The sequence below is a fragment of the Lineus longissimus genome, chromosome 3, assembly GCF_910592395.1.
Source record: "Lineus longissimus chromosome 3, tnLinLong1.2, whole genome shotgun sequence".
NCBI lineage: Eukaryota > Metazoa > Nemertea > Pilidiophora > Heteronemertea > Lineidae > Lineus > Lineus longissimus.
Window position 1 is genome coordinate 17,268,970 of NC_088310.1, and position 142,554 is coordinate 17,411,523.

At 41.1% G+C, this 142,554-nt stretch overlaps 11 protein-coding genes and 1 long non-coding RNA gene across 19 annotated transcripts in view; 5 read left to right on the forward strand and 7 right to left on the reverse strand.

Moving 5' to 3' along the window:
* Positions 1-1,853, reverse strand: part of LOC135484048 (uncharacterized) — a 3,911-nt gene extending 2,058 nt beyond the window's left edge. Inside the window, exons 1-3 of the mRNA XM_064765121.1 lie at positions 942-1,853; positions 403-531; positions 1-71 (exon numbers count right to left, since the gene is read on the reverse strand). The exon at positions 1-71 is cut by the window's left edge and continues 84 nt beyond it. Of these exons, the coding sequence (XP_064621191.1) occupies positions 1-71; positions 403-531; positions 942-1,853 (1,112 nt within the window). The remainder of the gene's footprint in view (positions 72-402; positions 532-941) is intronic.
* Positions 1,854-1,861: 8 nt separating this feature from the next.
* Positions 1,862-6,566, reverse strand: LOC135484821 (uncharacterized). Its single transcript, XM_064766510.1, has 2 exons — positions 6,280-6,566; positions 1,862-3,970 (listed from the first exon to the last, which is right to left on the reverse strand). The coding sequence occupies exons 1-2, from the start codon at positions 6,564-6,566 to the stop codon at positions 1,882-1,884; spliced, it is 2,376 nt and encodes a 791-aa protein (XP_064622580.1). The 3' UTR covers positions 1,862-1,881.
* Positions 6,567-19,936: 13,370 nt separating this feature from the next.
* LOC135484822 (trans-L-3-hydroxyproline dehydratase-like) lies at positions 19,937-26,017 on the forward strand. The gene is made up of 4 exons (XM_064766511.1): positions 19,937-20,399; positions 24,816-24,968; positions 25,264-25,403; positions 25,754-26,017. The coding sequence occupies exons 1-4, from the start codon at positions 19,937-19,939 to the stop codon at positions 26,015-26,017; spliced, it is 1,020 nt and encodes a 339-aa protein (XP_064622581.1).
* A 1,296-nt stretch (positions 26,018-27,313) lies between these two features.
* Positions 27,314-34,230, reverse strand: LOC135484050 (uncharacterized). The gene is made up of 2 exons (XR_010446416.1): positions 30,720-34,230; positions 27,314-30,124 (listed from the first exon to the last, which is right to left on the reverse strand). It is a non-coding gene; the product is annotated as an uncharacterized LOC135484050 (long non-coding RNA).
* A 1-nt stretch (position 34,231) lies between these two features.
* On the reverse strand, positions 34,232-38,275 carry LOC135484049 (transmembrane protein 179-like). The gene is made up of 4 exons (XM_064765122.1): positions 37,907-38,275; positions 37,211-37,345; positions 36,809-36,893; positions 34,232-36,188 (listed from the first exon to the last, which is right to left on the reverse strand). Exons 1-4 carry the CDS (start codon positions 38,203-38,205, stop codon positions 36,021-36,023), a joined length of 687 nt encoding a protein of 228 aa, XP_064621192.1. The 5' UTR covers positions 38,206-38,275; the 3' UTR covers positions 34,232-36,020.
* A 279-nt stretch (positions 38,276-38,554) lies between these two features.
* LOC135485001 (JNK1/MAPK8-associated membrane protein-like) lies at positions 38,555-43,698 on the forward strand. Its single transcript, XM_064766726.1, has 7 exons — positions 38,555-38,643; positions 39,980-40,062; positions 40,349-40,503; positions 40,870-41,076; positions 41,662-41,831; positions 42,177-42,253; positions 42,638-43,698. Exons 1-7 carry the CDS (start codon positions 38,562-38,564, stop codon positions 42,851-42,853), a joined length of 990 nt encoding a protein of 329 aa, XP_064622796.1. The 5' UTR covers positions 38,555-38,561; the 3' UTR covers positions 42,854-43,698.
* Positions 43,699-45,126: 1,428 nt separating this feature from the next.
* Positions 45,127-48,998, reverse strand: LOC135485002 (procathepsin L-like). The gene is made up of 8 exons (XM_064766729.1): positions 48,955-48,998; positions 48,500-48,751; positions 48,021-48,173; positions 47,635-47,758; positions 47,446-47,546; positions 47,060-47,217; positions 46,500-46,610; positions 45,127-45,904 (listed from the first exon to the last, which is right to left on the reverse strand). Exons 1-8 carry the CDS (start codon positions 48,976-48,978, stop codon positions 45,805-45,807), a joined length of 1,023 nt encoding a protein of 340 aa, XP_064622799.1. The 5' UTR covers positions 48,979-48,998; the 3' UTR covers positions 45,127-45,804.
* A 1,541-nt stretch (positions 48,999-50,539) lies between these two features.
* Positions 50,540-111,081, forward strand: LOC135484051 (ribosome quality control complex subunit NEMF-like). Its single transcript, XM_064765123.1, has 31 exons — positions 50,540-50,694; positions 51,790-51,858; positions 52,063-52,165; positions 53,227-53,352; positions 53,799-53,947; positions 54,271-54,338; positions 54,961-55,050; positions 55,412-55,491; positions 55,955-56,025; positions 63,131-63,206; positions 63,818-63,958; positions 64,497-64,544; positions 64,949-65,109; positions 93,150-93,251; positions 93,807-93,959; positions 95,826-95,929; positions 96,493-96,558; positions 97,391-97,503; positions 98,421-98,478; positions 99,751-99,809; positions 100,326-100,699; positions 101,142-101,238; positions 101,603-101,701; positions 101,933-102,148; positions 102,299-102,376; positions 102,675-102,837; positions 103,318-103,433; positions 104,196-104,299; positions 105,957-106,000; positions 106,326-106,405; positions 106,801-111,081. The coding sequence occupies exons 1-31, from the start codon at positions 50,636-50,638 to the stop codon at positions 106,876-106,878; spliced, it is 3,345 nt and encodes a 1,114-aa protein (XP_064621193.1). The 5' UTR covers positions 50,540-50,635; the 3' UTR covers positions 106,879-111,081.
* LOC135484052 (uncharacterized) lies at positions 57,872-92,366 on the reverse strand. Of its 8 annotated transcripts, XM_064765126.1 has the most exons (6): positions 92,290-92,366; positions 91,231-91,464; positions 65,820-65,853; positions 60,930-61,495; positions 59,848-60,044; positions 57,872-59,365 (listed from the first exon to the last, which is right to left on the reverse strand). In XM_064765126.1, the coding sequence occupies exons 3-6, from the start codon at positions 65,843-65,845 to the stop codon at positions 58,820-58,822; spliced, it is 1,335 nt and encodes a 444-aa protein (XP_064621196.1). In that variant the 5' UTR covers positions 65,846-65,853; positions 91,231-91,464; positions 92,290-92,366; the 3' UTR covers positions 57,872-58,819. The 8 variants fall into 8 exon arrangements, with proteins under 8 accessions (XP_064621196.1, XP_064621200.1, XP_064621195.1 ...); XM_064765130.1 differs by lacking the exon at positions 65,820-65,853; XM_064765125.1 differs by lacking the exons at positions 91,231-91,464; positions 92,290-92,366 and adding an exon at positions 81,074-81,384.
* Positions 111,082-118,327: 7,246 nt separating the features above from the next.
* LOC135484053 (protein YIPF4-like) lies at positions 118,328-123,536 on the reverse strand. The gene is made up of 5 exons (XM_064765133.1): positions 123,296-123,536; positions 122,615-122,801; positions 122,094-122,265; positions 121,054-121,245; positions 118,328-120,413 (listed from the first exon to the last, which is right to left on the reverse strand). Exons 1-5 carry the CDS (start codon positions 123,492-123,494, stop codon positions 120,276-120,278), a joined length of 888 nt encoding a protein of 295 aa, XP_064621203.1. The 5' UTR covers positions 123,495-123,536; the 3' UTR covers positions 118,328-120,275.
* Positions 123,537-123,773: 237 nt separating this feature from the next.
* On the forward strand, positions 123,774-127,055 carry LOC135485003 (arpin-like). Its single transcript, XM_064766730.1, has 6 exons — positions 123,774-123,926; positions 124,199-124,274; positions 124,797-124,929; positions 125,243-125,449; positions 125,836-125,993; positions 126,328-127,055. Exons 1-6 carry the CDS (start codon positions 123,835-123,837, stop codon positions 126,334-126,336), a joined length of 675 nt encoding a protein of 224 aa, XP_064622800.1. The 5' UTR covers positions 123,774-123,834; the 3' UTR covers positions 126,337-127,055.
* Positions 127,056-128,966: 1,911 nt separating this feature from the next.
* LOC135485004 (uncharacterized) lies at positions 128,967-136,691 on the forward strand. The gene is made up of 5 exons (XM_064766731.1): positions 128,967-129,345; positions 131,989-132,294; positions 132,552-132,703; positions 134,046-134,235; positions 134,917-136,691. The coding sequence occupies exons 1-5, from the start codon at positions 129,285-129,287 to the stop codon at positions 135,051-135,053; spliced, it is 846 nt and encodes a 281-aa protein (XP_064622801.1). The 5' UTR covers positions 128,967-129,284; the 3' UTR covers positions 135,054-136,691.
* The last annotated feature ends 5,863 nt before the right edge of the window (positions 136,692-142,554 follow it).

Consider the following 142,554-nt stretch of genomic DNA (forward strand, 5'->3'; position numbering starts at 1 on the left):
GCCACTAGCACGATCCAGTGGTTATTGGTACAAATTGGAACAAATACCCAGGTGAACTTTTCCACATCAACCTGCAAAAGAACAATGTGCAATACTGTGACACATAACTGATACCTGCTCGATATCGACAAAATAATATTTTTGAAAGATGGCCACCAAGAGCTTGAAAGGCAGAAAGTAATAGTAGGTCAAAGTGCAATAATTTTTTGCATGTTAGGTCATGTTGTCATAAGAAGACATACACAACAAGTTTAAAGCTGCTTGACTCAACGCTGAGCAAATGTGCAACCATTGTTGACCGATGGAGGACAGATAGCAGACAAGATGTGATCAAGTTCGAAATGCAGAGCTCTAGGTTCACACTACACGTACACGTACATTAAAATGTACATTAATACTCACATTTTTGAAAATCCACGTGTTGTCATTCTTCTCCCATTTTGATGCCAGGAAGGATGGCAAGACGAGTGCAGTGTTTTGGATCTTTGAATTTGCCTGTCTCGACAGCACAGAAAGGAAAGCACTCACAACCTGAAATTCAAACAATACTATTTGATTATACCAGCCACTTATAGCATAAAATCAAAAACAAGTTTTCATTCATGTTATTGTGCAATACAATTTTGGACAAAAAATGATCTCATGCTCCTCGCCTCGCATACATCATCTAATGTTCAACTCTAGAGCAGCACAGTCTGGGATATACATGTATGCCCTCGTTAACACTTCGCTTTTTAGCATCTTTTTAAAAACAACTTTACTTAGAGACTTTTACTTTTGCAGGCATCATTTTGTTATTCATGTCATCCATTGAGTACTGCTTTTGATTGTATCTGCTGTAACAAAAGTCTGTTCCCTGTTTTTTTCTCCAAACTCTCTCTAGAGAGAAGCTGTATAACCTTAGAACAAATTTTTAAAAAGAATACTATAACATGTCTTACATTATCATTTAACATCCCGTCAGGTTGAAGCAGAGTCTTGAATTCTGTGTCTCTTAACGTGTTGTTACCAATGGCCAGCTTCACTGTTTCATCAACACCCTCCTCTGCCCTTTTAACATACTGTTCGCCGTCTTTCAGGTGGTGAGGTATACCATGTAGTGTTGCAATAATAGCTGACGGCAACACTTGCAGCGAATATGCCTTGGCTAACACACTACACACAAGCATGAGGTAATCTCCACTTCCCTGCTTAAAAGAAACAAATCTCGACTTCCATTTATTCGATAGGCAAAGATAACTTGCGATGTCTTCCATTTCTGTTTCGAAGATACGTGATGACTCCAAAAAGAAAGAGTGCACTGGGTCATTAAGACATAGCACAAATCTGTCCATACTGTTGCGGGCTCTTTTCATGTTAAAATATTCTTCCTTCAATGTTTCAAAGCAGTGCTCAAGTTCTCCATCTGGAAGGTCGTCCAAATAACCATGCAGAGCGTACTTGATCACCTCTCTCAAATCTTCCCCAGGTCCGATGTCATCTTCCAAATCATCAAGAGTTGACAAGTCTATCAGCACATCGGTCTTGATCTTGTCATCTACATGTATCTTCTTGGCTCCCTTCTTCTTGGTCGAATCTGTCTTGTCCTTGATCTTGTCAGCTCGCTTGGCTTTCTTATTCTGGCTTCGCGCTTGACTTTGTTTTCGTTTATTCTCGATTTTCTTTGGAATTCCTGTTACTGATTGTGTTTTCCCTTTAGGCCGCCCACGAACCTTTGGTTTTTCAACTAGGTGTATTTGCTCTAACAAGGACTTAAATTCAGCCACTGAAACTGAGGTTGAAAATGTCTGTTCTGCAAGCCTTGGAGTAGAAGCCAGATCAGGAAGCAGTTTTTCACCTAAAATGTCCTTCATGGAGTCCAAATGGGCATTCACGGGCAGATTACTGGTAACCTGGGTACTTGATGCTGATCCTAAACACGGTAAAAAAACAAGCGTTTCCTTGTTTCTCACTTGGGGCACGACTCCGTACATTTGTATCAATATCTAACTGTGAATCACTGTAACATTCTCCGTAGTACGACAGATCATCTGGCATACTAGTATCTCTCAGGCTCTTATCTGGCTGCACAGAAGACTTGCTTGGATCGACATCGTTGTTGTTGAGATCATGATGACATGTTAAATCCTCAGGGCAAAGCGTGTCTTCTTCAGAAATTTCAGGCACACAAGACATACCAGTATGAACTTCAGCAACAGACATGAGTGAGTTTGTGAGCTGTGGATCACAAGACGGACCTGCATTAACATCGAGAATGTCAACTTCCTTCCCACCTAAAACACAAGCTTTGAAGTCTTTGAGGTTTGAAATGTATCCATTGAAGACATCTTGTCCATGTTCACAAATTACTGAAGCTATTTCTTTGCAAACACCTAAGGCTTCCCTGTACTTTTGACACCTGTTTAATGTCTTCTTCGTTTTGCTGGCGGTAGCCTGGACGGTTAACACGACATTGTCGTGCATTGTTGCAGGAACAGGAAGCGGGACAGTGGCAACTGATGCAGTCTGATATTCTTTCCTCCATCGTCGCGATACAAGATCTGGAATGAACAGTTCAGTACTTTCAACCTTCCGAACAAAGAAAATGTGTCGACAGGGCAAACCATGATTCTTGAAAAAGTGACAACTACATGTTTTCATGTCGCTACAAACACTGAAGACACTTCCTCCACTTGCAGACTGCACAGCATAGCCATTTCCTTTCAAGGGCGTAGATTTAAAGGTAGTATGCATTCTCCTCATGCCTTTTAGCTCCACAACAATTTTCTCTGCTGCAAATGGTGAACACGTCTCGTATATAGCATGACCTTCGGCTGACAGCTCAGTGGCATCATAGGAAATGGAGCAAGACCCAATATTAGTCTTATGTTTGATCTGGCCTTTTTTGGTTTCTGAAAGCTGTACCAATTCATGGATACATTCTGCCAGAGTTTTTGAGCTATTCAAATTCATCTTCAATTTCTGATGAAAGGACTCTAGACGATTAGTCGTTTTGTTACCAAGGTTCATTGTCCTCTTTCGCCAGCAAAAACACCACATTTCTTTGCATTCGTCCCAATTTTTGGCAAACTTTGTAAGGAATGTCTCTGGGGCTAGTTCCTTCAGTTGATCGTAAAGTTTATCATACTGAGTTTCTTCACTACAAAAAGCCATGTTTTCTAATACTTTCCGTACGCCTTCTTTAGTTGCAACGGGAATGTCTTTTGTGGCCCTTTGGAAACATCTCAGCACATGAAATAAGCACAGATGGATTGTGGCACCGGGAAAGAATTTCTTGATCGTATTCACTTCTTTTAAGTCCTTGTCAATGACCACACACGTTGTTTTGTCAAGCATTCCCTCTGGCAACGACTGCTTGAACAAATCAAAACAATGATCAATATTTTCCTGATCTTCTGCAGGCACCAGGAAATGTGCTGCAGGGATACTGTGACCAAGTCCATCCTCGACCATCAACGTGAACAGTGGCATTTTATGTTCATTTACCCTGTATGTAGCATCGAGGAAACACACTTCCGGAAACTTTATGAACGAATCCCTCATCACAGGCATTTGAATGAAAATCGCTTCAACTAGGCCCACCTCACTTATCTTCAAACGGATGAATGCATCTGGAAACTGCTCAAGGATGGCTTCTAGTTCTGTAACAAGTAGGTTCAGCTTTGAACCACTGTCTGAGTTGTCCATTCGGATCTTTGACTTGAGATTTAAGATATCCTTAGCTGTAAATTCTTTTCCAGATATCTCAATCAGTTTATCTCGGAAAACCCCTGCAGGCACTTTTAGGTTGTACATGACACGACAAACAGCTTTCAGCTTATCGTCCACTTCACGATTTACAGGGTAGTGCATGTAAATGTCACTGCTTACAGCGTGGTTGTGGGTATCATTCAAGGTTTTTATCACAAGACGGCTTGAATTGCGATCCGCAGTCGCAAAGATTGCGGCCGGGCAGCCAAGCTTGTAGGTCCTGAAAAGAGAAAGATGAATAATATGATGAGAAAATGCCAACGCTGTGTATGCAACACAAAGACAATCTGGGCAAATCTTATCCAAATCAAATTGTCAGGATCCCAGACTGAGACGAAGAAGTACGGGATGATGAGCCTTCATGCAAAGGAAGGAGCATGGCTGGGGATGACTCAGTCAGTGACAGTGTAGTTATAGAGAAAGGAAGCATGGCGATTTTTCTGCATGCAAGGGGAAGAGCATGGGGATGACTCAGCACTGTAGTCGTAGTGCAGGAAGCATTGGGGCGATCCTGCAAGTAAAGAGTTTCATAGCAAAACGCTCAAGCACCTTTTTTAACATTTTGGACTTAACCATGCCACGGCATTGCCCATAGGATGTTTGATCCTCCAAATTTTAGACTAGAGCATTCGGGTCAACCAACAGTTAAACTTTTGGAAGTGACTACTTGGCAAGCCCGGCTTACCAAACAGCGATTTTTTCTTGTCCTGAATGGAGAGCCGAACTCATTGATATTAAAGTAAAGTCTCCAGCTCGCCAAACGGTAGATTTTTTACCTGTTTGGCAAGCCCGGCTGGCCGAACAGGGTGGCTTTTAAGTGCTGTTTGGCAAGCGGCTCTCCAAACAATACAAAAAAAGATGGCTGTTCGGCGAGCGGCTTGCCAAATAGACCCGGCCTAAACTTTTATGACAGAAAACATCCAAAATTTTCTATAATACATTTTCAGTTAGATTCCAAATTTTGAAGCCATTTTTCTCAAAATGGCCGAAAAGGGTTGTCACATTTGCGATGAAACTCTTCAAGTGCAAGGGGAGGAGCAATGGGATGACTCTAGTTGTAGCAAGGAAGTATGGAAATAATTTCTGCAAGGGGAGAAGCATGGGGATGATTAATTAGTCATAGCAAAGAAGCATGTGTATGAGTTGCTGGCTGCATGCAATTGCAAAGGGAGGAGCATTGGGATTATTCATAGTTTTTGCAAGAAAGCATGGGGATAATCAAGATTATCCCCATGCTTTCATGCTTTGCACGCATGCAAGGTCATGAAGGTGAGCAGGATGACTTACAGGCCTTTCAGTTGCATACATGTAGTTTCTACACCGTTATATGGTGTAGGAGGCGCCACATGTCCCCAAATTAGCCAAAAAGATGTCCCCAAATTAGCCAAAAAATTTCCCCAAATTAGCATAGAAATATTTCTTTTGAATTTTTAGAAGTATCTGACCCCCATCAAATGTTCAATTCTGCTCTTTTCCCCAAAAATTACTGCCCAAAACCCCAAACATGCCAAAGTATGTCTTTTTCTGATAAAAACGTCAATTTCCGATTCAGGACTTTGACATGGATTCCATATCAAAGAATGTACTTTAGACTAAACTTATGTTTACCTGGAGACAAGAATCTAGCAAGGGGGTGGCCGCAACTGGCCCATTGCTTAATTGCCTGTTTAAATCTCGCCCAAGGCAACACTCACTGGTAGTCTCTTTCATTGCCTTTGCTTCGTATACTCTTTGAAAGTAAGTTTTTACAAGTCCAAAAGGAAATGTGCCCTTTGGCAATTCAGGGGGGGGGCGGCCAATTTACGGTCAGTTTATTCAAAGGTAGTTCTAAATCTTAATGCCAAATTTACGAAATCTTTATAACATGGGGGGGGGGGGGGGGGGTGTGGGGTGTGGGGGACATTGGCCATGCCTTGAATATGCCCCTCATCTCATCTACATCAGAGGGTAAAATTCCCTATAGTGTTGACTTATGCAATGGATGAACCGTTGCCATTGCTCCCGGGCAATTGATGAACCGTTGGGTTGAGCCCAAGTTGGGGAAAAAATAGTTAGGCCAACCCCCCCCCCCCGGCGCCCCGCAAGCATGCCCGGCAATATGGACATGATGGATAGGCCCCCAAGCGCAGCCCAGCCAACTGTGTGTGTACTGACTGCAGTGTTTCCGCCATAGGGGGGATGGGGAGTTGCCGTACCCTTAGTCGTCTACTCACTGCATTGTCATCATTGTATGTACTGTCAAAGCATGCCGAGCCAAGTATACGGAACAGCAACCTGGCCACAGCATCACAGCCACATGAGTGACACTTTCCCACGTACAAATCGTATGCCCCATGCATGCAAGGCCTGGGGCCTATCATTGCTGCCTTCTCATGTACTGTGCAGTGACAGCTGTGTGTAGGCAGGCATTATGCACACAATCATGGTTTTGTTTGGCCAATGCCCAAGGCCACGGTCAGAGGAAAAAAGGATGGATGATTACTATCTGACTTGCACGTTAATACGATATCATTCATGGATTCAACTTACGTTTGATGTGGCCTTTGTCCCGTACTGGAAGTTTTGTGATTCCCGCCATGTTTGCAGCACCAACGTACATACGCATATTTCAGCCTCGGGTCATATCTGTCCTCGTCGGTTTTGAGGCGAGCGTTGGCGGCCTGAGTGGTCCTCGAGCTTTTTCTCACGAAAACAGTCAAGCTTGTCTCTTTATATTTATCAAGAGCTTTCTCCAAATCTTCAAAAGAGCCATACGAAGCCTCCACGCGCAACTTTTCTACTGACGAAATCGGCAACGGTGACGAGGGTTCCGCCATTTTTTCCCTTCTCCCTTTCCAGCCTCACTTACTTGAGCCTCTCCAGCGCATTACTAACTTATGAATATTAATGAGCCCTTGGGCATTTATAAATATTAATGAGTTCGGCTCTCCATTCAGGACAAAAAAAAGTCGCTGTTTGGCAAGCCGGGCTTGCCAAATAGTCACTTCCTTTATTAAAGGGAATGGCCCGCCAAAAAATGGGGAGTTTTGGACGGCCCGGTCAAAACCTTAGGCGGGAATAAGGTTTCATTGATAAATATAAGGAGTTTCAAGGCCCCCAAATCACTTGTAAGGTTCAATAGATACTGGCCTTTCATTGGTTTACCGTCTGCGTATCATTTACATACTCTCATTTTGAAAAATATGACAATATTTACGATCACGTTATTGATTTTTGCAACATTTTCGGTAACGCGCCCCTTGCGGATCTGTAAGGTACCATTCGGATGCTTGAAAAATGCTTCGTCTCGTCGATTCGCTCGCGGATAAACGCATCAGGTTGACTGCAGCAACTTTTAATTGTTGGAGACAGAGAAGGAAGGAATATGATTATCAGTTTGATGAAAACTTTGCAAAGTTTCTTCTTGGGACTCGAAATCCATACTACTATTCTCTCCATTTTCCATTTTCTCCTCTCTCCAACTCACTATTATCGCTATTGACTGCGTAACATACCCTAACATTCTTTCGCTATCATTGCTAACTTCATTTACTAGAACACTGGCCTCTTTGTAGCCGATTATGTAACACATAGTGGAAACACCTGACAGCGCCGCCCGGCATGATACACGTGCTACTGGCATATTTATAACTCGTAGTAAATAAGGTTGTAAAAGTATGCAAATGAGATGCCGTATATGGAAACCATGACGTCACTAAGCAGTTCTTATTTCTGCTACGGGTGGCGCTGTTGCTTGCTTCTGGAGGCGCTATTCAACCTCTTTAATTTCATACATATTAAAGGTATTCACCGTTCGTATTTACTGATGGGCCAGGAAAGTAGAAAGACTGTAATACACAATGCCGTAGTGCAGTAATCTTGCTTACAGATTTGCTAAAACCTGGTATTCATAGCGCATGTATTTGTTTTTCTATCTACTCACCGGCATTGATGAAATTTGTATTCAGTATGTATGTACACAATTGGACATTTTCAGATTCAATTACAAAACTTTCAATTTTTTACGAACGGCATGATATATTTTTCACACTTAACCTATCACGTGATGTTCTATTTCGTGTAAATTAATTAAGGAAACTGCAGCTCGCTTGAGATTAATTACCTCAAATACAATTCTCTTCAGAGAACATAATCATGTTTTGGGGTTTTTTTAAACTGTTGAAATAATGATATTTGCGAATCAAAAATACATAACAGTCACTCATTTTAATACTTCTGTTCGGCACAAATACCATAATCGATCGTGTCCCTTTATAGCGAACATTTGTCGGCTGCCATCGCATTTTGCATTTCGTATGTGGTCAGGCGGGCGGTTAAGAGGCAGTAGATTGCATTCAGAATCCTTCGAAAAAAGTCTATAACATATTCCATAAATCGCTAACTAAAGTAACCAAGTCGTGCGGTTCGGGAATCAAACAGTTTTGATGCACCAGTTTCACATACGCCTATCACACTAAAAGCCTTGTTTATAGGAGATAGGAGCCCTTCAAGCGGCTAAACATCGTCTACACAGTATATTGGTTTTTCACACAAATAGGCCTATGGCTGTTGGCCGAACCGTGACTTCTCCAATCAGGTATACATTCAAAAACGGCGGTAAAATGCAATAGACAGTACACTAGACCGGACTAACGTAGAATTACCTGAAATTCGCAAACAGTGTCAAAAAGTTTCATATATGATATTAAGCGATGTATTCCGCAATAATATGCCCGCAATATACATCATGCGTTAGCCGAAAATCGCCAACTGAAATCTTCATACGCCAAATTACGAATATTTACCAGCAAATTACCCGTGTGTAGGTGTTACGTTAACCTCAACTGACTCTTATGGCAAGCCGTTTGCTTCAAAAAGTCGAAATGATTTTTTTTCTAGTCGAAATGATTTTTTTCTAGTCAAGATATTTTTTTTCAAGTCACGAACAAAAATTTGAAATTAAATTATTTTTTCAAGTCGAGATATTTATTTTTCTTCTCATTTAACTTATTGAAGTTGAATCAATTAATAAAAATTTCACTGCCAGAAAAAAATGATTATATAAAAATAAAAATAGTGTTTGTAAAATATAATAATGATACATAATAAATACCGAAATAGTGTCGAAAGTAAAAATTTCATACTCGAGTAAAAATTTCATACTCGAGAAAATAATCAGTCGAGCGCTACAAAAATAAAGTCGAACATTATGACGTCATCAGTTTTTGTGTACATTGCGCGCGCCGTTCCAATTCAACACCTGGCCAGCCGCGATCAGGCCCGTGTGTCGTGTTATTCTGCAAACCCTCTATCGCGTGCAATACCTGATCGTTAGTGCTGTGCATATGCACCAAGACCTCCGCAAAATCTTCTGCCAAAACGGAACCGGTGTAGAAGTTTAAAATGTCCTAGGATAAAATGTCCGGGAACAAAGGATTCTATTATGCGCTTCAAACTCTGAGCTATTGACGGTCAGGGTCTCTATAGAACCATATTGCAGAATACAATAGGGCCGGACACTTTTTCCAGGGGGGACACTTTTTACTTTTACACCGGCACCGAAGTGATTGCATGCACGCATACAGCGCACTCAAAATTCCTAGAATGTCATCTAGAAGCCTGGAACAGTTCTCTAGTTTGTTTTGATCTAATGATTGTCTGGCCCTTTCAGATCGCCGGACCATAGCGGGACACTGACGCAGACACTCGGCAATGTCAACAACATCGCCTCCCGCCATCTTGCATACTGTATAGACTGGTCCTCTGCTATGTATATATGTGGGCATTAGGGTCTCACTAGCCAGTGCAATGGCCGGGCCTACCTGGCTCCACAAATGGCGCGACGTCATTTCATGCATACCCCTGTTCAAGTGGCTGTCGACCTTGCAGTATATCACTCTCACACATAAACCTATACATTTCTGAATAGCTTGTCGCTTCTAGAATACATCTGGCCAGCTTTCATTGTTATCAAGTAATTCAGTCATGAGAACATGGGGGCAGCACAATACATGAGACACCCTGTACATCGATGAAAATTTTGAAAATTTCACCTTGCCGCCTTATAACTTGACAATTAACATGGATGGTGAAATAATATTTTTATAAACTTCTACTTATCACCTTGAGAAAGCCAAATAATAACAATTTTAAATTTTGATACCAAAATAGGGTGCCGTTGCGGCTTTTCTTTGAGCATTTTGACCGCGAAGTCTCACCTTGAGAACATGTGCACTCTGACAGGAACCAGTTCATGTCAACATCCGATTGAGCTATAAATAGCATGCGAGGTCTGGTCACTGCGGACGTGCACAGAAGAAGCTGATATTTTCCTCAAATAATCGTCAGAGCTACCTCTTCACAAAATACCCAGAACACCGACATTTGAACATGCAGCAATAGCGATATGATAGGCTTATCTGTATCCATGGTAATCGCCTGAGATTGAAGAACTTTTTTTTAGGGGGGGACCAATGTTGACCTGATCACCACTGGCTAGTGAGACCTAGAATGCGAAGTCAGCAAGAGAACGGCTGGGGACGAGTCTACATACTGTACACGAAAAGTGATGACGTCATAATGTTCGACTTATTTTTCTGTCTCGAATGTGTTTTTTTTGTTGAACAGGAAATTTGTCATTTACAATAAATTTTTATCGACTTGAAAATTTTTTTTAAAGAATTAGAAAAATAATCAACTGATAAGTTGTATATAACAAAATTAATGAAAAAAAAATTTTTTTACTTAAAAAAAATATGTATATATATTTAAAAAGTCGACTTTAAAAAAAAACTTGTAGAATTGAAGAAAAAAATGTGTAAACTTGAAAATACTAATCTCAACTTTTTGAAGAAATTTTTTGACTTGAAATATTTTTTCTTGACTTAAAAAAAAATCTCGACTTGAAAAAAATCATCTCGACCTTTTGAAGCAAACGGCTTGCCATAGGACCTCAAGTCTCCAGGCAGGTGTCTTGGGGTCAGCAGCACTGAATACAAGTAATCTCGGACCGTTAATCTTTACGTTTGTGAATTTTATAATCGGAAACAGAGAAAGTGGCCCTACCTTTTTGTTGTGGAGGAGAATGTTGGTGGAGTAGTGTATCTTGAAAAGTTTCTATGCTTCTTTTGAAGTCTCATCAGTGTCTGATCCAAGTCGCAAAAATCACCCGTATATATATACTGGATCCACTCACCAATAAGATCCTAAGCCCGACAATACCCGATTTGTACCACCGCCGCGATGGGTAGAGTCTAAACAGCCGAACAAAATAGTAGGCCTTTCGTAGCCATTAAAGGTGTGGGATATCTATTCAAGGGTTAACAACGTAATCGTCATGAATAGTCATGACTCTACAGGAGAACCTTTCATGCTACAATTAAAGACCAATTAGAAGAAACGAAGACAAAATATTCCATCCCTTTTATGGCTGCGAATGGCCTACTTGCTTAGGCTCTACCCATCGAGGCAGTGGTAGAACTCGGGTATTGTCGGGTTTGGGATTTTATTGATGAGTGGATCCAATACAGTTTTCTCCCCACCAACCGACCCTCAACAACACAAACAGTGTTACAAAACCATGTTACGTTTTCGAACATCCAAATCCTTGGCAAGTAATCCTCCTTGGTTCAGCCAGCAGAGGATGATCCAGCTGGAAACTTAAAGTCAAACAAGCCAAGCCCCACAAACAGTACGATCCTTGATAATTTCGGAGTGCGAAGCGTATTAAAACCTTTAGTAACGTTCCCACTAAGATGGAATGAGTTGGATTGAAAATGAGTTGAACCATCCACATCCGTACCTTCCACATGGACAGCTATTCCAGAAACACTGTAAACTTCGACCACTGGTAGGCCTAATGTGGGTAACTCTTGACTTGTGAATGTAGGAACTACACACCCAGCAATTGTGCCAGAATAGGTATCTTTAATATGCCTATGATGTTGGCGACATCCCGCCGATAGATAATTTGGGACTTTTACAAGAGAAAATCGGTGATCATTTGTATGAATGGAGGGAAACAAGGGGTAGGCCAGTAGTACAGAGGGATTGGGGAAGGGGTTGACTTAGTGGTCAGGAGGTGAAACATCTTAGTGAAATTTGCATGATTCAAACCCTCACTCTCCATATGGGCTGAACAGAAAGAACGAATGATATCAATTACCACAGAGTATACATATTATATGTATATTATATGGCACCCTCCCTTACGTTTTGTAAACCTTTTGAAAATGATCATAATTGACAGCATATGGCGGATCATATACACAGTCATCTAAGTTGTCATAGGCATAGCTAACATACGGTAGACAGGGAGATATTAGATAAACTCATTGTCGCCTCATTCAAATAATTTTGCTTAGCTTTATATATCATCAATAGTCTTGAGTGACATTTTTTAGCTACCCGCTATAACTTGAGCCGAGAAACGTCGTTGCACTCTAACTTTATTCATCTCATACGTCAAATAAATGGCAAGTTAATACAAGTAAGATCTATGCATAGATAGTATATAATAACATTCTAAAACTCGCCTCGTTGATCGCAACACTTTTTACAAACATGAAGCGCATTGGGTAGTCACAATTGACGAGTGAATAATTGGTGGATGTCATGGTTGTCTATATTTTAGAATGGACATCAAGGGACCCAATTGTCGCATTGGTGTGGGGGAGTCTTACAATTACCGAGTGTACCTGCACAATCACTGTGTACACGGTACAAAAGACATACTATGCGATTGTACAAGAAGGCTTGCAGACGACAAAAAATAAAATTAGCAAAATAATGATTTTTTGGGACATGCTGAGCTTGCGAACGGGCAAGGTTTACCGTCGAATGAAAGATTATGCATTATAGTTGCGCCATGCAATGTTTGCCTCTGTGATGTTTGCTCAAATATAAAGTGACTTTTAAAGATGTACAAAGACATATGATAAGAGCAAGTCGAGTCATTTTGTACGAACATATATGAATTCACTAAGGAGTTATATATTTCCGTAAGCCATGAAAATGGTAGCTATAATAACACTAGCAGTATCATTTGCAATCCTTTAATCCATTAACAACAATATCGCATAATCGTTCGTACCTCCGCCGTAGAGGATTCGCGTGAGAGGTAGCGAATCGCTCGTTTTTTACGTGTAATCTTTTTCGTCTTTTAAAGTTCCATGCCTGAGACATGGACGCACAGAAAGTATCTAATATAAATAATATATTTTGTGTAAATTTCAGCACTTTGGCTAATGTATACTTTATACGACCATGAATCTCGTAAAACGTGTCAAAAATGTCTGTATCAAAATTCTCGTTTTCAACTAAAATTAAAGTCACGAGAATGCATGCAATATCAATAACTTGATCATGAGACATGATTCTTGTATGTTGTTTCAACATGTAGGCCTTGGCAGTGATATAATATACCTTAATATAGCTTAGGTAACCCTGAAAAGCGGTCGTGTGAGGCAAGATAATTGGTAGTTACTCCTCTAATCGCAATAAAAAATCAAGTCACCTGAAGGGGTAATGACCTGTTCAAGGATATTTCATCACAGTGACCACATTGGAGAATTCAGGGCAAGGAGAACTTGGGGTTAAAAACCCAAATACTGAAAAAAATTATAAACAGCCCGAGTCTGCTAAACCGGAACCGTAGTATGTCTCGTACAATCGCATGTACCTTGTACAGCTAGTTGCTAAAACCTGGACTCAGATTTTGGACTCTGGACTCTGGACGCTGGACGCTGGGTTTTAAATCACTGGATTTTACTGCCAGGTCTCCACCTCTCAGTAGAAGATGGTGCCTTATTTATAAGGACAAATCTCAATCCAGTGATACAAACTCTGCCACACATTATTTGAATTTTATTTACAAACGCATCTTGTAAATTTTCAAGATGGTTAAACGTAGGAAGACCCCGAAAGTTCAAAAGTCGGGCAAATCCAAAAATACTAAACAAACAGATAGCCGCCTATAGTCCAGAGGAGAGCAGATATTGCGTAACAGTAATCAACACTTGACATAACCTGATCATCATCATCAGAATCTGTACCTTGCACAACATAATCCTGAAAATCAGCTGGGGGCTTCCTCTCTCTCCAAGAGGGTCTCACTTTGTTGACCTGTAACGTTAAAAGTTAGCAAAGCTACTGAAATTGATATGAAACGGAAAAACAAAATCAGAAAAAATAGTTCAATTCAACTTTTAACTAACATTATATACCATAATGGTATTCATCCTACAACAGTTGGGTTCAATCATACAAATGATTAAGCTTGTTACGACCAACAATCATTATGCTGTGTCTGAACGGAACACTTATCAGTCAAGCCCATCACCAAATTCATACCACCTGATGACACCTGATAAACACAAGGAAACACCTAAAGACCTGAAACTTAAGTTAATTCCAGAATCATTTCCGTGCAATCATTATTTACAGAGTTCGTGAACAAACGACGATTTACGTACATGCTCTTTGCAATCGAGCAGATTACATGCACGATTACGAAGAACTCGTACTGGCTATTTATTGGTAATTTGTGAATGATGCGGAACCTCACCATTCGATCAACCAAGATGCCTGTCGCCAAATGCGTGTCGCCAAATACAAAATTTTTACGGTGAATTAGCAAGGGCTTTTTTGTATGGTTTTACTAAAGCCTCTATTGATGATACGGTGGCTGGGAAAGGACATCACATGATTTTTTTTTCAACACGAAATTTTTTTCGATCGCCCGAGACAATAGTCCATCGATCGAGATATTTCATGAAAAAAAAATTCATGTTGAAAATAAATAAATCATGTGATGTCCTTTCCAAGCCACCGTACTACAATGATTCTCTCACACGTTGACGATCATTTAAATGTATTTTCATCTTTTTCTAGTCGTTTAAATGAAGAGTTCGACGACCTGCTGTCGCCGGAAGTCCGATGACGTCAAACAAGATGGGGACGAAAACACTATCCGTGGAAACTGGTCCGGCAAGGCTGATTTCTTTCTGTCGAGTTTCGGTTATGCAGTAGGACTGGGGAACATGTGGAGGTTCCCATATTTGTGCTATAAGAATGGGGGCGGTAAGTAAAGGCGCTGTACCATTGGGTTTATTTTATATACTCTTCAGCATACACGTAGGTGGTCGATGATCAGATGGGCAGCGAGTAAACATACGTTAGAATCAACAGTACGATGTTGTTTCTTGTTATCCCATTAAAAAAGCAGCGCTCCAAGTTCCAGAAACGCCCAATAACACGTCAAAACCAAAACAATGGCTGATTCAACTCTGGCATAAACTTAGGAGCAGGAAATCCACGATTTCTTTAGAAACATGGAAACTCCCTATTGACATGTGGATACAAAACCTGAAAATCATTTTCCAATTTTTGCTGATTCAAACTTCTCAAACATTTCAAAGGAGAATTCAACTCGACTTATTGCCATTATAGGTGCCTTCCTTATTCCATATGTGCTCTTCCTATTGATGCTGGGCTGGCCATTATTCTTCCTCGAAGCTGCGTATGGTCAGTTCTCAAGTCTCAGCCCAGTTCTAGCATGGGGGATTAGTCCGCTGTTCAAGGGTAGGTTTGTGATATGTTTATGCATTGTGTTTTTAAAATGGCACACTTGCAAGGTTGAATATATGTACTCCAAGTCTAGTTTCACCGACCTTAGACCAGTCTTGAATATTCAATCAAGGCTAGATATTAAACAGACAGTGTTCGATGCCATTTTGAGGTAATTAACCAACATGTTCAGAAAGTAGATCTTAGTCATGCAAAAATAAATCATTCTTTATCTTGTAAATGCAATGTTTTAAGAAATGGCGGTTCTGTATATTTTTGGTGATACGGTGGTAAGGGGAAGGACAGAATGTGATTTTTTTCGAATTCATTTCAGAATTTTTCCATCTCTGAATTATGAGTTTTTATCTTGGAATTCTGACTTGTCATCTCGAAATTCTGACTTTTTCTCTCGGAATGGTTCGACAAAATCTCGAAATTCTGACTTTTTATCTCAGAATTTTAAGTCTGGACCACCTAACTCTAAACGTAAGGCTTCGGCGTAATCACCTTGTATATGGCAGGTATTAGGATGCCACGATTGTCCGCTGGTCATGCTTTGGTATGCTCGACGCACACCTAGTGATATATTTTAACTAAGTCAAAAGTAATTCAACTCGCTGCAGTCAGTTACAATGAACCGAGTTGCAATTCATTACGCTCGCCATTAATGCAAGACCACACCGATCTTAGCGATTCATTTCATCTGAATTGATATCCTGATCTCGATCGTCAGGGCCAACGATTATTCTTATCTCCATCGCTTTATTCCACAGGAGTTGGTTGCGGTATGGTGGTCATGTCAGCAGTGAGTACAATATATAACGTGATTATTGCCTGGACCCTGTTCTACATACTAAAGTCCTTCAGTGCAGAAGTGCCGTGGGCTGCGTGCAACAACACCTAGAATACAGACGCATGCGTAGTACGTAACATGAACAACACGTGGTTATTCGACACCTCTCAGAATCTTACCAATGACCTGGAACTACCTCAGTGAGAGCAGGATGGAAGGAGAGGGGATTTCCACTGTCAATGACACGTCACGAATGGTTCGTTTCCCTTTCCTGGATCTCCGAGTGAAGAAGTGAAGAAGTGAAGAATTTTGGGAGTAAGTTGGTCCATGTAGATTTAACTTTATTTCAAAACTTCCATTGCAAAAAACGCCGATCGGCTTGATTCAGCTGTTGAGGGCGATATAATTTTGATAGGACACCCGCAAAATTAGACAATAAATTCAGTTCTATATGGTCAAGCCTCAGGCTAATAGAGTTCAACTTTGCCCTAGTTTCGTGAGTGTTGAAATGCCCACTTCGTCTGCTTTGTCAGATACAATGGAGAGCATCTTTTGGTGATTTATCATAAAATGAATGAAAATGTATATATCTGTCGAGAGAGCTTTGTTAACCAATCCAGACATTGCCGAGGAACGGATGTGATTTTAACCTATTACATGTATAAGGATTTGTGTTCTGTACAGGGTGTCCCAGAAAAAATCCTGTGAAAAAGGGTTAATACGACCAACTCGAGAGTCATATCACTATAACAATGGGTTTTCCATAAAGTAGAAGCAATATCCTTTCCATGACACATTGATGACATTGCTCCGATCACGCATCACTGAGAAGAGGTACTATCTTAGTATAGTACCTCCGATTAAGAAATATCTTCTTTTTGGGAGTTGGCATGATCTTAGGCCTATTAACACAAAAATGATTAATTCCCTAATTGACTGTTATTTCTATACAGGTAATTAAATATAACACCTTCATGACAAATTCTGTTCTTGGTTATTCATTTACATCTATCCATGAGGCAATCCCATGGCGTGCTGGTCAAGTATGATGCAAACACCGATTACACGACAAGAACCAAGCAATAGAGAGTTTGAGATCCGCAACTTATTGCAAAACTTATACGTATACTTATACGTTTACATAAATTTTAGTCAGGGGCTACAAATTCCCTAAGGCCACGGGGTATACCCCAAGGCCACGGGGTATTTGTAGCCCCTGACCACGAGTCTTGTATTTGTCTCCCAGAGGCATTGTTTAAGTATCTTAAATTGCAGGCTGTAAAATTGTAAGAGGTGCCACTACAAGATGCAGGCCAGTTTTAGAGAATCTGCCTGGAAATCTCTTGCGTAACCTTGTTGCGTAACCAAAGTTATAGGTGAAAAAGGGGCTACAATTACCCCCATTTTACCTTACGTGGTGATTAAAACCACATAATAGCTTATTGCCCTCATGGTCTCCCGTAAAAATCAACCTACCAAGGTCAAACTATCGGCCACAGCCATAGTTTGGAGTAAAATATATGTTGAAGGAAGTGGCCGCTCTCGACCGAGGACGATAAAAGCCAAACAATTCCCAATCAGACCAACTGGTATAACGATCTACGTCGTTGGTACATGAAGGATGAAGCGAAGATATCTTCTAGAACTGCTAAAAGGCTTCATTTTATAACTGGAAAGGCACTCCACAACGGCCGTTGCTGCTACTGCAGATAGGCTCGGCTCCATTGTAGTATTTCTATTGTCTTAGAGGGCCGTCTGTAAAACAGTGGCGGATTCTGGCTATTTACCCGTCGTTTAGTTTGGTTTATTATCATGAATGCAGCTTCGGAACCGAGGAGCGCCACTATCGTTGCTAAGACAAACCAGGCTGCTGGGCGAGAAATTTGCAATGAGATGTAGTACTTAGTTAGCTCTAGGCCATGCATGAAATAAAAGCTGTTTTTTCGATTGTCTCTGCTTGGTGTATTGATTTATAGTTTTAAAATATCGCCATGTTATTGTTGATTGACGTTCATTCCCAATGAAAAATCATTTTGGTAAAGTCTGCAGACCTTGGCGTGGTGGGGCCGTTGGCGTCGGGCGTGAGCGTCGGGCGTCCGGGCGTCTTTTATTATAAGCCAAATATAGAATATAAACAACGGATTCATGATAAATGTAACACGGTGATATCGAGCGTGTAACAGCCTGCCTATATATAAATTTGAATGCCATTCGCAGGGCTTACTGGACTTTGCGCAATATTTCGCCAAAAAAATATTCTACGCAACGGTCCCTAGGTGACTTTTCCTATTCATAATACACAGTCTGTCCATCCTAGATCGTGGTTACATGGGGAGTAATCGTTGTAAAATTAGGCCAAACGCAAAGACAGTTTACCCGGGTACCACTATGTTTACGATGCGAACAAGCCGTGTAAGTCATTATCCAGCATTTTTTTCATTGAACATTTGCGGGTACAGCGTCACAGGGAGCAGCATTGAACGGTAAACAGGTTCACATCATATTCAGACAACGGCTTGTAACGGCCATACAGGAAACTATTCGTATCAAAAACCGACGATCACAACTATTCGCTTGCTGAGAGTATACATTACGCGCATACATTAGGCTACATTCAGACATTTGAGCTTCCAAGCTTTGAGAAATAACAGGTAATGTGCGAATTTGGCATGTAATTTTGGTAATTTACGTGAGTACATTTTCAACCCCGAAAAGTGTGATGAAGTTATGCTTTTATTTAGTAGGCATGTCCAACAAGACATGTGTCTCAGCTGCCTGGGTGGGTGTGGGTCATCACTCAAAAGTCGTTCTCTGCAATGCATGCAAGCACTGCGTGTGTGTTTGATTTGTGTATACAATGTACGTTACCCTCTCTACTTCAAATGAATGAACCACATAAGGGTTTGATTAATTAATTGTTTGTCGTACCTTCTTCGATCGAGGTCCGAACAAATTTTCAGGCTAGAGTACCGGGGTAAAACAAAATGGTCGCTCCCCATTTCGCTCGTTTCGTTTCGTTGCGCAAAGTCCAGTAAGCCCATTCGCAGGCCTCAATACCTTCTGGATTCATTGTACAATATCAGTTCAAGTCATCGGCCTGTATCAGTGTATGGCATTGCGTTTCCTCGATTTCAGGTAATAGGAAGGTCACAGCCTGTGAAGATTTATCGCAATTCTCGTTTATCGCATAGTCCTCGGTCTGACACTGTCTGCAGCTTGTCTAAATGTATCCAACCCAGCGAATGAAAACAAGGGAGTATACACGTACATATCTTAAAATGCAATAAAAGAAAGCAGACTGTCCGCTATGGTACCTGTGTCACTGTCATGACTGTACGGACAGTCATGACAGATGATCGCGGACAGTCTGCCGTCTTATATTGCATTTTAAATCACTTTCTAGGACACTTTAAGCCAAGTGCTCGTGATCATATCTGCCTATTCTAGTGTACATGCAATAATTTTCACAACTTATGCAGATATGGTAGAAATAAGCGCAATTTGTACCCTGAATTAGGTATAGGACTACAAAAGCACTGTTTTCTCTATTTATTCAGGACAGCTACACCGATACAAACCTATTAACAGATGTATTGAAGTTATCGTCTAGAAATATCTCATCTATCAAGAAATCCACGTCGAGTGCCATAGAACAGGAATTATTCGACGTTGAATCGGCCTGAGTTTTCAAATTTGTTACTGTCGTCTTCTAGCGCTGTGGTAACCATAGTGGACAATGACTTGCTGACACTGTCCGAATCCCCACACTATATATGGTACTTGAATCCCCACACTGTGTGTAGGCCTACGCGACGTTCTGACACGACAATGTTTTCTTGCAGATTTATCATGGATGAAGGAATAAAGATTAAGACAGTCGAGATGCACACAGGCGGAGAACCACTCCGAATAGTAGAGAGTGGTTTGCCGGAAATCAAGGGCGCAACGATATTAGAGAAACGAAAATACGCCAAGGAACATTTAGATCATATCAGGAAGGTGCTGATGCGTGAGCCACGGGGTCATCTGGACATGTACGGGACATATTTAGTGGAGCCAGACCTCCCCGAGGCCGACCTAGCAGTCCTTTTCACCCACAATGAAGGCTACAGCACCATGTGTGGGCACGCCACCATTGCCCTTGGGAGATACGCGGTGGACAAGGGACTGGTCAAGGACGTCTCCCCTCCTGAGGTGGAAGTGAAGATCCAGGCCCCGCCCGGCTTGTTACGCGTTTGGACGAAGGTGAATGAGAAAGGCCGGTCAGGGTCTGTACGGTTTCACAGCATCCCTTCTTTTGCGGCTGCCACCGGTAAGTTCAAGAAACAGGAGGCACTATGATGGAGCAGGTGCGCAATGTCGCCGGTCTCATCCGACTTGCAACTGCTCTGCACTCATTAACTTCAATATTCCTTGTCAGGTTTAAAATCTCAACCATGAAACGTTATTATCCACAATGAAGAGAGATATCTAACTCTATGTTTCGATCGATGCGTATTCTATCGTCACGATATTAACTCATGAAATGTTCTTTATCCACATTGAAGAGAGATATCTAACTTTATGTTTCGATAGATACTTATTCTATCGTTACTATCTCAACTAATGAAATGTTCTTTATCCACAATGAAGGGAGATATCTAACTTTATGTTTCGATAGATACTTATTCTATCGTTACTATCTCAACTAATGAAATGTTCTTTATCCACAATGTAGAGAGATATCTAACTTTATGTTTCGATCGATGCTTATTCTATCGTTATTATCTCAACTAATGAAATGTTCTTTATCCACAATGAAGGGAGATATCTAACTTTATATTTCGATCGATGCTTATTCTATCGTTACTATCTCAACTAATGAAATGTTCTTTATCCACATTGAAGAGAGATATCTAACTTTATGTTTCGATCGATGCTTATTCTATCGTTATTATCTCAACTAATGAAATGTTCTTTATCCACAATGAAGGGAGATATCTAACTTTATATTTCGATCGATGCTTATTCTATCGTTACTATCTCAACTAATGAAATGTTCTTTATCCACATTGAAGAGAGATATCTAACTTTATGTTTCGAAAGATACTTATTCTATCGTTACGATCTCCACTAATGAAATGTTCTTTATCCACATTGAAGGGAGATATCTAACTTATGTTTCGAAATATACTTATTCTATCGTTACGATCTCCACTAATGAAATGTTCTTTATCCACATTGAAGAGAGATATCTAACTTTATGTTTCGATAGATACTTATTCTATCGTTACTATCTCAACCAATGAAATGTTCTCATCCACAATGAAGGGAGATATCCAACTTTATGTTGCGATATATGCTTATTCTATCGTTACTATCTCAACTAATGAAATGTTCTTTATCCACACTGAAGAGAGATAGCTAACTTTATGTTTCGATCGATGCTTATTCTATCGTTACTATCTCAACTAATGAAATGTTCTCATCCACAATGAAGGGAGATATCTAACTTTATGTTGCGATATATGCTTAATCTATCGTTACTATCTCAACTTAATGAAATGTTCTTTATCCACATTGAAGAGAGATATCTAACTTTATGTTTCGATCGATGTTTATGCTATCGTTACGATCTCAACCAATGAAATGTTCTCATCCACAATGAAGAGAGATATCTAACTTTATGTTGCGATACAGGCTTATTCTATCGTTACTATCTCCACTAATGAAATGTTCTTTATCCACATTGAAGAGAGATATCTAACTTTATGTTTCGATCGATGCTTATTCTATCGTTACGATCTCAACTAATGAAATGTTCTTTATCCACATTGAAGAGAGATATCTAACTTCGCGTTTCGATAGATGCATATTCTATCGTTACGATCTCCACTAATGACACGCTCTTATCCACATTGAAGAGAGATATCTAACTTCGCGTTTCGATAGATGCATTTTCTATCGGTACGATCTCCACTAATGAAACGCTCTTATCCACATTGAAGAGATATCTAACTTCGATAGATGCATATTCTATCGGTACCATCTCAACCAATGAAATGTTCTCATCCACAATGAAGAGAGATATCTAACTTCGCGTTACGATAGATGCATATTCTATCGTTACTATCTCCACTAATGAAATGTTCTTTATCCACATTGAAGAGAGATATCTAACTTTATGTTTCGATATATGCATATTCTATCGTTACCATCTCCACTAATGACACGTTCTTATCCACAATGAAGATAGATAGCTAACTTTATGTTTCGATCGATGCATATTCTATCGTTACCATCTCAACTAATGAAATGTTCTTATCCACAATGAAGAGAGATATGTTTCCATCGATGCTTATTCTTATCGTTAGGATCTGAAAGAACGAAATGTTCTTATCCATAATAAAGGGAGATATCTAACTCTATATTTCGATCGATGCTTATTCTATCGTTACTATCTCAACTAATGAAATGTTCTTTATCCACATTGAAGAGCGATATCTAACTTTATGTTTCGATCGATGCTTATTCTATCGTTACTATCTCAACTAATGAAATGTTCTTTATCCACATTGAAGAGAGATATCTAACTTTATGTTTCGATTTATGTTTATTCTATTGTTACTATCTCAACTAATGAAATGTTCTCATCCACAATGAAGGGAGATATCTGACTTTATATTGCGATATATGCTTATTCTATCGTTACTATCTCAACTTAATGAAATGTTCTTTATCCACATTGAAGAGAGATACATGTATCTAACTTTATGTTTCGATCGATGTTTATGCTATCGTTACGATCTCAACCAATGAAATGTTCTCATCCACAATGAAGGGAGATATCTAACTTTATGTTGCGATACATGCTTATTCTATCGTTACTATCTCCACTAATGAAATGTTCTTTATCCAAATTGAAGAGAGATATCTAACTTTATGTTTCGATCGATGCTTATTCTATCGTTACTATATCAACTAATGAAATGTTCTTTATCCACATTGAAGAGAGATATCTAACTTTATGTTTCGATCGATGCTTATCCTATCGTTACTCTCTCAACTAATGAAATGTTTTTTATCCACAATGAAGAGAGATATCTAACTCTAGGAATCGACAGATGCTTATTCTATCGTTACGGTCTCAACCAATGAAATGTTCTCATCTACAATGAAGGGAGATATCTTACTTTATGTTTCGATAGATACTAATTCTATCGTTACGATATCCACTAATGACACGCTCTTATCCACATTGAAGAGAGATATCTAACTTCGCGTTTCGATAGATGCATATTCTATCGTTACGATCTCCACTAATGACACGCTCTTATCCACATTGAAGAGAGATATCTAACTTCGCGTTTTGATAGATGCATATTCTATAGGTACGATCTCCACTAATGAAACGCTCTTATCCACATTGAAGAGATATCTAACTTCGATAGATGCATATTCTATCGGTACCATCTCAACCAATGAAATGTTCTCATCCACAATGAAGAGAGATATCTAACTTCGCGTTACGATAGATGCATATTCTATCGTTACGATCTCCACTAATGAAATGTTCTTTATCCACATTGAAGAGAGATATCTAACTTTATGTTTCGATATATGCATATTCTATCGTTACCATCTCCACTAATGAAATGTTCTCATCCACAATGAAGAGAGATATATCACTTCGCGTTACGATAGATGCATATTCTATCGTTACTATCTCAACTAATGAAATGTCCTTTATCCACATTGAAGAGAGATATCCAACTTTATGTTTCGATATATGCATATTCTATCGTTACCATCTCCACTAATGAAATGTTCTTATCCACAATGAAGAGAGATATGTTTCCATCGATGCTTATTCTTATCGTTAGGATCTGAAAGAACGAAATGTTCTTATCCATAATAAAGGGAGATATCTAACTCTATATTTCGATCGATGCTTATTCTATCGTAACGATATCCACTAATGACACGTTCTTATCCACATTGAAGAGAGATATCTAACTTCGCGTTTCGATAGATGCATATTCTATCGTTACGATCTCAACTAACGAAGCGTTCTTATCCACAATGACGAGACACATATCTACAACTCTATGTATCGACAGATGCTTATACTATCGTTATGATCCCAACTAATGAAACGTTGTCATCCACAATGAAGAGAGATATATAACTCTCCATGTATGTTTCGATATAGATGTTACGATAGAATTCAATTAAAGTCCATTCGTAAACGGCATGGGCTCTGGAGCGCTACCTACTGGTCGGATTTTCGTACTGAAGTTTTAAATTGATCTGCATGGGGTTCGCGACTAAACAAGATTTTGAAATTTTTAATAAGCCGTAGGCCTGTCGGTCAGAAAGGATCTAGTGCGGCGCGGTATATGTGCAGCGTCTTCCGTGCACAAGCAAACATTTAAGTCGGCTGAGCAGCAAATTGCCGAAGCGCCACGCAAACGAGCGATTAAAATAGTTTCGTGAAGCGATCATAATCGCTACCGATATGTGCTATTTGTGACAAAAAGACATCTCAGGCTCGTCTGCATGCGGGCAGTTGCTGAGATCCCCAATTTTGCAATGACCACCGCAGATGAGCGATTGTTGTCGCATGCGATCATGATCGAAGGTGGCAGCGATGTAAATCGCTTCTTTGCGGGGCGCTTTACCAAGGTAAATAGACATACAATTTGCAATCATTGATTGCCTTCATACGATAATCGTCTCTTTTTTTCAGATGTGAAAGTCAACGTTCCCAACAACGGAGAGGTGACGTTGGATGTTGGGTTCGGAGGCACGTTTTATGCCGTAGTCCCCGCCTCACGGTTTGAATTGGACCTTGACACGTCACCAGTACACGACCTCATCAAAGTGGGAATGACAGTCAGAAGTAAGACCCGTTTTCTGTTTTCCAGTCATATTTCGTCGAGTGAGATTTTGACGAAAACGGAAGCAACACACCGAGAAACTCAAATCAGTATTATAATTTGATAGAATGCTGGTATTACGTGTATGCCTTTATGGTTACTATAACTGGTGTTCAAAAACAATAAATCAAAAGCTATAAAACCAGGCGCAGATCCAAGGGGGGATGCGCACTGCAGACGCACGAATTGCTATGTTTCCAATATACTTGTTTCTTACTCCATGTTCAGGTCATGAGCTTGTTTTTCTTCTGTGAACAGAGGCTGTGAGTGAACAAGTGAAAGTAAAACATCCCGACTTCCCCGAACTCGAGTTCATCTACGGTACTATCCTGACGGACGGCAGCGACCAGTACTCCGACAAACCGACTAAGAATGTGTGTATATTTGCTGATAACCAGGTAGGTTATGCGATTTATTGATAACTCTGTTGTTTTAACTCAAAATGTTCGACAGAGAATTATGTTCTTTATAGCCACATCGATCCACACCCTGGGAACAACCTGGATCGAGTCGAATGGTTCGTCGGGCGGTACCTAGTCCTTCCGAGCGTCGGCTTGAATGGGAAGGAGCTGGTAGGAAATCATATAGGATTCTTTATGGGTACACGGGAACCTGGATACGTTGTGATCACGTTTATTTCAAAAACTAGTCATGGGTCTAGCCCATTCCAGGGTTTAGTCTAGCGTTAAGACAGTGCTCATGATCGTGTGGTAAGCTAGATTGACTAGAAGATCTTTTTTAATCGTAGGTCGACCGATCACCAACAGGATCGGGAGTAATCGCAAGAATAGCCCTACAGCATCATAAAGGACTTATAAAGCTCAATCAAGTGCGCTGCTTCACTAGCATTATTGGGTCGGTCTTCACAGGGATGGCAGTGGAGAAGACGAAGTGTGGAGACAACCCTGCTGTGGTGGTGGAGGTGTCAGGCACAGCCTACTACACCGGGAGCAGCACTTTTACTGTAGAAGCAGGGGACGAACTGGCAGAAGGGTTTCTACCCAGGATGTGAAATGACAGGCGAAACCAGCACACTCACTGTAGAGAGGCCAGGGATGGACTAGGAGGTTCCTGCCTAGGATGTGACATGACAGGCGAAGACCAGCACACTCACTGTAGAGAGGCCAGGGATGAACTGGGATTTCCTGCCTAGGATGTGACATGACAGGCGAAGACCAGCACACTCACTGTAGAGAGGCCAGGGATGGACTGGGATTTCCTGCCTAGGATGTGAAATGACAGGCGAAGACCAGCACACTTACTGTAGAGAGGCCAGGGATGAACTGGGATTTCCTGCCTAGGATGTGACATGACAGGCGAAGACCAGCACACTCACTGTAGAGAGGCCAGGGATGGACTGGGATTTCCTGCCTAGGATGTGAAATGACAGGCGAAACCAGCACACTCACTGTAGAGAGGCCAGGGATGGACTAGGAGGTTCCTGCCTAGGATTTGACATGACAGGCGAAGACCAGCACATTCACTGTAGAGAGGCCAGGGATGGACTGGGATTTTCTGCCTAGGATGTGACATGACAGGCGAGGACCAGCACATTCATTTTGATGGTGAGAGATGGACTATGCGGTTCCTGCCTCGGATGTGACATGACAGGCGGGGACCAGCACATTCACTTTGAAGGTGAGAGATGGACTATGCAGTTCCTGCCTAGGATGTGACATGACAGGCGGGGACCAGCACATTCACTTTGAAGGTGAGGGATGGACTATGAGGTTCCTGCCTAGGATGTGACATAACAAGCGAGAACCAGCACAATCACTGTGAAGGCCAGGGATGTGCTAGGAGGTTCCTACCTAGGATGTGATGTCACAGGCAGAACCAGCAAACTCATTGTGGAGACAAGGGGCAGACCAGGAGGTTCCTGCCTAGGATGTTACGTAACAGACGGGACCAGCACACATTCACTGTGAAGGCGAGGGACGGCCAGAAAATTTCTTCTTAGGATGCTACATGTTAAACGGGGTCCAGTATATTCACTGTGCTGGTGAGGGATGGACTAGGTTTCTGCCTAGGATGTCACACGACACGGGGGGGGCCCAGCACATTCACTGTGAAGGCCAGGGGTAGACTTGGAGGTTTCTGCCTAGGATGTGACATAATAGGCATGAATTCTACTGTACTAGCATTCATCAAAGACAGAAAAGTTAACAGCTGATGGCGGAACAATGTGTTGTACCTTTAACTTAGGTTTCAAACTCCTTGAGCCCTCATTTCTGTGTTATTGTTTAAAAACTGTGTCAGTACCATAGCACTGGTGAAGAGCAAAATTAATAATAAGAGGACATTTAGGTTTCTATTCATGTAAAAAGTTTATTTTGTACCATCATGCTCTCAAAACAATTTACAAACTGCCAGACCCCTGCAAATATGAATGACTAGGACAAACCTACACTTATGAGAGACTATTGATAAAATGGGAGGTGCGTCATTTTTGACACAAAACAGACGCTTTAGACATGACAATTTCTCGGAAATTAACAAGCTGACAGTTTGTCCGAGCCTCGACAGTAAATGTGCCAGTCTTCTGGTCACTGACACAGCAATTTCTGGCTCCAGGAAGAATAATCAAAAGCCAAAGCCTAGTCATTTTGTTCGCAAGGGAGGCAATTTTCATAAGATAAGTACAAAACATTTGGCATCTCACGATAAAGGCAATCTGGTAATTGAATAAGTTACACTACACTCTCGAAACCACTAAAGACCTATGTCGTTCGTTAAGAATTTGTAATTTGTGATTGAATTTGAAAATTTCAGATACGTACTGAACATAAATTTTACTCTGCGATTGTGTAGACAGATTGAACAAGAGGCCCAAGGGCCTGGCGCTCAGCTGAGTTGTTGCTGCGTTGTTCGTATATATTACATTACTCGTCAAACTCTACTAAACTAAGGACTCAAAGCCTAAGGATATTAGCTTCTGGATGTGTAACAGTGAATTACGGTAGACTGGCGCAATCTACTTCAAGCAAGCTCCACCCTTGCAATGTGTGCGCAAACAGATAACCTAACCTATATTGGACCATCAATTCTACACACAGCAACATGATTCATCCTCAGCTGTTACCATGATGATGATGATGATGATCCTTTTCGCAAATTGGTCGTCTTCTGTCTTTCTTCCATACTTCAGTGCCACCGGATGTAGTCTGCCCTTGTGGAGGGATCCTTTCAGCACCGGGACACAAGAAACAAGACACAAGAGACTAACCCAATCACCCGCTTTTGGCTGGGTAGAAATGGGTAAATCTCGCAGACTGGACCTTAAACCCTACTGCCGACGTGTGAGGCCGGTCTGACAGATGAGTAAGTGGGGTCCACCTAATGCAGAAGGCACCAGTTTCCCTAACTAAAAGGGTAACATTAACAAAATGCTCTACCCAACTCTATTATTGCCTAAAGGCCTGTGTACACTAGTAAAATATTAGCAACATTTTTACATTTCCAGTTGCAACAAATGTTGCAAAAATGTTGCGCAGTGTGTACAGAGCAAAACGCGTCTTACAACATGTTGTAAAATTGTTGCAAATTAAATGCAATGCAATTCTTTGTTGCATGTTGTAAAAATGTTGCAAACTCTTCAGCCAATCAGAAATAGGATTTGCGTCATGTGATCTACCGGAGTTCATGTGACTTGAACAAGAAGCAGGTATAGCAACTCTCAAGTGAGTGTCTTGCTTCGTAGGGTGATGAAACCTTTTCTAGAAGTTTTTGTGTGACGGCTTGTCAGTCAGCCGCAACTCCTTTAGGCTGCGTATCCATAGGCTGTTCCGTGCCCTGCACAACATTCCCTTTTTACCGCCTGGCGCGCCACACGGACAATGAACCTTCGTTGGTGTTATTGATCGTTCCCATAGGTTATGCCGTGTCACATTGCGGGCATATATGCACTGTGGATTGGGAATATAGGCCCATATTGGGATTGAACATGTCCATTCTTTTGCGAGTGAACAACACGGAAGCAATGTCTGAGGCGAAATTAATTCAAGAGGTTCATCAACGGGAACTACTCTGGGATCCCGAAACTGATGATTATCATAACAAGCACGAACCTGTAATTTGTTGCTTAAAAGTCAGGTTTTATATACATGTACATGTCAATTTGATGTTGCAAGTGAAAATACAAGTTACTTGTATTTTCATTTTCAATATTCATAAGAAATTGTCTTCTGAAATAATGACAGCGTGCGGATAAACGCGATTGACCGCTGCGAAATGAGGACTACAAAGGCCTACATGACCAAAAAGGAATATCCAATGGAGACTCAGGGCATAGTGCCAGGTCACAAGGCTGTTACGCCATAACGCCACACTACACAAGGGCATACCCTATGGATACGCGGCCTTAACAGGCAGTGGTATGCCCCATCATCCACCCTCATTTTGATCCAGGGCCTGGTCCATATTCTCTTGGGTTATTTCGCCGCCTCTTCCGTCTCTCAACAATGACAGCTAAAATTGCTGCAGAAGCACTCAAAACACATCTTCTCTCCTTGGAATCATCCATTTTCCCTCCAAAATACCTTTTTCCCTTTGTTCCCACTAAAAAGTTTGCAACAATTTACCAACATGTTGTAAAAATGTTGCTAATTTGTTGCAATTTTGTTGCTAGTGAACACAGGGCCTTGAAGGGCTTGTTGCAAAATTGTTGTAAAAATGTTGGTAAAATGTTGGTAAAATGTTGGTAAAATGTTGGTAAAATGTTGGTAAAATGTTGGTAAAATGTTGGTAAAATGTTGGTAAAATGTTGCTAATATTTTACTAGTGTACACCCTGCTTAAGTCAAGTGAAACTCTTAACAAACCTTAGCAGAATGCCACCATTGAAATGTTGATAATAATGATAGCAAGTAAAAACTTTAAACAGATAGACTTGATTTTTTTAACCAACTGCCACATGCGGTTTTCTTTATTTAGTAAATTTTGAGGTAAGTATTACAGAATGAAATACTTGAATACTAGAATTGCCTGGCTCTTCTGATGATTGCACTGGTGAACACCGAAGTCGATGGGATGTGCAAAGTCATAGCTCGATCCTCTCTCTTGGTCATCTTTGAGATGTAGTCACCAAATATGTTCAAATGCAGCTGCAGATCATTCCTGTCCTGCAAAACATGATGAGGAGATAACATTTTAATTTTGATAGAATAGGTAAGCTAGCCAAGTTTTATATCAAATACAAGGCCAACAACAACTGATAAGGCGCTAGGGCCGAATGATCAAGGAAGTTCATTGATATGATTGGGAATACATTGTGATAAGAGTGATGAATCGGCCCCGTTTGAAGCATTGTGCTATGTACAGTGTGCAAGTGTCAGTGTGTATCATATCGCATTTACTGTTTGTTGACATTTCAAATCGCTGGCGTCGATCCTCAATTACACTGTTTATGTACATTGGCAACCTTACCCGATGATATCAGAACGATGTTTATTATTGTCTTGTTTATTCACATTAGTTCTGCTATGTGACAAGAGTTATTTGTTGAGAAATCCATGATTTAAAGCCGGACTTTGACATCGTTTCTCAGACCAACCAAGCTGCATTTCGCAGATCGTTTTTCAACGATCGTCGACGAACTATTTCAAATTAATCACATCCAATTAAACAATCCAAGCCTTCCCTAATGTCATCAACATGCAATAACACAAGCAGCCAAATATTATCGCCTATGAAATTGTGAATTTAATGAGAACTTACCTCTGAATTGACAGAACGCGATCTATTCCATAGCATGGTCTCCTTACGTCTGAACTGCGCAGACTCGAGACGTGACGTTCGCTGCATGTGTGATTGGACGTGGGATAACTCGCGCGAAATTTAAAATGCTCTTCTTGGGGGGTGCTCACTAAATTGCGCCAGTAACACCACCTGGTGAGAAATTCATGAACTACGCCTATTGATAATGAAAGAGAAAGCTTTGCTCTATAAAATTAGATTTGATTCATGATCCCCAACTGAGAAATCAGCTGCTGGAAAAGTTTTTGGAAAATTTCGCTTGGTGCCACCTAGTTGCCAAACCGCTCATCCTGCCGGACCCACATTTGGTCTATTCAGGAGTCCTGAAGGGTCTCAACGCCTCAGAGGGAAAATCTATCGCCTATCCGCCATAGTTTTGAAACGTGCCTGTTTAACGGACAGACAGACAGACAGACAGACAGACAGACAGACAGACAGACAGACAGACAGACAGACGGACACTCATTCTACCATTTACTCATATGAATAGCTCAGCTTTTCAGCTGAGCTAAAAACACTTTAAACACCATGTTTTAGCAAAGTTAGATGCATGATAAGTGCACTGCACTGCAGCACTGTGTATAGAGCTGCATTTGCATATTCCTGACCCACAATTAAATACAAACGGCGCACCCCTTTAAAGGGGGACTATAGGCATGAGCTAGGGGGGTCAAATTGGTGGTCTTCAGGTGAATTATATGCACAATTCGGGGACTTGTTTTTGTGTGGTTCAGTTATTAATAGTTGCGCTTCCACCTAGTAAATCCCCGTGTTTTTTGCGCTTCCACCTTTGAATTGCCGTGCTTAAATAGACATGTGTGTGAAAACCCCGTGTCTATAAGCCCCATCAATCTCGATGGGGCTAATTTAAACATGGGTTTGACACAGGGTTTTTGGCTCACCGTAGGGGAGTCTTTACAATACCGCAGTGTCCGTCGTCCGTCGTCGTCTGTCGTCGTCCGTCGTCGTCGTCGTATCCTGTTTCAAAAACAGTGGCACGTTTCTTAACCGCTAAGCCTATGAACTTGTAACTTTGTACACAGGACTCCCTTGGTCAGATGACCTGTGACACTAAATTTCGGTCCGATCTGATTCTTAATTTGGCCACCAGGGGGCCGAATGTAGATATCTAAAAAGTGTGATATCTCGCTTATTAATGACTTGTTTGGAATAAAATTTTTGTGGTAGGTACTCATAGCAAGGATACATCATATATCATACGGGTTTTTAATTTGACCTACTTTTCAAGGTCACAGAGGTCAAATGGCATAAATTGGCTGTTTCAGTGTAACTATGGCACGTTTTTCAACCTCCACAGCTATGAACTTGAAATTTAATACATATAACCCCCTATACCAGATAACCTCTGGTGCTGAATTTCAGTCTGATCTGATTCTCAACTTGGCCACCAGGGGGCCGAATGTGGATACCTAAAAAGTGTGATAATTCGCTTATCAATAACTTGTTTTCAATAAAACTTTCGTGGTGGGTACTCATAGCAAGGATACATCATATATCGTACAATTTTTTAATTTGACCTACTTTTCATGGTTGCAGAGGTCAAATGGCATAAATTGGCTGTTTCAGCGTAACTATGGCACGTTTCTCAACCGCCACAGCTATGAACTTGAAACTTGGTACATATAACCCCCTATATCAGATAACCTCCTGTGCTGAATATCGGTCCGATCTGATTCTCAATTTGGCCACCAGGGGGTCGAATGTGGATATCTAAAAAGTGTGATATCTCGCTTATTGATGACTTGTTTTCGATAAAACTTTTGTGGTAGGTACTCATAGCAAGGATACATCATATATCATATGGGTTTATAATTTGACCTACTTGTCGAGGTCACAGAGGTCACAACGCAGACACAGATATGGCCGAAATTGCATGTTTTGTGTTTTTCGTGTTGTGGCAATCCAAAGGTCGTGAGTTCAAACCCCGGTCAGGGACGGCCAAAAATATTTTTTTATTTTATTATTTTTTATCTTTTCCCTTTTGTCTTTTCTGACTTGTATCTTACATTTTCTTGATTTTTGGCTCACTGTAGGGGAGTCTTATGTAATACCGCAGTGTCCGTCGTCCGTCGTCGTCGTCCGTCGTCCGTCGTCGTCCGTCGTCCGTCGTCGTATCCTATTTAAAAAACAGTGGCACGTTTCTTAACCGCTAGGGCTATGAACTTAAAAACTTTGTACACAGCACCCCCTAGGTCAGGTGACCTCTGACACTGAATTTCGGTCCGATCTGATTCTCAACTTGGCCACCAGGGGGCCAAATGTCGATATCTAAAAAGTGTGATATCTCGCTTATTAGTGACTTGTTTTCGATGAAACTTGTGTTGTAGGTACTCATAGCAAATATACATCTTATATCATACGGGTTTTTAATTTGACCTACTTTTCAAGTTCACAGAGGTCATATGGCGAAATTGGCCATTAGAGTGTAAACTATGGCACGTTTCTTAACCACTAAAGCTATGAACTTGAAACTTGGTACATATAACCCCCTATATCACATAGCCTCTGGTGCTGAATTTCAGTTTGATCTGATTCTCAACTTTGCCACCAGGGGGCCAAAAGTGGATATCTAAAAAGTGTGATATCTCGCTTATAAGTGACTTGTTTTCGATAAAATGTTTATGGTAGGTACTCTTAGGAAGAATACATCACATGTCTTACGGGTTTTCAATTTGACCTACTTTTCAAGGTCACAGAGGTCATATGGCATAAATTGGCCGTTGGAGTGTAAACTATGGCACGTTTCTTAACCAGTAAAGCTATGAACTTGAAACTTGGTGCATATAACCCCCTACATCAGATAACCTTTGATGCCGAATTTTGGCCTGATCTGATTCTTTATTCGGCCACCAGGGGGCCATAATGGAAAAAGGAAGAAGTGCAATATCTTGCTTATTTGAGTGAATTGTTTTCGATAAAATTTTTATGGCAGGGACTTCTAGCAAGGATACACCACATGTCCTACGATTTTTGGATTTGACCTCCTTTTCTAGGTCACAGAGGTCAAATGGCGTAAATTGGCCATTAGAGTGTAACTATGGCACGTTTCTTAACTGCTTAAGCTATGAACTTGAAAGTTGGTACATGTAACCCCCTACATCAGATAATCTCTGACACCGAATTTTGGCCTCATCTGATTCTTGATTTGGCCACCAGGGGGTCAAAACTGAAAAAGTAGGACGTGCAATATCTTGCTTATTAATGACTTTTTTCGATGAATTTTTTATTGCAGGGACTCTTAGCAATCACACGATATTGATCTTGTTGATGTCATAGACAATTATTGGTTGGATCATAAACTTATATATACTGCCCTGTCTTATTACTTGACATCAATACACATCTAAAAAAAGTCTTCATGCCTGATTGTGTTCACCATATTCACCTCTAAACTAAGCATGATCCTGCCTACTAAAAGATGTATACGGTGAGCACAATGGCCCCTGGCCGTTTCATCTAATAGGTGGAAGCGCAAGAAATATGGCAATCTGTACATGTAGTTCCTTAGCACGGCGACAGATGACGCGTTCGATTTCTGTAACTGCTGTCCCTACGGCGCATGCGTGATACACACTTTCTAACCTCCAACATTTACAAAACACAGGAGAGGTACTAACTGCAGGTTTAGGATTGGTGGAGCTAAGACTTATATCTTCCTCCTGCAAGCCTGAATAGTTCTGATGTACGGTGGGATAGGAGACCCCTACTGGTGACTTTGTGCAACTTTGTCTTGCCTACTTGGCTACTGCCTGTAGTCACCCTTTAATACATGTACCTGGACAGATCTAGTAATAAATCATAAACCTGTCGTTTTAGTTATTCATCAGGCATTCACCTTGTATAATCTGATTATATACATTCCCAAAAATTAAGTCTCTTCTAATCTATACTTGCCAAAATATATACAAATTCTCCTAATTAATAGTTTTAAAAAGTTTAATATTCCCCTTACCAAAAAGTTGAATTTCTGGCAAAAGTGGATCCCGCTTCTTGTACAAATATATAAAAGAAAAGCTGTGTACAACAAAGTTGATCAGATCCATTTATCATTGATTTTGATGCTATTCCTTAGAGTAAATATACAAAAAGCACAATTTATAATATTAAACCATAAACTCTTAAGTTACTAAATCTCTAAAAAGCCTTTGAAATATCTTGGCAAGGAGAGAGCTAAAGACCTCGAGTATTGTTCATTTTGATTTTTTGTGCATTCTAGGCTTCAGCTGCATGTAATAATAGTAAGCACTGCACCTTGTAACATCAACGAAAGAAACATGCAATGTACGTAATAATATACAGACAAAATTACAATAAAGTTATCACACTATAAACTGAACCCAGTTGATAGAAACCAGATGGACTTTCAATTCCATTTACCTGGTTTTATATGAATTCTGGCAATAAGTGTGTGCGACATGAAGGCAAACTATGCAAAGAATTTTGTTCTAAGCACATTCAAACATAAAATAGTATAAAAATACTGTAAACCAGGAAATATTTGTGGCTCTCTACACTTCACGGTTTTGTTAACTGGAATCTTTGGCGTAGTTTCAAAGCGCTTTGAGAACACTGTAACAGTAATACCAGTCAAAATCTTGCTTTTCGCTGGTTTCATTTTCACAGATTCTTCTGGTCATGAAAAATGTAACAGAATTAAAATGTATGCAAAAATTGCAAGGTTTACAGTATAGAAAGTGTATGGCCACAACATCCTCAAATGCATTTTCTGTCAGCCCACGGAATCTGTAGGGCGTTAAGGAACAACAAAGTGATGCGTGCTGGTTTGATTTTGGAAGATCTGATGGAGATTCACTGATTGTATATACATTACCTTCAGAATAAAAATCACTTTAAAAGGATTTAGCCTCAAACTCTTATTCACGATTGTCAAATGATCTTCTGGGAAATAGTTAGAGAACTTATGGCAATCAGAATGTGAAAGGGGATACTGAGTCACTTCTCCTTACAACCAATCACCAGTCCCCTCTGCTCAACCCCACCTCACCCAGTCCCCCCTCCCTCCCTCTTCTGCATTGCACAAATGGACCTGCACATCACTGCATGGTTTGAACTTTTATAGATGCTCAAATACTCCCCGCTAATCTGAGACACACTGTTCAATAGTCTTGGCACCGATAAGTTGGAGCAATTGCCAGGCACCTTGCCTCAAACTCACTTTACCCAGCTCACCCCCTTCTGCACAGCAAAAATGGACCTGCACAGCACTGCATAGTTTTAAATCTAGATGCCTGAATATTCCCCGCTATTCTGAGTGACACTGCTCAAAAGTCTTTGCCTCTCTCGACTCATACTCTTCAGGAAGTCCTCTTGTTTATTGAATTTGATGATTCGTGCCAATGAGAAGATGAACAATACCAGCCAGCAGAGCCACGATGACCAGGAACCAAACTGAAATGATAATATAATAGTTTTTGAGGATCCTTTATAGTCTAATGGTTAACACTGCTGGCCGCCACGCAATAGGGCCCAGGTTCGATCCCGGGGAGAACCCAGGATTGTATGTCTTGATGAACCGGCGTGGCTTTCACGGAAATCAAATTCCTGGCTCTTTACAACACAACGTATGTATGAATATTCAAGGGCCTGTTGGATCACACTAAACCCTGTGGTCCCTTGAATCTGAGTGCCTACAGGGCAGGTAGAATATACCACATGTACCCTATATAATGGACATCATACTTCTGGCAAAAATCTAATTTAGGGTTACGACGCTGGTGATATATTGAAAGGTAGATGTCTTATAAAATGGCAGTACAGTAGCCTACTTGACGAACAGATAAATGTTAAGCAACGATGAAGCTTTTAATGATTTGAACTGATTGTCATCGGTAACCACTGTGGACAATGTACAGTACACTTGTTAAGTAAAAAGAAAGAAGAGTCCATTTATCACATTTTTTTATATTTAGGGTTGTCAATTCCACTCAGCCAGGAAAGTATTTGTGCTCGATGCATAAGTGAGGAGCATGTTATGTGTTATTCTAAAGAACAGAAACACTTGATCTTACCTGTGCCATTCCGAACTCTACAAAGAAATCTCCAGTGTCTATATTTTCGCCAACATGCAATGGGATTGTGTCTGCCTCCTCGCAGCTGAATATAAAGAACGCAAAAGCTCATCAAAATCTATTCAAATGGGGGGGGGCTGCTGCGAAAAACTGAACCACTACAAGACATGAAAGAGGATCTCACGAATTTCTTTCCGAAAGGCTTCTGGAAATGCTTCCTATTTCAATTGAAGTAGGCCACTGGAGTACAACTTCACAAACACATTAGACAAGTTAGGATATACAGATGTTTAGACGGTACTATATATGCAGAAGAATATAAAGAAATTAGATTTGAAAAAATTGCCAAGCACTCACTTTCACAGCTCACAGTGGGCTGTGCTCTCTGATTGATTGTCTCACCTGTATGTCTGTGGTGCCTGTGTAATCACTGAGCACCACTGGTTAAAACCAGTGCTCAAAGTACTTCCTGATATCAGCATCATCGCAGTAAGCACAAAAGTCACCACCATTTTGATAAATGCCGACAACCAGGGCCTGAAATAAACAAGTCCACCGTTTAATATGAAATATAATTCTTCTTTTCTTAAGTTTCTTCATCTCTGGTTTACAATTCTCTTACACGCGAAATGTTTTAACCCCTTTGGTCGATGTGGAAGAAAGAAATCCACACGCGTCGCAAATCGCTCCATTATTGGACCCCTCCGATTTCCTTCTCCTTCTACCATAACTCTTCATGGACATTAATTCAGTTGCTTCTGCTCAACCTCATGAATACGACACTTCAGAACTTTGGTCCCGGATATATGACAATGGTTCGGCTCGGGCATTAACTGACATGACCTCTAACGCAGCATATCTCCTGAAAGAAATCACTGCGTGTGCAAATCATGCTTAATCAGCTGTGCAACCCTGCAACGCAGTGTTTTCTTTGAAGGATATATGCGTTAGAGGTCACGTCAGTTTATGCGCAAACCATACCATTGTTGTATCGGGGACCAAAGTTCCAAAGGGTCGCATTGAACTTGCCCTCTCTGCCCTCAACCTGTTGAGACAAGAGACTATAAGAGTCAAGACGATGAAGAAAGAAGAACTTACAGATCGTTTCCTTGGATCAAGTAGAAAGACATGAGAATCATGTATCCAAGAGCTGTGAGCATTGACATCACTCCCATGAAGATTGAGAAGCCACAATAACCCTGAAGGCCCCACTCGACATCTAAATTAAACTGTGGTGATGTACTATTTGTCACCCATTTTCCAGTGGCATACAACAAGCATCTGCCTTCAAACTGGTGGATGTTCACGCTCAAAGGGATGAAGATAAAAAACGAAAATATCAATGCAAGCAGTAAGGCTGTAACTTGGGCTAACACTGCAATATTCCCTATGCCCATTTTGATCAGGAATTAAGTCAATATCATGAAATAAAGAGGAATGTTGACATCTCGCAATTGAAAATTAAAAACCCGGAAGTAATTTCCTGTAAAACAAGTCGTTGTGGTCGTCGTGGAATATCAAGGTTTCGCATGCTTACGAAAAACGAGTACGTTTACAATTTGAAATACTATGATTGTCATCATAACAACAGTTGATATGAGATGAAACATGTAATTATAATTGTTTAACAGTTTCCATCCTCCACGATAAATGTTCAGATCCTCATGTCACAATAACTTAAAACGTCAACCAAAACGTACCATTGCCAAGTCATACTATTGTATACTTTACGAATAACAACGATCACAACATCATGGAAGTCAGAATTTCTGAAGTCGCGATATTTTGCTTCTTTTTCTCTCTTTTTCTCTGGCCTTGCGCACCAGAGGTTGTAGGTAAGCATTCTTTTGATTCATTGCATATTTTCGTACTGGAATATCAACATAGTGAAACATTTTGGCGGATAAATACTCCGAAAATAGGCTTCAAATTGTGTGTTCGATAATTGATTATTTAGATTTTGTCCGAGAATGGATTGACAGTGCAGTTTGGCAGTTTTCCATCGGCTGTTATAAAACGCGGATTCCGCGGAAATCCGCGGAAAAATCTAACTTGGCTACAGGGTGGCTACCTGAACCGCAGGTGAGAGTTTTTCATATCAATAGTGTGCATTGTTGTGCGCATGAAGTACTCCTGGTGACAAGCCAAGGTCTTTGGGAATCCCCGTTACGGTTATATGGTGCGCTGTATGCGCCGTAAATCACAAGCACCTTGTACAGTAGTTCGAAATAAACTTATACTCTAGGACGGGCCGCGAAGTAAGTTTTTGTGATTGCTAAAAATAGACTCCAATGTGCAGTCGCATATATGGTTGGTTAGGTTCGAGCTGCAAGGAGATTGTCCTAAAACATTTTCTTAGACCAGAATTCAGTTCGTCATCGACCCGATTTGAAGGAGGCATACCGTAACGTACATCAATCCGGGCATCAATCACACTTGAAAGCAGCCTCGTAATATGTTCCGTTAGGGAATCAGGAACCACGGTGGTGTCGAAGATAACGCAAAGTTTATCAACACCAAGAAAAAAAGAGGGAAGAGTCGATCGGAATGGCATGAATGGTGCTCCAGAGGATTAAAATATGACCGATGAAATATGCAGATAACTGGTAGTTCTTGCCTCCGATTTATGATTTATGTTGTTATTTGGATAATATAATTATCATTAAATATTATGCGCGTATTTACTGGCGGCTTTGTGATTTTTCCGCGGAATCCGCGTTTTATAACAGCCGGTTTTCCATCACTATAAGTAGGTATCTTTGTTTACAAAATGCCAAAAGTTAATTATTCGGGCTTCGCCGCTCATCATTTTGCAGCCATATCCCTCAAGGGACATTGCAAATTAACCATCCAGATCCAGAACATGATATTGATATATGTAGGCCCTATTGTAGAGTCGCAGACTTAGTTTGCCCCCCTCCAGGCTTTATCTGTCAGGAACATAATATGATATGTTAAGTCCCAGACTTACTCTTAAGTGAGTCTCCCTTTGGCTTTATGTTGGGGGAGTTCCCCCGAACCCTCCTACGATAGCTGATATATAGTTTTACCCACTGCATTGGAGAGGAAACCCCCCTTGGCCTTGTTGGGACCCTCCATAATTGGGTTGTTACTGGATCGTTACCATACTTGGACAAGGCACAAGAAAGGTCAAGCTTTATTATGTTTCAGATGATGATGTTAACAAGAACAAGTGTCCCGGTCTCTACTGTGGCTTTGTGATAAAGGAGAATGGTAACCAGACTGAATGTGGGGTAAGTCGTAGTATGAAGAGTATAGGGACCAACATTGGTCACATGAATTCATAAGTTCAGATAGATAAATACCTCTCACCATTTGTACTTATGTAATGTTGTCTGCAGGAATATTGGTATGAGAATGCTGGCTAGTTTTCCTGGAGGCTTGCACAGAAAGCTCATGTATTCTTATGAATCAATAAGATCAACTAAAACCAGGCTTCCCTAAATTGGCACAATGATTTGACATCTTCATTTGCTGTTTTCAAGATTTTATTCATGGCTTAAAAACATTCTCTTGCAGGCTTGCCCACGTGGTTACCGCCCTAATGAAAAGAGCTTATGTACAAAATGTGATGGCAGTCCCACATTTTATGACTGGCTTTACCTTGGGTTCATGGCATTGGTGTCTGTTGCTCTCCATTGGTTTTGCATTGACTTCACGAACAAGAGAAAAGTGTATGTACCTTCTAATTTGCTGGGCTGAACAACAAAATTTTGGGCTGTCTGCCACTCATACACATACAGGACAGTGGCTCTAGGTAGTGCTAGAAATACCACGAGGAACGTTGTTTTGTTGAGATATATATTCCATGCAGAGGAAAATGTCATAATTTTTACATTTCGAAGATTATCAATCATTCTGAATCACCAGTTGTCATCTACACACAGTCCTCTCGGCTTGCATACTGTTACATACATTTGTAAGGTCTGTAGGCACTCGAATACCAGGCTGATTGCTTAATTAATGATGGATGCTGAGAGACTCTGTCCAAATGGTACGTGTAGATTTTTAAAATGTTCACAGGCAAATCTTCTTTTCAGGCCCAAACTGATCATTCTCCATGTGTCAGCATTCATCGAGAGTGTTGCTGCAGCAGTGTTGACACTCCTTGCTGTCGAGCCCCTGGGATCCCTACGAGTGAACTCATGTCCGGTCCACCACCTCTCTGACTGGTACACCATGCTCTACAACCCAAGCCCGGATTATGTTAATACCATTCACTGCACACAAGAGGTTGTCTACCCACTGTAAGAACTAGTACGGTAGAACGTCTCTATTAAGGACACCTTTGGGACTGGCAAGTGCTGTCCTTAATAGAGAGGTGTCCTGATAAGAGAGGTCAAATTGAATAGAAACTACCAATTTGGGACCAAAACTAGTGTCCTTAATAGAGAGGTTGTCCATAATAGAGAGGTGTCCGCTAAGGGAGGTTCCACTGTATAAGTAATCAAGTTTAAAAAAAATTGCATTTGACCGGAGGTGCCAGAATGCGACGATACAGGTACCGGTAAATAAATTTAAAGCAGATTCAGTAGCACTTATTTTAGATTGTTCAGTTACACTAACCATTTTGTTTATTTTAACTATAGTAGCAAGTATAACTAAGAATTTGGAATTTCCTACAAAACAGTGCTTCAGCCAAAGCTGTTGTGGTTGTGACTGTCTTTGTCCTCTACTTGGTTGTGACTTTGTCTTTGTCCTCTACTTTGTTGTGACTTTGTCCTCTACTTATGAATTGCCATAACAAATCTGTTACTTCATATCTGTATTGTTCGAACATCATGTTGTGTTATTTCATTATTCTGATCGATTTCTTGTTGTTTGCCTTCTAGATACTCAATCGTCATGGTCTACTATGCTTTCTGCCTGGTACTGATGATGTTCATCAGACCAATCTTATCGACACAGCTGGTAGGCAAGAAAGGCTCCAAATCCATCTATGCAGCTCTCTATTTCTTCCCTATTCTGGCAGTGGTGCAAGCTATCTGTGGAGGCCTCTTATGTGAGTTGAAATAGCAATCTTACTCAACTACTACAAGACACAGATCAATGAGCTACTATCAGTAGAATGTTATTCATTGATGGAGGGTGCATTGAAACATCATACCTTACACCTCAATTCTTCCAGCAATCTTGACTGAAGTTGAAGTTTCTTGGAATGTGTAATACTTGGCCTCAAAAAATAAATGAGATTACAATAGTATTGGAGCTACATGTATATAGATTCTGGCTGTTGGACAATCCAGAGGCCCCTTCCATCGGTAGTTGCCCCGTCATCCAGTTGTATGTGCAAAAATGATCGTTATTATCAAGAATTGATAAAAACTTGTCTGTGTTGTTATTCCAGATTATGCATTCCCGTACATCACTCTCGTTATCTCCGTGGCAACGGTTGCGGTGCATTTCTCGCTCTTCGAAGAACAGGTAGGAAACAACTGTGTACTTTCCAAGTTTGGCTGCATGATCATTGTATTATCTTGTGCATCTTGACCCGCAATGTTTTAAATCGCTAAATCACTCACCCAAAACCTTGACATTTTCCACCTCGCATGTGTTTTTGGCCCAGGCAAGTAGCCTCGATTTTGGACCAATCAGAGCATCTCTTACGGAACGATCTCAACAACTGCAGTAATATCTAATTCTTAGCGACAATATGATTTAAAATAGTCACGACAATACAATCAAATTCAAGTAATTTTTTTAGATTTTTCAACGAACTGAGTACCCCTTCAACAGAATATATCTCAAGTTATACACTTCTATTATTGAAAATTTCATTTGTTTTCATAAATTTTCCTCGATTTTCAGGACTTAAGGTCTCTCTTATGTCAAAACTTCACGAATCCAAGGAACATCGTTATTCTAGTTGGACACTGGATACTTCACGCATTTGGAATCATTGCTATAACGGAACTCAAGAATCCTGCATTCCATGTCCCACTTCTTGCGCTGGTGCCGTTTCCTACATTGTTTTATCTATTGACAGTCAAGTTTACACATCCATACAGACTGGAGCAGGTGTGAGAAAGAGACAGTCAAGTTTACACATCCATACAGACTGGAGCAGGTGTGAGAGAGAGCCGTCATATAAAGTAACCGAACTAATTTTACTGGGTAAGGCTGTATGTTCGACAAGACATCGAACCATTAGCATCCTTATTCTTTCCAGCTTCGCCAAATTTTCATTAAGGAAAAATAAATACTACTCAAGCATCGGCAAAGATTAGTGGTGATAGCTTAACTACCCTTGAGGAGGGGGGGGTACAAGAAACGAATTGATACTTGCATTAGTCCAGATGGTACAGTTAGTAAAGGGTTTCTCGAGAAAAAAAATCTAGACTCTTTTGGCTGGCATAATTTCAAGCAGGTATCATCAAAGGGTACTTATATCCATATGTAATATGGATACGAAAATTCGTTTTTATATGAAACGAATTTTGTCCCATTTTTGATTGGCCACATCTTCTGCACTTGTTCACTCCAGATTGCAACTAGAGATTGAGAATCTTCTAAATGACCTGGAGAACAGATGCAGATATGTTCGTTTGTAATATTTGCTGTATTCTGCCTATGAGTATGTCATGTGCCATTTCTAAAATGTCCTGATATAACTAATGCACGAACAACATGAGAATTGTCATTGGCTTCATTGAACAAATTCTTTATAAAAAGGGATGGACAGTGTTACAGTGTGAGTGGAGAGGGTTTGAAATCTGTGTCGGATGCTGACAAGTATATAATAAAGTCGTGGGTAAATACATGAACTGAACATTTTATGCCCTGTTGATAACTGCCTATAATTTGTGTGTGTCCGAGTTCAGAAGGTTTGTCGGTGTTATATTCGAGTAAAGAAATAATTATTTATTTGTACATAATTTTCAATTATTGTCATTGCCTTTTCTGTTCACTCATGGAAGAATGAGAAGTCACCAAAAATGTGTTTTTGACCATGATTTTGTCCAAAACATTTCACCATGTGTCGATTTGTCACCCTCAAATACCCTTTTCCCAATATGGTAACTGAGAATTCGACCTCATTGACCTTGGAAATTAGGTCAAGGTCAAAATATTTGAACAACTATGTTAAGGTTAGTGACGATGAATAACACCGATCTGGTGTTCCAACATGACCTGTTGAAGAACAAGAGACAATGTCACAACCACCTTGCTTCGAGATGGCCAGGAAGCACCTGGAAGTCGATGGTTGGTGGTGTGCAAGGAAATGACCCTACACATTGTCCTGGATGTGCAGTGGGAAAGAAAGCCAATGTCAAAATGTCAACCCCATATGTCCGAAGTGCAAGAGACAATGTCACAACCACCTTCGAGATGACCGGGAAAACACATGGGAGTTGTCGGTCAACAGTATATCATCAGCAATGATTTTAATTCACAAGAATGGTACGTTTATGTCATCCTGGATGTGCTTTCCATGTTTTGTACATTGTACAAATGTGTTTCAGCTGAGCGCCAGGCCCTTGGGCCTCTTGTTTATGTTTTTCAAGAGGCCATTGGCGGGGCTCCCGATCCGCTAGGCTTTAATTAATGAAGTTCATGAGATAAAATTTCACAGCCTACTAAATGCACTATGGTGAAATGCTTGCATGGTGGGATAATAAGTTTGATTTCGCCAATCTCAAAATTCACGGCTGATACCACAAAAGCATTGTTTCAGTAACGTGTGCGAGGGGAAGATGAAATTCGAGGATGCACCCCCCCTCCCGACTAAACAGGGAGGCATGATTGGTTTCTCTGGTATTGGATGCAAATGGTTGCCTAATCCCTAATCTTGCAAATCGACCTTGTCAAATCCATGCGAACTCGGACATCTTCAATTCGTAATTGTTCTCGGTTGGTTATCGAAAAACTCTGGGACAAGTCTTCTCCAGGGGACGCGCGTGTACGTTTTTCCGGAAGAGACGGCAGGTCAAAGCTGACAGACCTGTTATAATTTCATTCCGTCTTTTGAAAACGAACAAACGGAAATGAGACAAGCAAATTCGCTCAGCTTAAGATTAATTGCACTTCGTCTGGCTGGCATTGGGCGGTGTGTAGAGAGTGGAATCAATGCGATGGAGGATGTGATCTGCATTGCGCTGGTCAAATGGCCCAGTTCCATTTTGTGGGCTCCAGGATCCGCATCCTGGCAGAGGCGGAGTATATTCAAAACCACCGATTACGTCAGGATGTAAGAGGACTAGCCACTTACAATCTCATCAATGATGAAGGTCCTGCTAAGACTAGAGCAGGAAAACCTTAAATATCTAGTAATTATAACCAGAAACAACTGCTCTCCAAACACTGTCTGTATTCATAAACTCGTACTTCAAACTTACATTTTACAAACGGTTGTCACGTCATCATAATCATCACACAACTCAGTTCTTATATTTACAACCCCAAACTATTGTCACAACTGTGATTTACGGACTATCAACCACAGACTCAAACCCAACAGGATGTTCATTCTCTCAGGATACCTTGGACTCTAATTGAATGATGAGGGAAGTTGATGAGAGAAGTTTGTCTCGCAAAGAAAGGCAGCGCGATAACATTTATCTGCACCAACGAACTGTTCAAATGTGCAAAGGGACTAAGTCACTACGAATAACAAATCTGTAACATTCGTTGCCCTGATCTAATAGCTGATTTGGCATAATGTATGTTTCTCAACCCTACGACGAAATACGAACGACGAAGGTCTGTCGTATCATCACGTCACACTCGTAAATCACTGCATACATGAGCTTTTAATAGCAGAAATTGGGGACATTTTCTTACAAAAAGCCGTCGATAAAGTCAATTTACATACTTCGTCGTTCGTAGCTCTAGGTAAAGGTTGCGGAACTTGTCTGTAAATTCCATCATGAAGATATCAGGGGTAAATGTTCGCTTTTCTGCTGGCCGGAGAAGCGAACATTAACCACTGATTTTCTCAGGATGGTAAATTCAAGCGTATATGGTCCTCATTTCAGTTAAACTAAGGGATAGCAAGCTTCACTCGCGATACCACACTGGTTGCCCTTGTTTCTTGACATCTTGATGAAGCCGCTTAAGCCCCACTGGGGTCCCCAGCTGAAAGAGAAAACAGGTTGATAACGTGAATATTGCCTTAGGGCAGGTAAGGCGGATTTTTACCAAACACGTTGTCGTCGGAGTGGCTCAATGAAGACATCGGCGCATGGTGATCATGATAGAGCGAGCGATCGACTCTCTTCGACAGCGCAGGTTCCCTTCGGATAGCCCGGTATCCTCCTACAGTACAGCTTGCCTAAATATTGTCTAAAGGGCCTATAATGAGCAAAGTTTATTCAGTCGCGAGCTTTCGACCCAATATAAAAAACACGTCTTTGGACATCCATGATAAAGGAGAAACATGCAGATAGGCGTTCGTCGGGCTACTTAATTCATCTTCATTTTACATCGTGGAACAATGAACTTATGCAGACTACGAAAGGGTTTGGGTAAGGCCGGTTACCAGTAACGAGCTGACTCGAACTTTTTTCCGTGGCGACATCATCCGGATATCTCAGTCACCACCAGCAGCAGTTGGTAGTCGATAAATTAGAAGTGGGGGAAAACGGAATTTGGAGCCTTGCGTAGCCGGAGAACATGTCTTATTGAACAATAATTTCTATTTGATTTGAATAGGCGGGTCGGTCTTGCCTACCTGTTTTTGACGATCCAGTAATCGATGCCTCTTTCTGATCCATACCCGACGACTAGGACAGCGTGATTTAATTTGTAGGGACTGCAGTCGGGCTCGTTGTACACTCCGTGACTGGAAAATAAGAGGAGAATATTCAGGCTACGAAGAGATCGGCATCAAAACTGTCGCAGCACTATTATCACAACAACCTACAATGTACAACCACATGCATTATCTTAAATCTTAGATCTCGTTTATTACTGTCTCATCGTCATCAAGAAACAGACTTTCTTGGTGGTATTGGTGTGTTGTCTTCAACATGTTCAATAACATTGGCGTCTCTGGCACATAGGTCTCCGTGGATCAACTCATCTCGAGTATTGCTTTCTATTCTTGGTCAGGGGGCCTGTCGACACGGATCTTTACGTATAAAGTTAGAAATGTATATAAAATTCGTCCTCTTTCTACAGAGTTTTTATCCGTATACGTTTAAGGATCCTTGTCGCTGTTCTCAACCTTCCTATTATCACGGATGTAGAGCAAATGATATAATCATCGTCACAGCGCAGACCTACACGTACCTGTAGTAATGAAAGTTTGAAGTGACGGTTATTGCGACAGAGACAGGACCAACGCTGGCTACGGCGGCCTTGAGAGCATCTTCATCAGCCCGGGGAAGGTATATGACGCCCGTACTCTTTGCTCCAATACATGATTCCTTTGTATGACAGTTACCGTCCTGCAAGTAAAAGATTCATTTTTGGAAGAATTGATTGATACCGAATATGAATTACATCGTATTGGTTTTTACACCCAACACCGCGGGGCTATAAAAATTAATGTACGTCAAAACCGAGGCACTGACCGAAGTTTTGGGGGAAATGGCATCTCGACCCGAGCTCCTCGGTTTTGCCCATGACCCATGGTTTGAACCTGAATGAATTTTAAACAAATAAAAAAATCTCACCTTTGCCGTATAAGGGTAGCACTTTTCCGTATCGAGACCTCCGGCCTCCTTCACGTACTTAAAGGTCGAGCATTGTGATCCACCTTGACATCCATTGTTACCTGGAGGAATAAAGCCAGAGTGAAGTGATTAGATGTGTGTCAACATTTTGGCCCAATATAACCCGACTTAAGTCCTCGAACTACCTACCCCAAAGTGTTGAGCAGTCTATCAGTTGCTGTTCAGAGAGGTTAACCAGCTTTCCTGTCTTCCTCTTGTGTTGTCCCTCCAATGACCCTGTAGCGGAAAAGGACCAACAGGAGCCGCATTTGCCCTGTAAAAGAAACGTGTATATAATTGCGATGATGGGTTTCCACCGGACTACGTCTCCAGACCTTATTGCAACAAAAACACAAGTCTGTACAAAGGACGAGACAGGACATGTACAGTAGCTCGGGTAGGCCAGGATTCGACATGTAAAATGAACTTCTAGTGAATGTCAACGTGAAGACAACTGAAAAATAATTGAAAAAGTGAGTTGAAACAGTCGGCTATTCCCTTGACTCATCTGGGGGAACTCATTGGCAAAGTCGTACCTGATCCTTGACTGCGGTAACGTATCCCTTTGTCCTCCAGTCAACTGCAGAGGGTGCATCCAGATTGGCAGGGGGCAAGTAGGTAGAGCCACCGGTCATGTTGTCCGGCTTCAGGACAAATCCAGACATCAGCTTCTTTAATTCCTCATTGCTCTGAAAATATAATACACGTTTTCTAATTAACACATACTCATTCCACTCACTATTTATATTATAGTTGACTAAAAGTGTAGTTTGTAAGAAGATTGGTAAAAAGTGACAATTCTTTTAGTGATAGGGACATTTGATACGCATTTTACTCTGCGTCATGGTCAAAATGTGACCTTACATTAACCCTCCCGTGTCTCGAACCGCCCCAACTTGGGATTTATAGTACCATTATATTACCAGTAGATTAACCCTGCCGTGTTTCCGCCCCAACTTGGGATGTATAGTTTTGGGTAAACCATGGTGTCGGCTGAGAATTTAGCCGCACCTACCATATCAGTGAATTGGTTGACGCCCATCCAGTAGGTGTGCCGACCCATGTCTGCCTCGATGTTGTGCCGCATGATTGTCTTCAAGTTGTTCATGAAGATGATCTTCCGCAGGCCTTCTTCCGTCGATTCATAGCTCCTCTCGTAGCTGACTTTGTACTTGGACCATTCGTCTTCAAGGCCGACCAAAAATTGTGACGAGCAGGTGGCAAGGCCGAGTACGCCCAACACCAGGAGGTAGATGGCTGTCTTCATCTTTGAAGAAGGAGGACAACAAATACAGGAGAATTGGATTGACGCTCTTCGCTTTGTTTCCACACTGATGAGAGGCTATACGGTCCCAATGATTATTTGCGAGTGGTAAAAATTGATAGACCTGTGACATTATTTCCCTTTTCTAGAACGGACGAACGAAAATCAAATGACAAGAAAAGTCAAGATAAGAGAAAAACGCTCACCTCACATATAGCTCCGCTGTTCATCCCGGACTGCAGTTGAATGGTGCGACGGTGCCAACTTTTATAGGATGTGGTTGTGATAATCGAATCACGGACTTGGAAGTCCATGATCAAATGGACTAGTATCAATTGTGATGGAATTGCGAGATCATGATCACCACTGTATATGAAAACTGCTGGGTTTGAGGAAGTACCAGTCCTCATGCATGTTCCTCTTGCTGATATTTCTATTTACTCAGTAAAGTAAACATTTTTCATATTTCCCTCTTCTAGAGCCAACTTTTATAGGAGGTGGTTGTTATTCAGTAAAGTAAACAATTTATCTCCGGGTGTCCTCCTAACCCATGAAATATAGACGGTGTCTTGCACATTCGCCTAAACCACAATCGCCTATCCACATTCGCCTAAACCTTTTTCGCCTAAACCTTTTTCACCTAATCAACATTTGCCTAATTCCACTTTCGCCTAATTCCATTTTCGCCTAATTCCTTTCTCGCCTAATCCTTTTTCGCCTATTCCATATTCGCCTAATTTTGGCATATACCTAACTCCCCTGTGGCACATAAAATGGGTCATTCCAAAATGTCATCTCTTATGGTCAGTGATCTTAGCTATGGTTATGGAATATTCTTACTCATAATATGGACCATTCCTTTTCAAAAAGCCATTTCCTTGGTTCAGTGATCTTAGCTTGGGTTGGCCTAGGAATAGGCGAATGTGGAATTAGGCGAAAGTGGAATTAGGCGAAAAAGGAATAGGCGATAAAGGAATTAGGCGAAAATGGAATTAGGCGAATGTGGATTAGGCGAAAAAGGAATAGACGAGAAAGGAATTAGGCGAAAAAGGAATTAGGCGAAAGTGGAATAAGGCGAATGTGGATTAGGTGAAAAAGTTTTAGGCGAAAAAGGTTTAGGCGAATATGGATTAGACGAATGTGGTTTAGGCGAATGTGCAAGACACCTATTGTACCACTAAGTAGCCTAACGCTAAAATGTCAATGAAATGACCTTCTAAACGAACCAGCCCCATGGCCTAGCAACACTGCTGGCTATCCGACGCAATAGCTAGGACCCGGGGAGAACCCAGGGAACAGGCGCATCCTGACATAATCAGTCTCTCGATGTTTTGTATACGAGGTAGGAGTATCAAAAACCTGATCTCAGGATGGAGCCGACGTGGCTTCAAGGAAAGGCTCAAATTCCTGGCTCTTCACAACGCGTACAACGTATGAAATATTCGAGAGTCTGTCGGCTAAGAATAAAAGCCGAGATCCCTTCATCCAGACAATATCAGGCCATTTTACTCCCACAATGGGCCCTCTTTGAAAGAGGATGTGGGCCCTTGTACCTGGGTGTCTATACCATGGCAAGTAAAAGATCCCACATGTGGACAGTAGCCTATATGACTCCATACATGTACCTCCGGAAAAAAATCCGATCGGGTTACGACGTCGGTAATGATATGAATGAATGATGGGGGACTGAGCCGTCGGATCGAAACCAGTGTCTTCGAATTGGCCGAATGTGAATATCCCGGCTCACGCGGAGGCAATCTGATGCGGTTTATGTTTTGTCGTGAAAAAACATGGTGGACGAGATTTCACATGTTGCAAAATTACACGATTTAATTTCATAATTAAGGCATTTCTGTCGTAATTTCTCGAGATAAAAAGTTAATCAAAATGAAGACAAGATATAGTACCATTGATCTGCGGGTGGCAATCAATGAAGTGAATTCCAAGTGAGATATTCCGGCGATTTTTGTGTTTAATTTATCATCTTTTCTGCCCATCGGCATCAATCCCCAATCAATCATCATCATGATCATCATGATCATCATTACATGTGCATGTATATCTTATCTACATCACGCTCATTCGACGTTCATGCATGTTTGGCCAAATGTCGGTTATAGGTTAAAAGGATGCGATTCAGTGGCCTGACCTGTAGGCCTACTGTAGGCTACCTGGCCGGTGACTTGATCAAGAAGTAGAAGGGGGCAACAAGAGTAAGACTAAGAGACGACAGGACAGCCAGGTTTATTGGCCTTTTTCGACAAAGACGAATCAGAGCCAAAACAAATCAAATGTGCTCACGTCAAAAGGCCTAATCCAACTTCGGACAGTGCCATAAGCTACTGCGACCCTTTGTTCCAGGTGAAACACACGACTGGTCAGCGCCCAAACAACATCTTCAATAGTCATTAAACAGAAAAATGAACGCTTAGAAAGAGACGATGTGGCCTGGTCGGGCCTGTGCTGTATCTGTGAACAGGCCGGGGAACAGGCAAAGTTATGATAATCCCTGGGGCAGCCTAGGTTTTATCCTTATCTTTACTGCTGATGATGATAGCCTGAATTACATCATGATCATGCTTATTTTGTTATTGTCATTTATGAGCAGAAGACCTGAGATCGAGGGTTACAACGAAATCTTTGAGATGATAGTCCAGGTAAACCCCGAACCTCCGCTGATCTTCAGGGTTAATTTACCAAGTTTCTTATTAATTTTATGTGTGCCTCTGCCCCAGCTTCTGTGTGAGTCTTTGGTTCACTTTGCTCCCCTCTTGAGCTAACGAAATTTCCATTGCTGCTAGAGATTTGGGTGCATCAGAATGCCATCTGACTTGATCTAAAGTCTAATTGCCGCCATTAGACTTGGTTATATTTGTGTTGAAATCAAAACACACAGGTGATTCTAAAATCTTGCCAATTTGATCTGTAAGTATAGACAAAAGGTGTGGCTTGTTGGATATGTATGTGAATTTTCTATTTGACCGTGAAGAACTATTTGACTCGAGACACTTCTCCTTTAATTTAATTTTGTTTCATTCCAGATTGTTGGGGTTGCGTGTAGCCAACTGCTATGACATTGACCACAAGACCTACTTGATAAAGCTGGCTAAGTAAGTGAATTTCTGTTGTTGATGTTAAAGAATAACACTTTTTTTCAAGTGTGGCCTTGATTATAACCCACTGTTAAGGGGCATAGCAATCTATCTGTTGATCTTGGCTGTGTCCCTTGACGTCTTTGTAACTTTTTTGTGTATGTGTTGTTAATTATTTGTATAATGTTGGCCAAATAGAATAATTATGACACCTCTTTTCAGGCCGGATATGAAAGCCATGTTGTTGATTGAATCGGCCAACAAAATCCACATCACTGGTTACGAGTGGCCCAAGAACGTTTCGCCCTCTGGTTTCTCAATGAAAGTAAGTAGCTGCCATGAAGTAGGGAAATACTATGAATTGGGAAATATATACGGCTGTGTATAGTTAAGGTTTTGCAAAATTCCATCTTTGGCATGGTATAAATTAAGCGTTTTGTGAACACCGTAACAATTATTACAATTTCAATATGTTTTTCGCAGCGTTTTCTTTCTTCTCAAAATTTGATCTGGTCATAAAATTAAAACACAGTCAAATATTTTCCGGCTATAGTGTGTTTGTTATTGCAAGAATGAAATTAGTACAGATAAATCAAGTTGCCTTGACTTGGATTCCAAGCGCAGATCTTTGGATTGGCAGTCGACTGCTCTACCAGTTGAGCTGTCGAGTTTCCCCAAATTTCTGCACTGCATGACACCATCATTAAAGAGTTTAACGTTCGTCTAACCCTACAAAGTTGGACACAGACCATTTTTAATACATGTATGTGGGGGTTTTTTAATACGGGAAGTACACGTATGTCCAAGAGTCACTATTACACCAGGCGGGGAGGTCACTGTTAGCCCAAACAATCCTAAATATAGGCACAATGAACAAAAGATCATGTGGCGTGCAACCATGCGATCTTTTGTTTGCTGCTTGTCTGTTGTGGCCAGCAGTGGCTTCCTCCGCCTGTTGTGACGGCCTCTGTGGTCAGTCGTTTGTAAAGGTCATACTGTGTTGTCTGCCGGGGCTTATGCCCCAGGCCTCGCTAGGCAAACAACAACACGGGGGTAAAACGGAATCAAAAGGCGACACGATATTGATAGCGTACAGCCATTCGGTGTATATTCTCCGTTCTCCTTTTCACAACCTATGGCCAGGTGGCAACACCTGCCGGGTCGCAAATAGCCACATACAATACACATACTGCTTCAGGTATCCACTAAAATATATAGTCTTCCTTTTACATTTGCATATCATATGGAGCTGGTAGACTTTCTCGATGGTTTCACACTAACTCAGTTCTTTTCATGGAAATGATAGATGGCAGCGCGCAATAGCTTGGAGACATATTCGATAGAAAAAAACTAAAAATGTTGTTAACCCTTGTATATTTCTTGTAGCTGCGTAAACATCTCCGTACCCGTCGTCTTGAGAAGATCGAACAGCTTGGTATTGACCGAATCATTGACCTTCAGTTCGGATCTGGAGAAGCTGCATATCATCTCATAGTAGAGCTGTATGATAAGGTAAAATACATGTACTAAGCTGGTAATCAAAAATATACATAATAGAAAGATAAAATGCTCTCTATCAAGGACACCCTTGGGTCTGACAAATGCTATGTGTAATTTAGAGGTGTCCTAAATGTCTTTAATAGAGAGGTTGTCCTTGGTAGAGAGGTGTCGACTAAGAGAGATTTCACTGTATTTTGGAACTTCACCCTTCCAAGACCCTCTTCATCATTGCGATGAACAAAAGCAGGCCAAGGGTTAAAAGTGACCATGAACTGGTCAATGTTGGGCCTGTCCCATTAATTATGAATCCGGAGTTAAGCACCGATTGTCCTGTACCACTCGACGGGCCATGTGGACTGTGCTGTCAAATCAAAAAAAGCCTTTGATAAGCACATTTTGCCAACTTAATTAATGTAAATTCACACACACTTTGAAACCTTTTAATCGTCATTTTCCAGGGGAACTTAGTGTTGACAGACTTTGAGTACACCATCCTGAACATTCTTCGAGTGAGGTCGGATGAGAGTCAAGATGTTAAGTTTGCTGTGAGAGAGAAATACCCATTGGATGCAGCTCGTCAACCTGTGCCTCTCATGCCTCAGGATAAGTAAGTCTAGAAATGATTAGGGCATGATAAATTCTCTCTATAATTGTTACTGCTTTTGTTCCGACTGTTGACCCTACATTCTCCTTCTGCTATGTTGCATGTAACATTCACTCACTCACTCACTCACTCACTCACTCACTCGCTCGCTCGCTGGAGGTTAGAATCTTCACGACACTGTTTCTCTTTACCAATGATGACATCACTGTATCCCCAATTAGAAACACTCTGTGCAGGTCTACATGTATGTTGTCTCCTAATGAGTACAGTTCCTTCAAGGGGTGTCTATTAATAGATTGTCTCATCCCATTTTATTTGTATATCAGGCTGCACGAAATACTGACTGCTGCAAAAGATGGCGACCCCCTGAAAAAAATCCTCAACCCAAACTTTGGTAAGCATTATTCCTTCATCTTGAACTTGAAACTTTCAGGAAAGTCTCCTTTCAAGAAGTAAGGTAAAGTGATACAATTATCACCTTAGTACAAATAGAACCCCTACAGTGCATCTGGCAATAGACATTAATGCTGACTGAGGCTATAATTGCACCACCTATACCTTACATTTACATAATCAAAGGCTGTACCAAGCCTGTCTCAAATGAAGGGCACTTACCCCGGTATATGGATGGATAAGGGCAAGCCAGAGACAGATGCACTCGGTACAGTATATTGTCATCTGGACGATAAAAGCTAGCATGCCATCGCCCCGTTTGCTATGCACTCGTTGTTGCTCCCTTTGATGGGTCTATTTGGGTGAGTTTACCCTAAGAGTTTTCAAGCAGACTCTTCGACCCTAAGAGTTTTTAAACCCCCACCTAGGGTATGAATGGTAGAGGTAAACAGGTCAGCTTACTATTTACTCTTGGGCACAACAGTGATAGGTTCTCATAGTGCATAATGCCGTGCATTATGGAACTCTGCACTAGAAGCTACCTGGATGAGTCATCACTTGAACCCAGGGCTCGAGAGTTGGGGGTTTATTAAGCAGTGTACGAGTTTACGTTTTCTTTGCAGAATATGGTCCAGCAGTGATTGACCATTGTTTGCTGAGTGTTGGTTTCCCTGAAAATGCCAAGATTGGCAAAGGTTTCACACTGGCTGAAGGTTGGTTATATTTTGTATTTTCGGCAGAATTCAAGTTTCCTTATGAATTTTGAATTGTACTTGGCTTGACAAGTTAACAATGTCAGGGAATGAAGTCTTATGTGCCTGGACCACTTACCTTCCTCAACACAGTAGAATTTAGCTCAGCAGCCTTTGCGTGTCCTAGTTTGTGGTCAGAAATGGCCAGAACAACTGCTCCTCTGTACGAAGGTTGCGGACATGTTTCTGGAAGATGGGTTCTTGCCCGAGTTATCGATTGGCTGAAACATCTCACATGATGTGTAGTGGTTCGCCACGGTTAGTTTTCATCTTCACAAACTGTTTTTAGTTCTTGATTGCAACTGGCCTGTTTTCTTTTCAGACATGCCAAAGTTAATGTCGGCTTTGGAGTTGGCTGAGAAGCTCCTAGAGGAGACCCGGGCTGAGGGTGAAGTTGGCAAGGTTTGTCATTCTTTCCTTGTTTATCACAAGGTTATCAGTCAATCAATTAATCAATGCAAAAATAGAACAAAAAAGCAAATCAGTTCATAATAATTACACTGAGATCATGTTAAATTATTTATTAACAATGTACAGAGATGTGATATATGTACATTTTATGTGCAATATTTTCTTTTAAAAGAAGACGATTGAGAAAATTAAAGAATTTAAATAAATCAAAAAAGCACTGCAAACTTGTATAAGTTACTTTGAACATTGCGTGATGTAGAAAACAGCGCTCTACAAACAGCATGTTGATTTGAAATTTTCACACACAAAATTATATCTAGAGCATCAGAAAAAGATAAGACCAAGTCGACATGCATCACCAGAGATTTAGTTGATAAAATTTATACTGATTGTTTGTGTGGTACATGTATTACTTTCCCCCAACCTCAGTCGATCTCGATTTCTTTCGTTTTAGGGAGGATACATCATTCAGAAGCGGGAGACGAAAGCAGCAGCTGCAGGGAATGATGGTGGAGAACTCCTTACGTAAGTAGTTCATATGTAAAGCGCTTTGAGAAAACGTAAAGTGCTTTGAGAGTGTTGTAACATTATAAGCGCTGCATTGGAACTTACATCTACATGTACATGTATATCTAATTTCTATTCAACCTCTTGAATTCCAAAACTTTAAAATCCCAGGATCCCAGGGTGGTCAAAATTGCGAAATTGGGTCTGACTTTCACGATGCATAGCGCCCGCATACAACCGCCAAAGTCCGGTACCGAGGCGCCATCTACCCAGGCATGCTCTAACTGACCCTACTGTACATCAAACACGCTAAAACAAACAATAAACTAGCGTCCCAGCTCAAGGGAATAAAAATTACTGAGACCGACCTGTCAGTCGTTGGGAAAAAAACATTATTTTAAAATGACTGTCTGGTCAGTCACCGGGATTCGAGAGATTAAACATCTTAATCTAGACATGAAGAACAACATCTACGTTTTGTGTGAAGTACAAAAACTTTCAATGTACAGTGGAACCTCCCTTAGCGGACACCTCTCTATTAAGAACAGCACTCGTCAGGCCCGAGGGTGTCCTTAATAGAGAGTTCTACTGTACATCTGTAGAAACTTTCTCTTGAGAAAGGTGGCCATCAAGCATAATCAAAATCCTGATCGGCTTTTTCACTTAATTTGTATAAAAACCAAAAGAGATGAAACTTTCTAATGCAAACGTTCACTTCGCATAGAACTTATAATCAGATTGTTGATTTTGCCTGAGACTTGGAAAAAGAGAGAGACAACTTCCCATGAGGTGCGACTGTTGTGTCATGGCATACCTTTTCTTGGTCTACTTGCACAGTCTCTCCTGATGTCCACATGCAATTGTTCATTCACACCGACCTGTTCACACTGCTGACGACACAATGAAGCCCCTCACCAAACCCTTTATAACAAACTTGCAGTTGCACACAAACGCATACTTTCGGCAAAACACTTCGCAAAGTTCAGGTTCTTTAAAGAAAACTCTCATTCACTCAACCTTTACAGACTATGGGTGATATGAATAAAGACTAGCAATTGCTTTTACTGAAAACCCCATGTACATTTACACTAGGCCTTTCTGTACAAAACTGAAGTAAAACCATTTACTAGTCTTTATTCATATCAGCCCTTGGGATTTTACTTGCATTAAGAGGAGCCCACTGCTGGTTGCACTTTAAGATGTTTTCGTTGCCCTGGTCATTCTGGTACGATATGAACCTCAGTAATAAGGCTGACAGATTTGAGTCTCATTTTTGGAGAAAAAACATTATTCCGGAATTCCCAAATTTTTTAGTTTTCGTGACCCACTCATGACGGACAAATCGAAGCGATACTAACTTTTTGTCATTTTTTCCGTCATGATCCAATTCCATATTAATAGTTCTTAAATGAATGATATAAGTCTAAAGTTGTTTATCTGGCATCGATCTCAGTGTATTGAAAAATAGTTCAATAATGTTTCAATAGGCCTGGGTGTGTTCTGTTGTATTGTCAAGCACACATGTACACATACTTATCTGTGATTCAATTCAAACTATGCTGACAGCATCTGGTCTCATTGTATACAAAGCACGGCACATCTGGTCTCTTTGTATACAAAGCACGGCACATCTGGTCATGCAGCCCGACCTCTGAGAATGTGTACACAGGCGAAAATTTCTCTTTTAAAAGATAGAAATAGAAACTCTGTCATTTATGTAGAATGTATATAGATTTTCTAAAGGAATTCCCTTTATAGATCTTTTAAGGAAACCTATATAGATCCAATGTAGAGAAAGTCTATGTAGATTTTTTTAAAGATTTGATATAGACTCTATACAGTTAAAATGACTGTTTACTTTAAATCATACAGGAAAAACCTTTAAAATCTATGAAAATTCTATGATACATGAAAAATATAAACATTTTCTATTGAAATTTCTCTATGAGGATTTGTATTTAGTATCTTTTCATAGAGTTTGTAAAGGATTTCTATATAGATATTTCATAGAAACTTTGCTTGTGTACAGTCTTGAGCATGAGTGAAATACGACAGATTTTAGTCATGTCTCATCAGGTGTGGACTGAGACTCGTTGTTATTGTGAATCTGTGTGATTAAAGGGATTGGACTTTACAATGTGCAATGGCCAACAAAGCACATGCTGGAAGTTTTACTAAACAATGCTAAACAATAAAAAAGTATTAGAAAATCACAGCATGTATTTATCCTGACTAGCACTGTACTTTTGACATTACCCACATTTTCAGAGTAAAATAATTGGCGTAGTTTCAGATGAAAGGTGGAATGATTTTCCCTATTGTCCGCAAAACAGGTGTTGGTTCTTCGAAAATCAGACAAATGTGTTGAAGTAATACATTTGTGTGGTATTTAACCCATTTGCTGTGGCCCCGCCCGGTGCTAGCAGTCGATACCAATAACAAATAATGGAGCTTATTTCTAACTGAACAGTCGAAACCATTCGAAAGTGTCGCCATCTGACAGTTTGAATCTCACTGTTAGGAATATCCATAACACCTCGATAATGATGAAGAAATGATGAAGAAATAATGTTGTAGAAATCCTTTTTAAGAAACTTATGATGAATTAAAAATCAGTTCCCCTTCTCTACAGATGAGTCAAATTTCTTTTGTTACAGAGACCTGCAAGAATCATTCCTCTCCTCAAAAGAGGAAAATGAGAACATTTCGCATTCTTTCACAAATATGAGGCAGAGTTCCAGAAAACAGTGCAATTTTTTTTAAGTAGTCCACATGTCAGCAAGAAATGTCGGTATGGATACATGTTTATTCCTCAGCCATTCTTCTTGTCATTCAGACCTAGCTTATTCGTTATCTTGTCCACTAATCTAGCCACATCCTCCTGCATCACACTTATACACATAGACATTGTTGCCAAGCCGAACAGTACATAAAACGCACATAAGGCTGCCTTCTCGGTGTCCTCACCCGATAAAGTCTTCCCACCCGGGACGTAGTCTCCAAATCCAATCGTACTAAACGTGATGAAACAGAAGTAGGAGCTCTCCAAGTAACCCCAACCCTCCCAGAGGTGGAACAGCACTGCTCCGAATGCCATGTAGACAGCTAAGATAAACACCGCTAATAATATCGGTACACGGATCTCCTCATCCTCCGGCTTTTGTGTCTCTTTTTCTTTTTTTCCAACCTCGACGTCTCCATCCTTTTCTGGTTCCGCTGCCTCTTGAGATGACCCCGCCTTCTCGTTCTCATCCAGCGGTTTCTTTTCGCATTCCTTGGCGTCGCCATCGGGCTTGTCTTTCTTGATTGCGTCTTTGCTCGATTTGATATCAGTGGATGGTTGCTCTTTCACTTTACTCTGGAAAGAAAATTGCTGTGTTACTGTTTCAGTATCAAGTCATTTGCAACCCTCGAACCCCCTCCCTCCTCAGTTTTATACCCTTATCGTTAGCCTCATAGCATAATTGGGAGTGTATGAAGTGCAGGCACAATGTATACCGTATTGTACAGATTACAAAAAACTTTATTTATTTAGCACCTGTGGGCCTCGGGCTCCCAAAGATAATATATATATCATATTCATTTGCCTATATTTTCCCTTTGCTCGTGGCTTTCCTGGCGGCACTTGGCTCTTAAATAGAGTATTGGCTCTTAGCTCTTGGCTCTTGGCTCTTAGTTCAGGTTGTCCCCTTCAAACTTTACAATGAATAGTCATTCAGTGTTATTACAGATTTTGACTATTCATTTCCCTACTACAAGCTATCCTCCACCTGACAACAACCATGTCCATCAGTCCCGAAGTTCTTTTTTCTTGAGACACGAAAAGATGAAAATTTATACCTTTTCTGGCTTCTTCTTTTTCTTCTTATGGCTTACTTGGAAGCACTTGATCAGGCCGGCATAGATGAGGCGGAGGATGTTGGCCCAGATGGAGCCGATATACGCCATGCAGAGTAACATGAGCGGTATACCAAACATGGCATAGATCATGGTGACTACTCGACCCCACTCTGTTTTAGGTGTGAGGTTACCATATCCTGAAAAGCAGATACAATACAACATCACCTTAGAGAGGATGACAACAGGTCACAGTATCTAGTTACAGTAGAACCACTCTTAGCGGACACCTCTCTAATAAGGACAACCTCTGTATTAAGGACACTAGTTTTGGTCCCAAATTGGTTATTTCCATTCAATTTGACCTCTCTAATCAGGACACCTCTCTTTTGAGGACAGCACTTGTCAGTCCCGAGGGTGTCCTTAATAGAGAGGTTCTACTGTTTATTGAACTACATCAGTGTTAACCCTATCAGTAAACGCCTTTCAGATTCTGACGGGTAAGAACAGTTGGTAATCAGTGCACCCGTTCGAATCCAATGCCTGTCCTTATCCACTAGTAATGTCATAAACTCCCTCTACATGGGTATGTATCTAAATTCAAAGGATTATTGGCAGGAAGAGAGCCTCAAGTAAGTGAGTCAGGACAACTGATAACCGTTGCTGTTTGATCTGGCTGGGATTATTTTTGAATGAGAAAATTTGATAGTTGTGTTTTCCGGTGTCACGCTACGCAATGGCGACAAATGCATATGGCCACCATCGATGTCAAGGAGATTCTGCACTGAAACACCCAACAAGAACTCTAGCTTTAGCCTAGTCTGAGAGAGAGTGTCCAATGGGCAGATAAGTTACAATTCATCCTTCATGATCCCTATCAAAGCTAATTTCGTATGAGCATTACTGTGGCACCTCTGTGGGTATCAGGACAATTGATACATCATCAAGTAATATGCAAGTTTCTGAATGGAACCCTATTTCCCACATGGTCACCCGGGGGATCTGTAACAGACTTTTTAACAGGATATGAGATGGTACAGGTGCTGGCCGTGTGAAAATCCCTTTAATAGAAAATCACACCTTACCTATTGTTGTGATTACTGTGACTGAGTACAGCAGTGCCTCCGAGAATGTCCATTCCTTGAGATTCGTATCATCACGCCAGGTGAATTGCCAGCCACTGTGCTGTGTCATTTGATCTTCGTATGCTCTGATTACGCCTCCCATCAGTGCCTTTAACTCCGTGGAATTCTTGCAACGTGCGAGCGTGAGATTATCCGAGATCTGGGCAAGTCTTTCTTCGAGAGTTATGTTATTCGGCGGTGGGGGGTCTGCCATTGGCACTGTGCCATTCTCTGTTAAATTCCTGCGTTCGGAGACTGAGAACATCACTCCTTTTGCATCATTCTCTTTCTCCTCGGCAGCCAGGACGCACATTTGCTGCATCTTGCGAGCCAAGTCATCCACGACGACTTGGCGGGCTGCTTTTAACGTTTCTAGATTCGATTGTGAGTAATTGTTCTCCAGCGCCTGAAACAAGAATGCGCCTATAATACTGTATGCAACAACCAGACCGATTAATCCAGCACTGCATAGGATGGCTTTTATGATCCATTTGAGAATGTCCAATTTGCCAATGTTTTTTCCCATCCTGAAAAGAGATAGAAAGTAGGAAATAAGACACTTTTGAAAAAAAAACCATAGTAGCTACTGCCATAAAACCTTGCATGTATTGGAAGTACTTTATTATCCGAGATTCAGGAACTGACTGATTCATTTCCTGTGGAATTTCTTCAATCCTGGAATCAAACATGCAATGATTGTCAAATATAAGCAATTTTAACTTACTGCATTTTTACGTTTTAAATCTAACAGTCAAGGGTACCTCAAAAACTGCACTCCATTACCAGATGTAACAGACTGCTCAACATGACAATATGTTGATGGATTTTGATTGAAGTATGATGCCACATTTGCAGTTCTTATATATTAAAAGGCTAGACAAACTGATTTCTGCAGTCCACAGTTTACATGGCCAACCTATCGATTTGAGTTTACACTCATAGAATGACGCAGAACATAACATTTCTTATCTAAACACTTCAATTTGTGATGTAGATTTCAGAATAAGATTTGGTTCTGACTTTTTGATCTAACGAAATCAAACATTTTGCCAATAAACCAAGACAAATATGTCTTTGGCCTGAAACTGTGACTGATCAAGATGTCATTCAAGTTCTATTGAAATGACAACAGAAAAAGTGCTGTCATCGTCAGCTTGGCCGATACCCCATACTGGGTGGAGCCATGTGCTAGATCTTTTTTTTCCAACTCAGTTGGACAGAAACACCTGTGTAAGACACGTGCATCAGTGTACTGTCGTTCATGTCAACTTAAGCTGGAGTGGACTTGATAGTTAACCGTTGATTACTGCTATCAATTAATTTGATGGTGAACACGACGTGGCCAGAAAAAATAGCTTTAGATTTAAATGAATTTAAGGCTACACAGATGCGTTAAACAAAAAAAGGGAAGTGGAATGGGCCATTATTGAATCTATGATAGGTGAACCAATGTATAACATGGTTTATGGTGCTGCATTCACACAATCTACCATGGGCCATCATTGAATCTATGATAGCTGAACCGATGTATAACATGGTTTATGGTGCTGCATTCACACAATCTACCATCGGCCATCATTGAATCTATGATAGGTAAATCGATGTATAGCATGGTTTATGGTGCTGCATTCACACAACCTACCATGGACGATCATTGAATCTATGATAGGTAAACCGATGTATAACATGGTTTATGGTGCTGCATTCACACAATCTACCATGGGCCATCAGAGAATTTATGATCGGTGAATCGATGTACAACATGGTTTGTAGTGCTGCATTCACACTGAAGCCGAATTGAAACCATTTCTGTAGAGCGCTGTCTGAAAAACTAATTGGTTCCACCGGTTTCAAAACGACTGCTCTACACTTGGCCTAATGTACATTTGATTTGATTTGAAAAGTGCTACGTTTTCCTGCCATAAACTTCAGCAACACGCCATCAATGTCAATATTCTTACTAACCGCAGATGTGCTTGATCGCCCAAAATAGTTTCTGACTTTGCCCATGTATGGATGGATCTTTGCTTTGATAACTTTTTTTCTTAGGTCAAGTGCACGTAATGGCATGCATCCCTAGTCATTACAAGTTAATATCTGCACACATGCAGTAATGGTAATCATATAATGACATCTGGAGTGATGTTGATTTCTCGTTGCAGTTATCATGAATTCCATCCGTTCAAGTACAAACAGCATGAGAGCTTCCCATGTTTGGAGTTTGAAACCTTTAACCAGGTGGGTCAATGTTCTATCATTTAGTATCACTGAAGTTAAAAGGCAGTTATATAAAAATTGTATTCTCAGGTGCTTTTCTTCATTGCCCTTCTGTAGTGAGGCCTGTAAACATGAGAAACAGTTTAAAAAAACTGTTGCAGATTCTGAAAGAGGTTACATTGAAGTGCAAAAGAGGGCAGCACCGATTTGTTAACATCCTCTAAAGCCAATCGGAAAGAAAACAAAACCCAATACATGTAGTTGATATAAAGGAAGTAAGGGCATTCGACATTGTTCAACTGCTGCAGATGCTGTGAGTGATTATATTGACGTGGAAAAGAGGGCAGCACAGATTTGTTAACATCACCTGAAGCCAAACAGAGAAAAACCGAACCCAATAGTTGATGTAAAGTAATGGCATTCGAGCCAGACCTTTAGGTGGATGTCAAGATTGGTTAAAACAAGCAAAACCCATATTTAAAGTTAAGGTTAATGAGAGAAAAACCCAGAGCCAAACTGATTGTGGTAAAATTTTAACTAGCTTGCTTGGACGTCGAATCATTATGTCATCTTTTGGCTCTCCTTTGTGGAAATGATTTGCCAAAAAGATGTTATTTTTGATGTATTTCTAGGCTGTGGATGAGTTCTTCTCTCAGATCGGGAGTCAGAAACTTGACATGAAGGCGCTGCAGCAGGAGAAGACTGCTCTCAAGAAGCTGGAGAATGTCAAAAAGGATCATGAGAAACGTGTTGGCGTGCTCCAGAAAGAACAGGTGCGATTTGAAAATTTAATGTTTCTAGACATGCCAAAGTGTGGTTGTGTATAAAGGTCACCTTTTATCTGTCCCAAGGCCAAGTCAAACACCAGTGAGGGAATGTGTGAGGTGTTTCTTAAATACCCTAGCATGTCTCTGTAGAAACCCCATAGACAATTATTTGCAACAATCTCTAGCACATCCAGAATAGAGAATGTCCAAGCTTTGCTTTTCATCAACCAGAGACTGGTTTCAAGCTGACACTGGTTTCAAGCAGAGACTAGTTTCAAGCAGGGACTGGTTTCAAGCGTACCGTTCATCAATAAGTTTCAAATTTGTTTGTCAGTCAGTCATGTCAGTGTAGGGTCATTTTCACTCTGAGCATGACAATACCGGTCATGCACAGATCCTTGTTGAATTGGTCAATTTGAAAATCGTCTAACATGTCGATTGAATAATGTTTAAGAAATATGTAGTGTAACGTAGCGTAACGTAGTGTAACGAAATGTAATGTAAAGATGTCTGTAATGGTTCATTTCACATAACTTTCTTTCAGGAACATGATAAAACAAAAGCACAGTTGATTGAGATGAACTTAGATACGGTGCGTACTGATGCTACTCAATTATTAGGGCCTACATGTTACTAAACTTGTTAAAAGGACAAGGACCAGCTTTGTGACTCGTGATCAGCTTATCAGCTCTTCTTTGGAAAAATATCCTTTGAAACCTCAAAAGCTTGAATTGCTGATTAGAAATGGTTATTTTGTGAGAGACAGTGGGTATCAACTCCAACTTTTGACAAAAAAGTTGATTATACATGTTATAGAAAATACTGGAAATTAAAGTTTTTTTGTGTGGCCCGGTCTAAGAAATCACATTTGTGATGAAATTTAGCTGCAAATTGTATAAATAAGTTCTGAAATTTAAAAAATGTTGTCTCCCCTCAAAACGGATCCTGCAGTAACCCTGATAATTTATCTGAAGCTCTCTCTTCCTGTTTCTTCAGGTTGACCGAGCGATCAAAATCGTGTGCAGTGCCCTAGCCAACCAGATTGACTGGTCTGAGATCTGGGACCTGGTGAAGGAAGCCCAGGCCAATGGAGACCCTGTGGCCAGTTCAATCAAGGGGTTGAAGCTGGATTCTAACCATATCACCATGCTGTTGGGGTAAGTTGATAGTTTTTTGTGACATTTCGGCGATATAAAAAGAGAAGCTGTGGGTCCATATTCCTTTTCAGGGCTCGAGCGAACTTCGTAACGACGCCACACGTGATGACATCACACGTGATGACGTCACACGTAAACGTTGTGTCATCTGTCCGACAACATTCCAAATCACATGACATCTGATAATAATTTACTAATATTAAGTATGGATTAAAGGCCCTTGCAACGAGCTAAAGGGGCCAATTGCAAGTGAGCACCATGCGATTTAAAAAACACATATTTATGGGGTCATTTTGAGTTATTCATTTGTCTCTAATCTATACTTGGTATATAGATGTCGGTTAGCCTATATCTGCTGACATTCAAGAACCTTCATTCTAACTGATATCAGATTGGTTCCGTGGTATAAACATGATAAAAAGTACTATTAAAGTAAAAGATAAAGTATTTTTGCATAGCTTCCTCATTCATTGGCCTCATATCAGGCATGTATTTCTGCCATTCACAACAGATGGCATTAACATTACTTGTTGTAACCATGATTCCGAATGAAAATAGTATAACTAGTTGTACGATGATAGAATGTGAGATAAACATGTAACTTTAACCAAAGAAAGAAGAAAATACCTTCACCTGGTACCTGTTGACATCGCCCAAGAAAAAAAAGATCACGTTGCTATCCACCACCGCAATGAATCTGTTTGACTAACCTGTACATAAACTGTTCGAGACCCATCTTGAATGCTGCAAAAAGTTACGAGGAGATACATTTGTAAAAAACGATAGACAGATCAATTTCGATGATGAGCTGAGGAATGTTATTCAACAAAATGTGTCTGTGCTAATTGTGGAATCAGTTGGGGATCCAGTGGGGGCCCCAGTGGCATTTAGCATGTTTAGGAGAAATTTGTACTGGAGTGATCAGTTCACTCCAGTGATTGCATTTTATAGGAGTGATGTGGCATTTTTTCGGAGTGATGTGATAGCGATTCAAGTTGGAGTGAGGGTGGTCACAGGAGTAGTTCATCACTCCTGCAAAAGAAATTGCGGGAGTGTACTGGAGTGGGAGTGACCACTCTCGACTCTTGACTGCCACTGGGGTCCTGGGGAATAAAAAAACCCGCAATAGATTATACAATAAAAAGTCATTTGTTTCTCAAGTCGCTAGACAATTGAATTGTACTTACAGTTCCAAAACTTTTCTAGCTGGTTTTCAGTGTTGTTACAAACTTGGAATGATTCGCTAGAGTTTGCTACGAGAAACTGAGAGAGTGACAGTTGCGTCACACCCTGTAGATCAGTCTACATCTGCTGTGAACAAGTTCTTGAGAGTGGCTCACCCAGTTTTTGTTCAGGTTTCTTGTTTAAATAAGCACTTGAGGGTGGCTCGCCCAGTTTTATTCAGGTTACTCACTTTCAAAATTTCGTTTCGTGTTTCTCAATCCACTTCAGACCTTTTGTCAAAACTACTATTATAACAGCTGCTGTATATTCTCTTCGTACGTAGTAAAACTCGAGACCTACCGGTAGTGGCAATCCCTTCATTCCACCACATGGTCAACTTATTGAAATGACACTTATTAAGTCAAGTTAGTTAGAGAATAGTGTTTACACTCTTTCGTTTGGGATCGGTTTGTTCTACAAAAAAAGACATATGAAATTTGTGGCATTGAGAAAAACCTTTCCCTACCGCAGTGTTTTGAGAATTTTTGCCATTTTTAGCCAAAAAATCACAACCGAGTTATTTATTGCTCCAGACATAAGTTTCATTTATCAAAATGTAGGTATAATCCTAGGCATAGTTATCATATTTATCCTATCCCTTTGAAAAATTCTTCCAGAGAAAAAAAAAGACCTCATCCCCTAAAAAAAAAAATTTGAAAAAAAATAAGAGTCTTGGTGGGCGCTGGGATTTAATCATCGTATCCTTGGAGTGGTTTAAATCATCGTATCCTTGGAGTGGTTTAAATCCTACCTCAGCTCGAGAACTCAGTCGGTGCTCGTTCAAGGGCAAAAGTCTGACAAAATGCCTCTCCTCTCTGGGGTGCCACAGGGCTCCGTGCTTGGCCCTATACTCTTCTCTATATACATCAAACCCCTTGCGGCAATCATTGAAAATCATGACATGTGTCGTCATGGCTTCGCGGACGACATACAATTATATGATACGTTCGATGCCACACCAGAAGGGCTCCGCCTTTCCATTAAAAAGGCTGAATCATGTGTAGCAGATGTTCGGGAGTGGCTTGGCCCCAATCACTTGAAGGGCAATGATGATAAAACTGAATTCCTCATCATTGCGTCGAAGAGAAAGCTGTCAAGACTTGAGCCACTTCCTTCAATCCAGATCGGATCATCCTCTGTTACTCCCTCATCTCAGGTTCGAAATCTTGGTGCTGTTTTTGATGCAAACATGTCTATGTCACAACAGGTGTCCCAAGTGGTGAGGGGGGTTTACTATCAGATCCATAGAATAGCAAAGATCAGACGATACCTGGACAATACCACCTGTGCCAGAGTAATAAATGCGCTAATAACATCTCGCCTGGATTTCCAAAACGGTCTTTTGCTCGGATTACCGGGCTGTGAAATCCAGCGCCTTCAAAAAGCACAAAATGCTAGTGCTCGCCTCTTAACCAGGTCCAAAAAGAGAGAGCACATAACCCCTATTTTAAAATCTCTTCATTGGTTGCCGGTGACATCACGTATCGACTACAAAGTTCTTCTCACAACCCACAAGGTCATCCATCATGAGGAGAGCCCACAGTATATGAAGGAACTTCTCAGTCTCCGTGCGCCCGGCCGCAGACTTCGGTCCTCGGATGACCCTTGGCTCCTTGCCATCCCACGTTCAAATGGGGTCTTCGGGGATCGATCTCTGTGTGTCCGGGCCGCGGGGCTGTGGAACGCCCTTCCAAGCTGGTTACGTGATGTCACTGTGCTAAACACTTTTAAGAGTAAACTCAAAACTCATCTTTTTATCCTAACATATTCAGAGTAGGCCATACATGTTTTAAATATTGATATTTTCCGGATGTTTTTAAACTGTTTTTTATCCTCATGAAATCACCACTTTTAATGTACTCATTTAATATTATGTACAGTGCTTAGAAAATGTATGCACCATTATTTTAGCACTTTAAATCAAATAAATTATTATTATTATTATTATTATTATTCTTAGGCAGTGCGCGTTACCGAATGAGCCAACTGGCCGCTCTGAAGTAAATTTTTGAAAATAGGCCATATTTTTGGCATATTTTCAACTCGTGATTACGTCGATTATACGTTGGAGTCTCGTTGATAAAAAATTCACCAGATGGCAGGTCTATCACGCTCTGGTAATGCGTTTCCCATTCTTTTACGGATGGATAGCGTTACTGAGCTGGTTTTAAGGTGGGTTGGCCGGAACCCGGTATATTGCGGTTGCGAAAGACTTAATATATTCGACAGGTAAAATTTTCATTCTTTCATTGACGTAATGTGTGATAGAAAATCCTTCAAGCAAAAGAGAGGCTATGACCATATGCATAAAATATCAATCACCATCAGTTAGAACCAGGAATCAATCGGGAAAAAAACCAATCAGCTTTTGACTGAGTGTGAGGTTTTTTAAAGTCCTAAAAGCATTTTACCTCTACTGTGATTCATTCCTGAACTTAAAACATATGACCAGCATTCCTTCTTTTTTTGGCTAGGTGTGTTCAAATGAAATGCACCCAGGTTCAATCTCTCCACCTTTAGAAACAGAAATAAACAAAACAGGTTTTTTGAATATTCCCAGTGGGTTTAAGACATCTCGAACTTTATTTTTGGGCTCACCGTAGGGGAGTCTATACAACAGTGCAGTGCCCGTCGTCCGTCGCCGTCGTCAGTATCCTGTTTCAAAAACAGTGGCACGTTTCTTGACTGCTAAATCAATGAACTTGAACCTTTGTACACAGGAGGCCCCAGGTCAGGTGACCTCTGACAATGAATTTCGGTCCAATCTGATTCTTGACTTGGCCACCAGGGGGACAGAAGTGGAAACCTAAAAAGTGTGATATCTTTCTTTGTGTGATTCGTTTTCAATAAAACTTTTATGGTAGGTTCTCCTTGCAAAGATACATCACATCTCTTACAGGTTTTTGATTTGACGTAATTTTCAAGGTCGCAGAGGTCAAATGGCATAAATTGGACGTTTGAGTGAAATTATGGCACGTTTCTTAACTGCTGAAGCTATGAACTTGAAATTTAGTACACATGATTCCCTACGTTATGTTATTTCGGACACCGAATTTTGATCTGATCTGATTCTCAACTTGGCCACCAGGAGGCCAAAACTAAAAAAGGTAAAAAGTGCACTATCTCGCTTATTAATTACTTGTTTTTGATGATATTTTCACCTCATGTGAGATCCAGATCAAGCAAATTCGACGCCTTTCTATGAAATTGGGGCTTGTCTTCTTATTAACATCAACCTTTTTTCCCTCTTCACCACCTGGGCGGTTTGATGCTATCCAAGTCATTATTGTTATAAAGTCTCTGAAACGCCCTCTGACGAAATTGTGATCCTTTAGCAGATTGAAACTGTCATTAATTTATGGAGTTATTTTTTCTTATCGATCTTGTCTCCCTAATATCTCAGAAATTAGATTCTGATGAAAAAGTCGTCAATCGATTCAATAAATTCCAAACCATTTTTGAATTATTTTTAAATCGAATCGCACATCAACATGAGTTATAGCAAGTATAGATGAATGATGTATACTGGTTATAGCCTATGAAAGTGGTTGTTATCTTAATCTCAGATCTGTCTGTAACAATATTGATGCTTTTATTTCATATTTATTTATTTAATTTGAACTGTCTTTCTTAATTCTATTTTCGGATGGCACCAGTAGTACCAATGAAAGTAGCTTGATTTATACTGTTTTCAGTTTATCATCATATTAGTTCGGGAGCTGAGTGACTTTTATTTAACCTACAAGCTGGTTTGAATATGTTGAGGGATAGGGTACGCCTGCTTGACCATAATTTTAACCCCTCTATCTCCTACACCCACCACTGGAAAAACTTAAGAATTTGGTCTCTATGGTCGTGTAGGCATACTCTATCCCACAACACATTCAAATCATTTGTAACTTACATGTTAACTAAAAGTCGCTCAGCTCCCGAACTATGATGTTCTTGATCCAGATTATTTCTTTTCATTTTAAAAACCCAGCTCACAAATCTACGGACATTGAGGGAGGTATGATATGGTAATACTAACATTCTGAGCGCTCTCTTGCCGACTGCTCCCTTGAGAAGTTATTATTGCCCCAAACCGAATTGACCGATATATATATATATATATAGAGGGATGTACCCTTCATCGTTAAGCGGGATGTGATTCTCCTGCGTCTGATAACTTTGTTACCATTTATGTCCAGGTAGCGGATGCACATGATAGTGTCCTGTCAATTGCCGATTCTATGAATATCTTTGTCTAATATCCATTTATGACCTTTTGATAAGGATGACTAACTGAATATGTGGAAATATGTCTGATTCACCACTTAATATGATTCTGCATGTTCCACTGTCCGTTGTAATATGATAATCTGATTGGTTTCATATATCCGTTACTTTGTTAATTTCACTGGTAGGGCTTGTAATACCAAAGATTTTTTTGCCATGGATTGTGGTCATGGGGTAAGGGCGACGGGTCTGGGTCCGGTTGTTCAAAAGCACAAAAGTCACGTTATCCTTAACAGTTATGTTAAGTATCCTTAAGGACGTTATCTCTTTCAGATAAACCCATTATAATTTTCATGTTAAGACTTAACGGCGCCGTTAAAGCTAACGTGATTTTGAACAACCGGACCCTGGTGGTTTAACTAACACAAAATCATTAAGAAAAACACCTGGCGGGGGGGGGGGGGTGACTAGTGAATAGCTAATTCCGGTCTGGGGCATGATGGAGAGGAGAGAGGGGTAAGCTTCAAAAAATCTTGTTCTAGAATCGGGTGGATTTGATCTAATCGAATTTGGGCGGATATCACAACTAGTCTTTATCAATTCTTCGTGGATATAGGGTAGAATGGGGTAATTGTAGCCCCGGTTTAATTGTAGCCCCTACCTATGATATTGATTGATATCCTCATGCATCAAACCATGCAGGGGCTACAAATACCCCATTCTACCTTATCCTTTAAAAAAAGAGTTTAAAATTATACTTATCCCCGTATTTTAAAAAAAACCATACCCTTCTTATAACTTTGGGAAGAAACCTGCCTCAGGTTGATTTTGTCTCCAGTGAGTTGATGTGGAATTAGGGTCAAGGTTGTTTGAATAGTGCATCGCCCTGATTTATCAGGTTTGTGTTGGTTAATCAGACATCTGTCATGTTCTGCACTTGGCGTTATTTATGACCTTGTTGCTGGCATGTTGAGTTCTGATTGTTATAACTTGAGATGTCATTCAGAATGATAGAACCTGCTTCATGGAGATTAGTTAATCCCAGTTTACCTGAGAGGAATAAGATTGAAGGGAGTTCTCTATCAATGTGCATGTCATACTTATGGGGGGGGGGAGTTCTTTTATCCATCTATGGTTATGTTTAATAATTAAGAATATAGTACAGTTTTGGATTTCAACAATCGGGGAACCTGTCCCTTTGTCTTGATATAAAAAAGCCCCGCCCTGTTTTTTGATAAGCTCATTGTGTCCAGGCAACTTCATCGAATCTCTTGCTCATCTCAAATCCTAGCAAATTAAGGGTGAATGATTTTGACCCATACTGTAGCCTCGATCTCCTTGCACTGATCTGACTGAACCATCCTATGGAATGGCCCGCAGCGATTGAACGCCTGGAATCAGTGTGTACTTCAATTTGTATTGTTCAATTTCAGGGGACCACGTCCATCAATCTCGTCCCCAAGTAAACCCTCTAACGTTTAGAGAGCCTCAATTGTGCACACATGTTTCCCTAGGAATGAGGTAATTCTGGTAAAATCTCAGAAGAACCACTTTGCAAACGAAAAATAGGCTTAGACTGGACGAAATCCTGGTGACCTCTGAACCAGGGATGAACCTGGTCAGAGCTACCTGTACCGGTGGCCCGAAAAAAGTCCATTCCTCCTCCTATATCATCTCTAGAAGCTTCTATTGAGTCTGATCCATGATCGCACTTGGCAGGGTTAAAGTTAATGATTTCGTTGGTGCCTCGCTTGGTTCACTTGATTGCGTGTTTGCTTTTGTTAACTGACATCATGCTCCATGAAGCGTTTCAACATATTCAAACCGGAACCTTGCCTTTTGACATATTTGACATGATGTTTTAATGGAATCGGGACATCCCGTCACGGTTATAAATCCTGAAAATGAACTTGTAAGTGCAGCTTGGTTCTTTTTAGGTTTTGAGTTTGAGGTTTTGAAAAACATTGAAAAATGAAAAATTTTAACAATGGTTTGGGCTGTAAAATCTTGTGAGATTTCAAGTGATTTCAAAGTCGAGTCACTGTCGTTGGCTCCCTCTTTTGGTGCATCATCGAGTGTCTAATCAGTTCCAATCTAGTATTTAGTCACTTCTCTGCAGTGCACTCGATGAATGTAGAAATGGTTCAAGCTCCTTGATCTTTATTCTGTAGTGTCCCTTTTTTCCTCCCTTTCAAAGAAACTGAGATGTTTTCACTTGTGTGATCAGGAAAGCTTGAAAGGGAACGGATTGGATGACGATGTCGATCATGACCCTGCCTCACCCTGCCCACATGATGTATTAGCTTGGTGGAATGGTAGCCATGTTCAATGCCTCTCATGACTGACAGGGTTGTTAATGAAATAACTTGTGGTTTGGAGTTGGACATGTTGGATGGTCGCCCTCTCCTTCACCTTAGGAAACCGACCTTGGTGAGAACAACTGGGAAATGACATGATTTATGGGGAGTTAAGGAGAATGTTAACCAAAGAAGAATGACTGCAGTTGCAGTTAGGAGGACGAAAAATGTCAGTACGTAATGTATACTTTTAAAATTTTGTAGATTTAGTACATGAATTCATGACCATATCAGATGTGACAAAAATCCTATGTTTGTGGTGGTCAATCAGCTGTCTGCAACAAGTATAGGTGATCTCCGCAACCTGCAATCAATATCAAAGCCAGTGTTTTCCAGTTTACCTGCAGACCAGTGTCGCACAGTGATTATTATTGCAGGTCGTGGTAACAAAAATTGTTAGTTTGCGGGGTGCTAAACTCATGCAACAATTTTATTGCAAAAAGAGACAATTAAGACTTACCCTGCAGCCTCCATGTTTGAATTTATTTATGCTTGAAGGGAATTCTACTAGCTCAGTGTTCAGTGGTGAATAGTTCGGTAGCTTAAGATTACAACAAACTCCCTTCTATCAGTTGAGAGGTAATTGCTAGCATAACTTTCGCGGATAGGTGAACCCCCTGTGATTTACAGCATTGTCTGAAGGTAATCCACAATGTTGCATACCACAGGCAAATGGCATGAAGTAGAATGATACGGTACTGCCAGTTTTATATCATAGAGCTCCTTTCCATTGATCCGAGTTTTTGCTTACACTATAGTGGGTGGGTCCAAGCTTTAGGTATTCACAGACGCTGCGTGCTTAACACCTCGTCCTGTCATCCTTTGGAGACTGAATATGTTTGCCCTGTTCCTGTTGTAACAATAACCTGCTGTTGCGCCTGTAGCCAGTGAGGTAGAAAAACCTCGACGAAAGCGTGCATATCTCTCGGTTTCTGTCACTCCACTTTAACAGTTACTTCCCACAACTCGATCATCCCTTAATTGCTTCACATTCTTTTTACCGTACCATAAGGTAAAGCCAGCATCCGTTTATATTTCCTGGATTCCGACAAGGAAATGGATATGTTTTTCCACGGACAAAAAATTATGCGATGAGATGCCTCATGTCATTGTGGGAGGTGCGAAATGGTATGGAGCAGTTCCAGCTGACAGTTGGGCCGGGTCTCCTGAGGAACGTGGTGGCTCTCCCCCTCTGGCTGTTTATTAAAATTTACAGGTCTTATTTGGCACATTGGAAACAATTTACTACATGTATGTTCATGAATTGTGTGGTCTTTTGTCTTTCCACAGCTCTTGTCATGAATTGAAATACTGCACAAATGTTTATAAACATAGTTGGAGCAGAACATGAAAAAACACTCATCACCACACCGATGGTAAGCTCGTATCCTCCCACAGTTTCCATGTTTCCCCCTTCCATTTGTTGATAAAATACCCCAGGGCCAAGTTGTTTAAAACAGGTTGGTCACTAAACTAGACATTGCTTTTAAGGTTGCATTACGTGGGTTTCACTGAAAGAGATAACACAGATTCTAAAGTTAAAGCGAACTGGAACCGCCAAGCCAGTTCGTATGACCTCGTTTTCATTCCCCGCGTATCGGGTGATCAGAGCGAGGCATGAATGAAACATGGCGCCTAGCTGTCAATCATTCAGTGACGTCACTACTATGGAATTTTCTACGAAAATTCATGAATGAAAGATCGCATGACTCACGTGATTCTCACATGATTCTCAATAATAACAAATTGAACTGCGCATGCTCGGGCACTAGGGGCAGAGCTACAAATCTGAACTCGACTTTCTCGGGCGGTGAAAGTCGAAAAGTTGAATAAATCGCTCGGCGGTTCCAGTTCGCTTTAATGTCAAGTTTGTGACTTAAGTTGTTTTCTACGACTGGGCCCATTCCATTTAAATAGCTCAATCTTGGTTAAAATTGTTCACAGTTTGCCGCAAACCAGATAACCAATGCGAGATGTTTAGAAAACATAAATTTTATTTGGTTTTATTCCCAGTTGCAGCTATTTAGTGTCTGTATTTTTCACTACTGACACCTGTTCGTTCCAGGTAGGCCGACTTCGGTAGGCCGGCTTCGTTAACGGTGTTCCCATTGCCTACAGAGTTAAGTTAGAAGTTCATCTAGAGAGCTGGGAGCAATCACCCAACTCTGCCTTGACTTCTGTACAGGGTGGCCCAGAATTATTTCCCCTTGCACAATAGAATTTCATTGCATATCCATTGTGTGAGGGAAAAGAATTCTGGGCCACCGTGTAGAACAGAATGGCAAACGATGAAAATGTTTGCAACAGTATATTTTTCAACATGTTCAAGGCAATGTAATATCATTTGAAAAAAAATTAAATTGTTACGATTTTGAAGAGGTCTAGTGTGTGTACTTGAATCCAAGTGCTATAGTGCAACTGAGTACCTTGAATTTAATTCAATTCCAATTCAATGTTTTTTTTGGGGGGGGGGGGAAATACAGACATATCTCAGTACATACAGTCTGAATCATAATTGTCATCCCTAAATTCACGATATTGGCGCGTCATTGACGCATTACTCACGCGTAATTTATGCGAACATAGAGAGATAAGCGCTTCACTGGTGCGTCATTGGCGTGCAACTCGGCACGCAACTCGCGCATACGTTGCCTGTCTATGACGCGAACCAGGATGGATGTCATTTGTGATTTGGACTGTACATAAATACAACAATCTTGCCTAATGGACTACTCACCAGGTCGATACCTAACAGTTTGGGTGCTAGCCTCTATCACCAGTCTCCTCCATTCACTCATAACAGAGACTGGTAATTGACAGAAATTCTTGTCATGAACTCGATTTGGAGGCGTAAGCTTCCGGTGTCTGGTCACTTGTTTTCTGTAGGATGGGTAACCTCGATCCAAGTGAATAATCTGCAATACCAGAGCATTCGGTATGACAGTGCTTCCACTGTATGCACTGAAAATGTATGGCTCGCCTCGGGTAAATCAACGAGGCTTCCTCGACACTCCTCTGCGTGGCGGATAGGGTTGAGGTTACCTGGACTATTTGAGTGCCCAAACGGCAGTGCCTTAAAAGGCAAGGCCTGCCATATAGCGAGTGCATTTTATTGTGCTTTCAACATCTCCTCTATTAAACTGATGATTTGGTTCATCGTGTCTGGGAAGCCAATCTCGTGATGTTTCACTGCTTCCTTCAGCGATCACTCTTGAATTAATGCAGTGGTGAGGACAAACAAACCTACATGTAGACGTTCGGACCTTGTTTAAACAAGGTTTGAACGTCTTTGTATTGCGAGGTGCGGAAAAGATCAATTCTTGACTGAAGATACCCACTTCTGTTTTATGTATATGAATATCAAGCAGTAGCACTGAGCTAAGGCGGACTTAAAGGGGTACGCTGTTTGTAGATACTGGTGGTTCAGGAAAGTAGAAATGCAGTTTACACAACGCTGTCGTGCTGTTATTACAGTCCAAATCACAATTGTCATCGCTTAATTCGCATCATCGGCACGTCATTGACACGCCACCCAGCGCGTAGGGCGTGCATAAGTCGGGCGTAGGTCGCGTATAATTTACGCAGAACATAGAGGTAAGCGCGTCACTGGTGCGTCATCGACACTCGACTCACGCGTACAATGCACTGACGAGAAGCAGGACAGATGTCAAGTGATTTGGACTCTATGGATATGACGAATTTGCTGCTACTTGTTATTTGTAGTATTTGTAAATCAGTCTACATAACGGCAGTGCTGGAATTTACATATTTAGTACGTATTCACGCAATTTGACACTTTCAAATTCAATTTCAAATTTACAAATCTCTAACGAACGGCATAGGTGCTTTAAGATTCCTCCCAACTTGTCGAGGACTTTGTGTAAAGATCACTGATGAGGTAGTGAGATGATGTCACATAGAAGAGTCGTATGCCGTTAACTGATTCATGCAGGCACTAGTTTCCAAATAAATCTGAAGGAGAAAAAAGCGTTAAGATGGTTTATACTTCCTCCTTCTGGATGTTGACAGTTTGTGTCGATGGTACATGTAAACCCACTTGCATTTATGCAAAGTGCATCGTTTCCTTAATCACTTTCCTTTCATTGCTCTTTCGAAGGCGAGATTATCGTGAATGCCAGACTCAATCCTCCAATCGTCTTAATTGCCTTGGAAACGAGACATTTTCATTGCAGAAATTTGCGATGACTGTTAAAAAGATCTCTTCTCTGCCATTTAAACTGTTAAATGTGGGGTTTGATATTTATGGCAGGTTGCATTGATGTCTGATTTAACTGCAGGCACCTGCAATGACCTGAGCTGAAGAGTGATTTTTGTCCCGTGCAATGATAATTGCAAGTTGCGTTGACCAAAGTCTCTCATTTGGGGTTGCTGTGTAGCTGTCCTTCTGGTCAATTTAAGATGTAACTCGATTCTAAGCAATGTTTGCATTCAACAGATTTCTTGATTAATATTAATTGATCTCTGGCCTGGAACATGGTTAGGTGTGGAAAGGTGCTACTTTGGAAAGGTGCTACTATATGGTAGTAGCCTGATGGTAGCATTTTGACCCTCAAACCTTGGATCCACTAAGCTGTCCCAGACTCTGTAACACCAAGGAGAGGGGAGGTAACGGACCGTTTAACTCTGATGGTTCAGAATGGATGGTAGTAGCAATGATCCAATATATGATTTTGCAAAACGAGATTTTCGTTCAACGATACAAATAACATACCAAACCTATATCAGTTTGTAAGAGGGGAATAGCCTTCAGAATGCCTTATACACCTTTCCAGAAATGGGGTGCTGAGTGTCCGAAATAGTGATCTCATAAGCGGAAACTAGGCCTTATGGTAGAGGGACAGGAGATAATCATAGTTGACCAACACACTTGAATGCCTTTAATGACAGACAAGGGGGAAAAAGTTAGTTCCAATGCAAGCCACCAATTTCACAAAGGCCTACCACAGCATGCACCACATGTGCTGTTTAACAGCACATGTGGTGCATGCTGTGCTGTTTAACAGCACATGTGGTGCATGCTGTGGTAGGCCTTTGGTCATTGCTGTGAGATGGCATTCCACTCCCACTGCAGATAACTGTCAAACTCTGAGATTAGTCAGATCAGTCACACAGCAACCACTGCCTGTTTAAGTTGGTACCATAGCTTTGACAGCAGCCAATACTTATCTGTAATTGCCGCGAATAAGTTTAAAATAAAAGCGGGACAAGCTAGTTGTGTTATTTTGAAAATCACCCCTTTTTTCAGGAAAGTGCATGCTGTGGATAGGCCTTTAGTCATTGCTGTGGGATGGCATTCTACTCCCACTGCAGATAACTGTCAAACTTTGAGATAAGTCAGATCAGTCACACAGCAACCACTGCCTGTTTAAGTTGGTCCCATAGCTTTGACAGCTGCAATACTTATCTGTAATTGCCGGGAATAAGTTTAAATAAAAGCGGGACAAGCTGGTTGTGTTATTTTGAAAACCACCCCTTTTTTCATTTAATTGAGGTTCATTGCTGAATATCAACTGGTATGCCCCAGTTCTTGTAACAAGTGTTATCATAAGACCATCGTGGTGATATTTCCTGCAATTTTCATCGCATTACTGTGGCTCTTTAAAATGTGACCAATCATTTAGGGGGAACTTATACTTCTGTTTACGTGTTTTTATCGAATGTCGGGACAGAATCTTCATTCCCCGATCTTTTCAAACGATTTGTGCAGTTAACTTTATATTGTTATTGTGCTTTCATGATTAATATGCAATCGAAAACTTGTGGTTGCCATCTGCTTATAATCCAGAAAAAGCGAGATGAATAAAGGAGACATAACTACTTGTGTGACGGCTCCTAAAGTCAATGTTTCTTTTATGGTGTTCAAAATATCATCAAAACTGGCGAATTCATTTGTTGAGGGTTTGGGGTTCCGATTGAATGTGATATACTCACGAAGTGAAATTGGTTTTCCTATTAGCACCATCTCATTCATTTGGCTATTAAAACTGCTGCTATTGTCCACGACTAATTGTCATCGATTATGAATATTTAATGAAACATTTGGCTCAACAGTTGTTGCCTTATTGATTTGTTTTCTCTCTTATAAAAACTACATTGTTGTCACACCCAGTCATGTACATTGCAACCTCCATTAGCGGACACCTCTCTATTAAGGACACTCTCTCTATTAAGGACACTCGTTTTTGTCCCAAATCGGTTGTTTCCATTGAATTTGACCTCCCTAATCAGGACACCTCTCTATTAAGGACAGCACTTGTAAGTCCGCAGAGTGTCTAAATAGAGAGGTTCTACTGTATGTGGTGCATAAGCAGCCTCATAGCCTAGTGGTTAACACTGCTGCTAACACTCAATAGGGCCCGCGGGTTCGATCCCGCGGAGAACCCAGGATTGTATTTCTGGACGAACGGCGTGGCTTTCAGGGAACTAAAATTCCTGGCTCTTCACAGCTTGTACAATGAGTAAATAATGTAAAGTCTGCAGGATGGGACAAAATGCTGTGGTCCCTTGTACCTGAGGGTCTATGCCAAGGCAAGTAAAAGATCCCACATAGGTGGAGAGTAGCCTGTAGTGGACTCCATACCTCCAAATATCCAGTAGGATTACGGCACTAGTAAATGATATGATTTGACAGGAAAATCTATACTAGATTTTGTCGCATAAAAGGGAAGCTAATGAGTGCCCTTTTTGCTTGGATTTTGCATGATTTGCTTGATTACCATGGACAAGTATGAAGCGATAACGCCCTTCTTAGTGAAGTGTTCACTGACAAGGTGGCAGAGAGTTCGCCGCAATGAGCATTGATCCACTCACCTTACAGGAATGGCCACTGGTGCCACTGGGGCTAATAGCAGTCATTGGGATTCAAGCCATGCAGTTATCAGATTCCCCATGGAAATTGGACAAATTTAAGAATTACCATTCTGTTGACTGATGATTATAATATTGCCTGTTCCGTCCCTCTGGCAATTTTCTTCTCTCACATACGATTTTCAATGATGCATAATCCATAAGAAACCAGATTTCTTAAACGAACTGAATAGAGAAAAAACTGCCTCTGGGTGTTTCCGGCTCTGCAACCAGTTGCGTATTTTTTTAAAGTCTCCTCTTTATTATTGAGAGTTCATCAGAGCCGTTACATCCTTTAGGGATGATCAGTGGCGTAGTGGTTAGAGCACTGGGCTCATAATCAGGAGGTCATGGGTTCGATTCTCGGAAGGGTCACCGCTGTTTCGTCTTTGTGTCCTTGAGCAAGGCACTTTACCCTACTTGCTTCTCTCCACCCAGGAGTAAATGGGTACCTAGCTGGCAGAGTTGGCAAACTATGAATGTTAGTCCTGAGCACTGTATAGTTGCAGTTTTGACCTGTATACTCCCAGAGAGTAGAGCTTGAACCAAGAATGGACAGGCCAATAGCTAGGGGTAATAATGTGAAGCGCTTTGGGGGACCGAAACCAGTTGGATTTAGCACTGTATCAGTCTCATGATTACTATTATTTATGAAAAACGAGGAATTTATGTGGCATGCGTTATTGAAACTAGTAATGAATAATTAAGATGTACTTTTATTATACCGATTCCCGATAGTCCAGATGCAATTGCTGATAGGTATTGGAAAGGAATAGCTGTATTATGTGTTTAAGAGTATCTTGTTTCTTTGTCATATGTTTGAACCACAGAGTACATCACTCTTTTATGTACTCAGTCCCATGCACTATGATATGCTGTCACGGAAGCAAAATATCTTTTGTGTGACTATTAAACGGTACTCGAACTTTCTCATTTTTCATACGTGATTATCGTAAAAGGAGAAAACAACTATGAAATGAGATTGATCGGTTGCAATGACAAGTAAACCAAACATTTAAAACAATAAAGGCCAAATTCATAAAGGGCGTTTAGCTTAAAACAGCGTTTAACTACTGAATAGACAGATTCAGGTCCTTCGTGTAAATCTTTACAGAATATGAATAGGCCCTGAAACTGATTAGAGAGAACTTGTACACGTCTAACCCTTAAATGCCCTTTATGAACTTGGCCCTAATTGTTTAAAGGGGAAAGAAAAGAAAAAAATGTTTGCTACCGAATGAAAAAAAATCGTCAAACATGACAAAGGAAAGAAAACAAGACTTTGATCTGTGACGTACCTTTCATCGGTTGACACAGGTACGTAAAGAGGAGATGTTGCCCTCGCAGTTTCCGACATGTTCGTTAACTCCATCTTTCTGATTCCTACGAAGTATTATTCCTTTCGAGCATGTATCTATAATTTTACTCCAATAAACTTGATTTTTATTTCCAGTGGTATGCCTTTTTACTTTCAGTCGCTAGATAATAGTATAATGTCCGTAATTAACGCAAAGTTCCTTCACACGCGGGAAAGTCATGTGCCTAGCAAATTAAAGCAAAGCAAAGCCATCCTTGCTTTCAAAGCTATGCCATGCCACGAATGCCTCAAATACGCATTGTGTAACGTGCCAAAAAGTTCGCCGGAAGTCCGATATATAGACCCTTAGCGTAGCTGCAGCGATAATGTACCACCTCCTCCTCGACAATCGCTAGTGTCATCAACTGATCGACATCCATATCACACTGATAACATGGCTACATTATGCAGTTTTGTCCTGTCAGTCGGCCGAGCGATTCTGATGACAATTTATCGTTTGTTAACATGCTTGTGATCGTACGTTACGTATGTGGACACTTACGTCACTCCGTATTGTTACAGAATTGCGTCAATATGCAAATTAGATTTTTTGCCAATATACTTGGCTGAAATTTCTTCTTCCTTAGGTTTAGACATAAAAAAACGTTAACTAGAGTACAGACAAAAATTGTATATTAGTTGTTGAAGCGTTCCTGTCTATTATGTCCCTAGGATTGACAACTATAGGCCCTTTGCCAGATACGCCGGTACCACCTAGGGTCAGACCAACAAACCATCTTACAATAGATCTTCACGGTAAAAGACGCCAGACAATGTCTCGAGACGCCAGACAATGTCTCGAGAGGCATAGTCTGGCGTCATTGACCGTAAAACCAATTGTAAAGGTAGTTTGGTTTGCCGTTCCTCGGTGGTACCGGCGTATCTGGAAAAGGGCCTATTGTCAAATGAATTTTAAACATTATCAAATGCAGTCTTACTAGACTGTATCAAGCATGGTTGAGAAAATGGGATTAGACTGAAAGTACAGTAGAACCTCTCTATAAAGGACACCCTTGGGACTGATTAGTGCTGTCCTTAATAGAGAGGTGTCCTGATTAGAGAGATCAAATTGAATTGAAACAACCATTTTGGGACCAAAACTAGTGTCCTTGATAAAGAGGTTGTCCTTAATAGAGAGGTGTCCGCTAAGGGAGTTTCTACTGTAACATCTTTCAGATTACCAGTGTTCATACAATGTTGTTACTTCATCACTGTTACTGTACTGGCTTGCACACTTGATTGTGGAAGTTGTGGAACACTTCGGGGTTTCACTGATACTTGAACTCCCCTATGGATGAATCCGAGGAAGAAATGGTGCAAGAACATCAGGAACAACAATGCGTCAAAGGCCTCAGAGGTGGGTGCCAGGCAGGAGCCTAAATTCTGTGACGTCAGACAGGTGAGAATTCGCGTCAAAACTAGCGACAAAGGCAAATCACTGTAGTGGCGAAACGTGGTGGCTCTCCTGGGAACCATCTTTATCCAAAGAAGTCATTTTTTTATAACTTTGGCAAAATCTTATCTATACCTTGCTTTCTTATGCTATAGTTGCTGGGAAACGCGTTACGAGATGTTTAGAGAAATTTGAAGCAAGTGTTTGCTTTCTTGAGTGAGTACAATGCATCAGGTATCATTCAGCGCTGTTCGGAGAAGGCCAAACAGGAGGGTCGTTTGGTGTAGAAAGAAATTTGATGGATGTAAAAGCACTCTTCAAGGAAGTAATGGCATTTTGGAGAAGGTTTTGCTTGCGCTGGGCTGGTTGCATTCGGTGTAAAGAGAAGCTACCTGTCTAATGTTTTTGCTAGAGTATACAATCTTAGAAAAAAAGGTTTTTCAGCTTTAAAAAGACCTTTAATGGTTTTTTCGGCCATCAAATATGTACCCGGTGGATGTTTTTCAACAAAATAAAAAAGCCTTAGAGTTTTTTTCACAATCTCAAAAATCGTTAGGGGGTTTGATTTTACCAAAACCTTCTATGGGGCACATGGTGTTTGCTGAAAAACCATTAATGGTTTATCAGAAGCTCATTAACCTTTATTTCTAAGGGTGTACCTATTATGTCCCATCAGTTAATTGATCATGTTGACAGAGTAAAATATTGATGACTATCTGGGCTGGTAACCTGATTTGAGCTACATTTTGTCATCCAGACTTGACCAAACAATACCTTCATCATCTTGTAATATTACAAACAGGAGAGAAAAAAGGTACAATCAACTTTATTGGTGCGATCCTGGAATCGATACTACTTTCAGTTGTTTTGTCAACATCAGTCAGGTAATTGCGATCAGGAAATTAGTCCCCAAGGGTTTCAATGATGTGGCCACAGACCTGACTCACTGTTTATAGTGAATCTGTTGAAATAACCTGTCCCGATAACCGGCTATTGGTGGACCAGGTCAATACACATTAACGCTGACATCCGAGTCAAATTGATGTCACTTCGACACCAAGTTTTGACTCGAAGCGCTGTTCTGTGCTGGGCCGTATTTAACTTTCTGGTCATGGGGCCAATAGGCTGTCTGGTGGAGGAGGGGCTGCAGAACACAACTTTTCATCTCAAATCTTTATTAAAATTATCTTTTTCAGTGGTGTGTGGGGGGGGAGGCAGTAGTTAAATACACCCTGTAATGCTACTCCGATGAAAAGGCAGTTGCTCAGTTGCCAGTCTCAAGAGACACTTCCCTCAACAATTTTAACCTGGTATTTCCTAACAGCCTCAACAGTTTCAAGTTTCAAGAGATTTGCATGCATAATAACTGCATAACATCATTATGTATTTCTATTTTCTGAGCAACCAGATAATACCCCTTTAAAGAAAATGTAATTGATTGCTATGCCTTCTCCAGATCTTGATGTTTAAACAAAATGTTGACAGCTTATAGCAAAATTCATTGATAAAATATTCAAAGGTTTTCTTGCAAAGTGGATGTCAAATATTTAATCTGAAATTGGTCTGTGCACCAGTTAGTGACAATTGTTGGCTCTCATGGTCTTCATTTCAGCTCTCATGGTCTTACTGTCAACTGCATGTTGGCTCTCATGGTCTTTATTTCAGCTCTCTTGGTCTTACTGACAACTGCATGTTGGCTCTCATGGTGTTTATTTTAGCTCTCATGGTGTTTATTTTAGCTCTCATGGTCTTTATTTTAGCTCTCATGGTCCTACTGACAACTGCATGTTGGCTCTCATGGTCATTATTTCAGCTCTCTTGGTCTTACTGACAACTGCATGTTGGCTCTCATTGTCATTAGTTCAGCCCTCATGTTTGACTTGCCTGTGAAATCACTACCACTGTCATAATTTATAGCCTGCTTGTGGAATGTCTGTCCAGTTACTTCCAAATTGATTGCAACATTGTGCCGGGCCCGGAAGAATTAAGCATCTCGGCCCAACCATTAGTATGTCAATTAACTGCCGTTAGGTTCTCATTCGTTCTGGTTCATACTCTAACCAATTTGTCCAACGGCATTGACCTGCTTTCCATCATAGCTAGGGCTACGGCCTTAACAATACTCCACCCGATTCACCACTGTTTTAAGCCTCATTAAGCAGACCCTAGGCACTGAAGCTGACTCTCCCTTGTGCAGATAATTGGATTGAGCAAGTAATGAACTGCGTACCACTTATACTACAGAACTGCACGGGAGGAAGTGCACTTTTATCAATGCCGTTAGTAATAATGTTAGGATTGCTCCTAAAGCTGTTGACATACCGTAAACCAATTTTATTTCACAACCCTGGTGTTTTCACATTTTTTGCAAGAGGATTAAAATCGCAAACATTAGAAGTATAAAAATGTCTCACTTGGTTTTATCATTGGAAAATGCACCCATTCGTAAAATGAATTGACGCAAAATCTGAAAAATGATGTTTTTGCAAACATAAAAATGTAGGATTGCAAAAGTAAAGGGGTTACAGTATATCACAAATTGGGGTAAGTAATCGGGTGGCTATCCATTATGCATCTTGACACACAACTGAAGTCACCCCTGCATTTTAGACGTGTTAGGACAGGATGTCCCTTACGGCATCAAGAGTAACGTCACAACATGCACAAGGACCAAATAAGAGTTCTGCTCTCAAGATACAAAATAATACAGCAAACAGCTAGAACATACTAGGTTAACTGTCAACTTACCTCATAACCATTGTTATTGCTTCTGGTAGTCTTAGTAGTTCAAGAAAATATTTGTCGAGCAAGAGGAAAACCAATGCAGAGGAGTTCCTTCAGAGCAGACCAAGTCTCATCAACTAACAATCCTGTTTCAAGTCAGAATAACTTCTGATCAGTGACGCTTGAAATTGTCAGCATCGACTCCACAAGGCTGTGGTTGTTACTCTTCTGCTTTTTTTCTTATTTTTTAGTGTAAATCACTGCAGCTTCTTGCACAGGACTATCATGGCCTGGTGATATTGAAATTCAGCCGGACATTATCTTGACGAAATCAGAGATCTGTATCTCGTTTGCATTCATCTCATTGTAATTCCTTCGATTTTTCTCGTATTTTGTTTACACTATCCCGTGTCGTTGTTTAATCTTCTACGGAATATTTGATTAAGAATAATGTTCACTCTTATCATCTGCCGTGAAGACGTACAATGAAGGAAATCAAAATTGACCAGCGGTCGTTTGCCCAGAATAAAAAGTAGCAATGTTCGTAGAGATCAGACCGTTTCCTCTTTTCTGATTAAGGAGTGCCGTGTTTCATTCGGGAGAAGCAAGCTCAGAGCAAATTGTCCTCGCCTTATGCATGCCAATGGGGACATTACCAAATCAAACGTCAAACTGCTCGTTTTGTATCTTCATTAAGATGTTCTTGAGATTACCTCAGCAAATCTGATGCCAGGACAGATTTATGTACCCAGGCCCAGCAGGAAACTCCTTTTTCTTCAATAATTCTTGATTACGGAATCAACTATCTAGTCTCGCGGTACATCATTTCTATCAAGAAAGTGAGATCCTATCTCTTTCCTTTTCACCTCTTGCTTCTTCTAGCTCTTTGATAGAATATTTAGCCTTACAGAAAATGCACGTTCGTAGCTCAGAAGCTCAGAAGCTCAGAAATGTCAAATCTATAATCTTCCACAACAACACACCTCGGAACTCCCAAACTGCATGATTTGGATTAAATACTAAATTTCAATTTGTCAGTCAATTATATACACTTTTTTGCAATTTCCACAAAAATGCTTCCAATGTGCAACTGATAGTGATGGTCCTGAAGAATGGCCTGAATTCTTTCGTAGTCGCTCAAGCTATGAGAATTCCATCCAGGTTGTCTCAATTATCAATACCCTATATATCGCAATTTCCTCGAAGAATTTTTAAGGCGCTAGTGATCTAGTGTTTGGTGTCCGTGAAATATTGCCTAAATTCCTCGGTAGTCTGTTATCGCATCCTGTTGAGAGACTAAGGACCTGCTCCTTTCAAATGCGAAGGTTAATGGGAGAGAATAAATCAAAGGCAAGAAGAAATCAATACTGCATGGTAATCAGCCTGGCTGTCTCAAGCGGATTGACATGGAAATCGACAATCTAGTGAACAAAATGATAAAGATCACTTAAAGTGCTTGGGAATTGATTGCTATTTGCTATGCTTTGAAGGAGACGACAACTTAGGATCTGACATGTCTGTTGATATGAGAACGAAATGTAGCTGATGTATAAGCTGAGTCCGGGGTTGAGTGAGATCGATGCTTTAAAGAGGTTGTCTGGACACAGTATTCCCATCAATTAATCGAAGGTGTTGCCAATGATAAAAAACACTACATGTATAAGTAACTTTTCTGAAAGAAACCTTGAAAAACTGAAAAACTCTGGACTTTGTGTTCCAGTGACAAAAACTGTCCACGGTCGCCTGACGTCATGCGAGAAACAAATTTCGCTGCAAATCGCATCTTTCGGGACTCAAATCAGTGCAATTTATGAATCATGATGAGTGACATTACGTTGAATTATTTTGCATCCCTAAGCCCTTCTTCACACAGTTCGAGTTTGCTCACCGTAGTTTTGGGTGTTGAGCAGCAACTTGACATCCAAGATGAAATCTTTGGGAACTGCATGTTAACAATATCGCAAAGTAACACTTTGCATTTACTAAATGGGTGTTCAAGTTTTGATAGATCCTGGTTTTTTCATGAGGACGTCTTTTGTCAAAATAATCCCTTTTACCATCCCTTGAGTAAGATTCATGCATTAAAGCGAACTGGAACCGCCAAGCCAGTTCGTATGACCTCGTTTTCATTTCCCGCGTATCGGGTGATCAGAACGAGGCATGAATGAAACATGGCGCCTAGCTGTCAATCATTCAGTGACGTCACTACTATGGAATTTACTACGAAAATTCATGAATGAAAGATCGCATGACTCACGTGATTCTCACATGATTCTCAATAATAACAAATTGAACTGCGCATCACTTAAAGTGGAAACTTAAGTCGGGCACCGGGGGCGGAGCTACAAATCTGAACTCGAATAGGAAGTTGGAAGTTTGACTTTCTCAGGCGGTGAAAGTCGAAAAGTTGAATAAATCGCTCGGCGGTTCCAGTTCGCTTTAACTCAAAAATCAATTTTGTGAGTAATAATTATGAATGTGTTGTAGTAATAAGCACACAGACGCGCCAAACACTGTTTGTTCTCCTCTACAATGTAGATCATCTAGTCCATTATAATGCACCTCGTCGGTTGACTTTTCTCTTCAACTTTAAGTTGGTACCACATTAATAGCAAAAACACTGGTAATGTGATGGCCATCTGGATTACCCAGTATGTGGCCTTTCAAATCATGGAAGCACTTTTGACTTTCAGCAAAACAGTGATAAAATATGTCAACAAAGGGACGCTTTACAAATTTGATGTTGCAGTTTGTTCTTGAATTTTTTTTCAAACCTTTTGCACCAGATACAAGGAACCTCGGTTTTAAGTCTCATTCAAAGGACCATTGAGTCAGGAATTTTAGTTCCTTGAAAGCCACGCCGATTCGTCCAGAAATACAATCCTGGGTTCTCCCCGGGATCGAACCTGGGCCCTTTTGCGTGTTAGCCAGCAGTGTTAAACGCTAGGCTATGAAGCTTCCCATATGAATTGGGGCCATTTGGGAGGGGTCATATTATGTAGAACATATCAGTCTGAAATGTTTATCTTTCACGTCTTTTGCTGCAAATCTAGGCATCAACCATCTGAAAAAACACTTCACACGAAGTCAATCTCATTTAATCATTTAGCAGGCCATGTAGAATTAGCAGAATGAGCGGAATGAGCAGATTCTGGGCTTCAATCACCTGAAAAAGCCAGTATTTGTTGCGATGATCGTCACCATGCCTGAACTCTGAAGATGAAAGGAGGTACGGTAATACAGCGCTGCGCACGGCTACCAACTGAACTAAACTGTCCCTACAGACCAGTTCTCATGCCCTCATTGCGAGTCATGGCTTAACGACTGTAAAAAGCGATTTTCAAATAATCTGTGTGGTGTATCGAACTAATTAAAACTTAATGAATTCATTAAGTTCCATTCTGTATGAAATTATATCATATTTTGTACAGAATCCGCTCATTCCGCTAATTCTACATGGCCCATTTACAACTACCAGGATCTCACAAGTATCACATTGCTGGTTTCTAATCAAAATAAGTTTACGATGAAATTGGTATTGACACTTAACCATAATTTAAAGATAAAATGAGCTCCAATTTGCAGTTCAATTCCTCAGTGCTTTATTAATGTCATTAGTTTGTGAGCGATGTCAGTCAAGTGATCTTCAGTTTCCAATAGATTGTATTTTTTATGTGTTTCAAAGTTTCTTGTGTTTCAAGACTGAATTTTTTAATGCCAGGAGAATGAGATGATAAAGTTGGCATCTACCAGGTTGTCACATACTATACCTCACTAGAAGCACCCTGCTTTAATGCCAGAAGAAGTGGGCAGAGGTCTGCCTCTAACCAGGTATATGGTACAGTATAAACTTAGCGAAAGTCTTCCCAAGTCTACATACCCTACTGAGTGAGAGTGGCTCTCTAATGTTAATGCCAGGAGATAAGTTAATTGAATTCGGCCTTTAACCAGGTCACGTACCCTACTTAGTGAGAGGGGCTCTCTAATGTTAATGCCAGGAGATAAGTTAGTTGAATTCGGCCTTTAACCAGGTCACAAACCCTACTTAGTGAGTGGGGCTCTCTAAGGCTAATGCCAGGAGATAAGTGGGTCGAATTTTGCCTCTTAACCGGTCACATACCCTACTTAGTGAGAGGGGCTCTCTAATGTTAAAGCCAGGAGATAAGTGGGTTGAATTTGGCCTCTAAACCACTAGGCACCCTATAATAAAGGAGCTTACTTTCTGGAGGATGTGGTACTGGCATCAGTGCTACATGTATCAAATAAAGGTATTTTATACTATACTAATAGTTGGTGTACACATAATCAAATTCTGACCAGTTCAAAATTAAACACTTCGTGACGATGGTTCAAAAGCTAAAATGTCTTTTTATCACCCTGAAAAGTTCTGCAATTATCAAAAAAGTGTCCATTTAAAAATTATTCATTGCAGGCTGAGGCTATCAACAACAAAAAATTGCCTCTTAACCCGAACATCTTGTCACTCCTACCTATTTATTGTATCTGAAGATTACTCCCTGATACTTTGTGACACAAACAGTATAAGATGGGTGATTTAGAACTCATTAAAAAAAATCTAATTACTTTCTGTATTAATCTGGTGTGAAACGGAGGTGTTTAATGTCCCATTTCCCCACCTGTCACTTCAGAGAAATGTTGTTTGCTTTACCATTATCACATTCCACTCTCGATTAAAATCTAATAGATTGTGCTCTAACTTTTATGGGCTGAGAAATATTGATCTCGTTAGCTAGAATGCTTTACAAAATTTAGGTGAGGATGGGTGAAAAAGCATCAGCGTGGAGGATTTACTGACCAGCTTATACTCATTGGCCCATGACACCTGTTGCTGGCCCGGAAAAAAGAAGTTCCATCACTCTTAACCCTGAAATGTTCGTGTATTCTTTTTTTCCGTGCATTTTCAGATAATCACAAAAATATGTTGCCGCGAATAAGGAAATTTAATTGAACTACATTGGAGCCTCCCTTAGCGAACACCTCTCTATTAAGGACAACCTCTCTATTAAGGACACTAATTAAGGACAGCTCTTGTCAGTCCCGAGGGTGTCCTCAATATAGGGTTGTCTACTGTCACTTATGGTCAAAATGATAAATTAAAAGTATCCGAATGATTCAATTTTACAAAACTGCAAAATAAAACGACAGCAACTGTTTCTGGGTTAACAGTATAGGTATACTGTTGTTGTGTGTTTTCCTCAAACTGACCATAACTGGTATGATTGTGCAACACGGGTAGTTAGATTCCGTGGATCAATTTGATATTGTTTGATATCTGACTGACAGCCTCTGTTTACTTACGAATGTAGACTGAGGCCATTGATCTTATTGATCCTTGCACCAATCAAGTGCCAACTCAGGGTCAACTCAAATACAGTACGGGGTGGCCCAAAGTAATGCACAAGCAAATTCCACTTTCACTACCCTGAAACTCTACCATATACCAGTGGATGAAGAATCTTTCTACGTGAAACATTAATCCAAGATATCTCAATTCGATTCAGTAGTTTAAGCTACAGAGTAAATTTTGTGAGGCTAATTAGGTCAGGAGATTCGAGCTGAAAGAAGAACTGAATTGGAACAACTATAAAATTACTCCCCAAATTGCATCATAAAATTGTCTCTGAGGCTAGAACTACCCAACCAAATCGAGAAATCTTGGTCCGTTTTTCATCTAGACAGATTCTGCATTTCCTCGTTCTGGTGTTCTGGGTCTCTGGGTGGTCTTCCGTTTTCTTTTTAGCCATTCTGTTTATCAGTCATTGAATCATTGAATTGGAAAAAGTTATCTGCACTGCACTGCAGAGAAGTGGTGAAGGAAAGATTGGATGAATGTTTTCTAAAGAAGTTGAAGAAGTTAAATTGGAAAAAGTTATCTGCACTGCACTGCAGAGAAGTGGTTAAGGAAAGATTGGATGAATGTTTTCTAAAGAAGTTGAAGATGCGTAAAGTAAAATGCCTACCTCTTCTTTTATCTTAACCTCCAATTAAAGATTTCCTGTTGGTCACCGGTGTATTTAGGTTGTCCCTAGTCTATGCATGTATTATTTCCCCACTGAGATATCACTTCTAATTCTACCAATGATATTTATTCATCTGTAGTGGAGTCGTAGCTTATCCATGTCTGACTGCTGTCTTCTATGCCTCGGCTTTTCTTTGAAAATAGGATCTACCTGTAAACACGTGTTGTTATGAGTCTGAAATAATAGCAAGGTAAACAAGTATCAAAACTTTGTAGCCAAAGATGAAATTTTGCTTTGATAGATCAGAGTGGCTAAATTATGTCAACGAGGGAAGGAAAACCAATTCACAGTGAGCTCAACCGTAGTGATAATTTCTAGAGTTACACTGACCACAAGCGTCAAACATGCAACCCTCCTTCCAATCAGAAGTCAGGTGCTCTCTTCCACTGTTCCACAGACTGCATTCCCCATGGTTACTCGGATGGAATGGAGTGGTATGGTCAGGTGGTTCATACTTCTCAGCCATTTGACCAAACAGTCTTTTGTTTGATTCCCAGCTTCTCTCCTTTGCAGTTTTAGGAAAGTTGCTTTACTTTGATTACTTTGTTCTTTTCTTCTTCTGCGTTTGGAAAACTTTTAATGAAATGTACAACCAAGACTCATCATACCTGTCTTTGCTAGGGTAAGCAAACAAAACCCTATCCAAGTGCAGTCGCTTGCGTTGAACAGGCTGAAGCCTAAGTCAGAGTCACCGCGGGCCAATAACTTAGATGGCATAGTTATACTTGCTGTGACAACTATAGTGACTTGCAAAAATGGCTTATCCCCATGGAGGAAAATGTCTATTGAATATTGACTCCTCCACAATTGGCCCAATCATTTCAATGTGATGGTTTTGAGGGCTGATTGGCTTGGTGGAATAGATTTCCGTTTGAATGCCTGAAACAAAGTTTCCTTTGATGATTTTCTTTATAGTGGCATTGTGCCACCATCAGATAAAAAATGAAACGTTTCAGCAATAAAACTGAAAAATGGATGAGGATAAGTTGTAATGCTTACTTGATTGTCTCTTGTATGGAAATCTATCCTGACCCTTCGAAAGACATCTACAACACCATCCATGCATGTGCGCAATAGATATCAATCAACATGTTAAAGTTTTCAAGTTTCTGTCTACCATATGCTGCAAGTACTTGCCACATTTATTGAAAATAGTTTATTGGTGGCAAGTGTGGTTTATTGCCTCGGACAGGTCCAAGCCATGGCTTAGGACTATTCCGTTCTCACCGTCTGCCTACACTTTGATTCCTATGTAATCATTGTCGATTCCTCGTAGTCAATTCCCCCATCTGTTGTGACCAATACTGCCTTTCCATTGCATCCCCACCTAAATCATGATTCTGACTTCTATGGATTTTTTTGTTGATTTACGTTTAGGCCTATTATTCAAGGTTGATCCACATGTCTAGTCAATACACGGTCATCAGTCATGTGGCATGCTCAATACATTATATTGTAGCCAATAACAGGTTCCTGTTCAAAACGTCTGAAAATACCACCAATTTTTGGCTACTGATGAAAGCAGCTTTAAAACAATGAATAAATTTGGTGAGACTTCTTTCTAGATCTCTTTTCAGAAATCGTAAGAGTTCTGTGTGAACCACCTCTGTCCTATAGTCCTAAACTCTTTCATATTTTAGGGGCTGCTGCTCCTAGTACGTTGACACCAACAAGGCCAGGCAGTGCAGCCAGTCACTTGTGTCTCATGCTCAAAATATTGCGATGGATCTGCCGGTACGGTCATCACAACTCAATGTATTGAGAAAAAGCCTCTGTTCTACCTCCCATTTTGTACTTGGGACTCCAACAATACCGGTTCATGCCTCTGAGCTGACGACCCAAACTTTCTCTCGTTGTAGAAGCCCATTCTCCTACTTGGACAGCGATGAAGATGAAGACAGCATCAAGCCGTGTAAGATTGATATCGACCTTGGCCTGTCGGGCTATGCCAATGCCAGAAGGTGAGAAAAATTTGCAGTCTGATAGCTATAGCTGTTTTGATAGCTAGCTATAATATATAATGATGTTCCTGCCACTTGTTGGTTGTTCTCATGCATCAGTGCAGAAAGTGTGTTGTCACCAATTCACCTACTTTTTGGGGAAGATTGAGAGCTAGTTTGTATAGTTCTGCACCAGGTTGTTGAAAACAAATTTTGTTACTGGACACCAACGTTAACTTGACGTTATTTCTTTCAGTTTAACAGCCCTTTAACTTAACACCAAGTTAACACCAGTGTTCGTGACAAACCTTGCTTTGAACAACCGTGCCCAGGTGTATTACTCCTTAATGTGGCACACAGTTTTCATGTTCCCAGCTTGGTCTCACGTAGAGAAAGAAAAATTGGGGGAATCAAGTTGAAATCTTTGAATTTGAGTTGTGCTCGAACAAGTCAAGCCATTCATCTGTGATGATGCATTTTCTAACCATTTTGGTTAAACGAGACATCACTGATTGAAAAGGTTTCTCTCCAAGCCCATGTTCAAGGTGAGCTCAGTGAATGTGCGTTTGATTCCAGGTATTATGACATGAAGAGGACTGCGTCCAAGAAGGAACAGAAGACAGTCGAGTCTTCGACAAAGGCGTTGAAATCTGCCGAAAGAAAGACGAAACAAACACTAAAGAGTGCTCAAGTTGCTGCCAGTATCAATAAGGCCAGGAAGGTGTACTGGTGAGTCGGTTCTCATCTGACATGACTGAGTTGTTTTGTTCTCAAAAGCACGCTTAGTGTTCAGTGCCTATTAGGACTTGCAATGAGGAACCTGCTCAACAAAACCTGCCAATAGGGGGCCCTGCAGGCAAGTGGACCATAGTTGTAATGAGAAAGCCACTTCCCGGGTCGATGATTATTGAATATTTCATCCCTTCATTACTCTACATGGGGAAATTGCACCAAAAACGTTGTTTTTCTGAACGCTTCAATTATTCATGTTGGCTATTAAATCATTCTGCCTTGATTGAAAACAAAGATTTGAGCATAGATGTTTTTAATTGGTTTTCCAACTTGATATGCTGACAAATTATGGAGAAATTTAGTGTCATCACTTTATTTTCAGAAGCAAAACTGGTCTGTTTGATAATTGAGCCATGAGGGAGTGATATTTTTCATTTGTTATGACTGGATGGGCCATTAATCAATACTGGGATATCCAACTATATTTTAGCGGGATTTGTGATGACAGTGAGATTTCCTTCGCAATTCAGCCAAAATTGCTTGTCAAGAATTGGGTCATGGCCTTTTCTAGGCATTTTTGATGTCTCTTTCCTCCCTTAAGGATGAGCTGCAAGTTATGATCATATACAGGTTATCCTTGCCTATAACGTCTTCTATACCTTCTTGTACAGCTGAAGATGAACCATACATTTAATTAGGCCCACCGACAAAGGGGTATCATCAGGGGTTCTAGGTAATAAAGGTATAGGAAAAAAGGTACAGGAAAAAAGGTACGGAAATAAAGGTACAGGAAATAAAAGGACAAGAAATAAAAGGACTAGAAATAAAGGTACCGGAAAAAAAGGTACTGGAAATAAAGGTACACAAAATGGCATAAATAGGTAAAAAAGTACACAATTTTTTAAGAATTTTTTTAGAATCTTATGTTCTTCAACTGGTTCAGATTCGGCCTATGCCTTTTTCTTTTCTTGCCCATTTTCCTTCTTCTGTGACTAAGGTGGTGCCTTAAAATAGTTTAATACATTGCGGACAATTTTGTTATGGAAGAAGTTGGGGGAGCTGACCTTTTTTAACTGCATTCATGTTCTTTTAAATTTTTAAATACTCGTGTCTATTCTTATCTTATTATATTTTTATGGTTCCCATGATGTTAATTACCATGATGTTAATTACCTTTAATTGAGTAATCAGTAATTAGTCCAACTGGAATCCCTTTTTTCCAATAATGTTGTGAAGACATTGTAAACTTAGAGAATAGAAATATTGCACAAGAAACCATGTATTGCACAAGAAACCATGTGATTTAAAGTTGAACTGTAAGGAGGAGTTCTATCAGCAACCCCTGGACATAAATCTGAATATGATTAAACTCATTCTATGTTGTTTCGCATTAAACTCATTAAATTGCAATTAATCAATTAACATTCATCATCGAACTGGACCCAATTAAGAATTTGCCTGGCCAATTAGGTCTTAACAGACAAATTATTAGATTTAAGACCAAACACAAGCTATATAGGGAAATTGGCGAAAATCTTAATGTGAAATGCAAGGTAGGATGCCAGATGCACCCCGGTACCTTTATTTCCAGTACTTTTATTTCCTGTACTTTTATTTCCTGTACCTTTATTTCCGTACCTTTTTTCCTGTACCTTTTTTTCCTGTACCTTTATTACCGTAACCATCATCAGGAGTAGGTGTGAATACTCAAGAAATCTTTGTAGTAAAGTCCACCCTCTAGGCCTAGTCTTGCTCGGTCACGTATGATTATTCAAAAACCACCATTATGTACCCCATCGGGCCTCATTGCCATGTCACCCAAAAACGTTATAGGCAAGGATAACCTGTATGTTTCCCTTGCAGGTTCGAAAAGTTCCTCTGGTTTATCAGTTCTGAGAATTATCTTGTGATCGGTGGTCGTGATCAACAGCAAAATGAAATCATCTACAAAAAATACTTGAAGCCAGGTAAGTTTGGTCAAGTTATGTCTAAAAGCTAGTATCATCAGAGAATAATATATTTGGGAGGATCTGGATATGAATATACTGTGTTGACAGTGATAGGCAGTTGAGACATTTGTGTTACACATATATCTATTACACATAAGATAGGCTTTTTGTACTGGCACTCCTCAACCGGTTATATGCCGTTGACACAGTATGTATGTCATGATAAAAAAAAGAAAATACTCATTGACTGGTGTAAAAAGAAAAAAACGAGAAGAAAAGCTAGTGATACACACAAAAAACCACTCATCCCCAAGCAAAAAAAGAAAAATGTCTTAAGAATAGCGCCTCCTAGTGGAGAGTGTTCTTCCAACATCCTTTTGCTTCATATCATAAAAAAGGTTGTGAGAGCAAAGAATATGGTTTTCCTTTAGAAAGTGTATAAGGAATAGATAAAAATAATAATATTTCGTTCAATAATCAAATAAGAAAAGTACCATGTTTATTAAGTGATAGTATGAATAAAAAACAGTAATATTATGAGGGATTTAATACATGACATGTAACATTCTGCTCCCTTGCAGGTGATCTGTACGTGCATGCTGATCTCCATGGTGCTAGTAGTGTTATCATTAAGAATCACTCGCTGAGTAAGTACCTCCTTTTCTCCAACTACAGGGTGGCCCTGAAAACTTTTCCTTCACACAACGGATACACAATAGAATCCTGTTGTGCAAGGGAAAGGTTTTCTGGGCCACCCTGTAGAGCCAGATGGTGTAGCTAGAGTTAAAGCTTTGGGTGCGTGGAGTTCAGCTTTAAATGATCTACATGACCAACAGAGAGCATTATTACCAAGCTGTGGACTGCCCAGTCACCTTCCACTGGTAGTCTCCATCAAATTGCAGGTAAATTGGAAAAATTCAAAATCTTACTAACTATGACGCTCTTGCGACTCTTATCCCTGAACCCTAATGAGCCTTCCATGCAGCGATCATCTTTGTGCCGATTGATGCATTGACAACATGGCTAGCTGAGGCAATGAAATGTATCATGACTCAACTGACTCGTTATCGCTTATCCTGATACAATGACCTGTGCAAGGAGTTGTGGGTGCTAAAAATGATAAAAAACACATTTTTTTCACTGTGAACAAAATTGAGATACGTTTAGAAAAAACATTTACTAATGAAGTAGGAGAAGAACAAACGTACTGAAAGGAACTTGCCTTGCCCTTTTAAAGGGGGACTACAGGCAGGAGTAGAGGGGCTAATTTGGCCATCTTCAGGTGACTGATATACACAGTAAGGGCCCTGGGTCATGTCAAATACAGCACTAAATATATTCCTCGTACAAGCGCGAATCATTTCAACGTAGTGTGAGATGTCAGAGACCCCTATTGGCGGCTTTGTCTAACTTTATCTTGCCTGCCTAGCTGCTGCCTATATTGTCCCTTTAACAACTTCTGATCTCTCACTTTCCCAGGTGATGCGATTCCTCCCAAGACTTTGAATGAAGCTGGCGTTATGGCGGTGTGTAACAGCGCGGCATGGGATGCCCGCGTGGTCACTAGTGCCTGGTATGTCTATCACGACCAGGTATGACACTGCACAATTTTCCATTGATCAGGAATTTTTCATGTTTATTGAAGTCATTTCGACTTCGAAGTTGTTTTGACTGTTGGTCCATTATGGCTTGTTGCTATTCATCATCATAGTTTCGAAAGTTTTTTTGCAAACCTCTTGAAAGGGGTGAGCCATTAAATTTTACTGTTGGTTAAGTTTTTGGTCATATGCTATGTCGCAGTGCAATTACATGTATCATGCATGCAACTTTGCTTAAAGTGATACTATGATGTGATTTACAACTTTGTGGAAATACGTTCGTTTTTAATTGTTGATCACAAATGTAAAGCTCAAATTTTCCATTTTTGATTAGATTTATTATAAAATTGCTGTTTTAATCGCGTCAGACTGGCCAACTGCTGAAGACGTTTTGAAAAACCCGCCCTAAATGTTCATGTTGTGACGTCATCAATGAAAACGTGGTCGGCGTAGCGCAATTTCAACAGCATCGAAGCGAGCCGTCTGGGCGGGATTAAAACCATCAATTTCGAGAAAATGTGCATTTCGATTCGAAAACCTTACTGATTCATGAGAAAGTGACGTAGTTATTTGTCAAAAACAGCTAAAACACGATATGGTGAAATTTGACACGAGTTACCCTTTAAACTTGGTATTTGTAATTATCTGATATATCTTATTTTGCCAAAATAGTAAGCTTGAGGCTGACTCTGCATGAATTTAGATTCTGACTTTGCGAAAATTTGATGTTTTTCTCTCAATATTTTCATTCGGTCTCTGCTACTCATGTTACTGGGAAAGTGTAAATGGTCGTACCATAGTAGCAGTACCAGTAGTTTAGGTCTGAAATGGGCTCTCATGCCAAGAGTGACTAGTTTGGCTGACTTCTCAATACACAGAGTTGACAAATGTTATCTTTTGAACAATTTCAGGTGTCTAAGACAGCTCCTACTGGAGAATACCTGAGCACTGGCAGTTTCATGATAAGAGGTAAGGAAACTTTTTGTTATGTTTTGTAAGTCTGTTAAAAAATAACCTGCAGTTCTAAATCATGAGTGACTGGATTGTCTCTTTAATTTCAAAAATGGATTTCCAAGATGGCCGCCTGGAGATCACAAAATAGGTCAAATCTAAATGTATCATATACATGTATGATAATATTGTATACTAGCATTGTACCCGTGGCGCAGGCAGGTTCAAATGGGCTATACCTTGAATAGATTGAATTTCAATAAACATCTAATGCAATATCAAAGGAGCCATATCGAAGAGACAAAGTAAACCAACCATTTGTCCGCAGATCGGACCTAGCTGTGGCGTGCTGTATGCGTGCATATAAAAGTATATCAGTTGGTCCGATAGAGATGATGAGGCAATGCCTCGTTCCTTAGTCAGCAATATGCGCCTTTTTATACGGAGAAGAAGGAGTACCCAGATAGGCCTTCACATGTCGGCCTCCAAATGGCTCGAACCAATTGCACTATCACTACTATAACTTTAAAATGCGTGCTCCTCCTACATGTAGCCAGGTCTCGGGCAAGGCACTTACTCGACAGGCAAGCTAGAAGTTCAGCACCGTGAGCAGCTCCTTGATAAGGCCATTTCAGGTTCAGCGCGCCTCTTCAGATCAAGTATTGAGAGCTGTGGTGAGCACATAAACATACCATGGTAACCTTCATTATCACGGGTTTATATCTCTGGCTAACACAGCACCCATAAACAATAGACCACCAATTTGACCCCAGCTCCTTACTGCGGGAAAACCCAAGTCCAGCAACCGAAAGTACCAAAAATACATTTTTGTTTACATTTGAACTGCACACATACGTTTGTTTACAATTTCTTTCCCCGCGAAATCTCGAAGATCAGGTGACCTACAATCGTGGATTGAAAATGACATTAACCTTAGTTCAGCAGGTCAACACGTGTACAGGCTGTTCCAATCACCCCCCTACAGCCAGCCGTTCAACAGGTAGTGTTGGTCACCCCACAGGGATGAGTGCAGGTGATTCATTAATCCCCTGCATAACTAAACAGCAATGGCTTGGCTTCCGTGAGTGGTAAGGAGAATTGACCGTGTCCGATTAAAAATCCCACATTACTGCGTCGCTGAAGTAAATTTCCGAAAATAAACATGACGTTGCATCAGGATAACATATCTCCTGCAAACGTGCAAAATTTCGAGACGAAACACGACACCCAAATGGCACTTTAGCGAGCCGCCTTATAGTATTATGATATAGATGATAATTTTTCATCCAGGCAAGAAGAATTATCTCCCTCCATGTTATCTACAGTATGGCTTTGGATTTGTGTTCAAGGTAAGAATAGATTAGATTTATATTTCTGGAGTAAGTGTCAGTTGACATGGAGAGTGAGAAATCATTTTTTTTATCAACCCAGTCCTGTTTATTTTATAGGCAGGAGCTAGGTAGCCCAATTGACTGAATACACAGTTGGAGTTTGGGAACTGGGTCTGTTTTAACTTTGAGATAAAAATCTTCCTTGTAAAAGCATGAATAATTGTGATATTCTGTGAGATGGAAGAGACACCTATTGGCGACTTTATGAAGCATAATGTTGCCCACTTGACACCTGACTTAAGTCACCCTATAATGAGGTTCATGTAGTTAGTTGATTATTAGAGCTGGACCAACACAGTATCTTTCCTTCGTAAAGGTGAACTTCGGGTGCTGACAGCAGAAAATAATGCTGATGGACTGTTAGATAAATGAGACAACTATAGGTTACTTCATGAAGCTTAATCTGGCCCACACGACACCTGCCTTCAGTTTAGCCTCAGTATTATAGACTAATAGTTGATTTTCCTATCACAGCTGGACGAAGACAGTATTTTCCGTCATAAAGGTGAACGCCGGGTGCGGACAGCCGAAGAGGACGCAGCCTCCACCGTAGCAGATAGTGAATCTGTACAAGATAGTCTGGACCTTTGCGATGATGAAGAGGACTCTGGTTCATCGTCGGATGATGGGGAAGAAGATGAGGAGGCTAAAGAGAAGATGGAGGCTATAGATGAGGGAGCAGAGGGTCAAACAGAAGGTCAGGCTGATTTGGGGGAGACGGCCTCAAAGTCTGACACAAAGAAAGATGGTGCTAATCGTGATATTGACGAGACGGTCAAAGCTGATGATGACGATGCCAGTTTATTTCCCGACACGAATATTTCTCTTCAGCATGTTGGTGGAACTGAGTAAGTAAAACTTTTAAATATTGCACTGATTAGAAGGGGTCATGTGATGCCAATGATCCAATCAGATATAAGGATTTGTATTGTTGCTTTGAAAAACTAGCATTTGCTGTAGGTTGCTGGGTAAATTTGCCACGAAACCTAAAACATGAATTATGATGATGATGATGAATAGAGATATAACCAGACTGCGAATTTGTATTCTTAGTAATAAGATGTATGTGGTGGCTTAAGGTTTTATTCCACTACAGCGGGAACCACGGGACAACGCAGGAAACGGTACATTTTTCACAGGCAATTGATTCATTTTGATGTAAGTTATAAGCTTGGCATTTGTAACTTGCCCCAAAGCCTGTGCAATACAGGAAATCAAGACGGTTTCCCGGTGTAATGGCATTGAACCTTCACTCTCATAGTTTGTCTCACATATTTTTTGTGTGTTAAGGTTTCAACTCCAGAGGGAAGTGAGCCATGAACCAGCAGAAGATGAGGACTACAAATTCTATCTTGGAGACGACAGTCCTCTTACTCTGGGAGAAAAGGTGAGCTGACCTTGGCAGGAAAGACACAGCCTTATGCTGACTACGCTCTGTCTCAACGTGTGTAGGTTATCAAGCAGCTGGGATTACTGGATGCATTTGCACCGCCTGGAAGGACAAAGTGGCCATGGACCATACGGGATTGAGAGCTTGATAACACCCCCCCCCCCATCCCTCAAAAGTATACCACTTTACACCAGCTCCTTATTTTTACCCACTTAATGTTCACATGGGTAAAGTCTTTATGTTTACACAATGTTTTTGTGAATCTAATTATTATTCTCCAATTCTGCAAGTGTAAAATGCTTTAGGTTTGCTGTACATGGTATTGAACTCAAACTCAGCTTGCCTTCTGCTCTTGTTTCAGGCGGCCAAGTCTGGTGCCAAGATATCAGCGAAGCAGAGACGGGAGATGAAGAAGAAGAAGGCCAAACAAGTTGATGAGGATGGTGATCAAGAAGATGAGGTGGGAATGAAGGGGAGACTCAAAGTTTCGGTAGCTCTCGGCTTTACTAGTCACAAAAAATATCCACAATTCAAACTCTTTGCTGCAAAATATGCAACTGTCTTCGTTTCAGCTCTTTGCCGTGAAATATGTGATAATATATCTTAATATGTCTTAATTTTTACTTTGCATCAACCTGAGCTGTAAATGATAGTATCATGTACAAACTAATCATGAGCCTTCTTTCCCCAGACCAAAAGCTCCGAAGTTCTTGAAAGTCTTCATGAGGCAGATGACAGTAAAGCAATTGAAGAAGAAGAACAAGGAGAAGACAGTGGAAACAAAAAGAAGAAGAAAAAGCAGAGGCCAAAGTCAGGACAGCAAAATCAACAGGAGTCAAACCAACAGAGGCCAAGCTCGGGCCAACAGGAAGCCAATCAGCAGGCTCCACCAAAACGAGGACAAAAGGTATCGATATCTTTTGATTTTTATCCATTGTTCATTGGTATTGGGTGTAGCTGAAGAGACAGGCAAAGAAATGGTCATTACTTTTGTGACTCTTTGCACTTTATAGCAATCTTTAGACTCCCAGCCTCTCACAGTCTCATCATATTTCAGGCCAAGTTGAAGAAGATGAAAGAGAAATACAAAGACCAAGATGAAGAAGACAGAGCATTTGCCATGGAGCTGCTCGGGGTGAGATATTCTCGATGCAGATGTTTTGAAATTATTGCCGGAAAAGTACTGGATAGGCATGATGAATGTGGTATGGGTGTTTGATCACCTGTGATATGGTGTGAAAGCAGCATTAGAACTTGTGTCGCTTTAAAACATTTGGCTGTGCATCACTGTAAATATGTTCTATCAAGAGGCCTGGTAATGAGGTAAACACTCGGGATTTACACTGTCTCCTCACTTTGCCTACTTGTCATTCTGACATCGTTTGGAGGTAGTCTCATCCAGAGTGAATAATCTGTTGTTTTCCTATCTACAGTCTGCTGGCGTCAAGAAAGAATCCAACAAGAAGCAGAAAGGCAAGAAGGGTCCAAACACACAACAAGGGAAGGGTCGGCCACAATCTGCCAAGAAACCTCCTCCAAAGGCAAACCCCATCCTTGTTAATAAATCCGAAGACGTGACTATCATTGAAGCTACAGGTAAGAAACTGTCTCTGTGGTTAATTGCGCTGTGTAAGTTGAAAACTGAGCAGGAAAGAACTATAGGTGATTCCCAGGCCGGCCGCCATGATTCGTCGCAACAATGATTTGAGTTTGACGTCAGTTCTATGCTATGTCACAGAATTAGCCATTACCTGGCACCCAACTCTTCGTTTGATGCAAAAATTTTCCTGACCTCGCTCTGCCATTGTGTCCTCAAAATCATCTATCATGCCTAAAGAAGACAGGGTATCTCTGAGTGTGAACTTTACTGATCGCTTAAATTCTTCAGACCTCTGTTACCTTGCTTACAGTACTGTTTGTCTTTGATTCAAAAATATATAATCTGCCATGAATTATTCGTCCTTATTTTCAGCTTGGAAAAGATTCTTCCTTCAATTCATATTAAGTTCCAGATGCATCTGCAAGTACATGTACATGACCATGGTGTGAATGAGCATGATTTCCTTTATCTTCCAGATCCCAATTCACAACAACCTCAGAAGCCAAAACCTGAGCAAGTGCCAGATGACGGAGACTTATCCGATGATGAAAAACAGGCTCTGTTAGAAGAGGAAAATCTACAAGCAGCAGAGGTATGGGCAATGGCTAATATGAATAAAGTCTAGCAAATGCTTTTACTTCAGTTTGTACAGAAAGGCCTGGTGTAAATCTACATGAAGTTTTAGATAAAAGCATTTGCTAGTGTCGTATATGGGGTTTGGGTTCCTCCAGGTTAGACTAGCAACAGTATCAACGACACATTTCATTTAATCACTATCTTTATTTTACGAACATGTGCTGCTTTGACGAGAGCCAAAGCCGATCTCACTACAGATTTATCCCCTGGTTCACCTGGCAAATGTTACGTAACGGTACCTGGCATGGATGGCACAGCGTGTTACTATTGGCTGCTGCCAGTGAACCTTATACATATTCATATGTTACACTAGTCTTTGTTCATATCACTCAATACCATGAGTCTTGTTCATCATCTTGGTGAATAACTTTTGCGTGCTTTGAGCTTAACATCTATGATACCAGCAGTGTACTGCTGATGATACCAGATAGGTTTGTGCGTATTCATTGTTGTGTTCCACCAAAACTCCTTTGTGGATTGGCCCAGAGATAAGATGAGTGCTGTGGTTGATAGCACAACACAAATCATGTCTTTTCTTAACGATTTCCTCCCTATGGACACCTCTACCACAGAGACATCACTCTAGTCTGGACACAACACGTTCATGTCATTGTCTGTCTCAGGAAAATGCATCCCAAGAAAAGTTTGCATTCCAAGAAAATGTTTAGACCCATTTTCGCTATCTTATTTAATTTCTTTGTATGTTCTGTTCTTTCAGGATGTGAACACGTTGGACACCCTGACTGGAGTCCCACTGCCTGAAGACACTATCCTGTTTGCGATTCCAGTCTGTGCTCCCTATAATGCAATGACTAACTACAAGTAAGTTTGAGAAGTTTGGTAACGCTATCATTTAGAGTATTGTAGCATAGTACATGAACACAAACTGCTCAGCTCACCATCAAACATTGGTTCTATCTTGGTTGAAATTTATGAACAGTATTCGGGGAAGTAATGTGTGTATTTTCATTCAGCGAAGAAGTATGCAGCAGTGTTGCTATTAGGTGGATTACTAGCCCATGACTTTGCCGGGTATTACCCACCTAGTTATAGATCCAAAACGTTCATTAGCTTGGTGGTTCTTGATACTTGATAGAGTTCTTTTACCACAAGTAGTAATTTCGTCCATACGCTTATAGCTGACAGAGGTCAGCTAATGATGTCAGCAGGAGGTCAGCTGATGTCATTAGGTGACATCCAATGTCAGCCATAATGCCGACGAAATTCACAAGTGTATGAATGAAATGTCTACTCAAGGTAAGCTTCCTCCTGCTTGTGATAAAAGAACTCTCATTAGATTATCATTATACACTCTTATCCTTTTTAGCTCACCTCTTAGCAGAGGTGAGCTTATCCCATACCGTGGCGTCCGTCGTCCGTCGTCGTCGTCGTCGTCGTCGTCGTCGTCGTCGTCGTCGTCGTCGTCGTCGTCATCCGTCGTCCGTTAGCAGGGCACGTTTCGTAACTGTTAGAGCTATTGAGTTGAAACTTGGTACACATGTACCCTTATGTAATGACACCTTGGAGACCAAGTTTCGGTCTGATTCGTTTCATGGTTTGGCCACCAGGGGGCCAAACGTTAAAAGTGAAAATATGCAATATCTCCCTTAATAGTAGTCGGGAAATTTTGAAAAAAATATGGTAGGTACTTCTAGCAAAGGTGCATCATATATCCTCCGGGTTTTTGATTTGACCTCCTTTTCAAGGTCACAGAGGTCAAATGGTGTAAATTGGCCGTTAGGATGTAACGATGGCACGTTTCTAAACTGCAATGACTATTGATACCAAATTTGGTACACATTTACCCCTTAGTCAGGTGATCTCAGAGACCGAAGTTTGGTCCAATATGATTCACCACTTGACCACCAGGGGGCAAAATCCAAAAACCTTAAAAATGTAATTATTCCTTAAGTTCTTGCCTGATTGCCACCAATTTGATATCATGGGTACATCTAACCACCATACAGTATATGTCACACAGGTTTTTAATTTGACCTTCTTGTCAAGGTCACAGAGGTCAAATGGCGTAAATTGGCCGTCAGGCCGTAATTATGGCACGTTTCTTAACTGCAATGACTATTGATCACAAATTAAGTACACATGTACCCCTTGGTCAGGTGATCTCAGGTACTGAAGTTTGGTGCGATCTGATTTGCCGTTTGGCCTCCAGGGAGGGGGCCAAATCCTAAATTCTTCAAAATGCCATTATTCCTAGTAATGACTTGCCCGATTGGCACCAATTTTATATCATAGGTACATCTAATTCTAACAACCATTCAATGTGTCCCCCGAGTCTTCTTTGATTTGACCTACTTTTCAAGGTCACAGAGGTCGAATGTACTGTAAATTTGCCATTTTGGGGAAATTGTAATTGCTTGGACCTACATCAAACCTAACACTACATGACACAATACCATGCTCTTTATCCATCTTTCCTCCACATGAGGTGAGCACAATGGCCCTGGCCATTTCATTGCAGGTATAAAGTAAAGCTAACTCCTGGTACAACAAAACGAGGAAAAGGTCAGTTCCATCTGATATTCAAATTCACTTGTAATTGACATAATTTAAGCTGGCGAATAATCATCTACTGAACGTTTTTTATAACAAAGGCCAAATCTGGTCCCAAATGTAGAGAAGAGTTCTGCCACAGAGCTCAGAGCTTTGTCAGAGCAGTGTCGTTTGGCCAATATTCCTCCCTATTTCGCATTAGGGAGCAGCTCTGAAGCACATGAGCTGGAGCCTGTTCTCAGCTGCACAAGGGCAGCTTTCTTATAATATCATGCATGGAAATTGAGGGCAACTTGGAACTAAACTGAAATTAGAACTACTTTGTTTTGTCTTTCAGCTGCCAAGACTGCCCTGAACATGTATTTGCATGACAGAACCGCTACATCAAGGGAAAAGGACCTTCTAAGGACAGTAAAAGTAAGTATTATTTTGCAGCTTCAAAAGAATTGGTAAATCAAAGAAAAAACTATAAGATTGCAGTCAGGTGAATTCTTTCATAATTGTTTATGACCTTAAGGCACTTTACTCACCTTATAAATTTTCTTCAAAAGTCTATTATTGTTAACCTGAAAGCAATCCTTTAATGATAGGCCTAGGTGAATCCAAAATAAGCCCTGTTGTAATGAAAATGCATTACAAAACACCCTGACAATGGCAGTTTGGCCTGGAGAGAGAGATTCAGTGATGTTTTTCCATTCACCCCAGATTGGTCGGATGAGGAAAAGTCACAACCAGACAGCCAATTGTTTCGTCACCACATCAGTCTTCTCGGGGCGACATGTACTGATTTTCTCCCTCATATTTCTTTTCAGGACAATGATACCTCGAGAAACATTCCAGGGAAGGTGAAAGTATCGGCTCCGAATCTCCATAAAAACAAGAAACGATGATAGAATTTCCATTGACACTTGCCAGAGGGATGATACTATTGTGATTAAACTGATTAAAGCAGTTTATTTCTTTGTTCAATGACACTTGAAGATAATCATCAGTATACTTTGATATTGATGCAAGAAGAATGTAGATGTGAATATGAATATGAAGAGTTCAGATTCGAATGCTGCTAAAGGCATTCTGAAAAAAATGATATGATTATGATGAAATATAGCTGACAGTTCTTCAGATCTTAATACCAAACCAATTTAAATTCTTCAGCATTCGGTTGATCATGCAGAAATCAGATCTGCAGTGTGGATGCATCAACAAAACGGGCAGTTCGCATCATGTCGTCAGCATTTCCCAACAGCTTCATCTGAAGTGTTGTCTCATCGGGCCAGAACTTCCTGCGTGCCGGCTCTAGTAGTGGTGTGCTCTGGGGTCTGTTCTCCGTTGCCGCGCTCACAGTTTGCCGTTTCTCGGATTCCTTGAGTTGCTTCAAGTGTTTGTTAAACCTGCAGTGTCCTGTCCGAAGCCGGTATATTGTCACCTGGCTCCTCCGGTCTAGTGTGTAGATGTTGTCCTGTGCTGTTCTGTAACCGCCAGTCTTCCTGCTCCAGCTCGCTTTCTAGTTGCCTTTAGGAGGGTCTTGGACTCTGCATATGAGATCCTGTGTTGGAACTGCGGGAGCATGCTACCTTGCCTGGCTAGGTGATCAGCTTACTCATTTCCATGCACTCCTGTATGGGCTGGGATCCACTGGATGACAATTCTCTTTTTATAGAGAAGGGAATCTAGCCTCTAGTAGGCTGTCAGTCAGATTCTCGGCTTTCCGGCTCTAAAGAACGTTGAGGGCTGACAGTGACTCGGCCATAAGGTCGATGTTGTCTTCACACTTGGCACAGTTCCTGGCAGGGTAGTCAGCAGCGGTGGTGAGTGCCTGTAGTTCAGCTTTGTAGTTGGAATAAAGTTTGCCGGCAGAGACTGCGAAGGAGTGCGATTCTCTGTCAGTGTGTTTCACAAAAATTCCGTTTCCTCCATTCCCGACAGCATTCTGTGAGGATCCGTCAGTGTAGACATAGGTCCATGCGTGGTTGGGGTACTGAATATCGATCATCTCGAGAGTCGGAGCCTTCACGAATTTCAATTGGTTGGTTTCCCTTTGAGACTATCCCTGGAATTGTTGTTCTGAACTCGGGTAGCCTTCTCTCAGGGGTCCAGTTCGTTACTTTGAGATCCTCACTCATCTCCTGGTCGTTTCCAAGAATGTCCTTGTGGTGACTTTGTAGGTCCATGGTGATATGGTGGAAACTCTGGCGCTTCAGCCTGGTCAATGGTTCTTTCTGGAGTTGTTGGTGTAGAGGATGGGAGGGGAGCCGCTTGATCTTCTCAGTCTGGATGATGGTCTATCATCTCATCTCCAGAGGCTGAATGTTGGCTGTTTTCTCGATGTCACCTATGGGTGTGCTCCTCAAGGCCCCAAGGATGACTCTCAGGCCCATCTTATGTACCTTGTCTAGTTTGGCTTTGGTCGTTTTGGAGGCCGTCGTCCAAGAGTTGGATGAATATTCCATTACTGGTCGAATGGCTCTAGTGCACACTTGCTTCAGGATCTTCATGGTTGCTCACCAGGACGTTCCTGCAAGCTTTTTCATCAGAGCTATTTTCTTGATGGTTCTTTCTTGGACAGACTGGATGTATGCATTCCAGGTTAGTCGTTTGTCCAGTGTGCCACCTAGAAAGACCGTTGATTCAACCTCTGGTATCGGCTGACTTCCAAAGTGGAGATCAGTGGTTTCCTTCTTTGTGGTGAGTGAGAAGAGCATTGATACCCTCTTTGCAATGTTGACATCCGCAAACCACTTTTCGGTCCATTCTTCCACCTGGTTGGCTATTGCTTGGACTCTCTTTCTGGCTGCGCACACATGTGTGCAGACAACCCAGGCTGCTAAGTCATCTGCATCGAGCGTGTTCTTGACATGCTGTCCTTTTCAAGGCTGAGTGAAGCAGTCTTCTCGTTCCAGCTGTTGCGTGCTTGTTGCAGCTTCTCACGGTCAAACTGCGGTTTGACCTTGTTGTGTCTGGCCACGTTTTCATCCATTGGATGGCTCGCCATGTCCTCCATGGCTTCACACAACTTGTGGTGTAGGTTGTCAAGGGTTGAATTCCAGTATGGCTTGTAGACGTGCCTTCTTTCCCGTGGGATCAACTTCTTGGCAGCCGCAAGAGTGGAAGATGTGGACATGGAAGCATTCTTGTCAACATTCCGCCTGGAGAGTGGGAGTTCTTGGCTGCATTGGTCTGCAAGGGTGCCGTGGAGTCTCCAATCAGCTTTCTTGAAGTTCCAGCTTGGTGACAACTTGGCATCATCCACTTGTCCTTGTCTGACAATGTGTGGGATGATGGGTTTGTGGTCACTGCTCCCCGGCTGTTGGCAGACTTCTCGCTGGGTTATCCTTTGGATCTTGTCCATGGCGATGGCAAGGTCAGGGCTGCTGGTTTTCTTCCAAGCCCGGGAGTAGTAGTAGCTGGGGTCGTCATCTGGTTTGTTGTTGACGACAAGCTGATTCTCGATCATTCATTGCTCAACCTCTTCACCTATGGAGTTTAGGTCCTTGTATCCCCAACTCGGAGAGTGACTGTTGAAGTCCCCCACCGTGAGCCACTCTTCTGTGTCTGTTGAGATGTCCTCTAGTTGTACTTTGTCGGTTGGAGAGTAGAGATTGCAGACAGTGAGGTGACCCTGTTGGGAAGGCAAGCCTCACAGTGATGTGCTCTGTTCCTGCTGAGTCCGACCTGTTCGTTTCGGCCGACGCGATGGTTTTCTTGACTAGAGTTAGTACTCCCCCTTTTGCTCGGTTTTCTCTGTCATGGCGGTGGCATTCATAGCCTTGAATGGAAAGTTGTGGGCACTGGTAAGATGCGTCTGCTGGATGCTGCAGGCATCTACTTCGTGTATTTTGAGGAAGTTTTGGAGTTCGGTCTTCTTTCTTCTAACTCCTTCTGCATTTCAATGCATTATCCGGATTTTGTGACTGGTATCACTTCTCTGACCTCCCTTCGTCACATCAGGAGGTACAGAGCGCCAGTCACTTGGATTGGGCCCCTTCGAGGCAGAGGGCCCGGCCTGGTGCCGTCGATACTTGGCCGTCTCCCATATTGACGACACCACATCGCTCTAGTGATATCTGGTGCATGATCTTTTCCATTTATACCTAGATGCCCGATTTGGCACGCCATCGAGGCTGGCATCCTCCAGCTTCGGTGCTGGCTTTCTTCTTCAGAGTGCTCGTCTCCTAGACTGGCTGCATTGGGCTGATGCATCCGGTCTACTCGAGTTTTATGCCCGAGTTTCCATCTCCTAGATGAATTGCCAGAGCTTGGTGGTGTCCTTTTCAAGGCCGAGTGAAGCAGTCTTCTCGTTCCAGCTGTTGCGTGCTTGGTGCAGCTTCTCACGGTCTATTAACTTCGCTTTAACCTTGTTGTATCTGGCCACGTTTTCATCTAGATGAATTGCCTTTGCCCGGCTGATGAGCTCCACCTTCCCAGAGCTTTCTGGTTTTGAGGCACCAGGACTCGCCTTTAGCACCACCACTGTTGGTGAGATCACCCCCGCCACGGGAAGGCCAGGGTTTGAGCTTGGCTGTCAGAGGCTTTGTCTTCGCTCACCATTGGAGCATTTTGGAGACAAGGAGAGCTCATCCTTCTTGTCACCCTGGCATCAACAGTCCTTTTTGGGGCATTTTAACTAAAAACCAAAGGCAAAGATCCGATAGTAAACCAAGTAAAAAGCACTTCTTAATGCCGCAACCAATGCATTCACAGTAAATAAGAGTATTTTTTTACTTAAAATGACCTCTGGTGGACTTGATGGCTATTGCATCTGAACTCCGAAGGCCTGCAAGGCAAGACAATCTTAAGTCATATGGTTTATCAAAAATATATAAGCGAGCCTTAAATATTTTGGGGTTTATTCATAGGACTTTAGGTTGCATAATGCCTTGCAGACCTTCTCATATACTGGTCCATCTCCTTCCTGATAAAAACAATGGTGTATGTCTTCCAAGACAGATATTATAATTGATGATTACTTCTATTTGGCCGTTATGTTTTAAAACCCGAATTTGTTTGGTCTTATTTGGTAAGCACATTACCCAATGCAGTTCATTATCTTATGTTCATCATTATCAATCAAATAAATTATTATCACAAATCAAGTTTTTCGTTCTATTTTATCATTACCTAACGGTATTGTCACAGTATTCCTATACGAGAAAGATGGTGTCAGAGTATGGATGTTCCTGGAAATGAGATTGTCACATCTTTTCGTAGTCTTCAAATCACTGTCAGAACCAGTTCTTTTTTATCAAGGATAACGACTACTCGTATACATTAGATGTATGGTATATACTCATCCTAGCCATCAAGATGGCCCAAGGAGCCTACCTGATGCAGCTCGTGTGCCTAAAGTACCGTATGTCATGTGCATTTACCTGGTACACATAATCCGTTTAGCTGGGACAACATTGGAGTCCTCTGCCTTTGATAGAGCAATCTTGCAATGCTCTTGAAGCCAAGCAGCATACTTGGCAACTAAAGTAACCTACTTGGAGTAGCAAATGTACATGGGGTGTGTCGTGTACCTGGACAACATCGGGACCCAGCCTTCCTTCCTTCGATAGATCTTCTATCTCACTGTACACTTAAAGATAGGCTCAACTGCTAACTAACCTACTTGCACTGAGTAGCTAATGTACCTGGGACAGCATCAGGAACCTGCCCTTCTTCCTTTGAGAGAGCTCTTTTCTTACTGTACACTCAAAGACAGGGCACAACCTGGCCATGAACACTCCTCAAGTGGCTAACTAAGCCCTTGTACCTGAGGCAGCTTTGGGGCTCTGCCCTCTTTCCTTTGATGGAACTCCTGTCTCGGTGTACACTCAAAGACAGGCACAACCTGGCCATGAACATTGTTTAAGTGGCCTGCTTATTGTAGCCCATGTACCTGGGACAGATTAAAAAGAACCCCATCCTTCTTTCTTTGATAGAGCATCTATCTCACTGTACACATGACGACAGACCCAACCTGGCCATTGAGACAGCTCAAATTGTCTACTTGAAGCAGCTCATGTACCCGGGACAGCATCAGGACCCTGCCCTTCTTCCTTTGATGGAGCTCCTATCTCACTGTACAGTCAAAGACAGGTCCAACCAGGCCATGAACACACGCTCAAGTGGCCTGCTTGGAGTAGCTCATGTACTTGGGACAGCATCAAGACCATGCCATTCTTACTATGTTAGGGCTTCCATCTCAATACTCAAAGACAGGCACAACCTGGCAATGAACATGGCCTACTCAGTGTAGCCCATGTACCTGGGACAGCATCAGGACCGGGGATCTCGACCCTATCCGCCGCGCAGCGGAGGGTCGAGGAAGCCTCGTTGATTTACTCGAGGCGAGCCATACATTTTCAGTGCATACAGGAAAACACGTGAGTGGTCACCGGAAGCTTACGCCCCCTAATCGTGTTCATGACGAGTGAATTGCCGTCAAGTGCCAGTCTCTGTTTTGAGTGATAATCGTTAGCCCATGATATAGCCTCGATCCGCCAGATCAATACTTCGTCCCCAAAAGGGGCACGCTATAAAAATCGGGTTATTTACAATGCGATATCAAAAAACTCTTGCATCTCTGGTTTTCCCGCACAGCCGGATAAGATCCGCGGAGAACTGGCATGTCCGCGGATAGTGGGGACACGGATTCGCCAAGGTGAAATGGTACACGATCAGCTTTTACGGCGGTCACATTTCCCCCGAACTAATCAAGTCAATGAAAGTGATTGCGACACCATTCAACCGAGCCATCACACCCTGGTCAGTTACCAAACCATGTTCGTTACAAACAGAAACTCGGGCCGCTCCCTGATTGGTCAATGCCATGGTGCGAGGGCACGTAATGTGACGTCAGTCTGAGGCAATTCCTCTCCACAAGGTGGTCGGAGATAAAATCTCGATTTTCTTCTAAATTTCGCACAGAATTGCAGATATTCTGGTAAGTTCAATGAAAGACATTCCATTTTGTTAGAGTAAGCTGCAGAGAGCGTCAATCTTGATTTCCCCTGACTAATTTATGGCAAAATGTCCTCCAAACTATTGTAGGCATACATCCCGCCATGAAGATGGAGGCCATTTGATACATCAGGCTTCTTATCTATTCATGCATCATCAATTTCCGTGCTCATTTCCACTCGTAACTCAAGGCCTGTCGGATGACATCACGTTTGAAACACATTCAGAACTGACCAAACCCTTAACCACACCACGTTATATCACGGCACATGCGGGCTTATTCAATGGAAATTACGATTAGTGGGCAAAACTGGTAAAATATCAGGAAATAAGTAACGTGAGGAAAACGCATCTAAGACACTTAAGTCTCAAAAACGTTTCGTGGGAGGGCCCCCCAAACCCCACATTCAAAACGCGCCTTCGGCGCGGATAAAGGGGGACTGCAATAGCACGCTTTGTTTCTGTCGGTTCAAAAAAAAACCCGTATTAGATAACAATCATTTGTTTCAGGCAAACGAAACCCTTAAGTTGTTGTCAGATACGAGGAAAATGCATCTAAGGCACTTTTTCAGGGGGAGGACCCCAGAACGCGCCTTCCGCGAACCTTGATCCGCCCCTGAACTATCTCGCACGAGTGGATACTTTCATAGGCCTAGGTCAATTTCAAACAGACCTTGTGTCCATGTCGGAAGTGAAATTCAACCACGCCACGCAATGTACATGTTATTACATCCTAGATGAAGACGAGTCTTCCTATGTAAACAAATGGTATGGTGATCTTCACTCGATGAATGATAAAGGGCTGAGATCACAATTAACTGTTCAGTGGTAGATGTGATGAAATTTTTAAAAAGCCCTGTCATGCCTAATACTGCCTGGAATGTTGCAAACATCATTTAACGCTTTTTTTATTTTGAATAATATCAAATAACAGGATTCAGGTCGCTTTTGAAATAGGAACTCCCTTCCTAGATTCTTCGGGGTCGGAAAGATATTCTCTCACAGGCAGCAAACACGGCCTCGTATCGTGTCATATTCTGGCGTGTCTCACGTCATCGCTAATAAAACAATCCCCTAACAACATCCTGGCAGCAGTAGTTTTCAATCTACTCCCCCTCTCGATATGACGAAGGACTATAAAAAGCCTGAATCTCAGGATACCCTTTAACTAATTTTGATTGGAGAAGTCACGGTCTGAGAGAAATACTTTGCCACCCCATATGTAGCCTCGAGAAATCTTGCTGCTGATACAAATCATCCTCGGAAGTACTCGAACGCACGGAATCAGTGCGTGCTGCAGTTTGAAAAGGATTGCTTCGGTGGTTTTGTTCAAGATATAATAATGATAATGATAGTAATGAAAATAATAACACGAACATAAATGAATAGATAACAAGATATTGAAAAAAAAAATTTTTTAAATGTGGCAGATTCACCGGGAGTCGAACCCGTGACCAGCCGAAACACGGTCTAACACTATAGGCGCTGTACCGTCAAGGCTTTCATGTTCACGTGGGGAATTTATTTGCCTGTTATCAACGAGCCAGGTGATGCATGACTATATGACATCCCCCTAGTACCATTCAATCCGTCGCCATATTGAAAACGCGCCGCAATTGTGACTAGATCGCGCAGGTGGCAGAGTGATTCGCCGAAATAGTTCCAAGTAATCTTATATTTCGATAGTTGTACAGATTTTTCTCAATATATCGTATTTATATACCTCAGTGATATAAAAGATACTGCTTGCAGTTGACTTTACGTTTGAACGGCCTTTTTGAAAAAGTTTTTAGAAGCGAGGTCAACAGGGTCAAAAGAAATAGTATTTGGCGCTAATGATGTCAGCGACATGGCGGATTAGTTCTGAAGTTCGAGTCGATTCTCTTGGAATCCATTCTGCCGATGCTCACTGTGCCGGCTGTGATTTAAAGGGGCAAATTAAGTTTGGGATTTTGGTCACCAAGATGACTAGCATTCGAAGTCCCTTCCGTGCACCTCCTCATTCTGCAGCATACTTATTCTCGATAATAATGATTTTGCAAGTGTTGTGAGGTGGTTTGGATTTGTCTTGCAAATCTAAAGCCAACAGTTACATTCTGTTTTGTTGAGATCTTTATTGCAATAGGTGATTTTTTAAAGGCTCACGCCGTCTGCCCGTTTACATTGGTCGTCGCTTGAATGAAAATGACACACTCCACTGCCGTACCGGTACTCCAGTAAATATATGTGAACGAACGGCGATCCCCTTTAAACATCCTGGCAGCAGTAGTTTTCAATCTACCGCCCCTCTCGATATGACGAAGGACTATGAAAAGCCTGAATCTCAGGATACCCTTTAACTAATTCTGATTGGAGAAGTCACGGTGTGAGAGAAATACTTCTCCACCCCATATGTAGCCTCGAGAAATCTTGCTACTGATACAAATCATCCTCGGAAGTACTCGAACGCACGGAATCAGTGCGTGCTGCAGGTCGCTTTTGAAATAGGAACTCCCTTCCTAGATTCTACGAGTTCGGATAGATATTCTCTCACAGGCAGTAAACACGGCCCCGCATCGTGTCATATTCTGTCATGGAACTTTCTAAAGTTCACTTATGACATTGACAAAATATAGGACTACACTTCTGCAAAGTTTGATGAAAATTGCAGCGTTGATTTTTTTTTAAATCACGAAAATGTATGTACACAAAATGTGCACAGACCCTACAGCAGATTTAATTTTGTACTAAGCCCTAAAGGATGGTTTCCATCGAACGCGGTTATCGCAGCGATTTGCCATCCGTTTGTCGTTCCAGCGGTCGCAGAGGATCGCTTTCATGGATTTCTCAAAAACAGTTCCACCAGTGTAGTGCGATTCGCTAAAATTGCGCCAGCCGCTCGTTTATCGATGGAAATCACTTTCTAACTGATTTTAGTGCGATTATCCGCACGATTTATATAATCCAACCAAGACAAACCCAAAAGCATTTTGAGAAAGCCCCTCCTTGTTGGCATGGTTGTAGCTCTGTTCAAAGCCTGTTGTGGAGGACGCAGCTTGCGATTTCTCACAAGGCCACAATTCCATAATTGCACGGTGAGTGAACATTTAAAGTTGCGAATATAAAGCAATTCACATTGGTGGCTTCGCACATCGTATTGCCTGCAAACGTTAGAAATTGGTACGAGGATAGAAACCCCATCAAAGGATTAATTCAATTGCAAGGCAGACATTGCTGCCCTGAAGTTCGTGACGGCACTTTGCTGAATTCATAGTACAGTTGAGACCAAGCCTTTGTTAACTTTCAAAATCGATGCGCAAGACACCGATTATCGTGTTCCAAGTGCCACAAGTTGTTGCCTGGTTTTCGGAGCCGCTAGTACGCCCACGACGATGCCCAGTACTTCACGGTCAGCCCATGAGCCACATTTCCATTCGAAATAGCGCAGTCTTTCCGATGGGCGAGTAGGACATCATGACGTCTCAGTTAAGAACAATGGGCGTATTTTTGTTCGGAAGGCTCGGAAGAGAAAGTCGCCTCCTTCTCCAAACGGGTTCTCTTCCATTGACTCCGCTGACAAACGAGTTCCCTTCGGTAGAATCCTGATAGTCAGACCGTGATACAGTCAGCTACACAGAAAAGCAAAAAGCAAGTGTGGTTATTTGATGATTCATCAAAACATATTGACCTGTCCTGGGAGAAATCGCCAGGTCGCCAGCTGCATGTGACTCTGTCGGAAACACCGGGTCAATCCGTGTGTTGTCGTCTTTGGTGATCTCACCACCTTGCGATTAATGACCCTCTTCCCAATGGCTGCACCGATGAAAAAGCGGCTTCTGATGACGCAGCCGGAAATGTCCTCATTTGAAAGCCTTCTCCTTCTCCACACACTATACCTTCTTTGTACTCCTCTTCTCCAAGTTGCTGATGAAAAATTGCCCTCTTTAGATAAAGCCAGCAGTAAATAAGAGGAAGTATTCATCTGAAGACTTGCCTTTGTATGACAAGCCAATGTAAGGCATTGAACTTGTAAGGCATTGAACTAATGCATTGTCCATTACCCTCATTGTAATGTTTGTCCATTGGAACAAAGGGCTTTGACCACCTTTTTGTGGAAGCCGCCTCAATTGCTCCCCACTTTGTTCTGCCTTTGGCCACATCCCAGCTATTTCGGTCTTTCTACTTCTGGTCAAAAGGACGGTTGTGTCCAGCTCGGCCTCGATCGTATCAGAGTCTAATTTAGCTTGTTTGCGACCAAATCCTGCAACCTGACAAATTCCTTTGTTTTGTTGTGAATAAGTTTGCAAAATTCTCAAACTTCCGTAATTTTGTTTTCCAGGCGGAATTGGTGCACACCACGTGCCAATGACGTCATGATTATGTTAGGATGGGTAGAAAGATACAAGCTGCAACATTGCTGTCTTAATAGCTGCCGCCATAGGTAACAACTAGCAGCCATCGCCATAGGTTACAACTAGCAACCATGCAAGTCCTTCGGGTATATTAGACAGGCTTCATCGGGTCTGGGTAATATAACACCTCACAAAGAGGGATGCCCGACAGATTTCAAAATCTCAAATTAAGCGAAAATGTGTGCCAATAATGACATTATCAGATCAAATCACAACTCCTTGACCCAGTCTAACCATTTCAGGAAAAGATGTCCTGAATGGTCCTGTCATTAGGAAACCATCGAAGACGATGAACCTCATTTGGTTGAACGATGTAAACCACGCGCTCATCTTGGAGAGACAAAGGCACGACGACCAATGGTGGGGTAGAGACTTCAATGGAGCACAGAGCACTGAGTCTTCAACTACCGCTTCGTGAAGCTGGTGATTTTGAGTGGAAGCAGCGTTTTTTTAGTAAAAATTTGAAAATAGTAATTAAAAAAAATCCGATGCGGGCGCTGATGCTAAAGCGTTTTTTTGGTGTGGCCTTATTTGTGGTAAATACATGGCTGGGATGGATCAAAGTGAAATTAATTCGCCATCTGTGGTCGAGTCTTAAACTACAGAGTCAGGCCATCACAGAAATATGCTTTTTGATAGTATATTTAAGAAAATGTGATCTCACTGGTCAGTTTAGGCCTTGTATTTTGATAGGGCCATATAAATGCCAGGGTGTCGATTTGACAGATATGGTGTACAGAAGTCATTTTTCTCAGACAATTGGTATCAGAATGTTGTAGAAATTTATTATGATGTTTGTAAAGGGTTATAAAATTTGGTGAAGATTGATTGGCCCTAGGGATACCTTTTTTACTAAAACCCATGAACACGTAATAAACACAGTGTCTAATACAGGGCTCTGGCCTGATGTCCGAGTGCTATGTCCTGCTCAATCAATGCGGAGGTCTTCTCGATACCAGAGCAGCAAACAAAATAAAGACACCAAACTTGTTTTTAACAGGTTTATACGCATTTTATTAATAAATATCATCCTCAGGAACATGAAGTAACCACCAGTCTAAGAATGTCAGTAACAGACGCCAAGAACCTATACATTTCATGTATCGCCTACACAGGGTATAAAGGTATCAGTTTACCTGTACAAAACAAAAGATACATTAGCCTCCTCTTCCCCCTACACATCACAAACCAAGTCATATTTTATGGTAACCGGAAAAACGCCGACCGACCGACCGACTGACCGACCAACCTTCCGACCTACCAACCCAAGGAGTTTCGTAGTTGAGTCACAGGTCTCATAAGTCAATGTGATATATCCAATCCACGATAGCAGGTCACGTGAAATGAAATTGTAAACAAGCGCACGTGCGCTGGTCAAATGACAACAAATGCATGTTGCGCGTTGCAGTTCATGCATTGCATCGGTCGAGACACTCGAGTAGAAAAACTACAGTGCATAGATTAGGCCCAAATCATGTTTTTATATCCACCGACCATGTAGACAAAGCATATCTTTAGAGTATCGTTATCAGTTCCTTACCGCGTGGGCTCGTTTTCCCGGTATAATTGACTGGAGATGCTGCTGTCAGACACGTCGGACTCCATCACGTCCATTGCGCTGGGCACTACACAGATACATGTGCTATAGAGAAGCGAAAGGGATACTGCACTATGACGGTAGGTTGGCAGGTCAGTCGGTCGGTCGGTCGGTCGGTCGGCGTTTTTCCGGTTACCGGGCTATGAGGCGCGAATGGGATGCCGTAAGTGAGGTTGTCAGAGTCGGCGAGTAGGTCGGTCGGTCGGTCGGTCGGTCGGCGTTTTTCCGGTTACCATATTTTATTGCCCAGCTGAGATGTGCAGCAACTTGTAGTGCTTAGGGTACACAGTAGAACCTCTCTATAAAGGACACCCTCGGGACTGACAAGTGCTGTCCTTAATAGAGAGGTGTCCTGATACGAGAGGTCAAATTGATTGGAAACAACCAAACTGGGACCAAAACTAGTGTCATTAATAGAGAGGTTGTCCTTAATAGAGAGGTGTCTGCTAAGAGAGGTTCTACTGTATATAGACACCCAGATTGGCCATGGAAAGGTGCTGCAGTGCATAGTGTATCAGCTCATGCAAAAGAGTAGACACTGTGCTGGTCCGTGCTGAGGCCCCAATAATTCTCGGGTGGTCAAGAGACGAATTGAGGAATGTCTACACTCCTAGAATGGAAAATGGAAGCAGCAACTGAAAACTGATGACCCTAACAGTTTGCCTACATTTGAACCAGGAATCCCCATTTAGACAGGCAGACATTCCATACTTTAAACCCAATACAATATCATTTATTGCATGTTTATATCAGCGGGTAGTTCTCTTTACTTAATACATTGGCAAACCTTCTTGGTCAATTCCTCGACGATCATTTCTTGCTGACCAAAAACACTACTAGGCTGTGGGCCAAAACCAAAAGCTGTCATTCAGGGGCAAAGTAAAAATGCTCCTTTCATGATGAATTAGGTGATAACATCACATGATTATAAAGTTCTCACCAAAAAGTGGCTCGATAACCAAACATACTGTCTTTATGAGAATATCCAATGCCAAATGCAGTTATTCTAGTTCATCACTACACTCCTAGGTGGCCAAACCTACGTCCTTTAGAACTGCCACCTAGGAGGAAACTCTTGAACTAAAATCTTTCTATCAGTTATACAGCAGTTGAAATTATTTTCTAGTTACTAATGTCAACATATCTGGCTAAAGTACATCTTTCTTTGCATAAACTTTTGTTCATGTGAAGTAGGCACCTTACTTTTTGCAATAGCATTCATACTCTATCCCCAAAATTTTGTCACCAATTCAAAGACTAGCCCCTGATTTTGACCCATGGCCTCTTAGCAATAACAATATGACTGGGACACAATTTGTTCTATAAAAGTCTCCTATGCACACACGAAAGTCCATTACGCACCCGTGTACAAAGAAAAGAAGTAAATGTACAAAAGAAATACTGGGTAAAATAGCAATGGACGCTTTTGTTGTAATTCTTGAACACAGAGTAACGATCCTGCACTGTAACTTGCCCAGATAACTCCAAGTAACTGAAAGAAGAGAACAAAACAACCGTTAGTAAAGGAAAAATAGCTGATTCTACGCATGGATACAGCATGTCAACTCTTATATTCAAGTCCAAGTCCAAGACGAAGTGAAATCAACAAATAATGTGTGTTTTTCCGAATTCAGATTAGGGACTTACTTACTAATCAAAGCAATAAAACATAACAACAAAAGTCCTGCAACTGGACAAAGGTCAGACATGTCCTCTCTATCAAGCCCTTATGGAGTTGGCATGTGGTTACATATTGTACCTCAAATGAATCGTCCGGCTCTTCCTCATAAAAGGCAAAACGTGATGTTCTAAGATTACTCCATTACAAAATTTGATTTGCAAAATAACTATTTCTTAATGGCAAGCTGGCAACTTCAAAAACTAAATCTTGAGCTAGGTTTCTGTGCCAAGCGCTCTGCATTACATGTACAGTGGAACCTCCCTTAGCAGACACCTCTCTATTAAGGACAACCTCTCTATTAAGGACAATCTCTCTATAAAGGACACTAGATTTGGTCCCAAATTGGTTGTTTCCATTCAATTTGACCTCTCTAATCAGGACACCTCTCTTTTAAGGCCAGCACTTGTCAGTCCCAATGGTGTCCTTAATAGAGAGGTTCTACGGTACTTACCTTTATTAGATATCCAATATAAACAAACGAGTGCACAAGTGGTAACATTGTCGCCGTTATGATGAGGGGTAAGAGGGAGTATCCAATAACACCGAGACACTGCGAGTATGTCACTTCACCTCCTAGGGCTCGGGCCAGAAGATAGATGATGAACGAACCGCACACCCAGATCGTGATGATCCATGACACAACCTGAAATCGATTCATGTTTACTCATAAAAGCCTACTCTGCCGACTCTTATTAAAGGGGTACGCCGTTCGTAATTACTTTTGGTTCAGTTAAATAGAAATCCACTAATACACAATGCCGTAGTGGAGTTATTGTGAATACAAATTTGTTTAAACTTGGTATTCATAGTATTTGTATATCAGACTACACAACGGCAATGTTGAAATTTATACATTTAGTACGCATTTTTGCAATTGGACGTTTTTAAATTCAATTACAAATTCAAAATTTTTAACGAACAGCGTAGACCTTTATGGGTTGGCAATAGGGACCACTATTTTGGCTAGAATTTGAAATCCAAAAGCGAATTAGAACTCCTTCAAAATGAAGTGAATGCCAATTCCAAGGGTGGGAGTCTGTTGTTTGTCTTTCAGAGAACGGCCCCCCATGTTTTGAATTGGCATTCACCTCATTTTAAAGAAGTTCTAATTGCTTTAGGATTTCGAGTTCTAACCAAAATGGTGGTGCGTATGGCCAACCCTTAAACACATGGTATCACAGCAACTCACTCTTCATTAACAAATTATTCCGGTCCCACTTATAACCGAAACAAAGATTATGCTTAGTTCGCAAAGATAATTTCTAGGACAGGTGTTTTTGCGAGAAATTTTGATAAAAGTTTTAAATAATTGAATTAAAAAATTTCCAACTGCGGATAAAATACAAACTGAATGCCTGAGAAGCTACACTCAGCATTTTTCTGAGCCACCAGTAAAAACAAAATGGAGTTCCTTTGGCCTTCCAGTAATTAATAAAGGACCAGACAGCCCCAAATTAGACACCTTCTCCGCCACTGCACCCTGACACTCACCTTAAACTGTCCATACAATGAGAGTAAAGAATACAGCAGAACAACGATGAGAGGTCCCCAGAAGTCAGGGTTGTCTCTCACGATCTGTCTGTTGAAGCCAAGCTGTGGTAGTGGGAACAGGACACATCGCACTTTGTAGTAGATATCCTTCAGATCTATATCCAACTCCTCCCTAAAGTGTAAATTCAATGTGATCAGAATCAAAAACAATTTGCTTTCCGGTCCAACAAAACACCTGGGGTAGACCACTTGCTTTGTAATATGTTAGATGACGACGAATGTCTACTATGGAGTATAATTTTAAAATTATTTTAACAACTAAGTTCTTCTAGGAAGTAAATCTCACATTTTTTCAAGAATTTGAAAAGTCGTTTCATTGTCAACGTAATTGGCAAGAGGTCAACGAGTCAATGCAAGCATAGCAAAACAAATGAAAAGCACAGATTTTGTGACAGAGAAAAGGCTTTCAGTTTTGTCTTGAACTGAGCGCTAAATTGCTTGGACTTATGACAAACTCTTACAGTAAAGGTTTCTGCACGTCGTCATCATGATCATCCTCCACTTCAAGTAACCATCCAAAGCCCTTGGCGTCCAGATATTGCGACGTTGTACCTCTGTTTCTGACAAAGCCACTGCTGTCGGGATTCTTGGCATCATAAGATGTATTGGCTTGGCCAGGGACTTCCATGGAGCCAGCCATATCAGATTCTACAGAAGGAAAATATCTTATTGAATAAAGGAATGACCCTTCTTTTTGTAAATCCTGCCGCGTGGTTGTCACCGAGTTGAGCATGTGTATGATGTGAAGAATTTGCCTTTTTTTAGGTTTTTCCGTACTGCACTGCATGAGCCACGACTCATTAAATGTAACAGAAACACACATCAAACTCATGTACAGAACATCACTTCTATAATGACGATGGTCCATGGTCATGGACTGATGGAGACCATGTCTCACTGTCAGGTGCCGGAGTCGAAGATCGAGATGACGCGCTTAGTTAAAAAACATTATTTTGCCAAAGACAACGACTGAATGAATGATTGAATGACGACAACCGAGTTCATGCTTGTAGAAGTTTGTTGAACTAATAAATTGCAGAATCATTCCCTTCCCACTATTTACAGTTATATGTCACACGTACACTTGAGAAAAGTGTGTACTGCGACTGTGTGTACTGTGTACATTTTCTACAGGGACTGACCTGTCATTGACGACCCAACATTTGATGGCACAAATTGGAATTCATCCTGGGATATGGCATATTTAGTTGGACTCTCTAGAGTAGCAGCATATTGACTAGGTTTCACTGGATAAGCAGACTGAGATCCAGAGTCACCAACTCCAAGATCTAGAGCAAAACTTTGACTTGAATCCTGCATGTTTGGATTATGAGAAGCCATCTTGCTTTGTTGGCAATCTCAGATATTACCGTTTCTGACTCTGTAAGTTGTACCGCCATCTTGTACAAAATACGTACAGACAACACTGCTGGTCAATTTCGAAGAATAGTGTCCCAAAAACTAACTTTTTTTATTACCTGAAAAAAGTTGATTCTGAATTAATGACTGTGTTTGTGTGATAAAAGTAAGTATTTAGTACGCTAAAACTTTGGGTGGCAGAGTTAAAAAGAGAATGCCCGAGACAGGGAGATTGGTTTTAGTTACAATTTTGTCGAATAGGCGGCGCTGCTAACCAGGAAATGAGAAGATAATTTTGTTGTAATTAATAAATACGACCAACATGAGCCGAATATATGAAAACAAGCCGCTTCAGTCAGTACCTATTGAAACCCACCAGTGGAAAACACTCTGGAAACCCGCTACTTTACAAAGGTGCGTTCGAAAGGGGTTGTAACTGTTTGCCTACAGAAAACCTATACAGGGTCGTACAAAAAAATGCTTGCCTTTTGTTGCATGGTTGGCTACATATTAATCTTCTCTCTCATACGAGCCAAGCCAGTTGTGGAGTTCTTTTGCTTTTCCTCTTGCTTCAATATGCATCTTTTCCAAGAAATGAATTTGGAAGTTCACAGGCTTACGGGAAAATAGGCTAGTAGTGCCACTAGTGGGTTAACTTACTTATTGTTCTTAGGTTTTCCTTTCAGCGGCAATGGAATCCTGATTGAAGGTAGCATCCAGGGAAGATCACGACATGTCATAGCAGATTCTGCAGGCTCAAAGGTAAGAGATTTGCTGAATGTATTACTTGGAGTTAGAACTGATATTTTTGGACATCAAAAGCTGTTCTGAGTGCTACCGGTTATTTTCTGAGTCATTGCCTCAGAAGGGTCTACCTAAAACAAATTTGTCGGTTATTGAATGGGAAAAGCGTTCAACAAACATCTGTTTCCGTGTTCCAATGCTTTCAGGAAGTGTTAAAGACCACAATACCACCCATGCAAATAAGTTAGACTTGCCCTCTCTTGTGCATTTTGTACAATCTTGGAGTAATTATCTTGACAAGATAATTACTCCAAGGTACAATTCAGTTGTGTACAAATTAATTCCCAGTCTCAATTTTCTGAATTCAACTAGCCCAGGTTTGATAATACCAAAAATGCGAGCTAGGCAAGCTTTTATATTTTTCATAATACCTAGGGTAAATGTTGCACTTCTAAAAAACCATCAAGTCAAAATTAAAAATGCTGTTAGAATGAGGCGTTATTATTGGACCAAACAACCTATCAATGTTTTCTTCTCCAGTTGAGATATCTGGTTCTGCACATCAAACTCCTGAGATGTCACAAGAGGAAGTTTGATAAACTGGGCAAAGAGATTGAACCAAACTTCAGTGAGACGAAGAAAGTTAATATTGGTCACCTCAATTCTTCCTACAGTAAGTCTTGATTATTTTTATTCCTATGCAATATCAGGGCATTCAGTGGTCCAACCCATCAGTAGTTTCAATATTCTAATTTAGTCCAGAAATTTGTCAAAATATGCATAAAATACATGTACCAGTAAAACTAGAAAGCAAGTGAACTTTCCCTTCATCAGTAATACTTTAGGAGGATTGAAGATCACTTACAAAAATATGGAAGGTACCAATCATTTGGACAAAAGTACTCAAACGTAGGAACTTTCAAATATCTTGGTGATGCAATGACGTTCGTTTCTATTTCTTTAATTGTTATTATTTTTATTCTCAGAGGTTGAAGCAAAAGGAGAGACTGACAGAATCTCAAATGAGGAGGCAACAGCTAAGTTAACCTTGCCAGATTTGAAAAGCATCACAGCAAAACACAGCGTATCAGGCTGTTTGCCTTTGTGGATTGAAGAGGCCACTATGGAAAAGATGGACTTGGATGTGGGTGATGAGGTCAGGTTGAAAACAAAAGGAGACAGTCCATTCATTTGTAAGTTATTTTTTTGGCTTGGATGAGAAATAATTGGTCTTTACTCTTGATTTGTTTTGCCATTTGTCTTGGAACAAAATACTCCATGCGGCAGCTCTACCTGGTAGTAACCATGAAAATATGGCTCCCACTTGTAGCCATGAAAATATGCAAGTCCCCTACATGAGAAGGAGATTCAAATAAAAAAAGAAAGGAAAGCTGAGATCAGAACTACAATATGCTGTTTGACAGTTTATAATAGGGTGCTATTACTCACTAAAATTTTCTCTTTATTTGAAGACGACTTCCATGATTGTTTTATTTTGTGAAACTTGAATAAAAATAATGTCCAAATCTAGTAATTGGAAGTACACTCAGTTTCATCTTTTTTTGTTATCTTTCCACAGTTTCCATTTCTAAAATTGAAGGCGGCAGCTCAAAGGCTTCAAATTATGTTGGCGGTGACCAAGTCGGTGGTTCTTGGACGGATAAGATATTTACTGAGAAGATTGAGGTGAAAACTCTGCCCCAGGATCAGCCAGAGGGGGTCGATGATGACGAATGGGTAAGAGAGGACTTCTCATTGTAGATCACGTCTAGACGAATGCATGACCAAGATCTTTTGGTTGTAAAATTGTCAGAAATTGCAAAGCCCAAAAGACGAGGCAGAAAATTTCAGGGTTTGTTTATGTTATCGCCAAGATTTGGAGTAATTTTCAGAAACTGTGCTCTTGGCAACACGTCTTGTCATCAGTCCTACTGGTTAACAAAAACCTGTAGTGCATACATGAATGATACAATCATGAAGTATACAGTCTTGAAAAAGAATTTTTTCAAGAACAAGTCTCAAGACACAATTTTTTTGGCATATAAAATTATTCCATTTCGTCTATTTCCAGGATGACTAGATGTTCTGTTTTGGACTGAAAATTGGTGCTTAATTCAGTGGTCAGAATTGACCCTCGTATTCCCAAAAGGACAAACTGCAGCCAAGATGCTTCAGGAATTCCAATGGCTACATTAGTGACATAGTGACTTTTAGCACAGCCTCATAGACCTATGTTAAGATTCTGCAGGTCATGCTACACGTACCGACTTAGAATACCAGTAAACATTGTATTGTCACTATTTTCTACTGTGGCATGCTATAAGCTCTGCTAGACAAGACTGTAAAGTCCTGTTGACTGCAGAGTAGAGATTATATGATTAACACATCATTACTGTACCGCATGTACCAGAACAACATCACTTCAGCATGTACGGTAAAGTGGTACAATGATAGCCTTGGTACAATTACAGTACCTACCTTGTAGAAACCAGCTGGCATTACGCAGAGGCGTGTTGAACACAGAGACTACAACTGCACCAGGGCTACCTTACACTACCTTACCTTACAGCTTATAAGCTTATAATCGAACCCTTGCACGTTTTCTTTACAATAGGAGGAGAACATACAAAGCATGATAGTGGTAAAAACTGACAAAAAGATCTGGCCCTCATTAGCTGAGAACAAGCTGTCCGAGACATTGTGCTCTTCAAATTTTCATATTGTTTTCTTTTGTATTATACATTTCATTTACATTTGTATATCTTTGTACAGGACTATACAATAAAATTCTATAAAGCAGTGCATTGTGCTATCTTTGTGTCCTCGAGTATGACATATCCTCAAACTACTTGGCTCCTGCTCCTGTTGGTGTCTATGTGACATTGTCTCTAGCCACCTCCTGGTTGTCATCTTTTTGGTGTAGTTGCATTTCCTTCTGCCTGGTATGACTATCGTGGCCCTTCTGTCTTTGTGAATCTAGTGTCCCCTGGTCTCAAGGCATCTGGATTTTGCTGGTTGTGACTGTTGTTGTGTCACCAGTTGTGGCATTGGCACAACTCTGACCTATCAAATTTTTTGCCTTGTGTAATGGTTATAAATGTCCTTGGAACAAATCATTTGCTTGGCGCTGATGATCTCTGAGGTATTAAAGGTCATCAGTCGCCAAAGAGCCATATCTTAATCTGTCATCAGAGGACAGACCTGTCCCTCTTTTCCAGGGAGAATTTTCTTACTGCTACATCGGATTCAGAGCTTTGTTTGGTGACTATTTGACTGGTTGTGACACTGCTCAATATGACTTTTGTTGATATGTAGTCTCCATTTACATGTGACCCTGTTCGATGTCTCCAGTTGTGACATTGCCTCCAGTTAATTTTGTCCTTTTGTGACGAAGCATGTTCAATCTGTTCCAGTCCCCCGCTGAATCAGTCCTCTTGGTTTCTCTGGTTCTTCTCAATCGTCTCAAGCATAGTTCGCCAGCTGGCCACGGAAAAATCGAGACCGAAGTATGTTGACGTCTGTACAGACGCCATCTGGATGATAACCGATCAACAGAGCTGAGACCAAGACCCAACTGGACGATCGAACCAAACAGGTTTAGTCACAACATAAAAAGAGGTAGCAAAGAGGCTGCAAAAGATTCAAAACCAGGCAAAACAATGTCTGGCAATATAAAAAGAGAGCTGAAGGCATATCATCTTGACCAACAACGTTTTTACATATCATTAGTTCAATGGTTTATTGTATACACTTAAAAGAAGTTGAAATTTCGGGAGTCAGGATGCGGGCAATTGACCCGATACACTGATGATGCCAACTGCCGATAACATGGTGCACTCCGGACGAAGTGTTTCTCAAGAGAGACGATTGCTTGACAAGTGCAGGCACATTCTTGCTGTCCGGTTGCAGAGCTGTGGTTGCGAGTCTTTCTGTCCTCATCGCCAAAAAATAGTTAATATACAGGCACAAAATTCATTCCTAAGGCCTTTGGTAACCTCATTCACGGGCATCCCGGCAGATTATTTAAGAAATGAACCGTACAGAGCGGAAATGTAAGGCCTACGTGTGGGTCCCGTCTCAAGAAACCTTTACCTACATTACTAAAATATTGATTTCGTATAACTTCTGCTCCAGTGGAAGTGAAATAGCGTTAATTCATATCATTGATCATACCGAATACAGACATTTCAGGGCGTTGGCGAACTTGCGGAACATCACACTCAAGCGAGGCAGTCCATTCGTTTTACAATGTTTTATGGGAGTGATGTGCGCGAGAGCACGTGGGAATAGGTTCGAAAGAATGGTCGGATAACGATGTTGTTTGCTTGAATGTTAAAAGCCTTCTGACTTTACTTTATTGAAACAAAGTTTACATGGGTCATGATGGAACTGTGAATAATGAACCAATCAAAACGCAGCATTCATAATCATAATCAGTTTTGTTTATGCGTTTCAAAGCAATTAAATACTGTCTTGTGTGTCCTTCGTCGTAAACTTTGATGCGTGGATCTTTATTTGTAAGAACTCCAATATGCATAAATTCACTGTCCTTAACATGGACTATACATATATGATAACATCCGTTTCATTATGGGCAAACTTCCGGTCGTAATGTCCAATCAGATGCTTGTAAACTCTTGCATCCCCTTTGTAAGCATTGTAGGCGAGCCAAACAGAGGCTAAGGGGGAATTCCTGTCAACTTTGCCTTTGGAAGTCACCACATTTCAAGTTACTAATGTTTGCGAGCCTTCTTTACGCATATCAATGCGATATTTGTAATTCCAACCAGCTTTATGTCAATCTCAAGATCAATGCACACTCGGCGAATCGTTCCGTTGCCGATGGCAAACACAATCTATTTTAAGGTTCATTATTCATGGGATTTCCTCTTCAGGGATTGCAAAATGTGGTAGTTGTCCATACTTATGTTTTAGGAGAACGCTTTAATAAACCACTGAATATCATTTGAACCTGAAATGTTCAAGGAATCCTTGTTGTTCTAGGGTTTTTGCATTCGAAGTCTAGCTATGGAGTATATCATGGCTGCGATTCTATCTGTGATATTGCTAGCAGTTCTTCTGCACAAAGGTAGGTATGATGCTGAGCATTGCCAGCCGAGCACTAGAAAAGGTCGATAATTTCTGTATTCTCTTCCACAGCACTGTGTAGACCATTTACAACCATGGCCAATGCATGTGATTATAATCTTCCATGTTACGAACGAAAGTGAAAAAAGAGACCAGACTCCTTCACTATTTCTCTTTACTTCAGTCCACCACTGTCTGATTGGTGTACCGGTATTGCTGATCATGCGACGAATTGTCCCGTTGAATCTGGAGACATGAGCAGTTTAGTATTGGTGTTGAACCATAATCTATAAGACCCTTATGATTACCCTAATATGCAGGCCTACCACCCCCACCACCACCCCCAACCCCACCCCCGATCATGCCACCAGGGCCTAAGAATGTTGAACCATTCAATTCAATTCCAGTTTATCAAAATCCATATTGAACTCATTTAGGGCTATTACAGAAAACAGACATACAGAGTGGAACCTCCCTTAGCGGACACTTCTCTATTAAGGACAACCTCTCTATTGAGGACACTAGTTTTGGTCCCAAATTGGTTGTTTCCATTCAATTTAACCCCTCTCATTAGGACACCTCTCTATTAAGGACAGCACTTGTCAGTCCCGAGGGTGTCCTTAATAGAAAGGTTCTACGGTACTTACCTTTATTAGATATCCAATATAAACAAACGAGTGCACAAGTGGTATGATGAGGGGTAAGAGGGAGTATCCTATAACACTTAATAAAGAGGTTATTTAAATATTAAGTAGGCCTAGATTATGATCGCATGATGCATGTTCGTTGTATACATTGCGTATGATAGATGAGAGTAGTATATCTGTAAAATGACTGAAAGCGAAGTACGTGGTACTATGGTACCAAAGTAACCGTTTTGATTTAACTTTAAGAGTAACCAGCCTGTTACTCTAGGTTTTAAACAATGCATTTTTCGCTTGCATGCTTATTGCCCAATGTATTGGGTCAGTACAAGTTTAAACCAGGATAAACAAGTAGTGAAACCCATCCTGAACCTCATCGTCCTATATTTCCTTTAAATGTAGGGTATAACCAACCTTGGTGATCACGATGGGAGAAACCATGCAGTGACTAAAGCAAATGCTGGCCGGGTAGTGGCGGCCGGGTACCGTTGATGAGAAATGATCAGCATGACACCCGTTGCCATGGGTACAGGGTCGTGATGCCTTTATAATACCCAATATGCCAGCTAGTGATACTTATCGAATTGATCACCACCATCAGAAATATTGATCTTGTCGAATCAGCACGTTAATAATGCAGTATGCTTGCCACCGAAAATTCACACTTTTTTCACAAGCCTCAATCTCTACTCTGATTATACTCGGACAGTACACGGGTGGACAGTAAGCATGGTGCGAGTCAAATTTCCCCTATCGACGCCGCGATTTTTCATCCTGGCATAACCAGTGCTTTTCCATATACTTAGCTGCCTGTCGATATTTTACATTCGCACCGGCAGCATGACATCTGCCTGAGACAAGACCACTAATGAATATTCATAGGTTGGAGGGTCCAGGCCTATCTATTAGACGAGTGCATGTTTTTTACTCTCAAGTACATATTTGGAGAGGTATTGAAAAAATATTTGTTGTGGCAAGTCTACAGATATAAAGAAATTATTTGATGAAAAAATTAATTTGGAATTTTGCTAATTGGGTAATAGGGGGCGTGTTTTGAGTTTTTTCTGCCAGTTGGCTGAAAAGAGTGGAAATATCAAAGTCTGTCTAAGTTGTCGATTATCAAAAAATTTCCGTGGTCAATCACCATTTTATTTTTCACCATTTACTTGCCCGACTGTCCGAAATAACATAATCTAAATTTCAGATTCACAACACCACGCGTTCTTTGATGCGTCGCGGTCAAACATTGACAATTTAACTGCTAAAAGGCTTAAAAAATCAATTGTGGTCTTGTCTCACCTTATGTTCGTGTTTTTTTCTAGCTCCTCGAGCGAAAAATTGCAAGATAGGCATGCATCTCAGTGTATACCATGGCGATATTGTTAACCACACCCTATTATAGCTAAACAACGGCTATCCTGCGTTTACATGTACATACATGTAATTGATTAAAGCCAGGAACTTATCATGAAGAATATGTTGGCATCGTTGGTTTCAAATCTATACTAATTGCTTAAAGGCCTGATTTGTTCGTTCAAATAATTGAAAATAGAACATGAATTAGAAAATTGTTTAGATATACGTACTGAATATAGATTTCAACAATGACGTTTGTTATCAATGCAATGCCAGAAAATATGCCTGCATAATAACTGTTCTACATCAATGTTTTTTCCCGAGCCATAAGAAAATGCAATGAACGCGAGCGCGTAGGCCTTTAAAGGTTTTTGCAGAGGGCGTTGAGGGCGTTTGCGCGCTACGGGAATTTTAAGCCCGCAGCACACTAGCCGCCAACTTCGGCGTTCACTGGCGTTTTTTGCCGCAAGAGTCCTGAACGCCTGAAAAAGCGGTTACCTACTTCCACCAACTACGCTGGTGGAAAGTGTGATTTAACAAATACTCGCAGCGGTCAAGCGTCGTTTTCTGGCCGCGGCGACGGCAGCGGAAAACGCTATAGTGGAAGCAGGACTTTAAGCGTCGTTTCCGACCTTCTTATTCAGGTGCTGCCCAGAACTGTGCTCCTATAACCGACAAAAGTTACAGTAAACAGGAGAACGAAATCGCCAAGCTCGTCTGCGAGTTCACCACGCCTACAACCAGCAAAGTCAAATGGATCGACCCTAATGGTCAAGTGGTTTCTACAGACTGTCAGAGTTCCAACCCTAGGTTCACCGTGAAGTGTACGCCGGTACTGAGCCCCACCAAGTATACTCTTGTTTTCAATGCTAGTTGGAGTGATAGAGGAGCTTATGGCTGCGTCTGCGAGTCAAATAGTGTCAATAGTTCCGTCATATTTACTGTAAAAGGTAGGTTAATGTTATCCGCTGTGAGGTTTACACCGGAGGAATATTTGATTTATCAATAACATCAACATGTGCACATGTGTATTAATCAAAGAAACACGGAGACGTTCGAGATATGGTATTAAATCGAAATGGAGGATCCTGTATTTGATATCAGTTTTGTGGCTAAAGTACTACAAAAATATGTCTTCTCCAAACAAGGTCGTTTTCTCCCTGCAGTTCAAACGACTAGTACATTATAATTGACAATTCTTTTCCAGTGCCCCCGGCGACTATAAAAGCATCTTGCATTGTAAAAGATACGGGGAAAACTTGTGATGAAACAAGTCGCAAAAGCTCTGATGTTTTGCAGTTTTCGGCCACCGTTGGATGCTCGTCCCCGTCTCCTACCATCACATGGAAAGATGACTTGGTGAGCTACAACAACATGACACATCCAGTAGACCCCCCTTAGCAGTCACCTCTCTATTAAGGACACCCTATCTATAAAGGACACTGGTTTTGGTCCCAAATTGGGTGTTTCCATTCAATTCGACCTCTCTAATCAGGACATCTCTCTATTAAGGACAGCACTTGTCAGTCCCGAGGGTGTCCTTAATAGAGAGGTTCTACTGTGCTTTGTAGGATAACAGTGTCGTATATGAAGGAATCAAATACTGGAATCAATCTTTCTTTCATTTAATTCTCCAATTGACAAACGCTGGTCAACCGCAGTGAAAATCTTTAAAGGAAGCCCGGCTTACCAAACAGCGACTTTTTTTGTCCTGAATGGAGAGCCGAACTCATTAATATTTGTAGTTTTCGAAGAGCTCATTATCATTCAATACAGGAGTTAAAGCGAAGGACCTTAGCCATTTTACTTAATCGTATACTCGTGTATACACCTCTCCATCGATTTTTGACAAGGAATTTTGTAAAAGAAAATGAATCGAAAGCGAGCAATCGGCCGTTGTTAATTATATGCATATTAATTCAAATATGACGCCATTGCTCTCCGATTGGCTAATGGTGTTGTAAAGTCTCCAGCTCGCCAAACAGGGTAGATTTTTTACCTGTTTGGCAAGCCCGGCTGGCCGAACAGGGTGGCTTTTTAGTGCTGTTTTGCAAGCGGCTCTCCAAACAGGACAAAAAAAGATGCCTGTTCGGCGAGCGGCTTGCCAAATAGACCCGGCCATCTTTAAAACTATCACTGGCGTTTTCACCGGACTCGTAGTGTATTATCCTCCTCAAATGTATGCTGTATTGTATCTCGTTTCAAACCTCAGTCTCTAGCGGCATTCATCAGATATATACAATAGCCATCAAACGCCTTCTTCCAGCCTAATTTGTCAAGCAAGGATCCCAAACGATGATTTGTTGTCAATTCGGGCGAAACCCCCTCGACAACTCCCTCCCCGATTCGTCTTTGCCATGCCAATGCGTAGCTAGATCGGGGAGTTGTACGGAAATAGCTAGATCTAGGTGTGCCGACACGTGGCTGAATGTATGGCACACACAATATCTTATTTAAACAATACACGTTTTGTTAATATGCGAATCTTCAATTGTCAACTGGTGCTACACCAATAGAGAGAAAAATTTGGGGATTCACCGTTGAAATCAACAAGACCATCGCAAGGACACCAAGGAGAAAACACCATGATTACCAGCAGAACATCCTGATTATCTATGGGAAGACAATGTAAGAGTTGCAATCTCCGTAATTGAGAACGTTCTTCTTTGATCTAACTCACGTATTGTTCTTTCTTTTACAGGGATCACCGGTAGACACGGCAAATTTCGGTGGTATCTTGAAGGTTGACACGTGTACAGGTAGCGTGAGCGGCCAGAAGTCAGTAGTCAACTCTTTTTCAGCGACCTGGTCACAACTTGGTAAACCTGGTAAGCTGAACGCAGCGGCTGAAAACGAAGTGGGTGGCAAGTTTGTGGACCTTCTTATACACAGTAAGTTGACCAGAGCAATCATTGTAATATTGTCTTCTTCGTTTTCACGCCAAGGCACACCAAGTACACGTTTGGCACTACAAAGTCAGAATCACTAGACTAATTTAGCAGGAGAAAGACCGGTTTACACTACAGTGGCGGAGGCGGCAAACCGCACGGCTTTAACCGGCCGATGTTGTATCAATTTCGATGCTAGTTGGTAACCTACCACAAAGGTATTAAAGCGGCAATACCGCGACGGTAAACCGCTGTAGTTGAATCATACTTTAATGTGTCTGCACCGTAGGCATTATGTATACGTATTCAATGATAAACAACACAACCTGTAGTCGGAGGAATGTGCTAGACCTGTGACGATCGAAGCAATAAAGTTGCCGCAAATGTTGTCGCTGTACGACTTTTCACCAGTAAATTGGCCTTGAATGTGTTGGTAACACAATTATATTACTAACAGCGAGGTTCATTCAAGACTTGAAATGCAAGGATGTCTGGTTAACCTTGTGAACACTCAAAATATCCGTATGCATCAATAATTGTATCTTTCCCCTTGCACATTTTAATGTGCAAGGGGAAAGATACAATTATTATATACTTAAAAGTATATTCACAAATTCGTGTCGGGTACTGTCAATGAAGTACCTTACTATTGCCATGTTCAAGGTTCGATCCTTTCCATTGCAGAAGAACCCGAAAAAGAAGATACCACCGCGGTGGTAGTGGGAGCCGTCATTGGTGTCATACTGTTCCTGGTCATCTTGGGGCTCGTGGCGTTCCTCATAGCCAGACACAAGAGAAAGAAGATGAACAACGTGGTTTAGATCAATGTGTCGGAGATTGAAACGTTTTGTTTTATGAGAGGTAAAATGGTGCTATTGTAGCCTCAGTGCAATTATAGCCTCAACTGTGTAGAAAACATCTGATATTCCACACTAATGCCAACATGGATGTAACTGTACTGGGGCTGTAACTGTACCAACTTACCTTACATGTACATACTTCCTGATGGGTGTTGGTATAGATGTTTGATAAATATTGTGTGCTACCATGAACCACACCTGAAGCGAACAGTATGTGTTTGTCTTTCTCTGCACCAATTGCAAGAACTCTATGTAAACAACATCCACCCGGTAATTGCAAGAACTCTATGTAAACACCATGTACCCGGTAATTGCAAGAACTCTATGCAAACACCATCAATCAGGTAATTGCCATTCGGAGATCAGCCGTTTTTTTAAAATTCTACGTCATAGATGTATACAAAAACATCGACAGGCGGAGTATCATGAAAACCACTGGTTATGCCAAGATTGGTAATTACTAGAACTCGATGTAAACACCATCCACCAAGTAAACTGTATTTTTTTCAATCAGTATTATATCTGCAGCATGCTGGGTGAACATTGCGTCAGAAATCACACATTATATGTTATTGGGCATTTGTTAAGTTTGAGGTTTTTGTACCAACTGCTTGGATGTTAATTTTGACACTTTGTAGATCCCACTTGTGTTAGTACGGTTGAACCTAGTATAGCGGACAAATATTCCCGATTCCCTATAACACCATCCTGAGATTCAAAGGTTTTTCTTTCTACGTCATGTAGGAGAGAAAAGCCCTACATCTAATGATGCTGAAACACGTTACAATCTGGCACCACGGTTATTTGTAATATCTAATGGCACGTTATGGATTGGAGTGCGACTGACATTGTCAGATGAAAAACTCGGTTTTCCATTTACATTCAAGTGGGCAAAAACGGAAGAAATAGAAAGGATATAGGACGCGTGACCATAAGTGACTATTGTTCAATTTCACTGTTAAAGAGAAAACCCTGGATTCTAGAACTGTCAGTAGAGCGTCCTTCGGGTTTTCTGCAAGATTCAGCAAAGAAAACCGGGAGGCCCATCGTCTTGAAGAACAAAATCACGCAGGCCGTGCATGGTAGATTGTCAATAAATCGCCGCACCATCTACTGGACACACCCTGTTCAACATGCAATATATTCACAGTCGTGATGGTTGTTTAAAGTTGATTTTCTCCCTTCGTTGAGACTAAGAGTATTTAAAAGTGGATAGATGTCAAAATATAGGGAGTGAAAATATTCGTACCTGTCTCGCGTGTATCTTCTTTACTCCGGTTAACTTGTCACAAAGGCAAAAACGTGTCTTAATTGCATAGAGCAACCACTCTTAGTATTATCGTATGTGGTTGTAGCTGATTTGTCCAATGCTTCAAATGCATATCATTCTAATTGGCTGTAGCGTGCATGCACTTTTGTTATTGAAATTAGCAGTGGAGGGAGAAGAAATGAGAGAATGTATCCCCCGAATAAGATCACCATCTGTTCGACTGAATCAAATGGTAACTAGTACATGTCAAACTGTACATGTACTAGCACTGCATTTTAATTTTTACTCGTAACTATATGTATATGTAAATAAATAAACTTAATAGAAAAGTTGGCTTCCTCAGTTTCTGTAATTGCGACGTGCGGCAAAGTCCCTTATTCCTTCTCGAGGAGACGAACATTGGCAAAGCAACACCTCTCCACGAGCCGAAACCGATCGTTCCCTGCACGCTTAGAATTAAGTACTGCTGGCGTAGTTGTTATTGCGCCGACTGTGAAATTAGTTGTTTTCACTATCAAAATAGTAATTCTTAACCATTTTAATGGTAGATTTACTACTTTCTTAGTTGGAACAACTAATTTATGGCTAGTGTTTCTCTAATTTCACAGTTTGTGCAAGAGCAACTTCCAACGTAGTTGCTTTTACTAATACATTTTAAGCGAGTGTGGCATGGAGACTCTAAGAAACTGATAAATAGAAAGGTGTTGCAGGCTTGCCATCTTCCTAGGTACCTACTGATGATTTGATTAAATACACCACTATCGTAGAGAAAAACAAACAAACAAAGACTAAATAGCGCACTTTAATTTCTGTAAGAAATTCACTGGACTGACAAGCCACAAAACGTTCGCTCCTTCGACTCGTGTGCAAAATAATGGGTGATATGAATACTAGTCTAGACAAGTAAATGTTTTTGCTTTTTAAAACATGTATACTCATACGAGGCCTTTTAGTATAAAACTGAGGTAGAAACACAGCTTAACTTTTTTTCATATCACCAATTCTTTACTGAACCGCCGGGTGTTCCATTTTCCAATCAACGAATGGAACATACACCGATGTGCTTTAACCAAGTTGATACTGAGATAAGTCAGTGGTGTTATTCTTGACTCGATCTGTCAATAAGGTGCGACTATTTTTGGTGGACGTACATTAGCCAACTCTACATAACCCGCCACAAAAATAGAGGATCGGATTAAACATCAAAGTGGCATACAATTTGCGGTGTGTTATTTAGACGCGATGACACTACGATATGTAAATGTATACTACCCTCAGCGAAAGCAAATGGTGTGACTGATAAGTGAAGTATCAACCACGAGAGGCTGAAGCCCCCGTACAGAATCAAGCTTGCCCGTGCATGCATGGGTTCTCTGGTGCTGTACTTAACCAGGACTCGGCATAATCAGCGTTAGCACGAATGATGACCATGAAGTTGTTTTATGAAACGCTAGAACTAATTGGAGCAATGCCAAGTTCAGTTAATGCCAGCGTTAGTAACTAACGCCGATCAAGCAATTGGGCCAAGCCGCCCTGGGTTTGCAACTCGGTAGGCATAGACTCAGCTGGGTTAACCTGCAAAATATTCAAGGAACTGCATAACATGATGGTCAGTTGAGCTTGACAACCGGACAGTGTACGGCAATGGCGAGACCTTATTCAATGTAACTGCTAAACACTAAGAGGACCAATGAAGTGGCAAATCAAGGAAAGAGTTTCAGTCTTCTGCGTGCGAATTTAGGATAGAAAAAAAGGAAGAAACATTGTTACCAAAGATCAATAGATGTTTTCACAAATCTCATGCAACGGCTAAGCCATGCGACTGTCTTGGAAAGAACGTTATCACAATGACTGCCATAACCGTCGCATGGACTGATGTCAGTGGACTGACCGGGCAGCGCGGGTATCTCAGTGATATTGTCCGGTTTGTTCAAGGCTACGTGATGATCACCATCTTGGCCATAGGCGTGTTCGGGAATGGCTTGTCTCTCGTCGTCTTCTACCGGGCCAGTTGGCGTAACGATGCCACCATCCACTATCTGAGTACCCTCGCCGTCAACGACACTTGCTGTATCATCTTCGTTGGGGTTGACATGTGGATGTCGGCTGGGTTGCTAACTGTCTCAAACGGAAAGGCGTCAGTCAGGTTAGCTGTACTTTCAACTTTCAGCTGTAAGTTGATAAATTATTTATTCATTTTGTTACAATCCATCTCCGCTTGGATCATTGTCCTCTTCTCCATAGAGAGGGCGGTAGTTGTATGGTTCCCACTAAAACGAGCAAGCATAACCGCAACAAAACGAAAGCGATTTCTCTCACTGGTGATATTTTCTGTAAGCATTCTCTGCCTTCATGCCGCAATACTTGGTGATCTGCGAGAAAGCCAGGAAATCCGCACCTCCTGCTTTTATGACGCAGATCTCTGGTTGGCTTTATTGATGGTGGAAAACTGCCTTTATTATTTTGTTCCCGCAGCATTCATATTTACTGCGAATCTTTTCATCGTCATTGGTATTACTACGTCACGGCGAGCGTTTGCCAAAAGCATGGAGGCCACTGGGAAAGAGAACCAAGACAGGAAGTCCCTGGTCAATATGTTGGTAGTGTCCGCCATGTACCTCGTGTTCATGACCCCGAGCACAGTAACATGGACTTACTTTACGTTTGCAGACCAGTCTAGCGAGCCGACTTATGCCGCAAACCTCGTCAGTTTGGGCGAGCTCTTCATTCAATGGAGTATGCTGAATTTTTGTTTTAATTTTATTGTTTACTGTATCTCGCTACCGTTTTACCGAGACGAACTTAAGAAACTAGCAAGGTTATGATCAATCCCTGCATTCCGTGCTAGTCAACTAGTTGTTCTGGATTAAAAACAAGTTAAAATAAGAATTACATGTACTATTTTAATAGTTAAGACTAATTTCACAGTCGGTGCAGTGGAAACTACCAGCAGAGTATAGTAAAGAATTGTTATATACACAATACTTTTTCATTTATTAATTATAAGAGTGCATGGTCGAATGAATGTAAGAAACATCCAAGAGGCATTACAACTAGACCCGACGTTGAGGATTCAATATAATTGAAAAATGAATTGAAATATTATTCAACTGCATATACCTAGCAGTGAATGATATTTATCATAACCCATCCTAGGACGGCCTATAAAACCTGTCTGGGTTTTGTACTGTTTTAAAAGACAACATGGGTGTGCTAGTTACCTGGCCAGGAGGATAATGATCCTGATTGACACATGCACCACCACCAGTAGTATCTCACAATAATGATTTTTTACGGTGTTGCGAGGCAGTTTTGGACATGTGAATTTCAGGCAGCCATATGGTTACACCCCGTTCTAGTGCATGGGTTTATTGCAGTTCAATAACTTTTCAATTATCCTGTTTTTGGAGAAGTCACGGGCCTGCTGGAAAGTGAATAACCAACATATCTTATACCCAAGTTGTTCCTTTAACTGCTACTTTGTGCATTTGTAATAGGCTAGAATTAGATATCATGTGGAAATGTTGTATATAGTTTGTAACAACGGCCGTATACAGCAAAATAGCAGGAGATCAAAAGAAGCAAGATGCACAGGTTATTTTAGGAGATGATATAAATTGTAACGGATGGCTGTCAACTGAAACGAACAGACATGTGATGCAGGAATGGTTACACAGTCACAATGTAAAGGCGGTAATCATACACTAGCAGGATACTCTCCAAACTTTCCTCTTGTCCTTGAATTATAATAGAATGCGGCTGCTTTAGTTTTAGATTGCCACATGGCAGGCCTAAACGTTTCGATAGGTAAAGATCTTTAAATTCTGAAAAAAGGAACTTGCATGGGTGACATGGTAGCTGTGAGTTCTATAGTCCCTCGTACATGGAAGAGTGCAGTGATAACGCACGGACCAAAATGCAAAAATATCATCGGGTATTCACCCAGGAGCAAGAAGTCGCCTGTACAAGTTCATAATGACAACCACAAAAATTTCTTGGACTGGTCATGATGTCAGTGGTGCCTGACTGAGTGGGCTTCTCAGCGAAATTTTCCAATTCATCCAAGGCTCATCTTGGTCGTAGGCGTGTTCGAGGAACTGCATAAGAGGATGGTGTGAACCTAACTGGAGGATACCAGATGTATGACCACTGACAACAATTCACACGGAGCATGTCAGTTGAGCTTGACAACCGGACAGTTCACGGCAATGACGAGACCTTATTCAAATGTAGGCTAACTGCTATACACTAAGAGGACCAATGAAGTGGCAAATCTAGGACAAATTTGCGAAAGTAGGAGCGAAATAAGATATATCTTTGCACAAATTTCACGAAACAGCTAAGCCATACGACTGTCTTGTTAAGAACGTTATCACAATGACTGCTATTACCGTCGCCTGGACTGATATCAGTGGACTGACCGGGCAGCGCGGGTATCTCAGTGATATTGTCCGGTTTGTTCAAGGCTACGTGATGATCACCATCTTGGCCATAGGCGTGTTCGGGAATGGCTTGTCTCTCGTCGTCTTCTACCGGGCAAGATGGCGTAACGATGCCACCATCCACTATCTGAGTACCCTCGCCGTCAACGACACTTGCTGTATCATCTTCGTTGGGGTCGTCCTGTGGATGTCGGCTGGGTTGCTAACTGTCTCAAACGGAAAGGCGTCAGTCAGGTTAGTTGTACTTTCAACTTTCAGCTGTAAGTTGATAAATTATTTATTCATTTCGTTACAATCCATCTCCGCTTGGATCATTGTCATCTTCTCCATAGAGAGGGCAGTAGTTGTATGGTTCCCACTAAAACGAGCAAGCATAACCGCAACAAAGCGAAAGCGATTTCTCTCACTGGTGATATTTTCTGTAAGCATTCTCTGCCTTCATGCCGCAATACTTGGTGATCTACGAGATATCCAGGGAATCCGCACCTCCTGCTTTTATGACGCAGATCTCTGGTTAGCTTTATTGATGGTGGAAAACTGCCTTTATTATTTTGTTCCCGCAGCATTCATATTTACTGCGAATCTTTTCATCGTCATTGTCACGGCGATCGCTTGCCAAAAGCATGGAGGCCAATGGGATAGAGAACCAAGACAGGAAGTCCCTGGTAAATATGTTGGTAGTGTCCGCCATGTACCTCGTGTTCATGACCCCGAGCACAGTAACATGGACTTACTTTACGTTTGCGGACCAGTCTAGCGACCCCAGTTACACCGCAAACCTCGCCAGTTTGGGCGAGCTCTTTATTCAATGGAGTATGTTGAATTTTTGTTCTAATTTTATTGTTTACTGTACCTCGCTACCGTTTTACCGAGACGAACTTAAGAAACTAGCAAGGTTATGATCAATCCTTGCATTCCGTGCTGGTCAACTAGTTGTTCTGGATTAAAAAGAAGTAGTAAAAACTACAATTAAAATAAGAATTACATGTACTATTTTAATAGTTAACACTAATTTAACAGTCGGTGCAGTAGAAACTACAAGCAGAGTATAGTAAAAAATTGTACTTTTTCATTTATCAATTTTAAGAGTGCATGGTCGAATGAATGTAAGAAACATCCAAGAGGCATTACAGCTAGACCCGACGTTGAGGATTCAATTTAATTGAAAAATGAATAGAAATATTATTCAACTGCATTTACCTAACGGTGAATGATATTTATCATAACCCATCCTAGGATGGCCTATAAAACCTACTAGCACTATACCCGTGGCGCAGGCAGGTTCAAATGGGCTATACCTTGAATAGATTGAATTGCAATGAAATCTAATGCAATATCAAAGGAGCAATATTGAAGAGAAAAATTAAACCAACCATTTGTCCACAGACTCGGACCCTGTGGCGTGCTGTATGCGTGCATATAAAAGTATATCAATTGGTCCGATAGAGATGATGAGGCAATATGAACATGCCTCGTTCCTTAGTCAGGAATATGCCCCTTTTTATACGGAGAAGAAGAAGGAGAACCCAGATAGGCCTTCACATGTTGGCCTCCAAATGGTTCGGACCAATTGCACTATCACTACATGTACTATAACTTTAAAATGCATGCTCCTCCTACATGTAGCATGATCTCGGGCAAGGCACTTAGTCGAAAGGCAAGCTAGAAGTTCAGCATCGTGAGCAGCTCCTTGATAAGGCCATGCCAAGTTCAGAGTGCCTCTTCAGATACATCAAGTATTGAAAGCTGA

Excerpts from the sequence above, each read along its gene's own strand:
- LOC135485002 (XM_064766729.1), bottom strand. The coding sequence starts at position 48,978 with ATGAACAGCGGAGCTATATGTGAG. Across the intron at positions 47,759-48,020 it reads TTACCGCAGTCAAGGATCAG|GGCAAATGCGGCTCCTGTTG; the intron begins GTACGACTTTGC and ends TTTCTTTTACAG. Across the intron at positions 47,218-47,445 it reads GCTACCCTTATACGGCAAAG|GACGGTAACTGTCATACAAA; the intron begins GTGAGATTTTTT and ends TTTTACTTGCAG.
- LOC135484052 (XM_064765124.1), bottom strand. The coding sequence starts at position 81,147 with ATGGAGTTAACGAACATGTCGGAAACTGCGAGGGCAACATCTCCTCTT. Across the intron at positions 60,045-60,929 it reads CACAGTAATCACAACAATAG|GATATGGTAACCTCACACCT; the intron begins GTAAGGTGTGAT and ends TCTGCTTTTCAG. Across the intron at positions 59,366-59,847 it reads AAAAGAAGAAGCCAGAAAAG|AGTAAAGTGAAAGAGCAACC; the intron begins GTATAAATTTTC and ends TTTTCTTTCCAG.
- LOC135484821 (XM_064766510.1), bottom strand. The coding sequence starts at position 6,566 with ATGGCGGAACCCTCGTCACCGTTGCCGATTTCGTCAGTAGAAAAGTTG. Across the intron at positions 3,971-6,279 it reads GGACAAAGGCCACATCAAAC|GACCTACAAGCTTGGCTGCC; the intron begins GTAAGTTGAATC and ends TTCTCTTTTCAG.
- LOC135485004 (XM_064766731.1), top strand. The coding sequence starts at position 129,285 with ATGGAGTATATCATGGCTGCGATTCTATCTGTGATATTGCTAGCAGTT. Across the intron at positions 132,704-134,045 it reads TCACATGGAAAGATGACTTG|GGATCACCGGTAGACACGGC; the intron begins GTGAGCTACAAC and ends TTTCTTTTACAG. Across the intron at positions 134,236-134,916 it reads TGTGGACCTTCTTATACACA|AAGAACCCGAAAAAGAAGAT; the intron begins GTAAGTTGACCA and ends TTTCCATTGCAG.
- LOC135484051 (XM_064765123.1), top strand. The coding sequence starts at position 50,636 with ATGAAGACAAGATATAGTACCATTGATCTGCGGGTGGCAATCAATGAA. Across the intron at positions 93,960-95,825 it reads AAGGCCAGGAAGGTGTACTG|GTTCGAAAAGTTCCTCTGGT; the intron begins GTGAGTCGGTTC and ends TTTCCCTTGCAG. Across the intron at positions 98,479-99,750 it reads TGGCAGTTTCATGATAAGAG|GCAAGAAGAATTATCTCCCT; the intron begins GTAAGGAAACTT and ends TTTTTCATCCAG.
- LOC135484049 (XM_064765122.1), bottom strand. The coding sequence starts at position 38,205 with ATGGGCATAGGGAATATTGCAGTGTTAGCCCAAGTTACAGCCTTACTG. Across the intron at positions 36,894-37,210 it reads CAGGCACCACAGACATACAG|CTGCGAGGAGGCAGACACAA; the intron begins GTGAGACAATCA and ends CTTTATATTCAG. Across the intron at positions 36,189-36,808 it reads TAGAGTTCGGAATGGCACAG|TTTGGTTCCTGGTCATCGTG; the intron begins GTAAGATCAAGT and ends TTATCATTTCAG.
- LOC135484053 (XM_064765133.1), bottom strand. The coding sequence starts at position 123,494 with ATGGCTTCTCATAATCCAAACATGCAGGATTCAAGTCAAAGTTTTGCT. Across the intron at positions 122,802-123,295 it reads TGTTGGGTCGTCAATGACAG|AATCTGATATGGCTGGCTCC; the intron begins GTCAGTCCCTGT and ends TTCCTTCTGTAG. Across the intron at positions 121,246-122,093 it reads CATTGTATGGACAGTTTAAG|GTTGTGTCATGGATCATCAC; the intron begins GTGAGTGTCAGG and ends AATCGATTTCAG.
- LOC135485003 (XM_064766730.1), top strand. The coding sequence starts at position 123,835 with ATGAGCCGAATATATGAAAACAAGCCGCTTCAGTCAGTACCTATTGAA. Across the intron at positions 124,930-125,242 it reads TCACCTCAATTCTTCCTACA|AGGTTGAAGCAAAAGGAGAG; the intron begins GTAAGTCTTGAT and ends TTTTATTCTCAG. Across the intron at positions 125,450-125,835 it reads AGGAGACAGTCCATTCATTT|TTTCCATTTCTAAAATTGAA; the intron begins GTAAGTTATTTT and ends ATCTTTCCACAG.
- LOC135484822 (XM_064766511.1), top strand. The coding sequence starts at position 19,937 with ATGGATGAAGGAATAAAGATTAAGACAGTCGAGATGCACACAGGCGGA. Across the intron at positions 24,969-25,263 it reads AGTGGGAATGACAGTCAGAA|AGGCTGTGAGTGAACAAGTG; the intron begins GTAAGACCCGTT and ends TTCTGTGAACAG. Across the intron at positions 25,404-25,753 it reads GTATATTTGCTGATAACCAG|GTCGACCGATCACCAACAGG; the intron begins GTAGGTTATGCG and ends TTTTAATCGTAG.
- LOC135485001 (XM_064766726.1), top strand. The coding sequence starts at position 38,562 with ATGGAAGTCAGAATTTCTGAAGTCGCGATATTTTGCTTCTTTTTCTCT. Across the intron at positions 41,077-41,661 it reads CAAGAGGTTGTCTACCCACT|ATACTCAATCGTCATGGTCT; the intron begins GTAAGAACTAGT and ends TTTGCCTTCTAG. Across the intron at positions 42,254-42,637 it reads TCTCGCTCTTCGAAGAACAG|GACTTAAGGTCTCTCTTATG; the intron begins GTAGGAAACAAC and ends CTCGATTTTCAG.